This window comes from Dreissena polymorpha, chromosome 4, assembly GCF_020536995.1.
Source record: "Dreissena polymorpha isolate Duluth1 chromosome 4, UMN_Dpol_1.0, whole genome shotgun sequence".
Taxonomy (NCBI): Eukaryota; Metazoa; Mollusca; class Bivalvia; order Myida; family Dreissenidae; genus Dreissena; species Dreissena polymorpha.
The window spans coordinates 108388618-108532796 of NC_068358.1; the positions used below are offsets into that span (position 1 = coordinate 108388618).

The 144179-nt window shown below is 34.9% G+C and overlaps 5 protein-coding genes and 1 pseudogene across 8 annotated transcripts; 3 read left to right on the forward strand and 3 right to left on the reverse strand.

Annotated features, from left to right (window-relative positions):
• Window positions 1-14365: 14365 nt before the first annotated feature.
• Window positions 14366-16262, forward strand: LOC127879573 (uncharacterized). The gene is made up of 4 exons (XM_052426515.1): window positions 14366-14533; window positions 14877-14957; window positions 15341-15457; window positions 16010-16262. The coding sequence occupies exons 1-4, from the start codon at window positions 14489-14491 to the stop codon at window positions 16139-16141; spliced, it is 375 nt and encodes a 124-aa protein (XP_052282475.1). The 5' UTR covers window positions 14366-14488; the 3' UTR covers window positions 16142-16262.
• Window positions 16263-26393: 10131 nt separating this feature from the next.
• On the forward strand, window positions 26394-27392 carry LOC127878686 (uncharacterized). The gene has a single exon (XM_052425215.1). It carries the CDS (start codon window positions 26394-26396, stop codon window positions 27390-27392), a length of 999 nt encoding a protein of 332 aa, XP_052281175.1.
• A 13215-nt stretch (window positions 27393-40607) lies between these two features.
• Window positions 40608-60175, reverse strand: LOC127880169 (uncharacterized). 3 transcript variants are annotated; one of them, XM_052427403.1, is made up of 4 exons: window positions 60036-60098; window positions 41829-41909; window positions 41302-41418; window positions 40608-41024 (listed from the first exon to the last, which is right to left on the reverse strand). In XM_052427403.1, the coding sequence occupies exons 1-4, from the start codon at window positions 60078-60080 to the stop codon at window positions 40893-40895; spliced, it is 375 nt and encodes a 124-aa protein (XP_052283363.1). In that variant the 5' UTR covers window positions 60081-60098; the 3' UTR covers window positions 40608-40892. The 3 variants fall into 3 exon arrangements, with proteins under 3 accessions (XP_052283363.1, XP_052283362.1, XP_052283364.1); XM_052427402.1 differs by lacking the exon at window positions 60036-60098 and adding an exon at window positions 42353-42517; XM_052427404.1 differs by lacking the exons at window positions 40608-41024; window positions 41302-41418; window positions 41829-41909 and adding exons at window positions 58120-58726; window positions 58995-59111; window positions 59504-59584 and having other exon boundaries at window positions 60036-60175.
• An 8755-nt stretch (window positions 60176-68930) lies between these two features.
• On the forward strand, window positions 68931-100155 carry LOC127880164 (46 kDa FK506-binding nuclear protein-like). 2 transcript variants are annotated; one of them, XM_052427396.1, is made up of 13 exons: window positions 68931-69073; window positions 79667-79759; window positions 80029-80184; window positions 82172-82261; window positions 82928-83016; window positions 85855-85965; window positions 87320-87404; window positions 88825-89012; window positions 89279-89419; window positions 90810-90983; window positions 93202-93331; window positions 96159-96207; window positions 96774-100155. In XM_052427396.1, the coding sequence occupies exons 1-13, from the start codon at window positions 68971-68973 to the stop codon at window positions 96850-96852; spliced, it is 1488 nt and encodes a 495-aa protein (XP_052283356.1). In that variant the 5' UTR covers window positions 68931-68970; the 3' UTR covers window positions 96853-100155. The 2 variants fall into 2 exon arrangements, with proteins under 2 accessions (XP_052283356.1, XP_052283357.1); XM_052427397.1 differs by lacking the exon at window positions 68931-69073 and adding an exon at window positions 69773-69884.
• Window positions 100156-120709: 20554 nt separating this feature from the next.
• Window positions 120710-125363, reverse strand: LOC127878687 (uncharacterized). The gene is made up of 5 exons (XM_052425216.1): window positions 125246-125363; window positions 124526-124727; window positions 122961-123183; window positions 122723-122808; window positions 120710-121192 (listed from the first exon to the last, which is right to left on the reverse strand). Exons 1-5 carry the CDS (start codon window positions 125257-125259, stop codon window positions 120968-120970), a joined length of 750 nt encoding a protein of 249 aa, XP_052281176.1. The 5' UTR covers window positions 125260-125363; the 3' UTR covers window positions 120710-120967.
• Window positions 125364-133429: 8066 nt separating this feature from the next.
• The window catches only part of LOC127878688 (N-acetylated-alpha-linked acidic dipeptidase 2-like), a 16370-nt pseudogene continuing 5620 nt past the window's right edge, over window positions 133430-144179 (reverse strand).

Genomic DNA, 144179 nt, shown 5'->3' on the forward strand with positions numbered 1-144179 from the left:
GCTAAATATTGGTGTTATCCATTATAGTCAAAGAGAATGATCATGTTTTGTCTAAATGGTTTATTGAAAGGCTCCATATTGCAGTACGTTTATTACCTTTCCGAACGGCGCCGCCAGGAAATCAATACTTCTGGCACAATATAGCTTATTCAATCAGCAATTGTCAGTATTTATTGCATTGGTTACTATCAACCCATTTAACTCGCACGGGCCATTTCCCTTTCAGAATTAATTAACAGCTCAGAAAGATACTTCTGTTTGATCAAACTAAACGTTTTTCTCGTCGACAATTTAACTTAAAACGGATTATTTGTTGATATCGTGAGATTATTTAAAATGATGTTTCTGATATATGTTTTCTATTATTTAATTTGAGCAAACTGCAGGTGAAAATATGTTATTTGACCATAATGGGTAAAACTATTATTTCAGGAATGTTAATTCATTGAGCAAGGACTTTTTCATTTGACTCGAAAATTCATAAAAAAATTAGTTGTGAATTAACCAAATTTATTATTAGCAATATTTTACATGGATATATATTTGAAATTTATTTAGCAATTATATTCATCCTTATAATATTAATTTTGCGTTAATATACTTAAGCTTGAAACATAAGTAGAAACGAAGTTGGAACCATTTGAGTTTAAATAATCCTCGGAATGCCTTCTTTTCAAAAACAATAGTCGATGTTATTGCTAAAACCTGGTATATGTCATCTGCAATAAATTGTGTAATACGGATCTTTAACTACAGTATTGCGTATATATATTTCACCAAATGCATTAAGTCAAATCATAACAACTGATTTTCCCTCAGTAAACTGTCACACTTATCAATCCTATGACTCCTCCATTTTCGTGTAACAATACTTATCAGTAGTAGAAATCTAACAAAACATTAATTGGTACATTCCAGTTACACATACTACTCTTCTTTATTACCTTCAACATTGTCCTCTAAATAATTAATCCATTGATGTTACCGTTAAGATATCGGTTTAAAATAAAGTATTTTCGTTAAGATGTTGTAAACTAACTTGCATTTCAGTAAACTCGATAAATTTGCTGATTCGTTCACATAGCAAACCTTGTAAAGTGCGAATATGTAGATTATTTATTAATCCATTTAAAGTAAAAAGGCCCAGCGCTATAATTGATTCGCCTAATTGCAAATTGTCCCTTTAGTCAATAAACTTAGTTGTTCTATATAATATGTATCACATTATTTTGTAATTTTGTTTCGAATCACATAATTCAGTTGCGTTTGTCAATATTTCCATAATCATATAAATAGAGAATAATAGGTTGGTGACGTGGATGGAAAATGGTTATCTGGCAAGTCGGAGGAAGTTATCGGCTCACCCGATAAGATCCTCCGACAGCCAGATAACCATTCTTCATCCACGTCACCAACCTATTATTCTATATATCCTGTCACATTCGTTGAAATGTTTCTATGATATCTAGTTTTCGAGTATTTTGTGTTTACATATTTAATATGGGAAAAAAACACGCGCGAACAAAAACATTGTTACGTCACGTCATGCAAAACGCTAAGGCTAGCTTCCATCTTGTTAAACAACACAGAAATCGAGTCAATCGTTATTAATTCAATACACAAAAACGAAATTATGCTGTTAGAATAATAATGTTTAAACAAACAGTGCTTTACATGTATATTGTTGTTGTTTTTTAATTGAAAACAAGTATATTTTATTAATATAAAATAGTACAGGCTTGCGCATGCGCGGAGAGCAACTGACGGATATTCGAGTCTAATATCTTTTGGGATATTAGGTTACCTGGTTATCGGGCTGATTTAAAGGCATGTGACAGGATAATAAATAAAACATGCAAAAAACATCGCCATATAATATGTAAAGTAATTCTTATTTTTACACGCTATAACTTGTCATTTGCTGTAGATCTATTTCACTATTTCAGGTAATGATCGTAAGATTATTTCATCTCTTCATGAGTGGTCGTCTAATAAATCATGTTACAAATATGAACATATAGTTTTGATTAAAGGGATCTTTTCACGTTTTGGTAAATTGACAAAATTGTTGTTTCAGATTCGTAAATTTTCGTTTTAGTTATGATATTTGTGAGAAAACAGTAATACTGAACATTTACCATGGTCTAATATAGCCATTATATGCATCTTTTGACGATTTAAAAACCTGAAAATTATAAAGCGTTGCAACGCGAAACGATTGAATAATTTGGTGATTTCTGTTGTCGTTTAATTTTTTGAAACTACGAAGATTGCTTATATAAAGTATAAAATACGTCACCCATATATAATTGGCAGGATGGCCGAGCGGGGTAATTGTTTTTTACTCCAGTATTCCGGGAGTCACTGGTTCGAGCCCTGCTGCGGGCTACTTTTTTTCCTTTTTTTAATTTCATTCTTAATTTTTAACTGGAAATTTTTAGATCCAATATTTACATTTATCAATATAAAGCATTTTATGACAAACTTCAAAACATGCCAAAATCTGTGAAAAGGCCCCTTTAAAGACCAAAATATTATGATTATACGATATTCCAATGAAATTAACAACTTGTTATTTACGTATACATTATGTCATATGATTCCGAAATTTTTCTATTTTGATCACTTAATACTTTGAAAGCAGTTCAATAAAACCAAGTGTGAACTGATTTCATCAGTATATTTTCACTTGAACTATAGTACAATAATCATGCATGTATGACAAACAAGTTTAATACATCATTTTGTGTAATACGATGTCTTCTAAGTGAATTGTATTACCTTTAAAAACATAAACAATGCTTCCTTAATAAAAGCGTATTATACATTTATCATCGAACAAAAAGTAAACGCCAATTCATCAAGTACACCATAAATAGGATATGATATTAATGAATAAATTAAACAAGCTAATTGCTACTCTACACTGTCAAACTAACATGATCGCAATAGAGTGGTCTGGGTACTAGGTTATTTTACATACTTGTGGCAAGTTTTGTATAACAAGTTTAGCATTCATTTTCAGGAACTGGTCGAAATACTGACTAGATTTGCATGGGAACATTCGTTTTACTTAAACATGTGAATTGCCATTAGATTGTTTATTTAACAACCCTTTGACAATGTTTGCACATCTGATCTGTATAATCCCATTGCTGATTTGTGTTTACAGACATACAGATATAGACTCTTCAGAGTTTTATTAAAGATCGCATATATTCCATAAAAAAGAACCATGACTAATAATTTAATCCTTTGAAAATGTGATAGTTCAGGAATCCCTCATGTGATTATTTTTGGAAATCTTAACTGACAATTATGCTAAACAGAATTGCTTGTGTGATGCCCAGCGCTTTGCAGAACAGCTTCTAAAATGGAAAACTGACAAAAAATGTCAAATTGATAAATGATGCAGATGTTATGTTTTGGTTAGGTATTTGTTGTTGTTAATTTTGAACAATCTGACAGATTTGGTACGAATATCCAACAGTATTAGATTTAGCGGAGATAACCATTATCCTTTTATAGTGAAATGTTTCCTATCAGATGATTGGCACAGTGCAAGCAGACGAAATGTTAACAAGTTGAAAATAAGCTTAAATACTTAAAAGATTAAATCTCATATTGATTAATCTTGCTAATTTTCTAATGGATTACGACCACAACTTACCAGAAAACTGCTCATGATCACATGTAAACTGCTTTCTTAGAGCGAATGGAAATTGGGTCACAAACTCTTATATGTAAACATCCCGTAGGTGGCGCTAATGACATACCACAGAAATAGCGATACTGCGATAATACAGATGCCGACTGTAATGTTTCCCAGATCCTTTTTTAAACAATCGTTTACAGATTTATGAGAATAATAATAACAATAAGATCTCTAATAGATTGAAGCAAATAAATTCGAAAGAAATCGAGATTCATGCAGTACATTTTAGTCGGGTTATATAAAAAAAATATTGCGAATACATATAATCCTCATACTTCAACATAAGTACAATATCTATTAATTAATCGAACATTCGGACGCCCATCATCGTGTTTATTCCCTTACCGTTTGCATCCGTTATCTGTCCGAAACCTTATTACGTTTGTAAAAACAAATTCAATATTTTTCAGAATGAGGGGGGAGAGATATATTTGCGATTGCCCGTATCGAACTGGATTTGGAACATAAAGCTAGATTAGCTTCGTTACAATTCCACATATTGCCGGTATCACACATTTCTTGGGTAATTGTTATGTTTTTCTGTTTTATATACCAATAGTCTTTGTAATAACCTTTATGATGAAGATGATACCGATCTTCATGTTTCCGAGAGGATTGGTATGTTTCTGTTCTGCATAAATTTCGAAACCTTTTTTCAATTATGATAGATTATTTATCAACATTTTTATTCAAAATACATTCATTAAAAAGCGTTAATTTATTTATCTAATACATAATTGAACTGATAAAGACAGTGAGTATTTTCGAGCATGATTTTGCATATAAAACACACTTTCCTGGAATTTGTCAATTCGAAGACCCGATATCATGTTGTTTTCTCAATTAAAATTGATTACCGATAAATCTCATGGTCTGACTTTCGTTTTTTTACTAGCTTGTCGGCTTGTGTCTGTCAGTTTGTTAACTAAATTATACTTCTCATACACGAAAGCCTTTCATCATTCAAATTTAATCGTATAAAATTCTTTCCAACAACCTTTATATTGCAGTTTTCTTGCAAACATTGATTCGCTCTACTGTAGATTATCAAGTATGTATTTCGCTGACATGGTTCATTCTGCATTTCAATCAATTCTTTGCAGACATGTATTCAAACTTTTGCTATGTTTATTACATTAATGTGAAAACTTAACACATTATTGAAAACGTCAGCCATATTAGCAACATTTTCAAAGTATTAATTCATGTAACGTATGAGTAAAGATGAAATATAACCACACGACATCAATGTGCTTTGTATCATGCAATTAATCTAATTAATAGTGTGCGTTCATATCTCTTACAAAGATATGTTGTTCCTTCTTCTTAAAACGCAAACACAGTTCTGCTCTATGACATCCTTCCTCAATAAAAAAGCGCTATTCACGCATGCTTCATTTATCAGGACACGGACCAATATTACGTTTCAGGAAATGGCCAGTTTATCAACGATAGAACACATGAATGACATGTCATTAAAAACGGTATGTGCTTAATTTGTTAAGCTTTACAAATAGGAAACATACTTCAAAATAAACAAAGCCATTGTTGCTTTTTGCATTACATTTAAAGCCATTGTATGACCCCATGCAAACGTAAATATATGTGTTATTGTGTTATCAACATTTACAACGATATAAAATTTGGGACTGAGTTAGGTGGAAATAAAAATACAAATTACACATCTCGGTTGAAGTTAGAATACGGACAACACGTTTGACATTTTCGATAGAATCTAGCATGTCTTAAACTTCCTTGACAATGCACGGACCAAATATTAATGATATGGCTAGTGAAGCCTGGAAGTGTAGTAGATGTATGTAATAGACCAGCAGTTTTCAATCAACACGCTGATATAATAGACAGATTTTTGGCCATTTATCAGACTGAGCAAATAATACTTAGGTAAGGTTAGAATAAAATTCCATTTCACACGCTGCTCATAACTGTCGATTTTCTTTATCCACCGTTATGATGCATGCTCTATGTTTAGATTATTGTACATAGTCAGGTCAATATACACTTTGACCCCCCCCCCCAAACAAAATGCTACAGAAGGTATTTCCAATGATCCTGGTAGGGTAGCGCGTACTTCATAACAAATCAAACGTTTACCGAAATCGGACCTCCGGAAGTTTTCTTTTTCAATATGACCGCCAGGATGGCCGCCAAAAGCTATTTATGATCATAACTTTGTAACTATCCACTCAAAGTTGATGTTTTCGGTGTGTATATCAGGTTTCTGTGACCAACGAAAACTTTAAGATTATCAGACATAGTGTCATGTTATTATGAACACATAAATCCAACATGGCCTCCAAAAATAGCCACCGCCACAATGAGAAGGATCACAAGTCCTTAACGTGTGACTTAAAGGCGAAGATTTGTATGTAAAACGCCATTGTTTTGGAGACAATGAACACTTTGATTGCGTTTTTGATATCACTAAGCTTTTTATTCATCCAATATATGACATTCAGATGTCCACTATCACCTGATACACAATCTGTATCCTCGCCGATTAAGGTTGTGGCGCTATGGACGGGATGATTCCACTGTTGCTTTAACAATATCAGCATATTCTTATGACACAAGGATATTAAATCCCCTTTTAGTCAGAGCTCTGCTGACCAGAACAATCATGCCTGCCTTGTTTTTTGCATGAGAAAACAAGTCCTCATGTTTGCATGATCATGATCTTCTATTTGTTGAAACTCATACTCGGGTTCACGTTTTTGTCCTCGTCTGTGGTTTGATATATCTTTGATAGAAGGCCCCGTCTTCGTTATCATCGAACAGCTCTCTTCCGTATCCGTGAAATCTGCATATAACTCGGCTGTTGTGTTGTTTGTGTCGCCCTTCTTCCATGGCTAACGATGAAGCAAACACCCACCATCAAGCACTTACCAATCAAATTCAGGAATACAGTTCATTACAGCCTCACATGGAACGTTTACAGTTTGATTTCTCATTGACTGAATGATCTGAGGCTTGTCTGCTTTACGGAGTATGTTCCTGGCTTCAAAGAGGGCAAAAGGATGGGACTATGTTCATACGATAATATGTCTTCAATGGAAATATCTTCAGATTTGGACACTGCCATGAAACGCTAAAACAGAATGGCAGGATAAATAGCACGGTCTTTAGCAATCTAGCGGAGCTATTCCCAAAATTTAGTATATGTCTCTTCACTAAGATTTATAACACAAAGGTTGTCTTTTCTATGATATGTCTTATGATATTGTTCCCAAACTCCTGAACTGCGTGAACATTCACATCTCATCCAGCCACTATTCAATACACACTGTTTTTTAAAGAGGATCAGTTGTGTAGGTTGAGCAGGTTGTAATCGTTGTCTGCATTTTCTCGAGATCAGAAGTATCCGTTTTGAAGTGCACCTCAGTTGAGTCTTTGCGTTGTGTAGAGGCAAATACTGTTAAATCCTGCATCGCACTGTTGTAATCGGATATTACAGGTGCAGAAAGGGTCCAACGGTTTTGATTTGACTGAGACAACATGTGTTGATTATACCTCATCAATGTTTGCTCAATGGCAAGATAACTGCTTAGCCGAGCCAGGCATTGATTGCTCCAGAAGAACGTGACAACAATAAACGAACTTTTGATAACCTTCGATAACCGATGTGTTTCGTGTAGGGCGCTGATTAACTGAAGATAGATATAAGCCGATCGCATGATATGGAAGTACCCATCTGCAGCAAATACGGGAAAAACACAAGTCTGCAAAAGCATAATCCAACAACCAGAACGACCCGCCTTGATCAACATCCTTGCCTTGCTTACAATAAGGTGATAATTCAGCAATAATTGGCTTGCTTTGGGCAAGTTCACGTTTCTTCTATTCTTTAGCCGACGCGAATTAAATCGTAATGTTAAAACACGAAGCATCTGCGTCGTCTCGCCCCTAAGAATGGAAGAGTACAACTCTGCCTGATGTAGCAGTGTATTAATCTCGTGATCTTCCTGTTACGAGCTGGCTGTCAACAGAGAAATGGCCTCGCAAAACCGTCTGGATAGCTTTCCCTGTCAGACTGTGCACAATGGCATTTTCCCCATAGACAGTCTTAAATATGTTTTAGACAGGTTCCTTCAATTATAAATCCTATGGCCCCCTGAAAGTTCATGAATGTGTGAAAACATCCCAACATCAGAACAATAATTTGTGACAACTACTTTGTGGCACATCAATGATGACTTTGGCAGTCTTCCAATACAAGGGTTTGTCAAACGTTTATATGGTTGGAAGGTTGTCCTGCGTGGTAAGGCTGCGAACAGAGTCTAAAGTCTACATAATGCACGACTTATTCCCAGACTACATATGATTATAGGCAATAATTTGACAAACGACTGCTCAGAGTGCTCGTTTTTCTGATGCAAAATATGCATGATTCCCTGCCAATGCGGTGTTGCCTGCCTGTCCTGATGCAAAATATGCATCATTCCCTGCCAATGCGGTGTTGCCTGCCATCATTCCCTGCCAATGCGGTGTTGCCTGCCATCATTCCCTGCCAATGCGGTGTTGCCTGCCATCATTCCCTGCCAATGCGATGTTGCATCATTCCCTGCCAATGCGGTGTTGCATCATTCCCTGCCAATGCGGTGTTGCCTGCCTGCATGATTCCCTGCCAATGCGGTGTTGCCTGCCTGCATGATTCCCTGCCAATGCGGTGTTGCCTGCCTGCATGATTCCCTGCCAATGCGGTGTTGCCTGCCTGCATGATTCCCTGCCAATGCGGTGTTGCCTGCCTGCATGATTCCCTGCCAATGCGGTGTTGCTTGCCTGCATGATTCCCTGCCAATGCGGTGTTGCCTGCCTGAAGCTGAATGAGACTTCCCACAAAATATCGACCCACTTGTCATAGTCCAGAAATCACGTCAGGTCCTCGAATATTAACCTCAGTACGAATATGCCTCGACAATCGGTATTCCAAGATAAGAATGTTGTCTTATGTCTAGTGTTCAGCTCTGTGGCATGTTTGGGGGAATCAGAAAATTTGTTCAAGATGCAGTGGTAATAGATGAGGTGAAAAACTTCCCATGAAAAGTACATTTGCCGTCAATGGTGATAGTGATATGATCAACACTTTCGGCGGCAGGGAGAATGACATCTCCAACAAATCTATATCACTGCCCATGATATCAGGCTCTAAAACCTCCGCTGCATTCCAAAATTACCTTCGAACGATGTAGATGATTTATTTGAACAGCAAGTCTCATTTGTAGTGATGCAATGACAGCTTGTGAACGAAATGCTTCAATAATAACATGACCAACTGCCGCAACATTACGCCTTGTGTCTTGTCCATAAAATAACCACATGACATCTGAACGAGATTAACATGCCTCTTAAACACATTGGTAAGTACATACCCAGCCAAAATGCCCTGTGTCCAATTTAACCTTACAACCGCAGAGTATGAAGTCTTTATGCCTTTCGAAACCTCCACCTGATTGCCTTGTGGTTCTCTTTTGTATAAAACTACAACTTTTCTTTGCAGCATAACGTTTAATGTTTTATCCTTTGTGTACTGCTGACGAAATTTTTATGTACTTTAGTGCCAGCCTATAACATTATACAAGATTATACTTCCACCTCACACTAGGTTCATTTATTCCCTTCACTTCCTTGCATTGAAAAGCAATACTGCAATTTAGACAGAAAGGGTCAAATATTATTGCATTGTTACACGCAGGTCTAATATTTTTGCATAATGTTGGTCTGTTTTTATATTGTGTTGTTTATGACGCTTGAGCTTCAATAACGGAATACAGTGCTACACAAGTATAAATATTTAAATATTTATAACAAAACATGAAAATATATGTATTCTAAAATTGCGAAAAAAAACACGTTTGAGTCAATAGATATGCACTTGCAGTCATGGTATTAGCGGTTTTTTAGACGCCATGTTGGATTTCTCTGTTACTTACTATACTAACATAATTTTATTATCTTAATGTGTTATTTCCCCCCCCCCCTCTCCCAAAAAAACTAAGTTAAAACACCAAGATAATGACATTTGAGTGGATACTCACAAAGTTATCATCATTCATAGGTTTGTGCGGCCATCTTTGACGCCATCTTGAAAAAAAAGTTTCCCGTGTTCCGTTTTGGTAAACTGTTGATATGTTATAAAGGACATTCTACCCTACCAGAATCATGTAAAATACCCTTTGAAGCATTTTTTTTTGGGGGGGGGGGGGGGTTGAGTGGTATTTTTTCAAATATTGACCCGACTAACAGGGTAGTGAATGTTATCATTCTTATGTTTCAACAAAAGTTTGCTTCTCGAAGTTAATTTTCACAATGAAGTTTTGATCAATTATACATTTAGAGACTTAAGAACTATTTATATCAAAGTGACGCATTAGTTGTTGCTTGTTTGGTAGTTGCCGCTCATTGAACGGGTACATATGATCGCTTTATCGACATAATTGATGTTAATCATACTATGCTGCACCAATGCTGACATTAATGTATCTATATTCGGTCAGTGTTCAACAATCACGGCACTGTAATTATTTATTTAATTCAAGTATTAGTATATGAAAGTTTTAAAAGTCTATAAACATATGTGCAGGTTTGGTGTTAACAACGTCATATTGCTTACATATCTCATGTTAATTTTGCCAGGGATTGCTAAATTGAGCCATCGGGCCACAAATCCAACTTTTAGTTTGTAAATATTATAATACGAAATTGTTGATTTATTGGTTATTTGATTATCGAAAGTAAATATAATTTCATGTTTTATGTTGACATGACGTTTTTGTTACACATTCTGATTGGGGAATTATTTTTGCTTATGATCTCCTATGTTTAACTTACATAATACTTAAGGACCATGATAATACACTACAAAAATGTAAGTAATCAATACCTAGTATGTACAAATAAAATGTTTCCATTTAAATCGTGCATCTTATGAGTTGAATACTTTAAGATGTGCGTTACAGATTAAAATATACAAAACGCAATATTGAGTGGCTATTAACTATTCGTGGCGCTTTCCCCAAAAAAGCCTTGGTTGTCGCCATTTTTCTGAAAAATACATGTTTTAGTTCCCATGGCAATTAAGTTGTTTATTAATATGTATCCGCAGAATAAAAATTAAAATGTAACATGTAAAATAACAGAAGTGTTAGAGTGTGTATGTTGATGCAATTTTGTTTCGATTTTATGTGAATATCATTTGGGATACTAAATACTTATTTGAAGGCAGGTTATGATGAGAATGTTTTAGGTAAAGAAACTTCAGCAAACAGTTTATATTGGATTGACCGACCTGTACGCTGAAGCGAACCCCATATCGAAAGTCAACCAGAGTCGTTACATATTTATGTCACGCTATAAATCAAAGACAGTTCATTTTCTTTGATTCATTTCTACATATATTTGTTGAATGAATATACATTACTGCATCGGGGCATATTTTAAGGTTCAAATGTTCCAAATGCATCCTAAAATAGATTAAGATAACTCTTATCAGCCTGAAATTCACAATTTTGACGCCATTGTCGCTTTGTCACGTGACAAGTTTTCATTTGGATACTTTCGGATCGACCTTTCCATTTTTTGCTGAAAGTGTAAACATTGCTTACGTTTTCTGAAATCTATTATTTGTGATAAACAACTTACGTCTGGTGGATTAAAAGACTGATTTCAAAGTGAATCAAGTAATTTTAAATAATGTTTAATTTGAGTTTGTATTTACACTACAATTCGTTTACAAAACTAGCAAAAATAACTTAAAATACCGGGAAATATCATTCTGAATTTGAAAACCATTGAGCACATGGTTTGTTACTAAAAATTGAAATAACGTCATATGACCGTGAAAGCTCGGGAGATTCACATTTCAAAAATGTCTGTCGCATCGCTGTTTTTCTCGATATGTTAGAGCAGAAAAGATAAATTTCAAAAGTTAAAGATAGTATTTTGTAAAAGAATATATCAGTTAAATATGAAGTGTCAATCTTTCCGATCAAGTGGTTGATTTGGGACAATAATTTCATTTAAAAGCTTTCTTGGACCGGCGTTTGTTAACTATCAACTTTTCGGGACTTTCTGGTTGACTTACCTAATGGGATTGGTCCATAACTTTAAAGTCGCGCCAGTCAAAAATCATAGAAAGCGACATTTAAAGTTATGGTAGCCAGAACTATGAATGTTTAAGCATTCTTGTTTTCTGAAACTGGAGTTCGATAAAGACAATTAGTTTAGTTTAAACCTATTTATTTTAGCTCGATTGGATTGATAATTATACAACTTATTTGTATACACTCTCGATGTAATTTCCTGAGACTAGGATCAGTACTTGGAGTCTATATCGGGAAGATCTTAAGAACGCTCCCACAGTGGTGATCGAACCCGTAACCCCCCGATCAGTCGGCGGACACCATATCCACTACGCCACGGCGCCCTGACAATTCACATCGAGCATATCATTTTTATATGATCTTTTAAACGATCTGCAGACATGCAAACATGTGGGTTTCACATATAAATTGTTAAGTACAAAATGCTTCCATTCAGTGAGAAACATGAATATCAAGGTGTCGATCAGTTCCCTTTGTTGAGATGTGTTAGCGGACATGAAGGCATGGGTAGATAAATGTATTTTTTTATTGTTAAGAACAGATAAGTATCCTTCAACAAATAATCTGAAATATGTTATTTGTGTGTCATTATTATAAAGCAAATATTTCAATCACATGCCATGTGATGCTTTTTCTTGAATGCTATCAATTTCCGACCGATCCGCAGACTTCGCCATGGAAGATACATAAATAACACTGTATTAACATAAAAAAAAGCTTTTATATCATTGTTTATGTTTCTATTTAGTTAAAGTTTACTTTAGCAAGTATTTTACACTTATTCAATAACAAGAAAATAAGTTAATGTTATGTCCGCCCAATATGTTGTCAATACTGGTTTTGAGTTTTTTGTCTGGAATATTTGTTATTTATAGCGGTTTCGTCCGCACATTGTGTCATCGATAGAAAAACATTTCTTATATTGTATTTTACAGTTTATTATGTATATATGATTCGTGTATTATTTCATTCTTTTAAATTAATGTACCGTTTCAATCATAATATCATAATCCTTCGATATAACCCAGGGAACTGTATTTGAAATAATGTATATTGGCCGCGCTCTGTGAAAATAAGGTTTAATGCATGTGCGTAAAGTGTCGTCCCTGATTAGCTTGTGCAGTCTGCACACTTTACGCTTTTATGATAGTATTCGTATAAAAATAATCCCTTCTTAGCAAAAGTCCATTTTAGGTGCGAATTGTAGTCCCTGATAAGCCTGTGTGGACTGCACAGGCTTATCTGCGACGACACTTTACGCACATACATTAAACCCCTTTTTCACAGAGCATGCCTCATATAATGGATGCAGTCTGTTATCGCTTCAACTCAATATCACAGTAGCAAGATACAATTCGCAGACATTCTTAATCTTCGTCATTTACAATAACGTAGGTAACTGTTATACAGTGTATTTCAAAGTTAATGAGGTCATTCTTATTCTCCTATTCGAGACACACACTATTCTTTATAGATGAATGAGTATAGAGGCGAATGAGGAAGTTTAACTGGAATTTCCACCTACTTAGTTTTCAACCCGATTGAGCCCGAGTCGCTTGCTTAAAGGCGCGTGGACCAACACTGTTCAAACCGGACAGCCTTAAGTGCGTAAAATCCACGTATTTCATGCGTGATATATTAAACGTTTTTGTTTACTTGGGTCATATAGTTATGGTACAAAAAATCGGTTAAATGTAACAAGGGTATTCTATCTTTTATTAAATATTAAATTTGTATCATATTGTTTAGACGAGAAAGAAATAATAAAACCAGCGAAGACTTTGAAATCACAGGGGCATCTGCATTAAACAAACAGACAATATATTATTTTCATTACATATTGGATAAATGTAAACAGTATAATTAAGCAAATACAATTTGTCTAACAAATACATAAGTTGTTGTTACATTATTGTAAATAAACTACAGGAAACATTTTTTTTTCTAAACAAAACATATATTTCTTTTTATTAACAAAACACATGTTTCTTTTTATTGTATTGTACACAGCATATTTTGAAAAATACACGTGCAGGATTTTACCAATCATGACCCATTGTGTGCATTGCCCTAAGGGTTAACTGTTATATGGTGCATATATCGCAATCGAATCATATTTTAAGAAACCTATGCACTGAAAAAAAAAAGTCTTTCTTTCTGATTAGAACGCGGCTGAAATTTACCGCGGACACGTACGTGCGTACTTTTAACCCATTTATGCCTAGTGGAAACTTCCATCATTCTAAATTGGATCAATTTATTTCCAAAATAAGGGATGTCTAGTATATTTATTTCTATATTTAGAATATTTCTTACAGAAATTCCTTTAAGCGAACAGCGTAGACCCAGATGAGACTTTGCACGATGCGGCGTCCCATCTGGGTCTACGCTGTTTGCCAAGGCCTTTTTTTCTAGACACTAGGCATAAATGGGTTTACACGGACGGGAAGTTTGCTGGGACTTTTGATTGGTGCCGAAATATTTAGAACATAAAACTCTGGGTCTAGCTCAGGCCGGTGTCATTTCCCATTTTATAACTGCAGGTCATTAAGTGGTGCTAGCAATATATGTCATTCGACCTCGTATATAACGGTCCGATTATCAACGATTTCTTCACTCTCTTGGCAGATCGTAGAGCGAGATCGTGTCAATCATGAAAACAATAGGGGCATTTGTATGCGTGATAGCATTGTGTTATGTAAGTATTTCTTATATGCTATAATATGTTGCTATGAATATTGTATGACAAAATTTGCTTAAATATTAACAAAGAATAAAATATACTTTGCCACACATCACTACCTTTAAGGTATTGCAACGAACAATTTGCAAAGTGAAATAATAATTTAAAAAATATATAGAAAATATTGCTTTTTATATCAAATCGTATAGAACATAAGCACACCTGTTTTGTAGAAAACTACACATTTTATTACAGGCATAAAAGTATGGCGCAAAAAATAAGTATTTGATAATCCGTCGCAATTGACAGTTGGGTGTGATTTATTAGACCATACTTTAACCATATGTTCGAAATGTAGGCTGCCACAACCCATCGACCACACGGTGGTCACGACCATAACGAACAGGACAGTGCCACCTTTCAGTACGTCGGTTCAACGGTAAGTTACATTATATCACGATTTTCATGATACTGATTTTTAAACAGTGTAAAATGTGTTTTAACTCCTTCTAAGTCATAGGAATACAGTTAATGCTAGGCTTAATTACTTAATAAAGACTAAATAAAGATCTGATACGAGAATGTGAATACATACATTTCCCGTTCATTTCTTCTTTTTTGTAAAATGAGTTACCCATCGTGAAGTTATCATGTAGTAATGCACTTGTGTTATTTATGTTGTCACATTACACTTTACGCATTACATAATATAAAAATATTTAATTTAAGGAAATTGTACTTGTCATATAGTAATCAATCTGTCAATCTGTCTAAATTGACCACGACAATACATTTTTATTGTCGCCTAGCCCATTTTTTTAGCAACACCTTCTTGTCCAATGGTATCCCGACAAGTCGACCTATAACTGCTACATTGTCTCGTTGACGGATGTCGAGAAAGCTCAAGTCCACACAGACGCGGGTATGCGTGCAGTAGAGGCAAGTATTGAAACTTAACCCATTTATGCCTAGTGGACTCTCCCATCCTTCTAAATTGGATCAATTTATTTCCAAAATTAGGGATGTCTAGTATATGTATTTCTATATTTAGACTATTTCTTACACAAATTCCTTAAAGCAAACAGCGCAGACCCTGATGAGACGCTGCATTATGCCAAGGCCTTTTTTTTCTAGACGCTAGACATAAATAGGTTAAGTGACGAATCGGTTCTGTGTAAGATGCACGTAGTTTGTATATGAGGTCTACTCAGAAAACATGTAATCGATTGAACGACTTATACATTATTCTGCCAATAACGATTTATTCTGTGTTTTGAAAACGTATCGGAATGATTTCGAGTGTTCAATTTTAAATATAAAATGCTTCTAAGTATAATAACATTTTGGTAATTGTAAAAATGACATGTATGTTCCACGGTTGTCGAACTATACTTGTTATTGTATAATATTACGTGCATCCTAACGGACGTCAGCTGTGTCATTTTGTATTATTATATAGTGTTTGCTAAATATGACGCGATTTGAATTCAGATTCGCGTGTTGGGTCAGCTGTCCCAGGCCGCCTTGGTGCATGACGCATCCACGTTGAACAGCCATGACGTCCACGCGTGTGGTCATGGTAAAAACCACACGACGCCCGCCTATTACATACTCAGCGTGTAACGCGGCTCAACTGAAATAAAATTGCCAAGTATGGATATCCGTGAACTATGTTGATATTGATATGATCTTTGATACAACTTTATATGTACAAGCATGTCGATTAAAACATTTAAAACACCAACGTTACTAGTCTTAAAAATTCCATAATTGACACTTGTTCGTCTTTTGAATCATTTACATTACATTAAATATACAAATAAACAATACATGTAAATAAACAATGGCACTAAAATATTTCCATATTATCAAAAGTATTGTCACGTGTTTTCAATTGACCGTCGTTAAGGGTCTATGTCTTTGAAAAACGGTTTGCTATTTCGATGTATTTTACGTGAATGCGCAACAAAATGCGTGGCATGAATTAATAAATGTAATTTTCACAAATACATTCATATGTGTGAAATCACTTAACATAACCAACCAGCCGGAAAGCCATATCACAGTAATATTAGTTTCGTTATTTTCCCTTTCCGGCAAAGTATTAGTTAAATACCAAAACACATTGAACTATTGTATATCAAGTAAACAAGCCTTTTGGAGCAACACAAGCGAAGAATCGACTGAACTTCTGTATTAACCCATTTATGCATAGCGTTTAGAAAAAAGGCCTTGGCAAACAGCGTAGACCCAGATGAGACGCCGCATGATGCGGCGTCTCATCAGGGTCTGCGCCGTTTGCTTAAAGGAATTTATGTAAGAAATATTCTAAATATAGAAAAAAATATACTAGACATCCCTAATTTTGGAAATAAATTGATCCAATTTTGAAGGATGGGAGAGTCCACTAGGCATAATTTGGTTTAGGCGCATGTTCACTTCGTAACTTTTTGTGTAATTCCTTATCAAAAACGACAACAGCTGCATTTTGAACAAAAAGCTACATGGTAAATTACTGATGAAAATCTTCGTGAGTAGAGTTGGCACATATGTACCGCTATCACAGACAACTTGTCACGATACGGCACTTGCTCTTCACACGTCCTTACACTTTCAGATTACTTACGTGTTTCATATTAAAGCACAATTATGTTGATTTCCATTATGTTAGATCTAAAAGCAATATCCTATCGCAAGTAGGAAAATGTTTTGGTCTCTAAATCTGCAATACCGATATACAGAGGGACAAATTTTGATGCCTAAACAGAGTTTACATACTGAAAGTAGAGGGCAAGCATTTGGATATTTAAATCAAATCATTATTAATCATGTTTGAAGGGTATTATTACGCAAAATTCATATGCTTCTTCGACCTTTGTTTCTATATTTAGCATATTTCTTAAATAAATTCCTTTAAGCAAACAGAGCAGACCCTGATGAAACGCCGCATCATACGGCGTCTCATCTGGGTCTACGCTGTTTGCCAAGGCCTTTTTTCTGGACGCTAGACATAAATGGGTTAAAGTGTATAAAACTCTTTAACTTAAATTATATGTATTTATTTCCCTTATCCGTATGTAAAAGTCCGCAGGAATAGAAGACACATTTAGCATTATGTTCTTCATTTTATTTCGTCCATTGATAAATGATTACCGGTGTGTGTTTTGTTTAATCCATTGAAAGCAAATAATAAAATAAGTGGTTTTCTGTCGTTTTATAAGAATTGGATAGTTTCAATTGTTCTAAAAGTGTGCATGGAATCTTTTTTTATAATACATTAAATTGTCTCTTAATATTATTCGAATCTTTCTTTTAACAAAATCTAAATATGTTGGAATAACGACATACGAAAACGTTTCAAACAGCATACTATCTAACTATAAAGTAACAGCAAATGCATAGCATCACATGAGGTTAGTAATTTAAGTCACCTAAAGACAATTATATTGGGTCTTACAAGCTGGTTGAAATTGGGACAAATTTTCTACGACATTGCATTCACCGATAACGAATTACACAAATGTACGCATCTCAGAGTGATAGATTGCTTTCTGCTCAAGTGAATTATAAACAGATTTGTCACTATTACAGGCGATACAAATAACATTTTATAACAAACAACTTTATGTGATCTATGTATCATAATGATAATTTTCAGTTTTAATATCCTTAATTAAAACAAAAGTTAAATAGCGGCTGAAAAAAGGTCGTAATAAGAAACGGGAAAAATATCATCGTATCATTTAACTACATTTGGCCAATGGAACATTATAATTCCACAATTACTAAAAGCAATAGCACTGTTCCAACCGTCAGTTCAAATAAATCATATGTTGCGATAATATATACGTTTGTGCGTTTAACTAGAATACAAATGCTTTCACAAGTGCTATTCAAGGACATCAATTAAACCATTTAGGCAGAATAGACCTCCTAAGGCTCTGTAATCCATCATGCAAGTGTCTCCTTTGTCATGCTAATCATTCCAGGAGTATAACATCAAAACCATACAGGCTTCTTGTGTTATTCTGATTTCCAGTTATCGGTAGATTTCTGTTAACAATATGGGCCGTGCTCAGTGAAATGGGGTTTAATTCCTGTGCGTAGAGTGTCGTCCCAGATTTGCCTGTGCAATCCGCACTGTCTAATCAGGGACGAAACTGTATGCACATGCATTAAACCCTCTTTTCACAGAGCACGGCGAATGAACAATAAAAAGTACATTGTCAATTGGCAAGCAGATGTTGTGAGCAATTTATGAGTACATGTATATCCTATACACTTTCCATACTATACGAAAGAACCACACACAAGAGCCTGCTGCATCATTAGTACATGGATTAGTTCATTCGCTTATTGACTTTTGCAATGATATGTTTACGGACGTTCCCGCTTACCAAATCCAAAACTACGGCGAGTTCAAATCAATCTGTGAGAGTAGTCTTTTACTCTTCGTTTCAAGGACAAACCACTGATCTCCTTAACCCATTTATGCCCAGCGTCTAGAAAAAAGGCCTTGGCAAAAAGCGTAGACCCAGATGAGACGCTGCATCATGCGTCGTCACATCTGGGTCTGCACTGTTTGCTTAAAGGAATTACTGTAAGAAATATTCTAAATATAGAAATAAATACACTAGACATCCCTTATTTTGGAAATAAATGTATCCAATTTAGAAGGATGGGAGAGTCCACTAGGCATAAATGGGTTTAAAAGCTACACTAGCTTCCAGTAAAAGCCAGGTTGATGTGTACAGTTTTAGTTGCTGTCTTTCGTGTAATCAATGGAGTCGCGTTCTGAGAAAACTGGGCTTAATGCATGTGCGTAAAATGTCGTCCCAGATTAGCCTGTGCACAAGCTTATCAGGGACGACACTTTCCGCCTAAACTTGATTTTTGGTAAGGAAGGACTTCCTTGAAACTAAAAATACCATAAAAGCGTAAAGTGTCGTCCCTGATTAGCCTGTGCGGACTACACAGGCTAATCTGGGACTACACTTTACGCATATGCATTATGCCCAGTTTTCTCAGAACGCGACTCAATGGTACAGCTCAGGTTTACCTAATGCTAATGTTTTTACCTTCTCGAGGACAGTACAAATTAAGGTCACACAATGACACACAATTCTACATCCCTAGACGACGAACAAGATGGTCTGATAGATCTCTTATCGTCGTCAGTCCAAAATGGTAGAACAATCTACCTGAGTATGTTAAGGATTGTAAATCTCAAGACAGTTTAAGATCAATGCTTTAAACACATCTATTTTGACTTTTTTGAACACAATGAGTGTATTTGTCAGTTAACATAAAATCTGCACTTTTATTAACCAAAATATGAAATTCTGATTGTTTTAAAATTCATGAAGAGAAATTTTTTTATTGTGAAGCGCAATAGAATATTCTATTAATTTTTGCGCTACATTAACGCTACGTATTTTATTGATTTATTTTTATACCACATTTATAAAGCGCCCTTGTCATACTCGAGATGTGCGTTCAAAGGCGCTTTACAGTTTTTCCATGATCACTGGGTCATAAGTCGTCCGTTAACATCTTGGCGCAGTATGCAGTCACGGCACATTGGCTTATTTCTCTAACAGGTACCCATTTATACACCTGGGTGGAGAGGAGCAGATGTGGGATAAATTTCTTGCTCAAGAAAAATTCCAGTGTTCGGGGCGGGATTCGAAACCGGGACCTCTCGATCGCTATGCCAGCGTCCTACCATTAGACCACTGCTCCCACTAATATTTGTATAATTTCCGCATATAAAAAGAGGTATTGTCACTTATGTAGCATGACAAGAGATTAAATAGCCCCCTTACTGTTGGTTATGATTGATTGCGGTGCTTGATTGATGTAAATATTCAGAATTCCTTCGCTTACGCACATTATAATGTATTGATCAAGAACTCTCGGAGGACAGTAATCTCGACTTGTCTGGGTTTTTTATCAGAGTTTTCGACTTTTAAACAGTCATGACCCCGATAATGTGTTATACTGTTTATATCAAACACATTCGTGTTTGGCAACATCATTGAAATACCACGAGCCGCCTTAATTTTCTAATACATCACTAGTGATTGTGACCGTGGCCGTAGAATACTGTCCCACAGCACATCACTAGTGATTGTGACAGTGGTCCGAGTATACAGTCTCGGACGTTTTCTTGATATCGACAATATTGAATGTATATATATATACATATATATATTATATGTGAACATCTTCGATGTAACGTTGTTCTAAACGGTATAATATTACACAAATATGATTATATAAAGATTTGATGCAGTGAAATCGTGACATTATCTTGTCGAGCTTGACCCGAAGAAAACGAATAAGGAGGACGAATGCCGACAAGAGGTCGAGAAAAATACATATCTTGGCCTGCAAGCAGTACGCTTGTACTTCGGCTCTCTCACACCGAATGACGATATAACTAAACATTCAACACATTTCCTATTTCCTTATCTATATAAAATGGTGAAAGTTAAATATAATTAATCATTCAAAGGGGCCTTTTCACAGATTTTGGCATGTTTTCAAAATTGTCATTAAATGCTTTAGATTGATAAATGTAAACAATTGATCTCAAAAGCTTTAGTAAAAAAACATAACTACAACTACAATTAGCGAATCTGAAACTTTTTGTTTTAATTTTGTCAAATACCCAAGACGTGAAAAGGCCCCTTTAAGCCACATATACATAATATTGTTTGATGTATTGATAGTTTAGAATATTAATATTGTTAAAAGATACACGCTTGGTACTAAAGTAATTAACTAAGCGACCATGTATTTAGAAAATCTAAATCCCAAGCTGGCTCTGATATTGTTGTTGTCCCAATTTAATGTATATACCTCATGAGATTAACATCGTTATTATTTAATATGTTGTCAGTTGGTGCACCAACTTACAATTATGACGCAAGATATTCTTTTATCAATTAAATTTAATTTAAATTCGGTTAAGAAAAACACAAATAATATGCAATATAATGCTAATGCAGCAATACAAGGTACCTGGCTACTTGAATCATACAATGAAAACACGGTAATAATTAGCTACATTTATAATCACTCGGGCCACAATAAAACAGAACATAATATAACTCATTAGAAGGGTTTGCATTCAAGCTGTTAGTCCAGCAACACAGTTTAATCAATGAGGGTAAAATGTACATGAAAAGTTATGTTCTTACTGGTCCTAATAATTCCATGAACTTCTGTGTCAGTCATCGCACTTATAAAACATCTGGCTACATAATCCGGCGAATTTTATTCTGGTAATGAAAGCTTGCCAGAAACATTCACCATGCACAAATGATGATCGCATTTATATTTCTTATAACCACTATTACTACAATCATAAACATGATGAAAACTGTAGCATCATTCATAATACATATGCAAACTGTGGCCACAATAATGTTCCTTGTTTTCATAAATGCTTAGGTGACCATATTTTGGTTGCCATAAAACGTACAAGAATTTTCCTCATGCATACACATTTTAACCAATAGATAACATCGTGAGACATTTCTTGCTTATGCCCAAATCTCCACAGATAGACATTGACGTCAGGTTGTGCGGACTAACCTACTTCAATCGCTGTCATGTTCGAAAATATCAGTGTCAATTTTCTGTGATAATTTTTAATGTTAAAACGAACACTACTTAGGATGGGTTCTTAAGAAGTTAGAAAGACCTTTGATACTACAAATATAAAAGAAATATACTAAATAAATTAAACAATTATTGTTTTCTTGGCAAGCAATAATCACTACATAGCATGTTTTTTCACGGTTTTGTCTATTACACAGTTTCAAAAAGGTATAGCTACAACACATGGATTTTCAATTACTGAACACTTTCTCTTCTAATTTGCATTTACAAACAGCCTAAAATATACTCACATGAATGTGTTTACTTTTGTTTGGTTAATGAATCACCGTCAAGAAAAATGCAATGTCTATGGGTGTCACTGTCGATATTGGAGACATGTGTTTCGTGATAGATTGTGATCTGTAACGGTTAACAGACACCTTCATTGGAATATACTGCGTCACTTTCTTGGTTTATTGGAATTCCTGCTCAAGGATGGGATTAATTTTAATGTCAAACAGACATGAACTAATTATAAAATTCAAATTATAGAGTCTGGTGCCTTTTTTGGAAAACAAAATTCGGTTGTTCATCCAGAAGTCTTAATTTGTATATACAATGCGACTTAAAAAAATAGCGTGAAATACAAATATCTACAAAAAATTGTTTTGGCATACAAATATTAATTTGGCTTTTACAGTGCATTAAAGAAAACGGATGAACACTGTCATTCTCTATGATGACTGCCTTATTTATAAAATGGTTTATCATGTCGATGATATTTCATTTTTCATTTTAATTGTTTTGGAATCGTTCACTTCGTTAAAAATATATTTTATTGGAACAATTCTAAGTTGGTTTCTTAAACCTTTATGTATTTGAAAAACCATTACTCATTTGATGTGGTTACCAGTTGTGAAATTTTGCGCAAATCCCTAATCAGTCGTTGCGGGAACTATATATGTTTACTTAGAAAAGGGAAAAAGGGGAACAAATCTGCAAAAACTGGTCGCAGCAAAATTCAATTCTCCCATGTTTTATGCCTTTCTGCTAGAAATGTTTGACTTTGAGCTAATTATAACATAACAGCATTTGCATATTGTCTATAAATCAGAAATTATCAGGAGATAGCAGAAATTATGATATTTTAATAATATGTTTGAATGATATAAGAAAATGTTAAAAGTTTATTGTGTAACATAACAACGTATGCATATTGTCAATGGTTCCAAGGTTGATATCACCGAGGAGTGGCAATGGTGGATAAGCTCCCATTGTCTATAAAATGCTTCTCAATGGTGGGCGTAAAACATAGCCTCTGTCAACTAAGTCCAGCTCCTGGCCGCTTGTGTGGCTTGTCCATCAAAGGGAGGGAAAACTCTGACTTCAAACCTCCGATGCCTTGCGCCCATACCCCTCCATGGGAAAGTGCTAGGTGAAGGATATCACTGATATATAAACCACGGACAGAGTAGGTTCTCAAGTCATGGTAGGCCGCTATTCTTGGGGAGGAGGACACCCCGAGTAAAAACCTCAACCACCGAAGTCGGCGAATGTCAGCCAGAAATGGCGTGGGAAGTCAACCGGACATTCACGCATAACCCATCACATGGCCGTACAACTAACGTTGGAACGATGTGGTGTCGTCCTGCTGAATCGTGGACAGGGTAGGGTGACATCGGGACCCGAGCCTCGAAGGGGCCCACCACAAGCTACTAACTGCGGCTCTGATACTCCTGCAGTGACTAGGGGAGGACAGAGTGCAGATACTAGCCACGCACAATCCCTCCGCATCATGCACTGGAATGCAGAGGGTCTGCAGCGTAAATAGCTAGAGCTGCAAAATTTCCTAAAAACCAACAGCATCGACATCTGCTGCATCCAAGAAACCCATCTAAACGATAATCACAGGTTTTTCATCAGAGGGTATGAACTCTATAAACATGATAGACTGAATAGACCAAAGGGGGGGCCTGCACCATTGTGAAGAACAGTATACCATCAGTAGAGAAACAGCGCTCCTGTGACTCTGACACAGAATACATCAGTGTTAAGGTAATTCTTCCTGACAAGAATCTGACAGTGCTCAACCTCTATAGTCCTCCAAACAAACATATTGGGCTACCCCAACTTGAAGCAAATCCAACTAACTGGATAGCTGTAGGCGACTTCAACAGCAATTCTCCTTGTTGGGGGTACAAGGAGCTAAATGCCAAAGGCGAAGAAGTTGAAGACTGGATGGTTTCAAATTGTCTTGTCCTTCTCAACAAACCAGATGACACACCAACATTCTACTCCAGAGTGTGGCATAAGACAAGCAGCCCAGACTTAGCTATTGCCACAGATGATATTCAGAAAATATCTCAACGGGAAGTGTCATCACAACTAGGAGGTAATGACCACCGACCGGTCATTATCACGGTACAGAAAAACATCACCAGAGAAGGTAAATTACCACCAAGTTGGAATTACAAAAAAAAAAGATTGGGAAATCTTTAAACACTGGCAGACAGAAATAGTGCCGACATCATTACACAGACATCAGACATGGACAAGGCTGCAAGTTTATTCACTAAAGCAATTCTCAACGCAGCTCACAAATCTATCCCAAGAGGTAGAAGGCGGGACTACAAACCCTTCTGGTCACCTGAGCTAGACAAACTCCACAACCAACTGAGCGAAGCCAGAGAAGAAATGGAAGAAAACCCTTCAGAGCAGAACATCCTGAAAAGCAAACAACTGAGAGAACTTTTTGAAGAAGAGAAGGCTAAACAGGCAAGGGAAAGCTGGCAGGAAAAACGGAATTTCTGAATCTCAAAAAAAGACACAAGAAAGCTTTGGCATCTCACCAATCTGCTGAGTGACGACACCCGCCGGCAGAAGAAAACTGCTCTCTTGGTAGATGGCACACCTGTCACTGGAAAGGCAGCCGCAAATGTTTTTGCCAAAGTCTACGAGGCAGAGAGTAGAGTAAATCTCCCACAAGAAAGAATCACAGATGTAAGACGAGAGACCAAAACACTCTCAAATCACATTGCAGAAGAAGAAGTAAGCCCATACATGTCAGATAGTCTCACCATGCACGAATTACAGACAGCCTTGAAGAAGCTGAAGGAGAAGAAATCACAAGGCGCAGACGGCATCACAAATGAAATGCTGACACATCTAGGTCATAAAGCAAACACTACTCTTCTACACATCTTCAACCTAGGCTGGCACTGTGGCAAATTCCCATCGAAATGGAAAGAATCTCACATCATTCCTATTTTCAAAAAAGGTAAAGACAAAAGCAAACCAGAGAGTTACAGACCAATCAGTCTACTTAGCTGCACTGGCAAACTTCTGGAAAGAATAATCAACGAGCGGCTTGTCTGGCATCTAGAGTCAAACAATTTAGTTGTCCCAACACAGACTGGCTACCGACAACACCATAGCACAGACGACCAACTAGCCTACTTCACATAAGACATCGAAGATGCTTTCCAAGAAAAAAGAAGGTGCTAGCTGTCTTCTTTGACCTCTCAAAAGCATTCGACAAAGTCTGGAAGGAAGGTCTGCCTCTGAAACTCCTCCAAAATGGTGTGTCAGGAAAACTTGACAAATGGATCAATGGCTATCTATTCAACAGAACAGCAAGAGTCAAACTTGACAACACTCTCAGCAAACAAGGTAAAATGAGAGAAGGGGTGCCACAAGGGGGAGTTATATCCACCACATTGTTCCTCGTATACATTAACGACCTTGTGCCAAATCTACCAAGATACGTGTTGAACACCCTAAATGCTAATGACCTTGCCATTTGGAGCTCAGAGACAAGTGCTGGCACTTCTTCTGTCAGAATCCAGACAGCCGTAAACAAGGTAGAGGAGTGGACAGACAAGTGGGCATTAAATATTAACAAAACCAAAACAGTCACCATGCTCTTCTCGCTATCTACTTCCAAAGAGAGAATCAATCTAACCTTAAACAAAACCCCAGTACCACAAGTAGAAACAACAACATTCCTTGGAGTAACGCTTGATTCGCGTCTGACATGGAACACACATCTAGACAAACTACAAGAAAGATCCATCAAAAAGACAGCCATTATGAAAAAGCTTGCTGGTTCAACCTGGGGAGCCAATAGAAAAAGTTTGACACAGATATACAAGGGCACTGTAAGACCAATAGCCGAATATGCCTCTTCATCATGGATAGCAGCTTCCAAATCCAGCAAGAGCAAACTTGACAAGGTACAAAACTCATTCTGCGCATCATACTAGGAGCCATGAAAACTACACCAATCACAGAAATGGAGAAAGCAGCCAATCTAGAACCATTAGAAACAAGGCGACAATACAAAGCTCTAGTACAATCGGAGAAAGCACGGAGACTTCCATCCCACCCCATCCACTCAAAGCTACAGAAGAGACCAAAATGTAGACTCAAAAGACAAAGTCTCAACCACGTTGTCAAACAACTAATCAGTGAAAAGGTAGTGACAGTAGACACGGACATCGAACCACTCACCCCAGACACATGGATCCCAAGACAACAAACCCTAACCATCAGAGTCGATGTTCCAGGAGTTGAGAACAAGGCACAAAACCCTGTCCAACTGAAATTCTGTACTTCAGACATGATCAGCCAGCGCTACCCACCACACTCATGGATCCAGGCCTTTACTGATGGATCAGCAGAAAAGGCAGTCAAGAACGCTGGAAGCGGGGTGTACATAACATACCCAGCAGGACCCCCTTTTGCCTCAGCAATCGCAGTAGGTGAACAAAGCTCCAACTACAGAGCTGAGGTCCAGGCTCTTCAGTCAGCAGCACATCATCTGATTGAGCAGGATGTACAGGAAAGAAACATTGTCTTCCTTACAGACTCACTGTCAGCCCTACAGTCCCTCTCAGCAGGACCATCAGATGCCACAACAAGACAGCTGCTGACACACATTTGCCACCTGTCAGACCACAACAATGTTGTGCTACAGTGGATACCTTCCCATGTAGGCATAGCCGGCAACGAAGCTGCAGACAAGCTTGCCAAGGAGGGATCAAAGAAGGAGCAGCCTCAACCCCCAATATCATACCATGAGGCAAAAACCTTACTCAATAACAAATTCACCACAGAATGGAATTACAAAAATGATGGATACCAACCCCAGAAAAACAGCATCGACAAACTCAACAGACACGGTCAAACCATCATCTTCAGGCTCAGAACTAGACACTGTCGTCTTCAAAAGCACATGAATAGACTTGGACTTGCTGAAACAGCTTAATGTCAGTTCGGAGCCGAAGAACAAACGCCCTTCCACATACTACAGAGTTGCCCCAACCTGGAAGAGGCCCGCCAAACATATTGGCCAACAGAAACAACCCTTCAAACCAAACCGTGGGGCAGTCCAGACAACCTACGACAAACAGTGCAGTTCATCACTGCATCACAACTGCAAGTATAACGGCCATAAGAAGATGGAACGCATAAGTAAGGCAGTAAGTATATTGTCTATATATCAGAAATTATCAGGAGATATTTTTATAATATGTTCGAATTATGTAAGAAATTGTTAAAAGTTTATTAACATCAACATTTATAAATAAAATAACTTTTATAATTAGTGATACATCTTAATATTTGAATGTTATGATGAAGTTTGGAAATTTAGTAATAAAATTTTGTGATAATCTAAGAGTACACATAAACTAGAACTTGAATTAAGATATCGTGCAAGCAAGAACATGAAATACATTTAAATTCATGGTGAAGTAGGGTAAGTCAACAAATTGAAAGTCGAAGACAATATATTCAGATAAGAGAGTCGAGAGACCATATATTTAACAAAGCATTCAATTTTCGAAATGGTCAACATATTGACATAGGATTGTTATTACCTCATATAGTCATTGAAATAGGTCCGATTCAAGGGTCACCGAAAAGCCTTATTTGCATAGGTCATACAAAGTATTGCACCGGGAAACGTAACGTTAAAACTTTATATTATCTCAAAGTTATTAAATTTTGGAGTATTCGACAAGCATGTAAATACATGAATAAATTGGTCTCTAGTACATTTAGCAAGTCAACCAATCAACAATAAGCACGTGAACTAATGACCAATCAAAGTTATAAGGGAAATAGATGCAAATTAACCTTTAGACAAAATGAAGATGTTTGGTCAGAATTGGGGATCTTGCGGATCTTGCGGGCAGATTTGTCACGTCTCCTTGACGTGGCAGCCATATCGGCCACCGCGCTGTAAAATCGTATTTCACGAACATGAGCAAGCATTGTATTAGAAAATATTCAATAAAAATAAATCGCGATGAAAACAGAAATAAACTTTGTTTGTTAATGTGTGTTTTCCACGAACAACACGTAATTACATTAAATAATGAATCTTCAGAAAATTGCAAGACCTTATAACATGGTTACTCAGTATCAGACCGCGCGAAAGGAGCAAAGCTGGCGTCATTAAAGCGAGACTATACGATTTTTTATATGTTTTAATTTATAATATATTGATACAATATGTTACAATAAGACAAACAAGACAATAAAAATTATACATTGAAGACGAGATTTTTAAAATACAGCAAAGACAAATTAGCGCCCGAGCCGATTGTGACGAAGATATTTTGCACACATTTTACTACAATAACCGACGCATTCGTCTTTTTATAAGTCTCAGACTTAGTGTTCTTGTGTCGCATGAATAGACATCGTTGCAGGAATTGAAAATGAACCGTTAACTAAATTTAGATTCGCATCGTACATGCATATATACATGCTGGCGAATTCAACCGTACAGATATTTTCGATATCAGAATTAAATATCTGGCTCATGTTGCATTTTTCGGCACATATTCTTCTTAACTTGTATTCTAATTTCTATTGAAATAAATATATATATATATATATATATATATTACGTTTTTACACATTTTATATAAATTCATAAATATTTGACAAACTCGTATAATCTCGCTTTAAACGCAGAGGCTAAAATAAGCATGACTTAATTGTTTATTTCAATTTAAATGGCAACATAAACATGTTGTATTTGTTTTTATATGTCATCGTTTTTGTTTCTTAAGCACCTCTTGATATAATTTGTTACATAGAGCATCGACATGTACTTTTAATGGAGTACAGGGTTGTTGATCGTTAAGTTTACTCGCGTTATGTCCGTTTAATAAATAAAAAAACGGACAAGTGTATCGGGTTTCATATTCTCAATATTTCATTCGGTTTTTAATCGACGACACATTATATTTTATGTCATTTTTCGCCTTTGTTCTGTATTTGTTTAAAAAGATGTTCATACGAATTAAAATACATGGAAGATACAACTTGAAAGTATGCTATTAAAACTATGTGAACACGTCGAAAGTATGCTATTACAACTATGTGAACACGTCGAAAGTATGCTATTACAACTATGTGAACACGTCGAAAGTATGCTATTAAAACTATGTGAACACGTCGAAAGTATGCTATTACAACTATGTGAACACGTCGAAAGTATGCTATTAAAACTATGTGAACACGTCGAAAGTATGCTATTAAAACTATGTGAACACGTCGAAAGTATGCTTTTAAAACTATGTGAACACGTCGAAAGTATGCTAGTTAAACTATGTGAACACGTCGAAAGTATGCTATTAAAACTATGTGAACACGTCGAAAGTATGCTATTACAACTATGTGAACACGTCGAAAGTATGCTATTACAACTATGTGAACACGTCGAAAGTATGCTATTAAAACTATGTGAACACGTCGAAAGTATGCTATTACAACTATGTGAACACGTCGAAAGTATGCTATTACAACTATGTGAACACGTCGATGCATGAATTGTTCACATAGTTGTATCATACGATCTTTCAATTACAATGTCCGCCTAAACTTGATTTTTGCTAAGATGAGACTTTCTTGAAACGAAAAATATCAAAAAGCGGAAAGTGTCGTCCCTGATTAGCCTGTGCAGACTGCACAAGCTAATAGGGGACGATACTTTACGCACATGATTTAAACCCCTTTTTCGAAGAGCACGATACATATCTATTCATCGTACCTAATCAACTGCTTACAAATATCGATCCTTATCCCGTTATAAGTTTTTTTTTCTAAACGTCAGGTTTTGTTTCGCTCTTGCACTGCCAGAATCCGCTCTCGTGAATCCCCGGAGAAATGAAGACTAGAGGCCGTAATTGGCATGAAAATTATACGGCATTGGCTAATGAGACAGGTTTATCAATCGACAAATAATGGATGCAATTATTGTTATTTAAGCCAATGAAGAATGAATAAGAACTTGTTTGTAGGGCATGTAGCCTGTCAGTCTTTTATCAAGGTAAAAGCCACACTTTTACTAATGACGATTTGTGAGACTTACTTTTGCGGAGGCCAGCAGACTAATATCGGTAGGAAATTTCGAGCGCTTCAGTTGAGAGATTTTCATTTACATCGCTGTTACATTCTCATGCATCGACATGTCTCGTCAACTGTCGCTACGGCACTGTTTTGGGGAACATTTTTGCGAATCATTCACAACATGGTATCCATGTTAAACGAGACTATGTAATAAATATTCCATAACATCTCAAGTCATGATTTGAAATATTAGTCTATTTCATTTTGCCATCCAGTGGTATTTGCAAAAGGTTTTCAATTTTAATGTATCATTTTCATTTAATCTTATTGTATTATGTACAATATGGGCCTCAACAAATATTCATAAAATCGTTAAAAGTAAGAGCTTTTTTAAATTCGTCTGCTTTCCGAAGTAAACATATCGATTATACGAATATTGTGGTATTAAAAGGTTTGTGGGAAAATCCACAACCTTTCATTTAAATTGTTCTATTCGGAAAGACATCTGTGACTTTCGTACGAATATTACACAGACTACAGAGAGAACACAGATATATGTGTTTAAAGTCCTCGATCTTTTCTCTACCCAGACCTCATTAACGTTTCCAGCCATTAACAAAAAAGCTGTTTCTAGGCAGAAAACAGTAATCTACTAATATAATTTTCTTGCTGGTTCTTGTCATTTTTCAAACTAAGATATCAGCTCAAATAAGAAAATTGAGTAATTGTTGATTTTGAAAAGAGCGTTCACAGTTGTTGAACATTTACTTCAGAAAAGGCGTTACATAGCCATTCGTACGTTTAACTGTTAACTATTAACTATGTTATAACACTGGTTTTTATGAGACCATTGATTAAAATATTCGCTTAACCACTTACGCAAACTGCGTGTAAAAAATTTCCAATTTATATCGCATTAAGGCTTTAACATTGTATTATAAAGTCTGTAAGAGGGGTTGCTTATTTGTTAATTTGGAGTGATGAAAGTTTCAAAAATATGAAGCTATATTTTTTAACAAGTTCGTTAAATTGTGGGAATATGTGACATTACAAGTTTGTTAAAATTTGAAGCGGGTTTGAAGTTTTAATTTCTACTACACAGTTTATATTTCATTAGTGCTTACCTCCTCTTTTGTACTATAGGAATTGGTTTTTACGGTTGTTGTATATGATCATTACGCTACGTTACTTTAATAGGATGTTAAGATAAGGACTTACACATACGTGACCTGTCGTTAAACTTGCTTGTGGTGAGATTTTTCGGGAGCAAATGAAGTAGCAAATGATTGCTATACCATCGGTCGCATGATCTCATTGTACTACCAGTTTGGCCCTCGACATCAGACTCAAAAGAAGCATGCGCACTAAAAATTAGCATATAGATATTGTATTTTCGTCAACTGGACATTGTTATTTAAAGCATAGTAAACATATAACTTTATTTTCCTACAAATACACGTAGAGATGAAAAAACAATGAGACACAAGTTTCCCATTGTTAACAAAAAGCGTTTAAATAATATGTATACATAGTACAAAGTAATTAGAATAATATGTATACAGAGTACAGAACTATTAGAATAGTAAGTATCCATCGTACAAAAGCATTAGAATAGTATGTATACATAGTACATAAATATTAAAATAATATGTATACATAGTACAAAAGCATTAGAATAGTATGTATACATAGTACAAAAGCATTAGCATAATATGTATACATAGTAAAATATCTTAAACTTCTTAAGCGATAAACACAGTAAACATTGACATGAAAAACAGTGCAAACTTATATAACAATATTTTTGTACCATTATTTATAGGCGTGGAATTAAATCAAATTATTATTGTTAAGGAAAATAAATCTTCTGGGGGTCAATGAAACAGAAGAAACAATAGTACCCATGTAGTATAAACATTAAACATATAATATCAAAGTGCATCAATACATACGGGAATGAATGAATGAATAAATACGCATATCGCACAACCACATGTATTCTCACACCACTGCTGACAGAAACATACGCAAAAAAACAAACGGGGATGAAAATAGCAATGGGGATAACGCCTGAAATCATATTCGAATATTAGTGCAGCCATATTCGTATATATTCGACTATTTGATTTAAGAATCCCGAGATCAAAATGTCCGAGTTTCTAACGAACGAAAACATAATGAGGATCTTCGTCTTAACAAACATTAAATATGAATCTTAAAATACGTGGTTTAAAGCAATCACTATCTTTAAATATATGTTGCCGTATGGGCGTTTTGGGTTCTTTCTTCGAACAACACGTTTGAGTTTCTAAATATATTATATGTATGATTTAATATCATGAACATACAGGTTTACAGCATGAAAGATATGCAAAGAATCAATCTCTTATAATAAGTATACATTTCAATTATATGTAAAATGCTGTGTTCCGACAGTAAGATGCAAATAGAATTAATACACAAATACAACTATTTCGACAAAATAAATACAATTATACCATCGACAGACATGAATATAATAGATAGATAGAATGCATATTTACCTAAATATATTATATTTATGATTTACTATCATAAATATACAGGTTGACAACATGAAAGATATGCAAAGAATGACATTTAAAATAGTCATTCATGCACACGGAGGTGGTTGAGTGAATAAACTCATGCTTGACAAGCCAATTAACGTATTAAAATGTTAGTAAAATACAGTTCAACTTTCTACTCAGTCTCTACATACTGAAAACTAATCAATCAAGTACTACAAAAGAACGCTACTAATCCTATTTACAGTTAAAATCTACTCTGTCCAACCATTGAACAATCAGAGCAAATGTTTCCTTTAAAAAATAATTTACTTCAATATCATTCAGAATGAATATATTTATGAACTAAATATATTTACAACAACGACAATTTATAACATATATAAACATTTAATCGTGTTTATGTATAAGCTTTTTATTTTAATAATAAAAGATTCAAAAGAAAAAATGCCACATTTGTTCAACGCAAAACGGGCCTTTAACACTTGAGCAGGAAGCTTTGATATTGTGATATAATTCTTGCAAATGAATAGACTAACAAATCAAGTTCTGGTTAGAAATTGAAGTGCGAGTGTAATTCGTTTAGATCCCGTTTATTCTGCAAAAGCGCGAATTATATGACAACTAATGAAAACAAATGCACGTCATCCGCGAGAAAACAATGAAAGCTGTGGCATGTTGATTGCCGAATGAAATCTTTGTAGCGCATAGAATTATAAATCTTTACTTTTGCAAAAAGTTTGTAGTGCATTTCATTAAAATTGTGCATATCTAGTGCGAATCGTGAAAGTTGGTAATTCATGTTTACAAAAGAAACCGTTATACATATATGATAGCATTATCGGTCGCTCGTCATTACTGTCTAGATCTTCACGCGGAAGGCGAGTGATAGTGTCTGCTTACTTAGGCGAGGTACTGAACTGAGAGCGGTTTTCGTGTCTTTCTTTATTTGCATTCGGCTTGTTCGTGCACGTTCTGCACGAACTTAACGAGTTCGTAACAGCATACTTATTGAGGTGAGCTACAACCGATTGAAATCATCTCCTGCTCGACCACTTATACATTCACAATAACTGTAATTTAATAAGGGGTGTGAATTGATATTTGCAAATTCAAATAATCGAAACCGTTCGAATTTTTGAATACTAGATCTAAATTCCCATGCGAATATTTGATTTTGTGTAAAATTATTCGATAATCTACACACACACGCACACACACACACACAAACACACACACACACGCACGCACACGCACGCACGCACACGCACGCACGCACGCGCGCATGCACACACACACACACACACGCGCACACACGCGCACACACGCGCACACACACATACGCACGCACACACACGCACATTCACACACACACACACACACACACACACACACACACACACACACACACACACACACACACACACACACACACACACACACACACACACACACACACACACACACACACACACACACACACACACACGCGCACGCGCGCACACACACAATTGTACTACCCCGTCATTGATATCGTATTTAATTGTTTTCAAACGACTGTCGCATATAAGATAATAATTTATTATTGAAATCGAGTATTTACCCCTCAAATGATTTGTGACCAAATATGTCCTTTTTAAGATCGAAAAATAGCAGTTTATAAAATACAATAATATTTATGAGCTGTAAGAAACAACACATGTCATTTTACTGCTATTTTCCCATTATACAATACGGTTCCACAATGACCAAAAGCAAATATTACTGTCCAAACATATAGTCCAAATAAATAATACTGTCCAATAATATAAACGTTTGTGCGTTGAATTTGAATATAAATGTGTCATTATGTTCTATTCAAAGGCGTCCATAACACAATTTAGGAAGCATAAACCTCTTAAGGCTCTGTTATCCATCATTCAAGTGACTTCTTTGTCATGCCAAGGATTCCGTGATTGTAATCACTGGATCATACACGTTTCTGGTGTCATTCTGCCCATGAGTTAGTGGTTGTGTTTTGTGAATATTATAACAAAAGCTACATTTGAAAGCACACTTTAAGCGCAGTTTATAAATATGTCCTATATACGTTTCACTCACGTCTGTTTTTAGTTTCATGCTCCTAGATGAATCGATATTTTTCTTAGATTTTATTTGCTTGTTGTAGGCATTCTTAATTCCTTTGAGTATGCACACTATAGGGTATGAAAATGTAACAAGACCTGTCTGAATACATCAAACTCGACTTGTGTCGTGTTTTTCTAGAGTTTTTGACTTTTTAAAAATATAATATTTACAATGACGCACACTAGTGCTTCTATCAAGCACATGAGTATTTAACTTATTTACAACAAAACAGAAATTACACCTTAAAGATATCGGTGTATTATATTCGTATGTTAAGTTACAATAGTACATTTTTATTGAGATAAGGCCTTTTTCTATATCTAGTAATTGTGGCCTTCACACGGACTCCACCTACTGATGACTTCAAACATTTCCGTTTCATCTGAAGCGCAGTTTACAAGGTATGATATTTCACTTATAAGAGATTCGACACGATGCCATTGACCATTTCATGTTAATTTGGCGCTGTGAAACTGTCACCTTCATCGCGTCGAATCATGCTCTGATAAATACATACACGCTCAAAGTATCTTACTCAACAAGTCAGCCTTTTTCTTAAGCTATGGAGATTCAATGGTTGGACTAGCTTTAGGAGCATGCATTCTGCTTGGACAGAACAAATGCGATACCTTAAGTTCGTGAACCATTTTTACTACGAGTAGTCATAACTCAACTAGTCACACAACAATACACTTCCTAAGCTTTAAAGGAATGGCTGAAATGGAGAGTGACCTTTAGTGTGTCCTTTTATAATAGTATTTTTTATATGGATAACAACCAAGAACGCAAAATATGTTTTCTTATAAATTGCTTAACTTATGAAAACACTATGAAAAGACTATTTAAATACCAAATTAAATCAGTCAGCAAATCAGAATCACAAAACTATGGTAAGCGGCTGGACAATTCTGTTCAGTTGGGTCAACGGAATAACATTACAAATAAATAGTATTTAGGAACAAAATTCAATTAGGTCGCAGTGGTGTAGAGTATATGGTTCCGCCTAGCGATCGGGAGGAAACGGGTTTGATCCCCACTGTGGGAGCGTTCGATAGATTTCCCCCATAGACACCAAGTACTGGTTTGAGTCCCAGGAAACAGACTCGAGAGCGTTTCAAATAAGCCTTAAGCTTTCTATACAGTTGTGCACCCCGGTGGTTAGTTTATTATTACGTAATGTGCATATTTTCAAATCATTAATAAGACCCTAGAAATCAGGATGAAGCTGCATTGCTATATATGTATGGATCCACTCGTACAAGCATGATAAAGTCTTGTCACATTCATTCTACGTATAAACAATATGAGCACATTCGTAGCAGTAAACAGATAAACAAAATCTTGCAACTTGCATAATAGTTTTTTTACGTGAATTTGATTTCGTTCTGCATGCGTCAATGTGGTGATGTAGCAATTATAGGTATTCTTGTCGGGATGCCATTTCACCAGTAGGTGGTGCTGTCAACAAAACGTTGAAAAGTATCACTTAGATTTTGTCAAAATGTTGCAATTATTCAATTTTCTTAAATGTCAGATCATTTATCTCTTTCAGTCGATAAGGACAATTGATTTCTTCTCTGTTTCCACTATACCAAGAAAAAAGGTGAATGTTACAATAGAACAATTAAATAATTCATGAAATTCGTTATCAGTGACACAAGTGTTGTCTACATTTAGACAATGTGTACAATATTAACACAACAAGACAATACAACATGTTTTAGTGGAAATATCTGCACTTTGCAAAAGCTTTTCAGTATAATGTTATTTTAAGCGAAATACATTTCTCTGGTTGAATGGTTTATACAATTCGCATCTAGACAAGTCGAATTACTCCCTGATCAGTTTTGCTTGTTCCAGCAAATGAGACAAATTAACAGTTGTAAAAATACATCCACAAGATTGGAATGGTACACGTAGTTAGGTAAAATAAATAATTGTGAAGAATGTTTATTTCAAATTAATTCAAATTACTCAAAGTTTCTTATACAAATATTATTATAACATTTGTTAAACAAAAATATATTTTTTCCTTGAAAATTTTAGTTGTAGAATGACAGGTATACTAAAATACAATAAATAGTGTGATGGCGTTTGTTGCTTTTCATATATTATATGGGTTTTTTAATCCACGTCTCTCATTATCAGTTGTGTATACTGTTAGAACAAATTTAATTGATATTATATGTAATGGTTATTTAATTACTCTGAAAGCTGTAAACGTAAAAGATTCAAAGTTCAAAATACTGTGACCACAACCACGACGATAATCGTTCTAAAAAAATTAAAGAATGTAAGTATTTGGCTTCTTGAAAGTGTATTACCAGCGTGATATTGTGGCATTTATTTTATTTAGATATGCCTATAAACTGATTGGCCCTGGTGGCTGATAGTCCTTAGCATTTACCAATTTAACACTGAAGTTCATACTAATTTGTTAATACAGATATAATGTGAAGTTCTTTATCTTTACATTTAAAAGCATGTAATACATTGTAAATGCAACAGTTTCATTGGCCATTAGAATTAACCAATGCGAACAACCGTATAGATACTAATACAAAGAATAGTCAAAACTCGTCTGCACAATGTATTCAGCTTATCAAACCATCCACAACTACGCATGAAAATAAAATTAATACACCAATTAATAACTTCCGTTTGTATGTATGCCTTACGAACACCGATATATGGTGTTCAGCTCAATCTGTATCGCTTTCCTGATCTCGTTCAAGTTTCCAAACATTATCAAAGAAGCTGTTTCAAGGCACAGTACAGAATTATTTCCTGATGGAATTCCCATGTTTTGTCTTGATATTTTCAAATTGAGATATCAGTTTAAGTTACAAAAATTGCATAATTGTTGCTTATGAATCGCGATATTGACAATTTACTTGAGAAAAGAAGTGAAATAGCCCATCGTATGATTTAGTGTGAACTATTCATTCAGTTAGCAACAAAAGCTTCAACTGATGAAAATATTCGCTTTTCCACTTTCAAAAATGCATGTAAAAATGCCCAATAGATATCGCATAAATTATATAAAAGTATGTGATATAAGTCTGATGGAACGCTTGTTTATAATTGAGTGATATGCAGATTTTATCCTGTAGCTCTACTTCTTCACAGTTTCGTGAAATAATGGAAAGTGTTTTGTTAGTTGTTTTGTATAAATTTGAAACGGGTGTAACCAGAATAATGCTTTTTTATACTACACAGATTGTATTGTTTTTATAATACGCAAAATTGGCGTTTCATATTACAGTTCTATGATAATTTGTTTTATTTCCCAAGACCATTTAAGTAAAGTTTTCCGTTCTTTAATTGGTATATTTGGTAAACGCTTTCTCAAGAACTCGGTCTAGAAGTAACTAACATAAAAACGCATTAAAGCCATTCTCTTTCACTTAATTATAAAACAAAAAAGCATGTTTACCAGGCTAAAGCTCGTTTACATTGATGTTCGTGCTCTATGCTTTGTAGCCATCTCGGCAGATCGGCTCGCTAAATTTATTTTATAAATTAAACAGAAACAATTAAATTGAGCTCAAACTAGGTTAGATGGTGTAATATTCGGTCGATGTGTGGTTTCACCACTGACAACATGATTATTAAACTTTGGTCGCCTCTGAACATCAAGCCGGCTCTCGACAGCTGGCCAAACCGGAGCAACTTCAGTGAAAACAATGCAAATGTGTCTTATGTTTGCATCATACATGCACTGCTATTAACCTGTTGTATAACTTGCTAACATTAATTTGACGATGACCTTCATAAATGACTACATAAACCCTTTCCCACTCAGAAGCAAAGTGAAAAATGTGTAAACAGCATAAAACCAGTCTTTGTACTGGAAGCGACTGATTTTGGTTTAAGCGTAGTCATTTATTAAAATGAAATATGATATTGTTGTGGACATGCTTAATAATTCAGCGTATATAAACGCAGCGATAAAGGGCCTTATTAGAATGTATACAGCATGAAAAAGAGTCAGCTGAGATCGTGACTTAATTTTATTGCATCGTGTCTAGATCACATTTATAGATATGGTTAAATCGTGAGGACTCGATGTTGAAATGCCGTGTGTGTCAAGGGGTTGAAATCTATGTCCTGAATTCTTCACGTGATCAAAATGTGTTAAAGCGATGTGGTTCGAGGCCTTAATATCACTCATGCATAAGAAAGATATCGTTCCTGCGAGGCTCTGTACGGTTTGAACTCTTAAAGTTAAACTTATTCCTAATTCCAATTAGAAACGTTTTTGACATGAAACAATCAGTAATCCCATTCTGTTATACACAAAATTTAAGGTCTTACACGAAACTTCAATATACGAGTAGAAAATTTACTCAGATACTGAGCATTTTTCATTAATAGCTACCGTTAGCAAACTGAGGGGCATAACATCTGCTAGGAGTTTGCTGCTAACTTGTATGTATTTTTCTCTTTTCACTCGTTGAATTTACCCCCGCAAAGAGATTTAACCGTTTCCGAGCATATCTTTATTGATCTATTTCGACGTTACATCCAACGGACTGATAGTTTATTAAATAATTCACATAAAATTAAGATTTTATGGCTTAACTTTTCAATTTAAAAAACACACACAGATTTTTAAAAAAAGACAAGTTTTCTGACAGAAATTTTTCAAGATGTGAAAGGATTTTTTAACATGTGAATACAATTGGTACCGTTAACCCGTGTGACATGTATAATTAGTCCGCAGAATTAGATTGTTGGTCACAAAAGAGTTGGTAATCCTCAAACGGTGCTGACTTGCTCAAAATACTCCCACAGGTAACATACTAAGCAAAAAGTGACGTTAATTTCCGCAAAGGGATTCTACCCGTATGTATATATATGCCCTACTGCACATCAGCAGTGAATAGTGTTGTAGCACGATCATTTTTTATTACCACACGCGGACTGGACAATCAGTTACCCGATGTCTAAACATTTATGTACTTGATTACAATGTTTTGTAGAACATCTTGTAATGGAAATGTGTATTCAGGCAATCTAATTTGCTGAACTCTAACTTACAACTACGTTAATTTTGCAACTTTCAACTTTTATCAGTATTTATTTCATTGTTCACACATATATTTTAATGTGTTATATTCAAACATTGTAGTTACTCGTTCAAAAAATCAAAATTTATCATAATCTATACAAAACCGTTGTTATCGAAGAATATTGTATTCGCGCCATTCACACAAACGTAAGATAAATGAAACTGATGAATACAAACATGTACCGACAACAACACCGTAGTGTCGTATAAAGGCACTTACACAAGTGTATTCTGTATATCAAGTACTTCAAACATACATTTTACGAAAGTATTGATAAATATCGACATGCGATTTTGATTATTTTTGTTGCGGCTTTGATCATTTTTGGAAGGAAACTAATATGGCAAATGAGTCTACACGAAACGCATCAACCATTCATTTACATTTATTACTAAATGGACAAACACTATTGAAAACAAATGTGCTTCAATTATTAATTATTTTCAAAGCAAAACACGCACGATATTTTATATTTTAAATAATTAACAGTTCTCCGAACAGAATCTTATAAGATTATATGGCGATTGTGTAGCACAGGCTAATCTGGGACGACACTTTACGTATGCATGCATTATGCCCAGTTTTCCCAGAACGCGACTCATATGATTAAAGGTTAAGACAGTTTAACGGTTCTGTGAAAAGAATCTAACAAGATTATACAGTGATTGTGTAAAAGACCGGCATCGTGTGGTTCCTGCCTGTACCACACGCTTTGACATCGTGTTGGTCCAACGTTGTTGTGTCCGTCACCATGGTGCCACTGGAAAGCTGACCCAACACGCGCGTCTGCATTGAAATAATACGGCATTTATTATTCATATAATCCTATACGTTAACACGTGTACGTTTCTCTTACAAGAGACTTCTCTTTTCAAAATATTTATAAACATAGCATACGTATTAAGAAGTGTGCCCACAAGTTCAAAACAATCGTCGATACGTTTTCACACACCCCTTCATATTCAAGTACATTTCTGTTTGCTAAAAGCACAATAACAAATAACTTTAATATAGATTGCTCTGTCTTCAAATAGCAATATCAATATGACTGGTTTAAGCATACCTCGACAGCACGCATACCGGCATCTGTGTGAATTTGATTTCTTTCTGCCATCGTCATTGTAGATATGTAACATTCATAGGTATTCTTGTCGGGTATCCATCTCACCACAAGGTGGTGCTGAAGAACATTGAGAAAACTTATCACTGAGTTTTTGCAAACATGTCCACAAGACACTGTCTGCGAATGTGTCTGCAATGTAACGGTTTTAACAACGAACAATTTCATCGTGTGTTTAAATGTCGTTATTACCGACATTGATTAATTTAAGGACATTGTAAACATTTCAGCTAGAGTGTATTGATTCCAGTTATGTGTCGAATATGCAAGTGTGAAATGTAAGTGGTTGAATCATTAAACATTTTCAGATCAAAGGTTTACCAATAAAAAACATTAAATAAATAGAGACATGAGCTGAATGCATATTTCAGCGCAAATGTGCAAGTATTTCATTAATTTAAAAACATGCTTAATCTGACACGAAAATATAACCCTATATTAAACTGAACTCATTAATACTTCTAACCTACCGTGGCACTAACGTACTGAAAGGTGACCGAATCAACTTCCGATGGCTCGTGTGTAGCATGTGGTCGGTGGGTTGTGGCTGCCTGCATACCAAATAAACGACAAGTCATCTCAAATTGCATTAATATATGAAGGTAGGCAAAAGTACAAAATATATGTTCGCGATTACGTGTATTTGGCTGACACGAGTAATACGAAGTATAAAACATGTGGTTATGTTAACTTTAAAAACACGCACGTGGTGTAACCACAATAAAATATCAGATATTATACACAGTATTATTCAATTATATCAGCACTTTCTATCTTTCTATGCTTTTGTTTTTTGATGCGACTATTTTCTTTTATAAATAGTTATAACTTGCCCTAAGAACTTCCGAATAATTGATCTACGGTAACTCCAATTTTAGCCGATCATTCTGCTTTAAACCAACCACAAATCAAATGTTTCAATTACTAAAAACATGGTCAATATCTATGCATTATAAAGCTACAAAATATAACACAAGTTAAGACGTTTTCTTACATAGCACAGTGCTATTATGCACACGAATGCTCCAAATGTCTTCATTGTAGACACGTTCTCGCTCTGTTATGAATACCAAATACAAGTGCAGATCGTAGCTTTTATATACCAGGTAACCCAAAGCAAGGCAATCTAATCAGAACATGACCGGGATTTCCATATATGAAATATATAGATTACTTTAGAGAGAACACTACTCTATGACCTGGTGTTTCCAAATATGGATCGCAAACCGGTTGGAACTGGAATCTGAGTTGGATGCCCCTCCAAAACAGCGATGGAATAAGAATAAAGCATTAAAGCCACACAACTTGAAATTAAATACATGTTAATCAATATATATAGATGCAATTTGAAAGTGTGCAAAATTGTCATTAAGTATATAGCCTAATAAGCAAGTAGTTTATTAATTATTTTTCAAACGGTACCGCTTTTAAAACCGAAAGTTAGATTTCTAGACGTATACGTCCATTTCGACAAACGCGATTTTTTTAAGTTGTAAAGCTCAAAAAGACGGATTTCTACCTTTTAACCACCATATATATTCTTATTGGCACAGATAAAATATGTTTCTGTAACCCAGCTGAAAAAAATCCCAAGTTACCATGGGATGGGAACCCGGTCCCTCCTAGTTCCTAAGCGAACGCTCTACCGCTTTGCTATAAAAGCTAGCTCACATAGCAAGGTAGTATAAGTGTCCCTTATACGTCACCCTACTACATACTCTCCCTCCATATTTGAAATTCTTCCACGAATTTCCTTCTGCCTTGACATCTTTGGGACGTTGTACAGGCAACTTTGGATTATTTACGTTTGGCGCCAATGAAATCCAGCTGAAACAAATCCAAGTTACCATGGGATTTGAACCCGGTCCCTCCCGGTTCCTAAGCGAACGCTCTGAAGATACTGCGTCGCTATAAAAGCTAGCTCACATAGCAAGGCAGTATACGTGTCCAACGTCACCTTACTACATTTCTTATTTACACTTAAATTTACTATGCCAAATAAGTTGTGCGGCTTTAAACTTTCCAACCATTATCAAAGAAGCTGTTTCAAGGCACAGTATAGACTTTTTTCCTAATGGAATTCCCAAGTTTTCTCTTGACATTTGTAAATTGAGATTTCCGTTTAAGTTACAAAAATTGCATAATTGCTGATTGTGAAAATAGCGTTCAACGTTATTGATAATTTACTTGAGAAACGGCGTGAAATAGACCATCGTATGATTAAGTGTGAACTATTCACTCAATTAACAGCAATAGATTCAATTTACTATTTATTGACTATTCTGCTCCCAAAACGAAGATAGCTAACCGTGAAGAACACTTATCCTTTAATTCTTCATTCTTCTTAAGGTAAAAACTGAAATATATTGCAAATAACAAAATAAGGGAACATATTTGATTAATTACTCAACTTTCTGACGATTTAAACATTAATCTTGATGAGAAAAAGCTTTTAAATCATTATACAAAGAAACAATCTGGTACGTACCGCGTGGGTACGAAACCAATAACCCAATATTTTACGTACAAAGCATTAAGTACCTGTTATCGAACAGCACCTATAATCAAACGTTTTGTTTTGGTTCTTTTGCACATGCGCAATAGTGCGCATGACGTCACATTGATAAACAAATGGTCGTACATGAAGTCCATGAACTACTTGCCTACTTAGCTTGAAACAAATGCGCCGAAAACAGGTTTAAGGAATGCATTTATTGCTATTTACACCGTTTTGTGTGCTTTTTGCTATTACTTTTTGAATGCATTTATCAAAACGTGCATTTAAACACCAAAAAGCATATTTCCGTTTGCAATTTTGATTGCAGCAGACGAAGATTTTTTCGCCGAGTCCGGGTCACGTGATAGTCATGTGACTTTGTATATACTGGAGTAGTATTTATGAAGTGTCGGATAATAGGTCATGTTTACATCGGCCACCATTTTGTTTTGTCTGCTAGAGGTGACAATAATCAGGGAATCGTTGTTATGAATTCTTGAAGGTAGTTCGCTGGAAAACTTTACAGATAAATCATTCAATGATTGAATTGTTAGTCATTTGTTAAAACAAAATGTTTTTGTCATTTTAAGTGTTTCAATTTTAAGGAAATCAAACGTAATTTCTGAGGTGTTCGATAACTGGTTCGTCCACCATAAACAATTTACTTTTGCACCAATTATTATATAGACTAGAACCAATGCAAACTATTTAAACTTACGCCGTGGTGGAACAGTATGGCATCTATGGATTAGGCATTACAATCAGTTGACCTTCCCGAAAACCTGGGAACACAGAAAAAATACAATGGGCTAACGACAACTCAATTTAGCGGTTACATCCAACTATTAACATCACACTACAAACATAAAGGGTTAACTTCCCCGCCTCCTGGCTGCCATGTTTTTCACAAACGGAAAACATTGCAAACAAGGCCTGTGTTTGTGAAACACAATGCCCTCAACTGCGCTTTGTAGCCATATATTTGACCGATGACCTTGAATTTTCACCTCTCAAAATGGGCAGCTCCATGAGATAACCATGCATGCCAAATATCAAGTTGCTATCTTTAATATTTCAAAAGTTATGGCCAATGTTAAAGTTTGACGCAAACAAACCAACAAAACAACACACAGGGCGAAAACAACTATGTCCCCCAGTATCGACTGAAGGACTTTAAAGTTATCATGTATATTAATAAGCTTTTTTATTTCCAGTAATAAAAGATTCTAAAGAGAAAATGCCATATTAGTTCAACACGAAACGGGCCTTTTACTCTTGAGCAGGAAGTTTTGATATTGTGACATTTATGCAACTGAATAGACAAACAAATCAAGTTCTGGTTAGAAATTGAACCGCGAGCGTATTTCGTTTCAATTGTTTGTTCTTCTGGTTAGAAATTAAACTGCGCTTGTATTGCGTTTGAATCGTTTGTTCTTCTAGTTAGGAATTTAAGTGCAATTGCTCTTCGTTAACATCATTTATTCTGCAAAAAGCGCGAATTATATGAAAACAAATACACGGCATCTACAAGAAAAGCAAGAAAGCTTGGGCGTATTAACTGCTAAATAAAAATCTTTTCAGCGCATATAATTGTAAGATCATTACTTTTGCAAAACGTTTGGTAGTGCATAACATTCAAATTTTTCATATCTAGTGCGAATCGTGAAAAGTTGATAATTAATATTCACAAAAGAAACTGTTACTCAACTGATAGATTCATCGGTCGAATTCGTCAGTATTAAACGTTGACAGACTGTCTAAACCTTCACGCGGAAGGCGAATGATAGGGGCTGCTTATTCAGGCGAGGTCCTGAACTGAGAGCGGTGTTAATGTCTTTCTTAATTTGCAATCGGCGTGTTCGTGCACGTTCTGCACGAACGTAACGAATTCGTAACAGTATACTAATATAGGTACGTCATAACCAGTTCAAATCATTTTCTGCACAGTCGCTTATACATTCACAGTAACTGTAATTTAATAAGGGTGGAAATAAATAATTTTATACATGTATTCAAATAATCGAGACCAATCGAACATTGGAATCCTAAATTCCCATGCAAATATTTGATTTAACGTAAAGGTATTCGATAATCTACGCACACACACACAAAATAGTGTAGTTCTCCGTCATTTTAGTCGTATTTAAAGGGGCCTTTTCACAGATTTTGGCATTTTTTTAACTTATTCATTAAATGCTTTATATTGATAAATGTAAACATTGGATCGTAAAAGCTCCAGTAAAAAATCAAGAATAAAATTAAAAAAAGGAAAAGAACATTGCCCGGAGCGGGATTCGAACCAGTGACCCCTGGTGTCCTGCCAGAGTCCTGAAGTAAAAATGCTTTAGCCTATTGAGCTATTCCGCCGAGTACACATACTTGACGTATGTTATACCTTATATAAGCAATCTTCCTAGTTTCACAAAATTTAACGACAAAAACAGAACTCTCCAAATTATTCAATCGTTTCGCGTTGCAACGCTTTATAATTTTTAGGTTTTAAAATCGTCAAAAGATGCATATAATGGCTATATTAGACCATGGTAAATGTTCAGTATTACTGTTTCCTCACAAATATCATAACTAAAACGAAAATTTGCGAATCTGAAACAACTTTTTTCAATTTTGTCAATTTACCAAAGCGTGAAAAGATCCCTTTAATTGTTTTCAAACGACAGTCACGTATAAGTTCATTATTTGTGTCTTGTTCTGACAAAACTGGGCATTATGCATGTGCGTAAAGTGCCGTCCCAGATTAGCCTGTGCAATCCGCACAGGCTAATCAGGGACGACACTTTCCGCTTAAACCTGATTTTCGGTAAGAACGGACTTCCTTCAAACTAAAAATACCATAAAAGCGGAAAGTGTCGTCCCTGATTAGCCTGTGCGGACTGCACAGGCTAATCTGGGACGGCACTTTACGCACAAGCATTAAGCCCAGTTTTCTTTGAACAAGACACTTTTAAATCCGAGTTTTGTGGCTCATTTATTTGCATAATACTACGACGTATCTTTATAACTTAAAGACATAATTTAACTTTTTTAATGTAAACATTAAATGCTACCAATATACAGTAACTTTTTCAATCTTGTACAACATCAGATACTTTCACATTGATGTAAAGTCTGTTTTGGTGTATTATAGCATTGTGTTCGAATTCAGATGCGCGTGATAGGTAAGCTGCCTAGGACCATAATTGTGAATTACGAAACCGCGTTGAACTAAGAGAACGACTGCGCTTGAGGTCATGGTCAAAATCGCACAACGCCTGTCTAATAAACCATCATATTACAGCAGGCGAACTAGGATATGACAGCATAGACTTTGTGAAGTGTGCATGTCGGTATCATATGGGAATATTGATGACATCAATAATCAACAGATATTTGAACACGCATGTCGATTTCAAATTTTAAATCCCCGACGTAAATACCTTTAAAAACTGACACAAAGTCGTATTTTTAATGATTAATTTTAATCAAGCACATGTTCAATACGTAATGTAATGTCAAGTAAATGACCTCAGTCAATTACAGCCTTAAAATGACAGTGGCACTAACCCATATACATTTAAACAAACAAAATGATCGAAAGTTTCCTATTTCATTTCTGTGAGACCCTGGGTTATTGCAAAAAGGGTTTCCTATTCCGATATTCATACTATTATGCTTTTTAACTTTAACAGAAGGAAACCAAACTAGAGTAATATTACATCAAGTGGATTTATAGCAAAATATGTGAGAATTTAATAAATAAACCAAATACAGATTTTGGGGCTTATTTTTGTTATCGGTCGCAGGGCCTTTGCGTGCATTATGTATTGCAAAACCAATGTTTGGGAAATGAAAGGTGTTTGTTATCCTTGCTAAAGTCTAGATGAAATGATTTATCTGAAATTGGATGCCATAACTTAATAATGCTTCAAGATCAATAAGTTACAGTCAGTTTTGTAAATTGGAACTGCAACATTCATTAAAGTTAGATAAAATTTGATCTTTGTAGATTAAGAGTTTCATCTTATAGATTATAAGATGTATCAGGCAGATGGCATATACATGAATCTATACATTTTCAAGAGTGATGTAAAAGGTGCACTGTTCTTAAGGATGAATATCAAATTTTATAACAATGTTGCTTATATGATAATCTTAGGCTATTGTATATAAAACAATAGTACAGGAAAATACCAGACGTGATCAAGTTTATTAAATAAAAGCAATATGATGATACAAGTTCTAAACGAAACGTAGCCATTTATGTACGTAAAGCATTTGGTCAAAGAAAATTGTACGAATATTATCATGATTAATTTTGTATAATTCATTACTCACACTGTTTCCTCTCTTTCTCGTCTTTGCTGTTTTTATGTTATTTTTATAGCATTGTAAAATTGATTCTAAATTATCCTAGACCTTTTCATGTATTGAAACATTATTTACCAACTTATGATATTCAATACTGATAACATGTTCATACCTTTATATATGTTACTATGTTTTGAACATGCATGCTCATGGATTGTATTTATATTGTATATTGAATAAACCTAAAAAAATAAACCTGTATAGACATGCAAAATCAAACACTTATATGACATTTATTATATACATTTTGGCATAGTATTTTGTGCACCAACACTAAGTACTAACTTTTTTATAACAGTGAAAAATACTCCCGGTGGAATACAAATGGGGAATCCGGCTTAACTTGGTATGAAGTAAAAACATATGTCCGGTTATTAGTATTAAAGGAAAATAGAAAATGCTCGTAGCGAATATGGTAACCATAGTTCAGAGTTGAATGTAATATTCGACAAACGTGCATTATAAAATCGAGAAACAGAGTCTGAAAGATGAAACTACGTCAACGATAACGAATTCAACGTATGTACATATCTAAAAGTGAGCGATTATTTACTCCACAAATGATTTGTGACGAAGTATGTCGTTTTTACGATCGGAAAAAAACAGTTGATAAAATACAAATAATATTAATGAGCTATATCTACAAACCTATGTAAATTATATTATTCACATTTCCTTAAACATTCAAATGTTACATTAATAGCGGCTAAAACAAAGAAACAACACAAGTCATTTTACTGCCATTTCCCCATTATACAATATGGCTCCACTATGACCAAAAGCAAATATTACTGTCAAAACATATAGTCAAAATAAATAATACCGTCCAATAATATATACGTCTGTGCGTTAAATTTGAATACAAATGCTTCCCCAAGGACGATTCAATGGCGTTCATTACACAATTTAGACAGCATAAACATCTAAAGGCTCTGTAATCCATCATACAAGTGACTACTTTGTCATGCCAAGGATTCAGTGATTGTAATCACTGGATCATACACGCTTCTGGTGTCATTCTGCTAATGAGTTAGTGGTAGTGTTTTGTGAAAACTATAATAAAAGCTACATTGGAAAGCACACTTTAAGCGCAATTTATCAATGCGCCCTCTATGCTTTTTACTCACATCTGTTATTCGTTTCAAGCTTGTGACTGTATAGATGTTAGATTTTTTAGATTTAGAAAATTGATTTCTTCTCTGTTTCCACTTTACCAAGAAAAGCAACGTAAATATTACAATAGAACAATGAAATAATACATGAAATTCATTATCAATGGAACAGGTGTTTTCTACATTTAGACAATGTGTACACTATCAATGCAACAATACTATACATGTTCTATATCAAGATGTCGCCCAGTTTCAATTTGAAACTTGCGGTAAGAATATCTGTACTGTGTAAAAGCTTTTCTTCAGTACCATGGTATTTTAATCTAAATACATTTCTCTAGCTCAATGATTTACATGTAGCACCTATACAAGTCGAATAAACTCCCTTACCAGTTTTGCTTGTTACAACAAATATATATATATATATATACATATATATATATATATATATATATATATATATATATATATATATATATATATATATATATATATATATATATATATATATATAGATATATATATATATAATACGGTTGTTTACATACGTTAATCCCAATCGCCAATGACACTGCTTTAATCGCCAATGAAACTGCTTCATATATATATATATATATATATATATATATATGAAGCAGTTTCATTGGCGATTCGGATTAACGTATGTAAACAACCGTATTCATACAAATACAAAGAATATTTACAACTTGTCTGCAATTTAATCAGCTTCTCAAACCATCAACAATTCTGCATGAAAACAACAATAAAAAACTTCCGTTTGCCTTACCCACACCGATATATGGTGTTCATGTTCAGTTTCATCTGTATCGCTCTCCTGATCTCGTTAAAGTTTACAACCGTTATCAAAGAAGCTGTTTTAAGGCACAATACAGATTTTTTCCTAATGGAATTCCCATGTTTTTTCTTGTCATTCTCAAATTGAGATATCAGTTTAAGTTACAAAAAATGCATTATTGTTGATTGTGAAAAGAGCGTTCGGCGTAATTGACAAGTTACTTGAGAAAAGGCGTGAAATAGCCCATCGTATGATTTATTGTGAACTATTCACTCAGTTAACAACACTAGCTTCAATTGACTATTGATTAAGATATTCGCTTTTCCACTTACAAAAATACATGTAATAATGCCCAATTGATATCGCATGAATGATATAAAAGTATGTAATAAAAGTCTGTTAGATGGACCGCTTGTTTGTCAATTGAGTGATATAAAAATTTGATGTCTTGCTCAAACCTCTCCCAGAGGTTACTTTTGAAGCTAAATATGAGGTCAACCTCCGCAAAGGGATTTTACTGTTGCCATACATATTTTCACATACTCCTATGTGCATTGGTACTAGACCGAAAGTATTATTGATTCCATATATAAGGGTCCCAAATTGGCCCCATATTACAACATTGGAATTAAATGACTAAACCTATATATACGTTTTTACCACCATTGATCGCACCGCCTGGTGCAAAGCACAAAATTTAAGTTGGTTGACCCAAAACTGAGATACTTATCTGCTTTACCTGACAAGCAGTCAGTTGAAATGTCAGTTTCAAATTTTAAGGGTACATATATTAGCCATTGAGGAGTAACAAACATCTTAAACATAGTGTTATACATTTTAGAATTCATATACTCACTCAAAAGAAGATGTTAAATATATTTTGTTACTTTGTTATACCTTGCATTTCTTAAGTTTGAAAATAATATATTATTTGATTTTTGTTTCAGTGACTTATGTTTATTTGCACGCCCTTCTGCACATCAGCAGTGAATAGTTTTGCAGCACGATCACGTTTTTATTACCACACGCGGACTGGGCAATCAGTTACCCGATGTCTTAACATTAATGTACTTGATTACAATGTTTTGTAGGTCGTCTTGTAATAGTTATGTGTATTCAGTCAATCTAATATGCAGAACTCTATTTTAAAATAATGTTAATTTTGCAACTTTTATCAGTTATGTATGTTTTTTATTGTTCACACGTATATTTTAATATGTATTATGGAAACATATTACTCTCTCGTTCAAATTATCCAAATATATCATAATTTATACTAAACCGGTGTTACTGAAGAATATTGTTTTCGCGCCATCATGTTCAACTATATATTAAGTAATGTCTGTCTACAAGAACAATTCCTCACGTAGCATTTCAAACAAACGTAATATCAATGAAAACGATGAATGCAAACATGTACCGACAACAACACCGTAGTGCCGTGTATAGGCGCATACAGAAGAGTGGTATGTATAGCAAGTCCTTCAAACACGTTTACGAAAGTATTGATAAATATCGAACATGCGATATTGCTGATTCATTTATGGAAACTAACATCACAATTGAGTTTACACGAAACGCATCAACCATTCATTTACATTTATTACTAAAGGAAAAAAAACTATTAAAAACAAATGTGCTTCAATTACTAATTATGTTCAAAGCAAAACACGCCAGGTATTTTATACTTAAAACAATTAACTGCTCTGTGAAAAGAATCACACAAGAGATTACGGTGATTGTGTAAACGACCGGCATCGTGTGGTTCCTGCCTGTTCCACAGGCTTTGACGTCGTGTTGGTCCAATGTTGATGTGTCCGTCACCATGGTGCCACTGGAAAGCTGACCTAACATGCGCATCTGCATTGAAATAATACGACATGTATTATCCATACAATATATGCAAATAAACGTTTCTCTACAAAGAGACTTCTCTTTTCAAAATATTTATTAACATACCATAAGTCAAAAGAAGGGTGCCCCAAGTTCAAACCAAACGTTTTCAAACACACCTTCATATTCAAAAACATTTTTGTTTGCTAAAAGCACAATAACAATTAAACTTAAATATCTATTGCTCTGTCTTCAAATAGCAATATAACGATGACTGGTTTTAGCATACCTCGACAGCACGCATGCCGGCATCTGTGTGAATTTGATTTCTTTCTCTATTCTTCATTGTAGATATGTAACATTCATAGGTATTCGTGTCGGGTTGCCATTTCACCAAAAAATCCCAAGTTACCATGGGGTTCGAACCCGGTCACTCCCGGTTCCTAAGCGAACGCTCCACCGCGTCGCTATAAAAGCTAGTTCACATAGCAAGGCAGTTTAAGTCTGCCTTATACGTCAACCTACTACATTTCTTATTTATACTTAAATTTACTATGCCAAATAAGTTGTTTGGTTTTAAACTGTCCAACCATTATCAAAGAAGCTGTTTCAAGGCACAGTATAGACTTTTTTCCTAATGGAATTCCCATGTTTTGTCTTGTCATTTTGAAATTGAGATATCAGTTTAAGTGACAAAAATTGCATAAGTGTTGATTGTGAATATAACGTTCAGCGTGATTGATAATTTGCTTGAGAAAAGGCGTGAAATAGACCATCGTATGATAAGTGTGAACTATTCACTCAGTTAACAACAATAGATTCAATTGACTATTAATTGACTATTCCACTTCCAAAAATACATGTAAAAATGCCCAACTGATATCGCATGAATGATATCAAAGTTTGCGATATAAGTTTGTTCGATTGAATGCTGGTTTATAAATTGAGTGATATGCAAGTTTTATTTTGTACCTCTATTCTTCACACGTTCGCGAAACTATGGAAAGTTTGTTGTTAGTTGTAAATATTAATTTGAAACGGTTATGACCTGAATAATGCATTTTTGAAATACACAGTTTTTATTATTATAATAATTATACGCAAAATTGGTGTTTCCTCTAACAATTCTATGAGGATTGGTTATGTTTCCCGAGACCGATTAAGTAAAGTTTTCCGTTCTTTAATTTGTATATTTGGTAAACGCTTTCTTTAGAACAACGCGATATCAGTCTAGAAGTAACCAATAAAAAGCTTACCATATTAGTGTCAACAAGTGTGTATGTATGTTTAAATAAAATAAAACGAGATAAAAAAAAACATAAAAACGCATTAAAGTCATTCTTGTTAACTTAATTATAAAACAGAATAACATGTTTACAAGATTAAACTCGTTTGCATTGATTGTCGAGCTCTTTACTTGTAGCCATCTCAGCAGATGAGGTTGCTATATTTATTTGTATAAATTTAACAGGAATTATTTAATTAACTCAAACTAGGTTAGATGGTGTAACCGTGTAATATTTAGTCGCTTTGTGTTTTCTACCGTGACCACATGCTGATTCGACTTGGTCGCATCTCAACATCAAGCCGGCTAACGACAGTAGGCTAGACTAGTGCAACTTCAGTGAACACAATGCAAATATGTGCTAATTTTGCATCGTTTATGCACTGCTATTAACCTTTTGTATAACTTGCTAACATTGATCTGACGATGACCTTCGTGAATGAATACATTAACCCTTTCCCACTCAGAAGCAAAGTGAAAATGGCTATGTGCAAACAGCATAAAACCCGAACAGCCTGTGTGTAACTGGCAGTCTGTTTAAGGTTTTATGCTGTTTGCTGCTCATCAGTGACTAAGGGTTGGAAATGAAGCATTTAAAACTTGAATACGTATCTAAGTGGTTATGGGTTAAAGAAAGTTACGACAACTATATAAGTCTCGTACTGGAAGCGATTAATTTTGGTTAAAGCGTAGTCATTGATTAAAATAAATTATGATATTGTTTTTAACATGCTTTATAATGTAGCGTATATAAACGCAGCGATAAAGGGCCTAATTAGAATGTATACAGCATGTGAAAGAGTCAGCTGAAATCGTGACTTAATCTTATTGCATCGTGTCTAGATCACATTTATAGATATGGTACAATTGTGAAACTCGAAGCTATTTAAAATGCCTTATGTATCAAGTGGTTGAAATATTTAAGTACAAATGTTCTACATTCTTTACGGGATCAAAATGTGTTGAAGCGATGTGGTTCAAGACCTTTATACACCTCATGCATAAGAAAGATATCGTACCTGCGAGACTCAGTACCGTATGAACTCTTAAGTTAAAGCAATTCCTAATTCCAGTTAAAAACGTTGTTGACATGAACTAATCAGTTGTCCCATTCTGTTATACACACAATTAAATGTCTTAAACAAATCTTCAATATACGCGTAGAAAATTGAATCAGATGCTGAGCATTTCTTATTAATAGAATAGCTACCGCTAACAAACTGGGGGACATAACCTCTGCTAGGATTATGCTGCTAACCACTTTGTATTTGTCTGTTTTCACTAGTAGAATTAAGCCCTGCAAAGAGATTTAACCCATTTATGCCTAGCGTCTAGAAAAAAGGACTTGGCAAACAGCGTTGACCCAGATGAGACGCGGCATGACCCGCGGGATTTTTTTACTTGTGAATGCAATTAATACCGTTAACACGTATGACATGTATTATTAGTCTGAAGAATTAGATTGTAGGTTACACAGTAATTGGTTATCCTTAAACGGTGCTGACTTGCTCAAATTATTCCCAGAGGTTACTTTCTTAGCAAAAAGGGGTCAAACTGCGCAAATGGATTTTACTGTAGCCATGTACATGTTCACATACATGTATTCCGATGTGTACTGGTACTGGACAGCAAGTATAAAATATATTTCATAATGCATCAATTTGGGACTTAAAGGGATCTTTTCACGGTTTGGTAAATTGACAAAATTGAAAAAAAGTTGTTTCAGATTCGCAAATTTTCGTTTTAGTTATGATATTTGTAAGGAAACAGTATTACTGAACATTAACCATAGTCAAATATAGCCATTATATGTATCTTTTGACGAATTGAAAACCTAAATATTATAAAGCGTTGCAACGCGAAACGATTGAATAATTTGGAGAGTTTTGTTGTTGTCTTTTAAATTTACGCAACTACGAAGATTGCTTATATAAGGTATAAAATACTTATTCTGTGTTTATCCCTCAGCTAAATGATTTTATAGAACAAATACAACTCATAAAGGAAAGATAAGGTTTTCTCCACGGTTATTTTTAGATAAGGTTTATTCCACAGTTATTTTTTAGACATAGGGATTACTGTTTTGGCCTTTCACTCCTGATTGCGTCATTCAGGTCATTGGGTACGCACGAGTTAACAAGTGTGTGTGTTTGCGATGGATTATTAAGAGGATAAAACACGGCTGAGCCGGGCCGAGCAGTGATATTCGGCCCGCAGGAAGCATAACGGCCCGAAGGCTTTAGCGACCTGGGGCAGATTATCACTGCCCGGCCCGGCTTAGCCGGGTATTTAACGTCTATAATATATATCTTACTTTTATTCTACATTATAGATGGGCACAGGTTTTGAGTCATACAATCATTCTATTTTGGTCCTTTACTAAAATTTATGAAGAACCAGCTTTCCGTTCTTATATTGTCATTGAATTGATTACGCAATTTATGACGTATCTCATGTGACGTAATTTAAATGCCGAAACAAGTTAGACGCTTTGGATTTAAGGACAACAACCATTCGGACTTGGATGGTATTTATTTAACAGTTAATTTTTTTTAAGCATCGAACGATTAGTGTGTGTTTAGTTAAGGATGGATTATGAATGTGAATAACAGTGTTGGGATATAAAACTGGAATGAAACTGGTGAGATGCATTTTCGATTTCGTTAAAATGTCAAATGTACTCGAATAACGCGATGTTTTGTTGAACAATTAATGGATTAAATTTAAGAAGAGTATCAGTGAATTGTTCTTTAACTGTTCGAAGGAAATCGATGTTGAGTTAAAAGGGCAATTTCTTTGATGAATAAGTCGTTCCTTTGTCAGTCGATCAAAAAATGTCTATTCACAAAGAATTGCCTGCTTGCATCCAGTGCGTTAAAATGTAAAAGATGGATGGCGATGAAGAAATGTGTCCAGAATTTTGACTCGTCATGGAAGCAAATTAAACTATACAAAAATAAACCTGGTTAGAAGATCTACACAACTTCACGTAGGTTTCTACACATTTTGTAAATTTCTAAATGGCAGCCTTTTTTTCGGTATTTTACAGTGATGAAACCAGAATTGTAGTTTGAACACAACGTCTGTGTTCTACTTGAATGTGTAACATTTGGACCGCTGATTAAATTTGAATCGAGGCGTATAGCGATATTTTGTCTCGTTACTCTTCTTTTGCGTGGAATTATTAAGGACTATTTCGAGTTCCGTAAACGGGAAAGATCACGATTAATATTACTACGCAATTTTAGATTCAGCTATTTGATGTGTTTTTGCTTATATTTTATAAATTAAAGACTACTATTTTTATTGCATCAGAAATAAATTAAATAAAAAAAATATTGTAAGATAAATATAATACTATGTTAGTGTGATTGTGTACTTAAATTTATCCCACTCGTCTCAGAAAGGCTAACAAGGCTCGGAAAGCCTCGCCATGTAAACCTTTCTTCACTCGTGGGATGAATTTAGGTACACAATCACACTAACATAGTATTCTCTATATACTCGGCGGAATAGCTGAGGGAGCTAATGCGTTTTTACTTCAGACTAACTCCAGGACACCGGGGTTCACTGGTTCGAGCCCTGGTACCGGCTACTTTTTTTTCCCTTGTTTTAATTTTATTTTTGATTTTTTACTGGAGCTTTTAAGATCCAATGTTTACATTTATCAATATAAAGCATTTAATGACAAACTTCAAAATATGCCAAAAAAAATAATATATATATATACATATTGGTCCCAAGTTGGCCCCATATTACAACATTGTACTTAAATGACTAAAACTATTTATACGTATTTACCACCCTTGATCGCACCACCTGGTGCGAAGCACAAAGTGTTCCTTGGTTGACCCAAAACTGAAATACTTATTTGCTTTACTTGACTAGCAGTCAGTTGCCATGTAAGTTTTGTCATTCAAATTTTAGGCGTACGCGTATTAGCCATTTGGGAGTAACATACTAATAAAACATAGTGTGCCTTATTTTATAAATGTAAGAATTAATATACTCACATATAAGCATATATGAAATATATATTGACACTTTGTTATACCTTGCATTTCTTAAGTTTGAAAATAATATATTATTTGATTTTTGTTTCAGTGACTTATGTTTATTTGCACGCCCTACTGCACATCAGCAGTGAATAGTGTTGTAGCACATTCACGGTTTTATTACCTCTTGCTGACTGGGCCATCAGTTACCAGATGTCATAACATTAATGTAAATTAATACAATATGTTGTGGGTCGTCTTGTAAAAGTTATGTGTGTTCAGTCAATCTAATTTGCAGAACCCTAACTTAAAACAACGTTAATTGTGTAACTTTCAACTTTTATTAGTAATGTATTTATTTCATTGTTCAAATATATTTTAATGTGTGATATGGAAATATATTACTTATTCGTTCAAATTATCCAAATATATCATAATTTATAATAAACCGTTGTTACCGTAGAAGATTGTATTCGCGCCATCATGTACAACTAAACATTTAGTCACAGGCAAACGGCATTACTTTTTTGTCATGTTATTTTGTATAAGTTATGGCCAATTTTTGACGGGGGACGCAGCTGTGGGGAAGGGGGTAGTAGCTAATGCCGAGTGCCTGTGCATAAAGTAACGTCTGTCTACTACAAGAACAATTCCTCGCGTAGCATTTAAAACAAAAGTAAGATCAATGAAACTGATGAATACTAACATGTACCGACAACAACACCGTAGTGTCGTATAAAGGCACTTACACAAGTGTATTCTGTATATCAAGTACTTCAAACACACATTTTACGAAAGTATAAATAAATATCGACATGCGATATTGCTGATTTATTTATGGAAACTAACATGGCAAATGAGTGTACACAAAACGCATCAAACATTCGTTTACATTTATTACTAAATGAACAAACCTTATTTAAAACAAATTTGCTTCAATTATTAATTATTTTCAAACAAAACACGCCGGATATTTCATATTGAAAAATTATATGTTCGCCTTTGGATCTTTATCCCAACCATCTCAAAATTATGAATCGCGCTCTGTAAAAAGAGGGTTTTATGCATGGGCGTAAAGCGTCGTCCCAGATTATTCGGTGCAATCCGAACAGGCTAATCAGGGACAAAACTTTTCGCTTTTATGACATGTTTCGTTTAAATGAAGTCTCTTCTTAGAAAAAATCACATTTATGCGGAAAGTGTCTTCCCTTATAAGCCCTTGTGGACTGCACAGGCTAATCTGGGACGTCACTTTACGTATGCATGCATTATGCCCAGTTTTCCCAGAACGCGACTAATATGATTAACGGCTATAGACAATATAACGGTTCTGCGAAAAGAATCTAACAAGATTTATACGGTGATTGTGTAAAAGACCGGCATCGTGTGGTTCCTGCCTGTACCACACGCTTTGACATCGTGTTGGTCCAACGTTGTTGTGTCCGGCACCATGGTGCCACTGGAAAGCTGACCCAACACGCGCGTCTGCATTGAAATAATACGACATTTATTATCAATACAATCGTATAAAAATAAACGTTTTTCTTCCAAGAGACTTCTCTTTCCAAAATATTTATAAACAAAGCATTCGTATGAAGAAGAGTACCCTCAAATTCAAAACAATCGTCGATACGTTTTCAAACAGACCTACATATCCACATATGTTTCTGTTTGCTAAAAGCACAATAACAAAAACTTAAATATCTATTGCTCTGTCTTCAAATAGTAATATCAAGATATATTTTTAGCATACCTCGACAGCACGCATGCCAGCATCTGTGTGAATTTGATTTCGTTCTGCATCCGTCAATGTAGTTATGTAACACTCATAGGTATTTTTGTCGGGATGCCATTTCACTAGTAGGTGGTGCTGAAGAACATGGAAAAAAACATCACCGAGTTTTTGCAAAAATGTGCTCAAGGCACTGTCTTCGAATATGTCTACAATGTGTCGGATCTAACAACGACCATTTTCATCGTGTGTTTAAATTGCCAATGTTTTTACATAGACTAATTTAAGTTTACTGTACACATTTTAGCTATAGTAAAGTAGTTTCATTAATTGTTTTTATGCGATGAATATCAAAGTGTGAAATGTAAGTGGTTGAATCATTATACATTTTAAGATCACAGGTTTTCCGATAAGTTGAATATTTATTTCAGCGCAATTGTGAACGTATTTTATTATTTTGAAAACATGCTAAATCTGACACGAAAATATAACACTATCTTAAACTGAACCCACCAATACTTTTTACCTACCGTGGTAGCAACGTACTGAAAGAGGAACGCATCAACTTCTGATGGCTCGTGTGTAAGATGTGGGCGGTGGGTTGTGGCTGCCTACATACCAAATTAACGTCAAGTCAGCCCGAATTTCATTAATATATAAAGGTATGCAAAAGTACCAAATTTATGTTAGCGATTATGTTTATTGGCTGACACAAGTAATGCGAAGTATTAAATATTATATTAACGTTATGTTTATTTTAAAATACACGTCCTAGGTGTTACCACACTAAAATATCAAACTTTTATACACACTTTTATTTATTTATTTATTATATCAGCACTTTATATTGTTGTATCCTTAAGTGTTTTGATAAGATTATTTTCTTTAATAAATAGTTATAACTTGCCCTTAGAACTTCCAAAGTATTGATCTACGACAAGTCCAATGTTTACCGATGGTTCTGCATTCCATAATTCAAATACTTTTTATTCCTGGAAATATTTAACAAATATATTACTTGTAAAGCAACTAAGTATAATACAATTTAAGACGTTTTCTTACATAGCACAGTGCTATTATGCACACGAATGTTCCAATGGTCTTCATTGTAGAGTTCTCGCTTTGTTATGAACACCAAATACAAGTGCAGATCGTAGCTTTTATATACCAGGTAACCCAAAGCAAGGCAGTCTAATCAGAACATGACCGGGATTTCCATATATGAAATAGATTACGTAAGAGATAATTTTACTGCATAACCTGTTGTATCCAAATATGGATTGCAAACCGGTTGGAGTTTGAACATGAATTGGATAACCCTCCATAACAGCACGGAATAAGAATTCAACCACATTTAGCGTCCAGCTGGGGCCGAATATATATACACTCACACACACATATATATATATATATATATATATATATATATATATATATATATATATATATATATATATATATATATATATATCGGTTTTCTACATAATTCTATATCTAAAAGAGACCGTTCAAATAAACATTAGTTTCCGAAAGCATGGGTATGTGTTCTTTTAATTTGAATACAAACGTTTCTAAAACAACGTTCCAAGGCGTGTTATTCGCCATTCAGAACGCATGAAGCTCTTAAGTAACTGCAATATATCATTCATTCTTATATTAATAATTCCATGACTATTGAAGACAAATAGACAAAAAAACGATACACTTAGAGACAGACACCCGACAGATGGACAGACAGAATGTAGGCAGACAAAAAAGCATTCAAATAGACAGACAGACAGACAGACATATAGAGAGACAAAGAGTGAGACAGACAGACAGACAAATAGACGTACGGACGGACGAACCAATAAACGAACGAACGGACTGACGGACAGACAGACAGAAAGAAAGACAGACAGACAGACAGACAAAAAGTTTATCAAAGTTACAAAATACACACACAATGTAATGTGACGTATATACTGGCTAAAATTACAATGGACCAAGCAAGAGACATGTGAATCTTTGCTTATGTCCAATATGGCAGTTTTTTCGCAAACAGTTTTTGCTGTGTCGTTTCTTTCTGCAATTCATTACGTTGTATATAATAATTTGCACAGCATTTACCAACAAAACACTTGCATAATCCCATGCGCAGTTACGGTTAACAAACTCTTTCCAACAGAATGTACATCGCAACATGCGATACGGGTTAAGTCTTTAATAAAATCAACAAACATGTACCAAACTGAAATGCCTTTTGATTCATGAGAGCCTTTTGCAGACAGTGGAATCATTATCTATTGCCATTAAGTGTATGAACACTTTGTCCATACTTTGGTCATACAAAAAAAGAATAATATGTTTAAAGAAAAATGTATTATCAAACCTTGTTTTTTTTTTGTAACAGTGTTGTGCGTGGTGTGTACCGATGACCAAGACGGTCATGCGCCCTGAGGTTCAAATGAACAACACAATTTGAAAATTTTGCGAGCTGATACATGATATTGGACCAAACAAGCGACGTCTAAAGTATTGATATGTTTTTTTGTCAGACACACCAAGTTTTTGAGCTCACGTCACCCATTTTCTTTCTCAATGTTTCATAAAGATTGGCCAAAAAATAGAGAATATTATGTAATTTTGGATAAAGATCAATTTTATCATGCGAGGCTTAGAACCGATGTAGCGCGAGGCTTACCGAGCGTTAACATGGTTCGAACCGAGCATGATAAAATTGATCTTTATCTAAAACTCACATAATATTCTATTTATCCTATTATTTCCTCCTATTTTCCATTAATAATTATCAAATATCGCATTTTTAGAGGATTTTGAGTTTCCTTAGTTGACAAAATAGTATTCTCCATTTAAAAAAAACCCCAAATCTGATCTAAAAATAGCGATAGTATAAAGCTCAGGTTTATACGATCGTTGTTATACTATCGATTTTCATCTGCTAATAAGATAAAAGTGGCTAACATAACCCTATAGCTATATAGGGTAAACTGTCCCGTGTTTTGAACAAATTGAAAGAAGGTTCGAAGTTGACCAAGAGTACATTATAACAAGTGTTCTTACTGGGTTTCATTAATATTGTACTAACAATGTGACTTCTAGAGTGTTAACAAGGTTTTACAACACAAATACAAGGAACTATGCCCCGCCACATGGAGATCATGTGTTTTGACACACCATAACCATTTTCGGACACAGTCAAGCTATTATAAAACCAAATCTTCGCTCCAAGATTTAGAAAGATTGGACCTTAAATGTGACTTCTAGAGAGTTATCAGGTCAAGCCATATAAGAAAAACTGTCCCGCCCCATGTCTCCTTGTATTTCGATAGACACGAACCATATTCGAACTCAGCTCAGACATTCTTAGAACAAATGTGCTTACTAAGTTTTATATAGCTTCGACGATGAATGCGACTTCTAGAGTGTTAACAAAGTTTTACTACATCCATATATAGGTTAACTTTCCCGCCTCATGGCTGCCATGTATTTCAACCAATCGCTATCCATTTCTCGAGCCATTATCAAGGTAGCTGTAACACGGCATATGGCATTAATTTCCTGTTGGGACTCTCTTTTTGTTTCTTGTCATTTTCAAAATGACATATCAAATTAGAGTATAATGCTTGATTATGCAATCCGCGTTATTTGTAGAAAACTAATTTAAGAAAAGGCATGAAATTTGTTTCACTGCTAACTATTCAAAGTTAATAACAGTGGCTTTCATTAAATTAAGTATTGGTAAAAATATTCGATTTGCCATTTCCAAAAATGCAAGTTAAAATGTCCATTTAATGTCGCATAAATAATATTAAAGTATGCAATATACAATTTATTACAGGAGCGCCTCGTTTGTAAAATAAGTTGTTTGCAAGTTTGTATCCGTCGCTTTATTTCTTGACAAGTAGGTGAAACGGTGGAAACATATAACGTTATGAATTTGTATTAATTTAAAGAGGATTCGAAGACATTTTTTAATTCATACCATGCATTTGATATTGAGTTAATAATTGGCAAGCATTAAGCCACTCCCCCTTCAATTCAATGAGCATCGGACAAGTGTTCTAGGAAAAATGATGAAAATGTTCCGTTCTTTGATTGATAGTATTTGGTAAACGTTAGTTTATGACCCCGACATATAGATCTACAAGTTCATATCATAAGATATGCGTTACAAATGTGTGTAAACGAGTGTGCATTTGTGTCATAATGAATTAACATGTACTAAACACGCATTAGAACGCATTAAAAGAAATTTCGTTAACTTATTTAATAATAGAATAAGGCATCATAAGATGTTGTTTGTTTGTTTGTTGCTGTTGTTTAAATCGCATTTACTTGTCAATTAATTAACTCATGTATTGATTTAAAATATTATACATTAAAAATTGTGTTCTGAAGTTGAATTTATCGACAATTTTATTTGTATAAACTCAGCAGATACAATTAAATTAACCGAAACTAAATTAGGTGGTGCAAGATGCAAATGTTGTGCGGTTTCCCCCGTGGTCACATGCGTGCTGAATCAACGTGTTCGCATCTCAACATCAAGGTGGCGCTCAACAGCAGGCCCAACAGAGGCATCAACGATAACAGCTATGCAAATATATGAACTGTATTTGTGTCATACATACACCATTTACTTTTGGTATAACTTGCCAACACTGACCTTTATTCATGAATACATTACAATACAGTTACGACGAAATTATCAATCTCCTAAAGCGATTTATATCAGTTCTTGAGTACCTCACTTATAAGTGTGCTAGTATCTTATTGTGAACGCTATACGCAGCGATGTATGGGATCTAAACGTATACAGATTGTGAAACAGTCAGCTGAAATCGTGACTTGATATGTATCGCATCGTATCTCGATCGCAACTATTGATATGTTTACATCGTGAAGATTCGATTTGTTATGCTTAATGTATCGAGAGTTGAAAATCTGTGGGTTGAAGGGACCTTTTCAAGTTTTGGTTAATTGACAAAAATTATAAAAAAAAATTGTTTCAGATTCGCAAATTTTCGTTGTAGTTATGATACTTGTTAGAAAACAGTTATACTGAACATTCATCGTTCACTAAAATATTCTTTATATGCATATTTTGACGGTTTAAAAACCTGAAAATTATAAAGCGTTGCAACGCGAAACCAATTTAATAATTTTGAGAGTTCTGTTCGTGTCGTTATATTTTGTGAAATTACGAGGATTGCTTATATAAAGTATGCAATACAATCTTCATTGTAAGAGCACCGATTGCCGAGTAGTTTAAGCGGTAGACTTTTACTCTCCAGGGGTCAGTGGTTCGAGCCCAGTTGAGGGTTACTTTTTTCTTATTTTAATTGTATTCTTGATTTTACTCGAGCTTTTTTGGTCCATATATTGACGTGTATCAATATAAAGCATTTAATAACAAAATTCAGTAAATGACATAATCTAAAAAAGGCCCCTTTGAAATGTCCTGTGACGTAACGAACAATTTGGGGCATTATTGAATATGTATAATAATCGAAATATGTATAAACGCAATAATCTAAATTTTTTCATACTTTTTTCAAAAGGCAGTCACTTAATCAACATTTAATTGCCTCGGAGTATCAAACATCAATAAGTTTCGGAAACTTCGGGTTTGCATCATACTTGATGAATCCTTGTATATTTACGTATCATAAAGATCGTCAAACATCGGATAATTCCGTATGAAGTCGTTGTGTCCGTTGCATGCATCATTTTTGCGTTGCAGACACGTGACTTTACACACGGCCAAGCAGAATTGCACACGTTACAATCAACTTCTGTGTTTTGTTAGTAAAATGTGACTCTCATGCGCGCAGCCGAACATAGAAGGCACGTTATTGCTTGCTGTCGCGGGAGGGGCCCGTTGCGGGTCTTCGCTTCTATCTTGTATTTCACAATCACTGGAAAACGTTGTTAAGTTTAAATAACGAGATATAAACGCACATAAATTTTAAATGGACATTGTTCACGTTTAATTTTTGCGTTTTCCATCATCTACGTTGCACATAATAAAATGGTTGCCGTGCAAGAAGCGAACCGAGAAGAAAAAAAATCCACTATACGGACATCACGAGCAAACAGACCAAACAGAACGCGACATGAATTCAGGTCAGTTTTTTAAAAACAATGTGGCAAACTGGGAGGGATTTCAAAATTTATTAAGTTAGAAATAGAAAGTATAAGGCGTCATGACAACGAAATTTTTAAGAATTGTTTTAAAGAATTTTACTTTGTTGTGTGTTTTAAGTATAATAATAATAATAAATTATGGACGGAGAAATATTGCAAGTATCAAAATCAATACAATTTTACATTAATCGTTAAATATTTCTTAAATATCGGTGAATTGAGAATAAAATAAATGAGAAAGTATTTGAGTTTTACATTATTTTATGAGTTATAGAAATAATGAAATTAGAGGCAAACAAACAATATCGAGGAATTAAACAAATATATATATAATGTTTGTATTATTAGAATATAGAATTATGTACGGACGCATTTTTTCTGCATACAATAAATAAAATTTAAATTGTTGGTATTTTTGTAAATTTTCATTAAATTATGACGAAAGAAGAATATAAGAAGAATGTTACTTAAGTTTTGACATTGTTATAATAAAGATATTAGAGGAGTACACAAAATTAAAGATTTATTAAGAATTTTATTATTTTATTTTATAATATAGGAAGTAAGAAGGTAGAAATAAAATTTTGAAAGTATCCGAATTTTACGTCATTTTATGTACGATATAAACTAGGGACCTGCACATAAATGAGAGTTTAGTTACGTACACGACAATCAGTATACTTGACTAATTTTATATGGGTCCATGCATTTATATTAGGAATGTAAACACATAGATAAGGACAGTAATGCTAATTGCGAATATGAATAAGGCAGACACACACACACAAATATGTAAATATGTATATGCATTATCATCATCATTGTGTTTGTTGCAAATGTATGTAAGGTATCGGAAATAATGAATGTCTTGCGTAATTTTAATTAAGAATTTAATGTATTCTTTCACGGATACTGTACAGTTAAAATATACTGATATATGCGCATACAATTTTTGTTATAGAATAAACTCTTTAGTTTACTAAGATGTTTATTAGAGCATACCATTTACGCATGGTGGAAGGATGCAATTTGCATTACATTTATGGGATTGTTTCATTTAGAGAACAATACCTTATTTTGATATTTGCCGATAACGGTTCTGATTTTATGAATGCATATCTATATAAAAGTCTGCCTTGCCATATTTGCGCATTTTCACGAATACCTATGTTGCACACGTCAAATCTGTAAATAAATCTATGACTAACGGCAAACGTTAGCGATAAAGATGAAGTTTATGAAATCACGATATGAACAGGTACGTCTTTCTTTGTACAATTTCATAGGGCAATATACAGTATAGTAGCGAATACCTGGCTTGAATTTCCTGGTTGCACAAACGTAAAATGTCAAAATATCAAGCTGTTACTAATTTTTTAGAAAGTGTTTAGATATTAATTGATGTACTAAAGGTTGTATTTACTAAGACGTTCTTGTAAGTTGTAATGTCGATATTTAAGAATAACAAAAGGTGATATTTATAAATGTTTGCCATAATTTTGGAAAATACCGATGCATGTATCAACACAACGAACATGAAAGATCACGATTTCAATACTACGCCAAGGAATATCGAGATCGCGAAACAACGCCTTTCACCACGAATTGAAGATCATCCTACGCGATTAGCATGGGGACTTCACTATGTTCTACTTTCAATGTGAACACATGTGTTTTGTTGCTAAATGAAGACCCAACGCCAGAAGATTTCGAAGGACAACAAGTGACGCAAAATGGACAAAATACGTATGATGTTAAACACTATAGATTGGATGCATGTAGTTCATCTATATGACGTGCGTGAATAGCGCATCCAAAGTCAACTATACTTCGGCAAACTAAGACATCAAAGGAAAAAAACTGCTATAGTTAATACCTTGTATGCATTATGACCAACAGAAGATCTTGATGTCCAGAGAGAAATGATGACGCTGGAACCAACAACAAAAATACGATGATTGGAACAGAAACGACAATCGACGACGCAATATAAACATCGGAAAGCAGATCTGAATCACCAAACGCATGCGAATCGCAACGGACGAGTTGACAATCGGCTTATCTTCTTGACGGCGGCAATGACTTTAAATAAATATCGTATTCTCCGCGATTGACAACTTCAATACTACATGGACGACATCAGATGTACTGATGGACAACGGTCAACATGTGATGTGCTCCACCCCGTCTCCATAACAATAACTAATGTTATTTATTTCAGCAGAGACGCTTGTCAACAAATCGTATTGTTATCCGCATATTTTCCATCATAGGTGTGTTTAAAAGAATGATGTTTTCATGTACTTAGTAATTCAATAGTTAAAATTTAAAACATTTATTCAAATCATTTAATATTACAAAAATCAAATTAAGAAGGAAGGTTGTGTGACGTAACGAACAATTTGGGGCATTATTGAATGAATATAATAATCTAAATTTGTATCAACGCAATAAACCAATGTTCATACATTTTTCCAAAGGCAGTAACAAGATCAACATTTTCTGCCTCGGCGTTTTAAACGTCAATAAGTTTCGGACAGTTCGGCTTTGATTCATACTTGATGAATCCTTTTTAATAACAACATAACACGGATTATCATGAATGTAGCCGGGTTGTGTATTCATAACACAAGTGGATTGATTGTACATGTTATTTATTATAAATATGTAGATAATGATGTAAATGATGGCCTGAAATTAACAAAAACAATTATGAATAACAAATTCAAATTACAATTTTAAATTACATATTGCATTAAAATACACAATTATCAGGCAAATACATTTGTATTAAAGTAAACAATACACTACAATGCATTTATATGAACAATAAAAGTACACTCACCAGCGACCAGAAGATTAAGCCTTAAAATAAATAGGTACTGGCAAATGGAAAATGCAAATTTGAAATTGCATCTATCTCTTACGAGACTTTATGTAAGAATGGCAATATACTAGTGTATAAAACCAGTGAAATTCTATAGCTGAAAACATTTCACATAGAAACATGCAGTGTTAGGAACTTTATTCACTCACCAATGAGCACCCACACTGATACTCTCTCACAGTCTTGATTGGGTTAGTATTATTAAAGGATTAGTTTCAGAGTGAATACCCTGTTATATGAAAATAGATTTGAAAAGTAAACGTCATTCATCCCATATTACAACTTTAGAATGACTAAAAGTCTGTATATTTATTTATTGAAATTGATAGCGCAACCTGGTGCTAACCGCATTATGTACCGGGGTTGACCCAAACACTTCAATACTTTATATGATTTTACCATATGCCAAATGTTAGACACAAACAAATGTACTAAACACGATAAAACAAACATACTCGGATGAATAAATCAGTGGTCACCGCGTTATAACGGTTAATGCAGTAGTAGTAGTAGTAGTAGTAGTAGAAGTAGTAGTAGTAGTAGTAGTAGTAGTAGTAGTAGTGGTAGTGGTAGTAGAAGTAGTTGTAGAAGTAGTAGTAGTAGTAGTAGTAGTAGTAGTAGTAGTAGTAGTAGTAGTAGTAGTAGAATAATAATAAGAAGAAGAACACTTTGTGAAGACCCCTTTATAATTGGCTAAAAATATAATAAGTTAAACTGGTTTATTTTAAATTGATATGTTGAAAAGTCTCATAAGTTGTTGAAAATATGTGAATAAATTTGATAAGGGACAGAACAGAAGAGAACATAATTTTATTACAGAATACCGTAACGGAGAGAGTGCTTTTTTTTTCAACGGAGAGGGTAATGAATGGCTTTGCGACCAACATCCGCGCAGAGATTTGACTGGAACCAGCATAGCTGGATCAAATTGCGTGTGCGAGGAAAGAACGACAACTCTGCATGGAGCTTGCGTTACGACATCGAAATTGCGGAAAACACCTAGAACGATCTGCGGCTCCACATGCGATGGTTCATTTGAAAGAAGTCAGCAACATGTTTTGGGGTTAGTTGTTACTATATAAAGCATTATGTGAAAACTATCAACATATATAAACTACGTATACTATTTTGATTGAATTATGTGTAGAACATTTGACTAATTCGCCGAATTTATCATTATATCGGTTTGTCATAACAATTCGTGTTTCCACCTTAAAAGGATCTTTTCACGCTTTGGTAAATTGACAAAATTGAAAAAAGTTGTTTCAGATTCGCAAATTTTCGTTTTAGTTTAGTCAATATAAATTGCCGCCTTAGAGTCTTTTGATGATTTTTGCTTTGGCAGACTCTTGGCGTCAATAGTCCACTCTATCTTTTTAATAGCGAGAGTTCCGACACGAATTTCGGTCGCATCACTCCTGAATTTAAATACACACATATTTGTGACTATTATGAAAGAACGTTGCCTAAATAGTATTTATTGAGCAAAATATATCGAAATTTACCTGTTAATAAACTTTATTTCGAGTTTGTTTCATCCAATATAAATCCTTGTATAGTAAAGGTTCATGTTATCTACCTTGGTGGAGGTTAAATTCAACTATGTTTGTAACTGAGTTTGAACAAAAAAGTGTGCAATATGCACAAAACAGTAAGAAGTGAAATTTGAAATAATTATCATAAGAAGAAGAAGAAGCAAAAGAATAATTATAACTATTATAACTCAAAATATTAGAATCAACAGTAACGAAATACCCCAAAAGTAAAAGGTACGAAATAGCTATGGTACGAAATAGGAACAACAACAACAATGCCAAAATGGTTGCCTTTGAGAAAATGATCGTTCAATGTCTATGATTTCGAATGAAATTCAGGTAATTTTTGTGATCTTAGTTCATATTTGTCAAACAACGGGTAGATTTTAGATATATACACTTGTTAATACTGTAATTCCCACAATAGTATTGTATTTATTTTTCGTTATGGTTTTTACAGACTGGAGTTTCAGCGTTCAGATTTATTCTGAACGCGAATTATTTCAGCTAGTTTTAGTTATGATATTTGTGAGGAAACAGTAATACTGAACATTTACCATGGTCTAATATAGCCATTATATGCATCTTTTGACGATTTTAAAACCTAAAAATTATAAAGCGTTGCAACGCGAAACGATTGAATAATTTGGAGAGTTCTGTTTTTGTCGTTAAATTTTGTGAAACTACAAAGATTGCTTATATAAGGTATAAAATACTTCACATGTATGTACTCGGCGGAATAGCTCAGTAGGCTAGAGCGTTTTTACTTCAGTACTCTGGCAGGACTCCAGGGGTCACTGGTTCGTAACCTGGTCCGGGCAATGTTCTTTTCCTTTTTTTAATTTTATTCTTGATTTTTTACTGGAGCTTTTACGATCCAATGTTTACATTTATCTATATAAAGCATTTAATGAATAAGTTAAAAAATGCCAAAATCTGTGAAAAGGCCCCTTTAAGGTTCATGTAGAGGCTTCATTTTGAAAAATGTGGGACCCCTAGCATTGAACTCAAATTTGACTAATGGAAGAGTGCCACATTGAAAATGTATACATATATGCTTTAAAGGATGTTTTTCCTTCAAACTGCTACCAATTTTGTACATCAACGTATCATAACATCCACAAAATCAATCAAAATACAAAGCGATTTTAACACTAAAATAAACATTATTTTCAAAAATCTGAATCATGTTTATTCCACGTATTTCGGCGGAAAATTATATAACTAGTGAATAATATCGACATTGACGAGGGCAAGTTACGCTTAAATAGTAAAAAAAGTTTACATATCTAGAAATATCAAAACTCGAACACATGTCATTTCATCACCATGGGGGAGGCCATTTTTAAATCAATAAAATAGAAAGAAACATGCTAAAAACTCACTCATCGCCTAATTGACATTCCAAACGGTTGACGATGACAAATGCATTGGATTGTAATCTTTCTGTTGATGTTTGCAAACTGCACGATCAGACCTCATAAACACTCAAAAGAATAACTATGTAAGAAGCATTTCACCAATGTTTACAATCGTTGTCGAATCACACGACATATATTATTGCGCATAAAAGAGTACGCTTACAGACTGATAGAAAGATCGATACGTAACTCTGTTCAATACATCACAGTATACTATTCTATAGATAATATATAATAATACATCGCTTTAACAATCTAAAAGTAGAAATAATTCTTTTAAACGGAGTTTTTAATAACGAAAGTGAAAACAACGGAAGTTGAATGGATAGTCTGTGAGATGCACTTCGGCTCCAGAAAAACAATACAAATAAACTAAAAAAGATGTGTGGGGGACAATTTTCAGCTGGATAATATTTGTTATAAGGTAAGTGATGATATCTCTACGTGGTCATTTCTATTATTTAGTGCGATCTCTTGCTGATTAATGTTAAAAGTTGTTTTACTAGTTGCCACCCAACTGTCAAAATAAGTATTGTGTTTTCTCAGGTATGTGTATACACATACCCGTTTTTCTCACCACTGCACGTGGTTTCGACCGATTTGTTTTGCACGTTTTTCTACGGATCACAGCGATGGCCACGCTTTCAAAATGGGTAGAAGGAATAGAAATATAAAATCAATCGTTTGCCAATTTCTTTTTATTCCTTTACAATTTTAAATGTCGTCTGCAATCTATTTCAATTTGAGATGGTTTAAAATTTGCAATTTGGTTGAGAGGTAAATAACACAATTGTTAAGCCTTTGAAATAGAATTGTGACTCTTATTATCCACCATACCTGGATTTTTAAAAAGTAGTTACGTTTTAGTTATTTTTAGAACTTTGTTTAGGATATTTATCCAAAAAAGGCAGTTGAATAAAAACTCATTTGTTGTTTTATGACAATAATTTTCTGTGAAATGTTGCTAACTTGACCTTGTATATGTATATAGCTTTGTATTTATTCCACTTAAGGTAGTGCATATCCTTCCTAACTTTAGATTGAGATTTTGTAAATTAGTGTAAAAATATATTGGTTTTAAACCAAAATATGAATAAAGCACACAAATATTGACTGTCAAAAATGTGTTTATGTTATTCTATCCGTCTTTAGCTTTAAAAGTGATATATAGTTTGACCATATTGTACCACATTCAATGAAGAAAAACCAAAGCGAAGTTTTAATGAATTTTATCCCCCCCATGAACCTTAAAGTTACAGACAATATTCAATGAAGTTACAGACAATATTCAATAAAGTTACAGACAATATTCAATAAAGTTACAGACAATATTCAATAAAGTTTCTTTTTAGCTCATCTATTTTTTGAAAAAAAATTATGAGCTATTGTCATCACCTTGGCGTCGGCGTTGGCGTTGGCGTCGGCGTCCGGTTAAGTTTTGCGTTTAGGTCCACTTTTCTCAGAAAGTATCAATGCTATTGCATTCAAACTTGGTACACTTACTTACTATCATGAGGGGACTAGGCAGGCAAAGTTAGATAACTCTGGCGTGCATTTTGACAGAATTATGTGCCCTTTTTATACTTAAAAAATGGAAAATTTTGGTTAAGTTTTGCGTTTAGTTCCACTTTTCTCAGTAAGTATCAATGCTATTGCATTCAAACTTGGTACACTTACTTACTATCATGAGGGGACTGGGCAGGCAAAGTTAGATAACTCTGGCATGCATTTTGACAGAATTATGTGCCCTTTTTATACTTAGAAAATTGACAATTTTGGTTAAGTTTTGTGTTTAGGTCCATTTTATTAGCTCATCTATTTTTTGAAAAAAAATTATGAGCTATTGTCATCACCTTGGCGTCGGCGTCGGCGTTGGCGTCGGCGTCCGGTTAAGTTTTGCGTTTAGGTCCACTTTTCTCAGAAAGTATCAATGCTATTGCATTCAAACTTGGTACACTTACTTACTATCATGAGGGGACTAGGCAGGCAAAGTTAGATAACTCTGGCGTGCATTTTGACAGAATTATGTGCCCTTTTTATACTTAAAAAATTGAAAATTTTGGTTAAGTTTTGCGTTTAGTTCCACTTTTCTCAGTAAGTATCAATGCTATTGCATTCAAACTTGGTACACTTACTTACTATCATGAGGGGACTGGGCAGGCAAAGTTAGATAACTCTGGCATGCATTTTGACAGAATTATGTGCCCTTTTTATACTTAGAAAATTGACAATTTTGGTTAAGTTTTGTGTTTAGGTCCATTTTATTCCTTAAGCATCAAAGCTATTGCTTTCATACTTGCAACACTTACTAACTATCATAAGGGGACTGTGCAGGCAAAGTAATGTAACTCTGACTGGCATTTTGACAGAATTATGTGCCCTTTTTATACTTAGAAAATTGAAAATTTGATTAAGTTTTGTGTTTAGGTCCACTTTATTCCTACAGTATCAAAGCTATTGCTTTCATACTTGCAAGATTTATGAACTATCATAAGGGGACGGTGCAGGCAAAGTTATGTAACTCTGACTGGCATTTGGACGGAATTATGGGCCCTTTATACTTAGAAAATTGAAAATTTGGTTAAGATTTATGTTTTGGTCACTTTACCCCTAAAGTATCATAGATATTGCTTTCATACTTGGAACACTCACAAACTATCATAAGGGTACAGTAAAAGGACAAGTTGCATAACTCTGGTTGTCATTGTTACGGAATTATGGCCCTTTTTTGACTTAGTAACTTTTAATATATGGTTAAATTTTGTGTTTCGATCCACTCGAAGTATCAAGGCTATTGCTTTCAAGCTTCAAATACTTACATGCTATCATGAGGTTACTGTACCTGGCAACTTGAATTTTACTTTGACCTTTGAATGACCTTGACTCTCAAGGTCAAATTATTAAATTTTGCTAAAATTGCCATAACTTCTTTATTTATGATTAGATTTGATTGATACTTTGATGAAACTACTCTTACCTGACATACCACAATAGACTTCACCCAAACCATCCCCCGTGCCCTCCCCCCCCTCCCCCCCTCCCCCCCCCCTATTTTTTTTTTTTTTTTTTTTTTTTATAAGATCATCTCACAAATGACCACCACACCCTCACACTATACCCCCACCCCACCCCCCCACCCCACCCCCCCCCCCCCCCCCAAATTTTTTTTTTGATTTTTTTTTTTTTTTTTTTTTTTTTTTAAGATCATCTCACAAATTATCACCACACCCTCACACTATACCCCCCCCCCCCGATTTTTTTATTATTTTTTTTTTTTTTTCGCTTTTTTGGAAGATAATGTAATAAATGTCCACAACCCCACACTATACACCCCTCTTCACTCCACTCCTCCCTCCTTTGTGATTGAAAATGAGAGTCCCTTCACCTTTAAAAAGAAAATAGATGAGCGGTCTGCACCCGCAAGGCGGTGCTCTTGTTCCTTAAGCATCAAAGCTATTGCTTTCATACTTGCAACACTTACTAACTATCATAAGGGGACTGTGCAGGCAAAGTAATGTAACTCTGACTGGCATTTTGACAGAATTATGTGCCCTTTTTATACTTAGAAAATCGAAAATATGATTAAGTTTTGTGTTTAGGTCCACTTTATTCCTACAGTATCAAAGCTATTGCTTTCATACTTGCAAGATTTATGAACTATCATAAGGGGACGGTGCAGGCAAAGTTATGTAACTCTGACTGGCATTTGGACGGAATTATGGGCCCTTTATACTTAGAAAATTGAAAATTTGGTTAAGATTTATGTTTTGGTCACTTTACCCCTAAAGTATCATAGATACTGCTTTCATACTTGGAACACTCACAAACTATCATAAGGGTACAGTAAAAGGACAAGTTGCATAACTCTGGTTGTCATTGTTACGGAATTATGGCCCTTTTTTGACTTAGTAACTTTTAATATATGGTTAAATTTTGTGTTTCGATCCACTCGAAGTATCAAGGCTATTGCTTTCAAACTTCAAATACGTACATGCTATCATGAGGTTACTGTACCTGGCAACTTGAATTTTACTTTGACCTTTGAATGACCTTGACTCTCAAGGTCAAATTATTAAATTTTGCTAAAATTGCCATAACTTCTTTATTTATGATTAGATTTGATTGATACTTTGATGAAACTACTCTTACCTGACATACCACTATAGACTTCACCCAAACCATCCCCCGTGCCCTCCCCCCCCCTCCCCCCCCCTCCCCCCCCTCCCCCCCCCCCCCAATTTTTTTTAATTTTTTTTTTTTTTTTTTTTTTTTTAAGATCATCTCACAAATGACCACCACACCCTCACACTATACCCCCACCCCCCCCCCCCCCCCGATTTTTTTTTTTTTTTTTTTTTTTTTTTTTTTCGCTTTTTTGGAAGATAATGTAATAAATGTCCACAACCCCACACTATACACCCCTCTTCACTCCACTCCTCCCTCCTTTGTGATTGAAAATGAGAGTCCCTTCACCTTTAAAAAGAAAATAGATGAGCGGTCTGCACCCGCAAGGCGGTGCTCTTGTTTAAAGAATCCAGGCGGCACTCACAGACAGCAGCATCATAAATTTGCCCCCCCCCCCCCCCCCCTCCCCGGAACCCTTACCCCCCCCCCCCCCCCCACGAGCTTACCCCTGGGGTTCCAGATTGTAAAATGTACACCTATTGTGTGTGGTTTGACTTTTCAACAACAAATATTGACAAAAATTCATAGTTTGAAAAAATAACCCTCTTATAGGTATTATATATACACAAGGTATGAAACGCACTATATGCCTATTGCTGAAAGATTGTGGAACACTGGACGTGACCTTTTTTATCGAAAACACACATGTTCCCATGCAGTTGCCGACAAAATGCAACTGGATTCGTTAAAAGACAGTAAATGCAACTAGATTACACTACTAACCGATCTCCTGCTTGGCTAATAACTTTAATATTCAATTAAATTTGACTTTCTCGCTATATGTCACTCGGTGTTTCATCTACACATGCACACCATTTTAATTTTATAACGCGTCATCTGGTTGGTTGTTCTCATTGTGTTGGCCAATTATATGGCGTTTTATAACCGAGCATTCGATCGACAAAATATAACAGCAAAACACAGACATGTAGCGACAAAGTCGAATTAAATTAAATATTAAAATTATTAGCCAAGCAGGAGATCGGTTAGTTGGTAATTAGAAAGATATTTTTGGCATATATTCATATATATCACAAATGCACAAATTAAAACAATTGTTCTGCATATCAGATCAGTGCGCATCACTAAACAGACGTTGTTCGTTACCAATTGAAGAAAGATATGAATAAACTTCAAAAACACATTAAATTTACTTGAATGGCAGCCCACGACCGTTAATCTTTGCATGAAACCTAACAACACAACAATGTTTCAATACACTATTCTTGTTGACATTTTTGTGTTGAAATTTGGAAAAGTGTAAGTATTTAACATTGTTATCAACTTAGGCTACAATAGTTCTGGCTGCCATAACTTTGCCACCCAAAGATGCAAAATGTCACTATCACCGAGGATGGAGTACGGAAACTCCTTAAAGGTTTAAACCCCAGCAAAAGCCTCAGGACCCGACCAGATCTCCCCAAGGTTACTAAAGAAACTCCACCATGAAATAGCCCCTGTCCTGACCCATAACTATCAAATTTCTTTGAAATCAGGTATTGTCCCAAATGACTGGAAGCACGCAGTCATTGCTCCAGTGTTCAAAAAAGGCCCTAAATGCAACCCCAGTAAATATAGACCCATCTCACTAACCTGTATTGCCTCTAAGCTTATGGAGCATATACTTGTCTCCAATATCATGTCTTTTTATGATGAACATAATATTTTAAGTCGATTTCAACACGGGTTCAGATCAAAACATAGCTGTGAAACCCAGCTCATTAGTTTTTCTGAGGAAGTCTATGACAACCTAGAACAAGGTCAACAAACTGATATTATAGTCATGGACTTCAGCAAAGCCTTTGAAAAAGTCGACCATCACAAACTCCTCATGAAACTTCATAGACTAGGGATACACCCCGAGACCATTTGTTGGATAAGGTCATTCCTATACGGTCGCACCCAGCAGGTTGCCGTCGAGGGCCATAACTCTGACAACCTTCCAGTCCTATCTGGCGTCCCCCAAGGCTCGGTCCTCGGACCTTGCCTGTTTCTCTTATACATTAATGACCTCCCTGACAGTGTTAAGAGCAAGGTTAGGCTTTTCGCAGATGATACTATTGTTTATTTAACAGTTATAACTACCCAAGATGCACAAACCCTCCAAAATGATCTCTTAAATCTTGAAAACTGGGAATCCGATTGGTCAATGGAATTCAACCCCGACAAATGTGAAATCCTGAGAATCAGCCGCAAAAAACATCCTTTCCTTTTTCCCTACAAACTCCATGGTATAGAACTAAAAGCAACAGAGACTGCAAAATACCTAGGTGTCACCATAAGTAAAGAGCTGTCTTGGACCAATCACATAAACAACATAACATCAAAGGCCAGTAATTCACTCAGATTCATTAAAAGAAATATCAAAACTTCAAATAAAAAGGTTAAAGAGACTGCCTACAAAACGTATGTTAGGCCCCAGTTAGAATACTGTTCAACTGTTTGGCATCCTTGGCAAAAATATCTCATATTCGAAATTGAACAAGTCCAAAGATCAGCTGCCAGGTTTGTTTGTAATGACTACAACTATACCAGTAGTGTTACCCAAATGCTAAATGATCTCAAATGGCAAACCCTAGAACAGCGTCGTAACATCAGTAATGTCACATTATTATACAAAATCCAAAATAATCTTGCGTGTGTTGACCATCACCACCTGACACCCACCAGAAACCTGAAATACCTGGTACCATACTCAAGGACACAGTATCACTCGAATTCATTTTTCCCACGTAGTATTCGTCTGTGGAATGGCCTGCCTGTGTCCTTACAAGCTAGTCCCAGTTTAGACATCTTTACTGGGCAGCTGCATCCTTTTTCACCAGTTCTAGACTATTGTGTTTTTAACTTTTTATCTTAGTCTTGTAGTTTCTTTTATCTTTTTATCTGTACCTAGTAAATTGCACTTAACATATCTTTAACAGCTATTTTCTGACAACGCGCCTGCTTCTGATAATTGTTCAACGATTGTATAGCAGTACCATGTAGATGTAGATGTAAATGTCGCTTTTTATGATTTTTTGACTGGCCCGACTGAAGAATTAATGGCCAACCCCATTTGGTAAGTCAACCAGAAATTCCAGAAAAGTTGACAGCAAAGACCGGTCCAAAACAGCTTTTAAATGCAGTTATTGGCCCAAATCAACCACTTGATCAGAAAGATTGACATCTTTCACATTTAACTGATATATTCTTTCACAAAATACTATCTTAAACTTTTGAAATTATTCTTTTCTGCTCTAACATATTGAGAAAAACCGCGATGCGACAAACATTCTTGAAATGAAAATCTCCCGAGATTTCATGGTCATATGACATTATTACTTTTTTTAGTAACATGCCATGTGCTCAAGTGTTTTTCCGGTATTTTAAATTATTCTGGCTTGGTTTGTAAACAAATTGTAGTGTAAATACAAACTCAAAGTAAAAAATATTAAAAACTACCTGATTCAAGCTGAGATCAGTCTATACTGTAATCCTTCAGATGTAAGTTGTTAATCACAAATAGAAGGTTACAAAAACGAAAGTAATGTTTACAATTTCAGCAAAAAATGTCAAAAATTCGAAAGAATCTTAATGAAAACTGGTCACATGACAAAGCAACAATGGCGTCAAAGTTGTGAATTTCAGACTGGTGATAGTTATTTTCATCTTTTGTAAGGTGAATTTTAAACATTTGAACCTTAAAATATTCCACGATGCAGTAATTTATATTCATTCACCAATATGAATAGAAATGTATCCAAGAAAATAAGCTTTCTTTTATTTATAGCGTGACATAAATATGTTACGACTCTGGTTGACTTTCGATACAGGGTTCGCTTCAGCCTACAGGTCTGTCAATACTATTTACACTGCACGCTGAAGTTTCTTTAGCTAATGCTACATAAAAAATCACAATGTGCAAAAGATTGGTGTACTGTGACTCAACCTATAGCAACACTTTAAGTTGTCAACATTGCGAACAGTTTTTCAATGTGATGCATAGAGCATATGAAAGAATAACAAAGTAAACAAAAATAAATTATTTTTTGCTTTAATGGTACCATGTGCATGAGCTTGAGCTTCAGACAGGTAAGTGTTTGCAGTATCAGTGTTCCTTAGCCCTTGCAGTGGTGATCAAATTTTGCACCTTAGGACAATAGACAGCGCATTTCAACTCACAGCAACCCTTTAGGTTATACAGCTGAGCGTTGAATTATTGAAACTAGTTAACGGTTCATGAAAATGAGTTTGTTTTTGCATTGGAAAAAGCCAAGTATTCCAAATTCAAAATACGCTATTGATTATCTTCATAATCATCTGTGAGATAGATCTGGTGTCTATTTCAACAATCACAAGACAGAGACTTTCTCCGGAACCTTCGCAAGATAGATCGAATCATATAATAAATATCATTACATTGAAAGAGTGAATTTTAACTTTCCCCTTTTCCTAAACAACGACGTGTTTTTCCCCTTTGGATGGGCCTTGACACCATTCCCCTATAGGTGAAAAAAAACACTGTATTTTCAGCTCTGGTCTTAGAGAGTGGGCAGAGGTACAGCCAGACTGTGGAGAAAGGCTTCCACATCAGTATGGCAGTCATTGAAATGCCTGCAGACGCTGGTAATGTGTTCAACTACTAAACAAATCAATCACTTATAAAGAACTCCATTAAAAAGCTGTTTACAATTGTTTTTGCATGATAAAGTAAATAAATTATGGGGGGGGGGGGGAAGGAAACAAACAAGTGCTTTAAAGTTGTTAAAATTAGATTGTTCTAATGTAATAAATAAAATAAAAAACATTTTGAACATTATTCATTTATTAATGCATTAAGCTTCTTCTTTCAAGTACAATGCAAGAAATAACAAGCAAATCTTCATCCAATTTAGATAGCCACAAGAAGTCTACCCTGGTGTCTGTGATGGGTGCCACTGACAAGGGCGAGTTCTTGTTGTGCTACCTCAACCACAGCTCAGTGTTCCAGCAGGCCCTAGATCTCAACTTCAACGAGGGAGAAAATGTCACATTCTACATTAATGGGCAAGGTAGCAACAGTTTTCTGAATATCTTCATTTAAAATGTGCATTTATCAGTACATAATGTATAGGATACTGGTATTTTTGCTTTCTTTCAAAAGTTTAAGAGATAAGTTTGTTTACTTTTTGGTTTCTTTTGCAATATTATTTCATGCATACTTTTATTCTAAACCTTAAGCACAACTTTCAATTATTGTTCTCATGAATATATCATGGTCTCAATATTTCTTATCAAATTAGGTTTTCAGATTAAACCCTGAAAAAAACTTCTTTAAAGAATATTCTTAAAAATGTAATGTTTTTTAATAAGTTCCATTGCTAGTCTTGTATGGGATTTAACTCTATAAATAAACAATTAGTTTTATAGAACAGTTTGTTAATTGTATGATTGTCATTATGGCATATATATCTTCAAACTCTAAAGTATGTCTTCTGTCTCTAAGTCTCTTCTTTATTCTTAACCTTTTTCCCCATTAGAAGCAAAGTGAAAATGGCTTTTGCAACCAGCATAAAACCAGAACAGCCTGCGAGTAACTCGCAGTCAGGTTTTATGCTGTTTGCTGTGGGAACTGAAACCTTTAAAACTTTAATCTAGACAAAGAAAGGCCTTAAATTAAGTTAAACTTTCTTAGGGACTACAAATGCGTCAAAATATGTATCTAAGTGATAAAGGTTAAATATGTATCTTAGTGATAAAGGGTTAAATACGTATCTAAGTGGTAAAGGGTTTAATATGTATCTAAGTGGTAAAGGGTTAAATACGTATCTGAGTGGGAAAGAGTTCAATACGTATCAAAGTGGTAAAGGGTTAAATACGTATCTAAATGAGAAAGGGTTAAATATGTATCTAAGTGTTAAAGGGTTAAAAATGTATCTTAGTGGTAAAGGGTTAAATACGTATCTTAGTGGTAAAGGGTTAAATACGTATCTAAGTGGTGAAGGGTTAAATATGTATCTAAATGAGAAAGGGTTAAATATGTATCTAAATGAGAAAGGGTTAAATACGTATCTAAGTGGTGAAGGGTTAAATATGTATCTAAATGAGAAAGGGTTAAATATGTATCTAAATGAGAAAGGGTTAAATACGTATCTAAATGAGAAAGGGTTAAATATGTATCTTAGTGGTAAAGGGTTAAATACGTATGTAAGTGGTGAAGGGTTAAATACGTATCTAAATGAGAAAGGGTTAAATATGTATCTAAGTGTTAAAGGGTTAAAAATGTATCTTAGTGTTAAAGGGTTAAAAATGTATCTTAGTGTTAAAGGGTTAAAAATGTATCTTAGTGGTGAAGGGTTAAATACGTATCTAAGTGGTAAAGGGTTAAATACATATCTAAGTGGTAAAGGATTAAATATGTATCTTAGTGGTAAAGGGTTAAATATGTATCTTAGTGGTAAAGGGTTAAATATGTTTGTAAGTGGTTAAGGGTTAAATACTTATCTAAGTGGTAAAGGGTTAAATACATATCTAAGTGGTAAAGGATTAAATATGTATCTTAGTGGTAAAGGGTTAAATATGTATCTTAGTGGTAAAGGGTTAAATATGTTTGTAAGTGGTTAAGGGTTAAATACTTATCTAAGTGGTAAAGGGTTAAATACTTATCTAAGTGGTAAAGGGTTAAATATGTATCTAAGTGGTGAAGGGTTAAATATGTATCTTAGTGGTAAAGGGTTAAATATGTTTGTAAGTGGTTAAGGGTTAAATACTTATCTAAGTGGTAAAGGGTTAAATACTTATCTAAGTGGTAAAAGGTTAAATATGTATCAAAGTGGTAAAGGGTTAAGCAAAAGAATCAGTTGATGAATACCGGCTCTTGTCTTCTAATAATGTCGTTAATTATATCTACAGTTACAAAACAGGCTGTTAGCTGATGAGTTTTCCCTGATTGGCTTGTGCACTCCGTGGACAAACTTTTACACACATGCATTAAGCCTAGTTTTGCCAGAACCCATCTCATGAGTATTCCCATTCATGGCTCTATCGTGTATTTTCCAGGGACTGTCCACTTGACAGGCTATCAGATGGAAGATGAAGACTATGACGACATGATAATGGACGAGGAATCTGGAGACAGTGAGGAAGAAGGTAGCTTTTCAAGCAAGTTGTGCTTCTTGTTTGTAGTTGTTACTTCTTTTGATCTTGTTGTAACCTACATATTAAAAGTTATTTTGAAATAGTGCAAAAATCCTCATATTCTAGAGATTTTTGGGGTAAAATATTAGGATGCTTCTGCACTTCTGTTGTGCATCATCCCTTGTTGAGCAATAATTGCAAATCCTTCATGTCGACAAAGTGGTAAAATTAATGACTGACCTTGCATTGCATAGTGATTGGAAATTTGTTATCCTTAACATGTATATCTTGAGTTCCTACAATTAGCTACTGGTATTAACCCTTTCCCACTCAGAAGAAAGTGAAAATGGTTATGTGCAAACAGCATAAAACCAGAACAGCCTGCAAGTTACTCGCAGTCTGTTCAGGTTTTATGCTGTTTGCTGCACATCAGTATCTTAGGTTCGGAAATTAAGCCTTTAAAACTTGCATCTAGTAAGAAAGGTCTTTAATTAAATTTAACTTTCTAAGGGACCACGAATGTGTACATATACGTATCTAAGTGATAAAGGGTTTAATACGTCTCTAAGTGGTAAAGGGTTAAATACGTCTCTAAGTGGTTAAGGGTTAAATACATATCTAAGTGGTAAGTGGTTTAGACTAGGCATGAATGTAATTTGATTGTATTATTTGATTTAGCTCCAGAGCTGGTGTCTCCTGGCAACAAAAGGAAAAACGCTGCAGAACCTAACAAGAAGAATAAGAAGTTGAAATGGATGACACCAGGGGTAGAAACATATTTTCATGCCCCCAGATCGAATGATCGGGGGTTTATTGTTTTTGGCCTGTCTGTCTGTCATTGTATATGTCTGTTTGTCATTGTGTGTGTCTGTCCAAAACTTTAACCTTGGTCATAACTTTTGCAATATTGATGATAGCAACTTGAAATTTGGCATGCATATTTATCACGTGGAGCTGCACATTTTGAGTTGTGAAAAGTTCATCCTTCAAGGTCAAAGGTCAAATATATGGGATTAAAGCCACACAGTAGGGGGCATTGTGTTTCACAAACACAGCTCTTGTTTTGTTACTTGTCTTAATGTCTTTGAGATTTCTTTTCTTTTTATCTTAATGAATATTAGCATTCAATTTGCTAAAATTCAAATAATTCAAATAAAGATGGTGGAAAATATCTTCAATACTCATGCAGAATGAAATGTAGTCATTTTTATGTCCCCCACCACTATAGTGGGGGGACATATTGTTTTTGCCCTGTCTGTTGGTTTGTTTGTTTGCCCCAACTTAAACATTTGCCATAACTTTTGCAATAATGAAGATAGCAACTTGATATTTTGCATGCGTGTGTATCTCATGAAGCTGCACATTTTGAGTGGTGAAAGGTCAAGGTCATCCTTCAAGGTCATATATACATGGGGACATGGTGTTTCATAAACAAATCGCTTGTTTTATATGACTTACTGGATATATTTTCTAAATTTTTGGTTTCCTTTTTCCTGTAAATTAAATAGGAGCTAAATGGTAACACTATTATAGATTTACTTGCATTTTGAAGGTAATTGAACTTCATTTGTAAAGAAGATGCATTGTAACCTTAGGTTATAATATAGTATCATTTCAGTGTGTAATAAACAGAAGAAACACTTGAAAACTTTTGTTTATCTACTAATTCAGAGGGGCTAATCACCTGACAAACAAGATGGCATTGAGTTTAAAACGAGATAAACAGCAAATATTAATACAATATTAACACTAATCACTTTCTTGTCGGTATGGCTGGTAGAGCTGAAACGATTCACCAACAGCCCGATTAGATTCTATTTCTATTTCAGACAGTCTGATACCGATTTATTTATTTGATTCATCTTTCAACCTAGTTTTATCATATATTCACCCTTCTACCTCAAATTAAACATTTCTGTTCAAATGTGTTGCATACCTAGATATCTTGGGCATTTGTGTGTTTGTTAGATATAGTTTTGTTGGTTCAACAGTGTTTTAAAAACTGTTGAAAGTGGGTTAAATTAACGTTTGTAAGAGATATTTAGCAAGAAACTGCCAATTTTCTGACAAACTATGTCAATATTTCAATAAAATACATAAAAAAGAATAGCAAATTAGGAACTCAATATTAATATCAATAAACTTCTGACTAGAAGATTGTGTTGACTACACAATAATATATTAAATAAATACATAATAATAAGTCTGGCGACTTGAGTAGTTGCACTGTTGGTACCTCCTGCTAAATCAACGTTATGTTTGTGTTTGACATGTTGCATTAGATTAGTGGTTGAGCCGGATTTAGGGTACGCCACGTTCGTGAAGCACAGTTTACAAGTAGCTTTATCGAGAGGGCTTACATCCCAATATCCAAAATACTGCCACACTTTTGATTTGAGCTTCTGAGGCGCATCTGATAATTTCAATTTGTCTGCCACAACTTTATCAGCCATTTTGACGCTTTTTCTGAAAGTAGACCGGAACGCGCTTATTGATTGGATAACTAAAGTAATAAGTAACCAATCGCGTGCGTCGTAATTACAGGTAAATATAAAACCTATACCTTCCCGTAGCAAATAGTCTGGAGTACAGTGCGCTTTACATATCTATGTCTATATGTTAAAGAATCAAATCGAATTTGGTAGGGTTAGTATTGTAATCGAATCTACGCTTTTAAAACCAATTTTCGATGCATCAGATAGAATCGTTGCAGCTCTAATGGCTGAAAAGTGAGCTTGCTTTCAACAATAAATGTTATAAAGGGTATAAAACAGCAAAAAATGCCTGTCTCGGATGGACATCGTGACTTTGTTTGTCTGCAATTTACTTCGGTGTGGGTTCTTTGTTGCAATAACTGATGTTGCAGATAGATCTGCATTAAAGCCAATATTGACAGAAATAACTTCAAATAAGGGTGCAAAATATGTTACTTGTTCTGGGAAAAATGAGTTCAATGCATGTGTGTCAAGAGACATCTAAGATTAGCCTGTGTAATCTGCACAGGCTTATCAGTGATTACAAATTCTGCTTAAAGTGGACTTTTTCCAGAAAATACTTCCTTCAAACAACAATTCCATAAATCGAAGTGTGGTCCCTGACTAGCCTGCACAGGCTAATCTTGAACAACACTTGACGCACATGCATTAAGCCATGTTTTCCTAGAACGTGGCTTATATTAACCCTCATTTATTGAGTCTTGTTCTGAGAAAACTGGGCTTAATGCATGTGCATTAAGTGTCGTCACACATTAGCCTGTTCAGTCCACACAGGCTAATCAGGGACGACACTTTCCGCCTAAACTTGATTTTCGGTAAGGAGGGACTTCCTTGAAACTAAAAATACCATAAAAGCAGAAAGTGTCGTTCCTGATTAGCCTGTGCGGACTGCACAGGCTAATCTGGGATGACACTTTACGGACATGCATTAAGCCCAGTTTTCTCAGTACGCGACTCATTAAGTTTACAATACTTAAATGTAGGAAATCCCAAAGTATCTGCTCTTTCTCAAGGCTATGTTATTTTCTCTTATTAGGGCTATGTTTTTTTCTCCTATTAGGGCACTATGTTATTTTCTCCTATTAGGGCTATGTTATTTTCTCCTATTAGGGCACTGAGGGCAGTGATGATAGTGAGGATGACAGTGAGGATGAAGACTTTGAAATTGCTGAAGAAGATGATGATGATGATGATGAAGATGATGATGACGTTGAAGATTTTGTAAGTGCTATATTGACTATACAAGCCTCTGTGAACCACTTGTAAAAGCAGGTCATCCAACCCATTAATATTCGTGTGTTCCATGCAAAACAAACTCCCATTCTGCACTTGTGAAAGTTAAACCTAACTCTTGCAATCAAACTCAAACTTTTTCTAGATCAATGAGATGCATTTCAAGCTAATTGTTAATCCGCAATTTAGTAATCTGATTCATGTTCATTGATGTGCACACTAAAAAGCTGAGTCGAAGGATTCAAAAATGCTATTTTTGAATCATCTTTAATCATTTTATTACTACAGTAAGATATTCAAATACTTATAAGCAATCATTAAATTAGCGATAATTATTTGAACTTGTTACAAACTTAAGTATTTATTTTAAAATTGTCTTTGTAATTATCACAGTAAAAAATACACCCTAGGATTTGCTTTTCACTGTAGGCTGCATATTTTATCTCAAAGGCAGTTACAAAAGATTATTTAACCGCACTATAGATGCATAATATACACTTTTAACCCATTTATGCCTAGTGGACTCTCCCATCCTTCTAAATTTGATAAATTTATTTTCAAAATTAGGGATGTCTAGTATATTTATTTCTATATTTAGAATATTTGTTACAGAAATTCCTTTAAGCAAACAGTGCAGACCCTGATGAGACGCCGCATCATGAGGCGTCTCATCTGGGTCTACGCTGTTTGTCAAGGCCTTTTTTCTAGACGCTAGGCATAAATGGGTTCAAGCAGAAGTGATGGACAATAAGGCAGATTTGTTGAAGTGTTGACTTTTTGGCATCTTAAAATTACTGCCTCATGACTGCTTAACACAAGTGAAAAATTTCTTTCAGTGTTAAATATACTGGCCGCTTATCGCAGGTGACCATTAAACTATGGTGTAATAAGGACTGGTTTTCATCTGGTCAAGTTTAGACTGACTACTGCACTCTGATGACTGCTAACTCTTTACCACTTAGAAATGTATTTTCACACATTTGTTGTCCCTTAGAAAGTTACATTTGATTTAAGACCATTCTTACTAAATTCAAGTTTTAATGGCTTGATTTCCAACCCTTAGATACTGATGAGCAGCAAACAGCATAAAACCTGAACAGACTGCGAGCAACTCACAGGCTGTTCTGGTTTTATGCTGTTTGCACATAGTCATTTCTACTTTGCTTCTAATTGGGAAAGGGTTTAACCAGGATGGACCGTTTGCTTAGGTCAAAGCCCATTCAACATAGTTGAGCAATTTTCTTTGTGACCTCTATAAACTGGTTAAATGCATTATCTAGCAATATCTCATTTGTCATGTGTTGCGTGATGTGTATATGAACACATTACTGAATATTGACAGCTGGACATGGAGGCTGAGGAAGATGAGGAGGAGGAAGAAGATGAAGATGAGGAAGAAGAAGATGAGGAAGAGGAAGATGTTGAGGGTAATTTGGACTGTTGAAAAATGTCATAAAAGGTGTCAGTCTAGGCACAAAAAAACAGAGTGATGATTCTCCATTTGCTTTATTTATTTCTGCTTTTGCCTAATTTGGCCAGAAGGGACTCTACTTTTGCTGAATTTAATGAGCTTTTTAATGACAATTGCTGTGTGCCTGTTTACCTGGTGTTGATTAGCCAATCTATCAATGTGTCTACTTGTTCTTATTAAATCACTAGTAATAATCCAAAGAATGCATCTTATTGAAACAGTATGCTCTGGATCCAAAATAATACATGACATCTTGACATTACATTTTTGAGACATGTTAAATCCCTTCCAGTTTCGGACGAGGTTAATTTAAAACTCAGTGTGACAAGATACTTAAACATACAGTTAAATCTGAAAGAACTGATTTATTTTCAGTCATTTGAATAATAGTTTTAAAGTTTAGCTGAACACAGAATAACTTCCTACTTTGTATTTGTTTACTTGTTGAATATATGCTGCACTTTTTTAAACAGTTGAGGACCATAACAACTCTTAAGTTTTCTGAAACTTAAAAATAATTGTAAAAATTAAGATATGAAAAATATTAAAAAATAGCAATGTCCGAAACTTTAAGAGATACAAATTTAGGTGTCCAACAATTTGATTTACATTGAAATAAAAGCAATAAATAAATGTACAATAATTTTATTGTGATTTGCTCTTCTTTTTCTGCTTTGAAATAAATACAACTTGACAGCTTTGCTAACTCATGCCTGAAATGATATTGAACAAAAATTTCAACATTCTGCTTTCAAAAGGGACGAAATTGTTACAAATGCTGTAGGGTGAATCCATTGTTTTCTACTGATATACATGGTTATTTACCCAATTACTTGAAAGTAATGGTCCTTTGCCCTCAGGCATGAATCTGCCATATTTTATTACCTTAATCCAGGTGTAGAAATCAATGATAGAAATGTCACAAAATAAGGGAAAACAAGGCTGAAAGTTGTAAAGATAGCGCTGTAAAATATACCGTCTGAACATTTAGAGACATGAAATAAAGACAAAAACCAGAACGTCCGAAAATAAAAAAGCCATGAAAAATAATTATTTTTGCTAAAAATAGAGGGTGTCCAAACTTGTAGTGTCCGTAAACTTTGAGTAATTACGGTACACAGGATATCGATGTACGGAAAAAGGAAGGGAGTGTTGACATTTTGCCTTGTGATATGTTTTTTTTGCTTTTCACAATTTCAGTTTAAAATGTTATGCTAAGAAAAAAATGATTTGTTTGTGATTTGAGTGTGTGAAATACACAGGATGCGAGTTTAAAAATCCTTTCTACTTTACATTCCCCCAAAAATGTGTTTTTTATAATTTATGTAAACAAAAATAAACGACTTTATTATTTGACTGTTCTATGCCTTTTTCAGAAGAAACACTTCCCAAGAAGAAGAAGCAGCAAGCTACCCCACCATTAGAAAAAGCCCAAAAGAAGAACAAAACCCTAGACAAGGAAACTCCAGGCAAGACAACACCAGGAAAGGATAAACAACAACAAAATAAGAAAACACCAGCGAAAGAAACACCACAACCCAAGGGCAATGGTCAACAAGGAAAGGTAAGAATAATCAAACCAAATATTGTACTGTGAGCCTGGTAGGGTGAGATTGAAAAAAAAAAAAAGGAGTTAATGCATGTTGCATAAGTATTTTATACCATATCTCTTTATGATATTAAATTGTAATTTGGTGCTAATGTGCACTTAAATAGCTATTACATTATTATACTCTGCCATGTTTATATGTATGTGATTTATAGAATGAGTGATATATTGAATATCATATATTGATGTCCAATTTAACGAATGTCTTTAAATGTGTTCAGAGCCCTGTAAGCACACCAGCTGGGCCTGGAGGTGACGCAGAGGCAGGTCAGTCGGCAAAGAAAAAGAAAAAGAAGAAGAAGAAGAAAAACAAGCAGGCTGAAAATACACCAGAAGCCAATGGGGACTCTCAGCAAAATAAGGTGATTTCAATGTTCTTGTGTATATTTAATTGTAGACAAATTTATGCATTGCTTATTTTTATTCTGTTCTGCCAGCTGCAAATCATAATTGATTCAGAATATTAAAAAATATAGATCAAACAAAGTGCTGTTGATATTTCAGCTGTGGCTTTTTATCTGCCATCAATTGGCATTGTCCATCCGTCCATCTGTTGCAAAACATTTTAGGGCTATATCTCAGAAACTATATAAGATATTAACATGACATTTCATAGGTGTATAGATATCAACAAAGAGAAGTGCCATGCACAAGAACCATAACCCTATACTTTCTTTAATAAGAGTTTTTGCCCTTTGGGTTTTTGTATAATGTAACTTTTCAGGGCTATATCTTAGATACCATGCAAGATTCAACATGAAACTTCATGGGTCTATTGATATTTATGAGGAGAAGTGCCATGCTTTAGAACCATATACCTTCACTTTCTTAAATAAGAGTATTGCCTTTTGATGTTTTTGTAAGATGGAACTCTTCCTGGCTATATCTCAGATACGCTTCAACATTACAACATGAAACTTCATAGAAATCAATTGGTTGAAGTGCCATGTACAAGAACCATAAACCTGTTTTTTTTAACTAAGTGTTATTGCCATTTGTTGTACTTGTAAGATGTTACTTTCAAGGCTTTTTCTCAGATACGTTACAAGATTTCAACATGAAACTTCATGGCTGTATAGATATCAATGAGGAGAATTGTAATTCATAAAAACAATTACCCTTCGCTTAATATTTTTATGCCCCCCTTCAAAGAAGAGGGGGTATATTGTTTTGCACATGTCGGTCGGTCGGTCCTTCCACCAGATGGTTTCCGGATGATAACTCAAGAACGCTTAGGCCTAGGATCATGAAACTTCATAGGTACATTGATCATGACTGGCAGATGACCCCTATTGATTTTCAGGTCACTAGGTCAAAGGTCAAGGTCACAGCGACTCGAAATAGTAAAATGGTTTCCGGATGATAACTCAAGAATGCTTAGGCCAAGGATCATGAAACTTCATAGGTACATTGATCATGACTGGCAGATGACCCCTATTGATTTTCAGGTCACTAGGTCAAAGGTCAAGGTCACAGTGACAAAAAACGTATTCACACAATGGCTGCCACTACAACTGACAGCCCATATGGGGGGCATGCATGTTTTACAAACAGCCCTTGTTTATGATAATAAGGGTATTTCAAGGGATTTGCACCCATCCATAAACACAATTTTGTTGGCAGGGGATATCAAACGAATTTGCTTGTTCAGACAGTTCATGTATAAAGGAAAATTAAGCATAGAAAGAAAATCTGCCAACACCAACATGTTACAGTTGTATTAACCTAGTTCAATGTGTTCTGGCCAATCAGAGTGTGACCCAGACCACCAACCAGACCCCAAAAAGTGTGACCCCGGCCCCGAAGGGTGAGACCCAGACCCCCAAAGACCAAAAGAAGACCCCCAAGAAGCAGGTGCTTGCCCTAGGGACTGTCATGGAGGAGATAAAGGAGGGAGACGGACCCGTTGTCAAGAAGGGACAGATGGTAGGCCTTGGTCATTTTGGTTTTTCGCTGAATGTTATATTTGCATGTGACAGAAAAATTACAGGCATTTATATTTAATTTTACTATATGGAATGTCACAAACAAATCCACTTGGTGTTTATTCTCTATAAAGTTATACTTGCATTGAAATTGCAGAGTTATTTACATATTGTTGACTTGTGATTTGTGTAACTATCTACTGGTAGATAGCTCATCAATGTCATTTAGTAAACTAGCAGTTTGGCCAAGAAATCCAATATTCTTATACAATCTCTTAATGGCAAGAAAATGTGGGACCTTGCATATTTAATTTTGAGAATCAGATCAAATCTGTATTAACATGTGTGCGGATTTGACAGGCTTTCGCTCATTTTGTCGCAAAATTTAAACTTCGACGGTAGCAATCAAAGTTAAACCTTGCACAAATTATCTTAACTAAATTTTAATTTAGTCAAAAACCTGTGGTCTTATTTACGGGTGCTGCCACCAGTCCATTTGGACAAATTTCCATGTAACTTGTACACTAGCTGAGCAAGTAGAAATTAAATAAGTCATTTGTTTCTACAACTACAGTTTATTTACATTATATACACACATTTTATTTCGGCATTTCCAACAAAAGTCAAACATTAGACATTTAAAATATATACACCACGTCAGAAATATGTTAATTTAGATACGTTCCAAAAGGTCTAAAAACAACCCCCTTCCAATATACTTAACCCCCTACCTGAACCCTCAGGTTAACCTGAACCCTGTCACAATTCTTAAACTTTAAGAGTACCTGAAATTGTACTTAATCATGGACCTGACCATTCAATACCCAAGTGTCAGATACCCATTGATAAGCAATTATCCAGAACTGACCTGATAATGAGAGTTGTAGGTGTACCTGAGCTTACATAATACACTGTAATCTACCTGAAGGAATACATAATACATTGTAATCTACCTTAAGTTCTTTTACCTAAGATACCTGCAAATGTTTTATGTAGTAAAATATTGATACCAGTATTAATTAATATTTCCTCAAAAAGTGAAGATAATCATAATTGCTATAAAAACATTTAAAATGCAAAATAGTAAAAGAATCACTAATAAAGTAGCAAATGTATGATTTTTTTAAAAACGGCAACACTTTCAATGATTGCCTGAGGGAACATTTTTATGCCCCGGGATAGAAAGATCGGGGGCATATTGTGTTTGGCCAGTCTGTCTGTCTGTCATTCATTGTATGTGTGTGTCCCAGAACTTTAACCTTCATCAAAGTTTTGCAATAACTTTTACATTATTGAAGATAGCAACTTGATATTTGGCATGCATGTGTATCTCATGGAGCTGCACATTTTAAGTGGTGAAAGTACAATATTATCCTTCAAGGTCAAATGTATGGCTTCAAAGCGGCGCAATAGGGGGCATTGTGTTTCTAACAAACACATCTCTTGTTTCCTTTCTGTTGCTGACAATTCAAATCAAGTATCTGTATTGACCAGCCTTTCCTATACCTTTATAATGTTAAATGAATACTCTACAAGAGAAGCAGTTAAAAATTTCAACACCCTTGTAATATTGGCATTTCCAAGCAATTACTCCTGGTATATCACATGTTGTATTTGAGCCGCGTTCTTAGAAAACTGGGCTTAATGCATGTGCGTTAAGTGTCATCCCAGATTAGCCTGTGCAGTCCGCACAGGCTAATCAGGGACGACACTTTCCGCCTAAACTTGATTTTCGGTAAGGAGGAACTAATCAGGGATGACCCTTTCCGCTTTTATGGTATTTTTAGGTTCAAGGAAGTCCCTCCTTATCGAATATCAAGTGCCCAGTTTTCTCAGAATGCGACTCATTTAGTCCCAGTCACATAGGGTTGAGCCTTGCTATACATTAATAGCGTTTATTGCAATCTGCAGATGCTTAACAGGGATGACACTTTCTGCCTAAACTGCACTTTTGTGAAGGAGACTTACTTTTAAAAAATGCAGTGAAAGTGGAAAGTGATGTCACTTTTTGGACTGCACTGACTGCACAGGCTTATGTTGGACATAGGAAATTAAATTTCACATGGCAAGGCTCAATTGTATTAAATATTAGTAATTTAATAAATAAGGTGGTTCGCACCATTTCTTTGATTCTAAAATCCAAAAATTGTAGCAAAGGTCCTTTATATTTGTGATGACATTCATACATTATTGTAGGTGTATATTTCTGTTCATTGTAGGCTCATGTCTATTACGTTGGCAAGCTGCAGAAGGACGGCAAGCAGTTTGACTCGTGTACAGGAGGGAAGCCGTTCCGTTTTCGTATCGGCAAGGGAGAGGTGATCAAGGGCTGGGATGTGGGAGTCGAAGGTTTGTAGCTTTATTAACCCTTTCCCGTATAGGTACGTTTTTTAACACATTTGTAGTCCCACTTTGCTTCTGAATGGAAAAGGGTTAACCCTTTCCCGCTCAGAAGAAAATTGAAAAATGTTTGTGCAACCAGCATAAAATCAGTGTCGTAAACCTCATGCTAGGCCCGAGTTTACTGGGTTCTCTGGATGTTAATCCTCAGGTTGCCAACACCACTGGCTTTATTAAGTGGGTTAGCCAGGATCTTTATTTTCTTCGACTAACAACAAGTCACAGTTAATTCTTCCTTTCCATTTATTAATTCTTCTAAAATATAGTACAGTTCACCTCTCTCAAATAAAAGTCTGCCAGCCTCGAGTTTAGAAATTGCAAACAGCCCTGCATATTAATGTAAGATAGCTTTGTTCCCAATAGTTAAAGTACACAAAGAAACTGATCCCGGTTGAAACTGTTCCAAAAATGACTAAGTTCAATGGCAAGTTGAGAATCATCAAACTTATAAGAAATGGAATCATCTGCATCTCTGTTCTTTAATTAACTATCTTAGATGTTGTTAAATTTCCCAAATATCCATTTCTAGAAACTATCTTCAATGTCCAAAATATTAATTAATTAATTACCAGTGACGCAGATTCTTTAAGCAGTCAAAATTTAGTTTTCGGAATGCTGATTAGCCCTGTGCAGAATGTTTTTTACACCTTCAGGCTAGAAAGACATTGGCCAATAGTCAATAATTCAATAATATCCTTCAATTATACATATTTTCTGGACTTATCTCAATTTTAATTGGCTGTTGCATAGTCTTAGAGGAGTGTTGAGATTTTGATTGACAGATAAGGATCTAAGACAAGACATTTCAGCCCCACCCTCTGTGACTCCTCAGCTTAGACAAAAGAAACATGACAATTAACTAAAGTTCATGTATAAAAATAAAAGTCATATAATACAAAGCAACAAATAGCATATCCATGTTCCTCTAACAAAATGCTTCATTAGCTTGGCTGTTTTCGGAGAAAACCCGAGGTATTTTCATAGCCAGTTCATCGTCCGCGTCGTGCTAAAACCTGAACATTTTGTTAAGGTTTTGAACATTGGGTCTAAAATCAAAGTGCTTTAACCTACAACTTTGAATCTTCATATGTAGCTGCACCTGGATGACTTCTACATGCCACAAACATTTTGGGTCAGTAGGTCAAAGGTCAAGGTCACTGTGACCTCTAAAAAAAGAATAATCTGACAAGCTTTCAATTATTCAAAACTGCACCCGCAGCTGAGCACGGCACCGGTTATGCGGTGCTCTTGTTTTGAGTATAAACATGACATATATTGGTTATCAGATGACAGACTTGTGTTTTTAATTAGTAACTGGCAGTTGAGACATTAAATATCATCTAAACACTACTCAGAAAGAAATGAATTACAGTATGCACACAAACAAAGTATATACACATGTAAATGCAAACAAAAGACGCCCTATAGTGAAAAAGATGCATGAAAATGATCTGACCGCATTATGTCTCCTTTATGGATTATCATTATCTACTGCACTAAATATGTACAGGTAAACCAGTGCATTTTTCTGAAGTCAAGGTTGCCAGGGAAACAGTTTCATAGCACAGTAGTCTGCTGAGATTATTGATTTTACCAATCCAATTGATCATAGATGTTCAATCAATACACCAAAACACAGTTGGTTAACTTGGCTTATCAGTAAATGTCAAGGATAAGGCTCTACAGTGCATTAGTACCTGTACAGTTATTTTGTGACATAGAAACATTAGGTTTATTAAATTGCATGCAAGATACTGTCTTTATGTACACCACATTTTATGAAGGAAGTACCAGGTTTATAACATCAGAATAGCCTGCAAGTAACTCGCAGGCTGTTCATGTTTTAAGCTGTGGCTTCTCATCAGTATCTAAGGGTTGAAAATGAAGCCATGAGATCTGGAATCTGTTAAGAAAGGTCTTATTTTGATTTTAATTTGATCTTCTACGGGATAACAAATGCATCAACATGTGTCTCTTGGTGGTAAAGGGTTAACATACCAGTATTATGTAGTAAAGGCTTTGTAAAATGAATGTCTTCCATTGGTTATTCCTCTCTTTTAAATGATCCTCTTTAAATGCCTTATCTTAAATCAAATATTTTTCTGTCAGTAGTATTTTTCATTGTGATGTTAAAAGAATGATCTTCAAATTGAATTTCATAAGTATTAATTTTAAAAACTGCAAAAAGTGTGTCATTTAATAAACCAAAAAACTTGGCATTATTTCTGTGGGTATTGGTCGGTAAATTGATTCTAAAGCCATTCTCTCCCTACATCGATTGAAAAAGAGCCGTTCTAAGTTACTGATATAAATATGTACTGTATATACTAGTTAATCGGCCAACCCTGTCAGTAGTACTTTTGAATGTGATGTTAAAAGAATGATTTCATCTAAGTAGAGAAAATATCTTCAAATAATTTTTTCACAATAATTAATTTTAAAAACTGCCAAACATGTGTCATTTAATAAACCAACAAACTTGGCATTATTTTTGTGGGCATCAGTCAGAAGATTGTTTCTGAAGCCATTCTCCCCCTTCATCGATTGAAGAAGGGCCGTTCTAAGTTACTGATATAAATATGTACTATAGGTACTGGTAATTTGGTCAACCCAGAAAAAGAGTTAGTTGGTAAACTGACCACTGTTATGACTGGTATAATGTTAAGAACTGCAAAAACTCCAACTACCCGGTACACAAAAAATATATATAAAGACATGAATATCCATTTCAAAAATTGTTTTAAAGATGTTATACATGTGTTTATCCTTTTTGCAGGGATGAAAGTTGGCGGAAAGAGGCGTCTGACTGTTCCACCACAGGCAGGGTAAGGCCAATCATTTTTTGTTTATTGCCAAGAGTCTAGTGTCTGTAGTGTCTAGTGTGTCCAAAAGGGCTTATACCAATTTATATCATTACTGGGTATTTCAGATTCAGGTCAGCATAATAAAGACACTAGTGTTTGTAATGTCGAGGGTGTCCCAAAGCGATTGTAAATTATATGAGCTGTGCTCTATGTAAAAGGGGTTTAATGCATGTGTGTGTATAAAGTGTCGTCCCAGATTAGCCTTGGGACGACACTTTCCACTTTTATGATATTTTCTGTTCAAAGAAAGTGTCTTCTTAGCAAAAATCCTGTGTAGGCGGAAAGTTATATCCCTGATTAGCCTGTGTAGATTGCAACAGCTAATCTGCGACGACACTTTACGCACATCCATTAAACCCCCTTTTCACAGAGCATGGCTCATATGTATGTATTCATAAGGAACAATGCCAGAACTGTCTCTATTGTTACATTGAAAAAATAATATTGTAAGTTTTGTGTCAAATTTCGCCTCTCCTTCGTTTGATATTAAGTTCTTACATTTTGACACAATGTTTTGTTTGTGGTAGGTATGGCAACCAGAGGCAGGGCCCCATCCCTCCGAACAGCACACTAGTGTTTGAGGTAGAACTAAAGAATGCCAGCTGAATCATCAACACTTCATTCCATCTGTGATATGCGAGAAGAATTTTAAACCTTCATCAACAATTCAGTGTTCGCATTACGGTTGACTACTTTAAAGCTTTCAGGAATTAATCAACCATTTTCATACTATGCAGTAGTGTCAGATTATCATTAATGAATGTACAATAAATGAAGGTCATCGGAACAAATTTTCTGAAGTCATTTACTTTTTTCTCATAAACATGTTTCAAATATTTTGAAATAATCTTTCGAAAAAGCCTTGAAAGTTAAGTTCATTTCTTTATGTCCATTATAATGTTCAAAGTATGGAAATGTCTATTTGTTCTTAGAGCCATAAATGTCATGTATATGTTGACTTGATCATTTTCATTACCATATTTGTCTCGTACACCCATTTAATTGTTAAACTAATTTGTACATGCACATTTTTAAAGGTATTGAAGAAGTAGCTTAACAATATCTGGACTCTAAGCTAGAGTTATTACTTGTTGTGTTCATGCACCTTCAAATGCGGACTAAGAGTTTCCGTTTATTCAGTTCTTTCTTGGTTGTCTCTATAGCATTATTAGAACTATAGTTATGTAGTTATTATTTACATAGGATTATCATCGTGGTGCTGATTGTTGTCTTTTGAGAGTTAAACCTCATACTGTTTTTTTGTGGGTGTTTTTAATGTTGCATGATTCATTCAATTTTAAAGAGAATGCACATGTGTACTTGTGTATTTTACTATGCTCTATTGAATGTGTGTGAAAGAATAATTTTCATTGATTGAGTGTGAACATTTGACATGTTAATGTTTAAGATACATTTTCAACAATCCGTTTGTCAGGAATTTTCTAATAAAACACATAGCAGCATAAATTATAATAAACTATTATTTCATCTTTTGAGAGAAAAATGCCTTTTCATTTAAGATATAGAGTTAGGGTCAGAAAAGTTGTTTGTATTAAGATGCGGTCGTACTGATTTTTACCTACAATCTACTTTATGCTCGTGAATTAACCCCGGTTTTCCTAAAAACCAGCTCATTTGTATTACAGTAAGACAGTCAATTTTTGTGCTAATCTTTGGACTAACAAGCGCAAGCTATTGATTTCTTTTGATTGATTATTTTCTTGGGGTAATACAAAATAGTTATGTTTATTGATATATTAGGTGGCTGGCGATTTTATGTGTAAATAAATCTTACACCCACAAAAATGTTTGTGTTGTGTTTCATGGCATTGGATATTGTGAAAGCTGTATTTTACATTTGTGAGTTGATGTTTTTCAAAGAAATTTGTTGTGACAGCTTATACAGGCTGTCAAGCGGTCATACTTTTTCCTACTTTTTCATCAGGATCCTACATTTTCCTATTTTTTTACCAAATCTTCCTACTATTCCTAATTTTTCATTTTCAATGGAGAAAAAAGAGTAAATTTGCAGGATCTATGGCATGACTGTATCCCTGTTAAGGTGCATTCATCTAGGTGAGACCTGACAACCCATGCTGACTGTCTGCAAGCATCTCTTCAGGAAGCATAGATATTTATTTCTTATGTAACTTTTGAAATTATTGACAAAAGTTTTTTTTTAAGTAAGAATAGTGCCGTGTTTACTTCCTTAGCATTTGCACACTGCAGACTTCACTACCTTACACAGTTCCCAGTGATGCAAGAGCTGAGGGAACCCATTGTTTATTCCAATTTTATTTTGTTTCCTTTTACAACAATTTGACCAAACCTTATGCATGTTTACATGATATTGCTGTTTGTAATGTAGAGATATGGAGATACATGTATTGTATGAGTGGTTATGTAATATGGAATTTATTACACAAGTTATCTGAAAAATATAAAACTGATGCTTTGCCTAGTTTTTATCATTTACAAATATAATGTAATCAATTCCGTATTACATGACAACGGATATGACGTTCTATTGATATCATAGGTACATCATGTTTAGTAATTAAAGATAAATGCACAGAGCCTAAATGCCCTGATACATTTTCTAAGGATGCCTAGCTAGTCAGTTAACTTCAAGGTGTTACAGCGTAGTATTAAAAATATTTCACGGCATTATTACACTCCTACGACGTCATCTATGATGTAAAAACCATTACTTGAAACTGGAATAAACAATGTAGTGCAACTGTTTCATTGACCAATCAATGATGTCATAAAAGATGTCAGATGATAAGGTCCTATCACCAGTTGCATAATCTGCTCTGCAATGACCAGTCATTTTGAATGTAACTTAAGTCATTATAACTGCACCCTATTGTCAAGTTAAAGGTTTCAAAATGTAGCTGTAGCAGAGCATTGACACTTCTTTATATACTAGTATTAATCTTGTACAACAAGTTGGTGTATCACTAAATAAATTTGGTCTTCTGCATAATGATATTACATGCACAAACTATTACCATTTTTATATCCATACACAGAAGACCTCTAACCACTTATTTGATGATACACCAAAATGAACAGCATCTAATTATACTTGTAACATAACGGTATATAAATTTAAGTACAGATAGATTTAATAAAAGGGAAATATTTTAATAATATGTTTGAGTATTTAACGTTGCTGTATGTTGCGAGTATTTAGGAATTAACATAACAGATGTCAGTCCGGAAGGGACATGTAATGAAGTTCAAAAAAATTGATTATGGAAGTATGGTTTCATTTCTCAAATGTAGTTCAATTATCGGGAACATTCGGCTCGTACATAACAAGCCCCAATTCAGATATATGGTATATAATGAAATTGAAATATCCAATTTCCCAATGTACATAACAAATGTAAGTTCGGATTGAGTGTGTATCTTATGGGTATCGGGGTTTACGTAATCGATTATAGGAGTGTTAGGTTTCACACTACTAATGTGGTTTGTCCATAGAGAGCATCTGTTTGTATGATCAAGTATGCAAATGAAATGAGGTCTCCTGTTCCCAAAGTGATAATTGTATATTGCACTCTTCTGCTGTGACATGTGGTAGGTGTATAAGCGATCCATCCAATGAACAAGGGTTATTCGAAGGGGTGGGTTTAGAAAATCGGGGTAAGAGAACAGTTAACCAACCAAGAAATGAGATAGGAAATACCTAAATTTTATGTTCATGTACCTTGGAATAAAATGCTGTGTTTTGTTGTAAGAAAGAATTCTAGAGTCCTAGTTTGACAATCGAGTAGAGTAGTCACGCTTTCTTGACGTGGCGGCCAAATGGCCGCCGCGTTGTAAAATTGTACTTCATGAACATTAGAAGCGATGTGTTAGAAATTATTTAACAGAAATAAATCTCGATGAAAACAGAAATGAACTTTGTTTGTTACTGTGTGTTCTCCACGAACAATGTGTAATTGTGTGACACAGAACATTTTATGGTGCGCAGTGCCAGGATCAACCTGAAGTGCCACTTCTTTCACGGGCCAACGGAGAAGAAAAACGCAGATGGAAAAAACGGTCAGTGTTTTCATAAATTATGGCAAACGGGTTTATTTCAAATTTTATCAAGTAAGAAATAAAAAGTAAAAGGCGTCATGACAACGAAATTTTAAAGAATTGTTATAAAGAATTTTACGTAGTAAGGTGTTAAAGAAATAATTAATCATGTACGGAGAAATTATGCAAGAATCAAAATCAATACAGTTTTTCAGTGATCACAGTATCTTTTCTAAAATATCGGTAAATTGAGTATAAAATAAATAAAGTATTTGAAATTTACAGAATTTTCTGAGTTATAGAAGTAATGAAATTAGAAGCGAACAAGTAATTGAGAATATTTAAATAATTTTATATAATTTTTCTATGGTTAGAATATATAATTGTATACGAACTTATGTTTTTTGCATAAAAAATACATTTTAAATTGATGGTATTTTTGTAAATTGTCGTTTAAATAGACCGTACGATAAAATGAGAATATTAGAAGAATGTAATATAATTTTTATACATTTTATAAATACGGATATTAAAGGCGTATATATAATTTAAGATTTTGGAGGCATTTAATATTTTGATATTATATAAATGGAACTTAGAAGGTTGGAATAAAATTAGAGAGTATCCGATTTTGACGTCATTTTATATAAGATATGAAATAGAAACCTGCACGTAAATGGGAATTTAGAGACGTACACAAAACAAATAGTATACTTGACTAATTGTATGTGGTTTTATGCATTAATAAAATAAAGAAATTAGGAGGGTAAACACATTTATAAGAGAAATCATGTTGAGTGCGAATATGAATAGGGCAGACACTTAAAAAAAAATATTATGTAAATATGTATATACGTCATTGTGTTGATTGCAAATATATGTAGGATATCGGTAATATTGAAGGTCTTGAGTAATTTTAAGTAAGAATTTAATGCGATCTGACGCGTATAGCGCATGTAAAATATAACGATATGTACGCATTAAATTTCTAATTTAATTGTTAAGAGTTACAATTATATTTTATGAGCACGGCTGACTGATCAGCGTTCGGGCATACCGAACCCTAGGTTGTGATAACCTTAGCGTCCTCATGAGTTAGAGAATTTTTCCCTGTGCCATCGAAACAAATTACGCTATGGACAGAAGATGCGGTGTCGCATAAGAATTATTTGAGTAGTTCGATTAGGAGCAAAGACCTGGATTTTGAAGTATACCGATAAATGTTCTTGTATTATGAATGCATATATAAAAAGTCCGCCCTATTCATAAAAGATTACACACATGTTTAGGCCAACGCGCGTATTTAAGAGAGAGCAATGTAATATGTCGATTGAAAAATTCCTAAACTATAATGGTATACAGATTTGTGATTTTAAGATACGAACTCGATACGTCTGTTTAAAATGCAATACTCTAGGTAAAAAAGTAGCGCATACCTGTCACAAAATTACTGATAGCACGTACATAAACTATCGAGCTGTTATTTAATGATTACGGGAGTGATTCGATAGTAATAAGGTAATAAAGGTTGTATTTACTTAGACTTCATAGTTAGTTGTCATGACGGTATTTAAGAGGAACTTAAGGGGATATTTATTAATGTTTGCCATGATTTTGAACAACTGATACTTGTATCACCTCAACGCAGATAAAAATATCGAGATTTGGAGACAACGCAAAAGAAGAAGACATCGCGAAACAACGCCTTTCACAACGAATTGAAGAAACAATCAACGTGGTTAGCATGGGACATCAAGGCGTTTACTCTCAAAGTGGATACCTGGTTCTATCGCTAAAAGAAGACCCGACGCCAGAAGTTTTCGAAGGACAACAAGTGACGCAACACTGGACAAAATACTTGTGACGTTAAACACTGTAGAGTTAGATGCAGCCGTTCAACTGTTTGACATGCGTAGACAACGTATTCGGAATGGTACTTCCGAGGCTTAAGACATCAAAGGGAACACTGCTATAGTTAAAACCTTGTGAGCATTATGGCCAATAGAAGATCTTAATGTCCCGAGAGAAAAGAAGAAACCGCTGGAACCAACAACGAAAATACAACAACAACGGAAACGAAAATAGATGACGCAATATGAACAGCAGAAATAAGATCAGGAACACCAAACGCACGCGTATCGCCAAGGACGACCTAACGATCGGCTTATATTAATCATCACAGCAACAGGGATAGACCCGATTCGCCTACACGACTTGAAGACGGATCGATCTTAACCTCTGCGACGGCAGTAACCAGTCCGACTTCAAGCGAATTCATTCGCCGCGAGCCGAAACTTCAATACTACATGGACGACAACAGATGTACTGAAGACAACGATCAACAGATGATGTGCTCCAATACATCCCGATTGACATTGACATTGTATAACAATAACTAATATATCTATTTCAGCCGAGACGCTTGTAAAGAAAAATATTATTGTTATCCGCATATTTCCCATCATAGATGTGTTTATATGCATTATGTTTTCAAGTACACATGTACTTCGTAATTCGATAATTAAATTTCATAAAATACAAAAAAATCAAAATAAGAGGGAGGGTTGTGTAACATAACGGTATATAAATTTAAGTACAGATATATTTAATAATAGGGAAATATTTTAATAATTTGTTTGAGTATTTAACGTTGCTGTATGTTGTGGGTATTTAGGAATTAACATAACAGATGTCAGTCCGGAAGGGACATGTAATGAAGTTTAAAAAATTGATTATGGAAGTATGGTTTTATTTCTCCAATGTAGTTCAATTATCGGGAACATTCGGCTCGTACATAACAAGCCCCAATTCAGATATATGGTATATAATGAAATTTAAATAATTGAAATATCCAATTTCCCAATGTACATAACAAATGTAAGTTCGGATTGAGTGTGTATCTTATGGGTATCGGGGTTTACGTTATCGATTATAGGAGTGTTAGGTTTCACACTACTAATGTGGTTTGTCCATAGAGAGCATCTGTTTGTATGATCAAGTATGCAAATGAAATGAGGTCTCCTGTTCCCAAAGTGATAATTGTATATTGCACTCTTCTGCTGTGACATGTGGTAGGTGTATAAGCGATCCATCCAATGAACAAGGGTTATTCGAAGGGGTGGGTTTAGAAAATCGGGGTAAGAGAACAGTTAACCAACCAAGAAATGAGATAGGAAATATCTAAATTTTATGTTCATGTACCTTGGAATAAAATGCTGTGTTTTGTTGTATGAAAGAATTCTAGAGTCCTAGTTTGACAATCGAGTAGAGTAGTCACGCTTTCTTGACGTGGCGGCCAATTAGCCGCCGCGTTGTAAAATTGTACTTCATGAACATTAGAAGCGTTGTGTTAGAAATTATTTAACAGAAATAAATCTCGATGAAAACAGAAATGAACTTTGTTTGTTACTGTGTGTTCTCCACGAACAATGTGTAATTATGTGACATACTTCTTGAACAGGGTAGCATAATTTTCTTGAAGCTTAATTATCATAGATACACTATAAGTGCTAAAATGCCTAGTGGAAAAACTAAGTGTAAGCCTTCATGGATGGAGAAGTTGGACAACAGTGGAAAAACACTTGGATCATGGTGCAAAAGAGATACCAGCAATGAGTTTGCAGGATATTGTACTGTCTGCATGAAGTCCATCTTGTGTAGTAATTCTGGTGCTAATCAACTGATAAGTCATGCAGATGGACAAAAACACAAGAAAACATGAAATACATGCATGATAATTCACAAAAGCGTTTGTTTGGAAGTGCTCCAAAGCCAAGCAGCTTTTATGGTGGTGGGGATAAATCTTTCCGTATGCAAGTACATACATCACACAAGGAACAGGTACAAAAGGCTGAAATCCTCTGGGACCTTAAGGTAGCTTCAAGTGGGTATCCATACAGAACATGTGATGGCACTTCGGCTCTGTTTCAAGCTATGTTTCCTGAACCTGTGTCTAAAGATTTTGTATTATGTATTCCTACTTTTGAGGGAAAAGTTCCTACTTTTTTTTGCAAAAGTTGTTCCTATTTTTTTCTACGTTTTGAAAAAAGGTCACTTGACAGCCTGTTTATACAGAAATTCAGTTGTCAGAAATAATATTAATATCCAGTATTACATTTGATAAAAGTTGAAGTAGTTTAATTCTGTAATCATGTAACTGATAACTTGATTTTCTGATTGGTTATAATTATACACCACTGCATGACAAATTGGTACTTCAAAATTGAGTTGCTCATGCATACAAGGAAAACGCTGAAGGAAAAATGAATCTCAACAGATTTTTTTTTTCAAAAAGGGCTTGAATACTTGTATTGCTAGAAATTGGACAATTTTGAAACAACTGCACAAGTATATTGTATGTGTGCAGATACATACTTTGTAATTTGTACTTTGGTACAAACACTGTAAAGCAGTGTCGAAAAGCCTGTTCTCTATAATTATGCCCCTCTTCGAAGAAGAATGGGTTTATTGTTTTGCTGGATGTCGGTCAGTCTGTCCAGTTTGTTTCCAATCAATAACTCGTCAACGAATTGCCCGATTGACTTGATACTTCACATGTACATTGGCCTTGGACAGTAGTTGATCTTTATTGAAATTGGGGTCACTAGGTCAAAAGTCAAGGTCACTTTGTGTGAAAATTGTTTCCGACCAATAACTCGTCAACCAATTGACCGATTGGCTTGATACTTCACCTGTGCAGTGGCCTTGGACAGTAGATAACCCCTATTTAAATTTGGGTCACTATCACACTTAAGTGTGAAAGTGGTTTCCGATCAATAACTTGTAAACGAATTAACCGATTGGCTTGATACTTCACATGTGCATTGGCCTTGTACAGTAGATAACTCCTATTGAAATTTAGGTCACTAGGTCAAAGGTCAATGTCTGTTGCACATTAAGATTAAAATTATTTCCAATCAATAACTCATCAACTGATTCACCAATTGGCTTCATAGTGCCCATGTGCATTGGCATTGGACAGTAGATGACCTCTATTGAAATTTGGGTCACTAGGTCAAAGGTCACTAAGTGTGAAAATAGTTTCCGATCAATAACTCCTAAACCAATTGACTGATCGGCTTCATACTTCACATGTGCAATGGCCTTGGACAGTAGATAACCCCTATTGAAATTGGGTTTACTAGGTCCCAGGTCACTGTTACACACTAAGTGTGAAATCGTTTCCGATCAATAGATAAATAGATAGATTTATTTCGGCAAGGAATGCATACATGGGCATTTACAACATGTACAATATATAAAAATATAACATACATGAAGATAAATATACCATGACATACACACCAACACCAAGGATAACACAAAAATGAGTAAACCCATATTTCCATTGTGGTCCTTTGTGCTGGTGGCATGACATAGAGTGGCACTAAACAAGAAATATCTTAAAAAAAGATATACGGCGTAAATAGTTTAATGAATGAGATCAAGGATAGCGAATGTCTTTTTCTGTGCAGTTCTTAGCTGCATCACACACAGTACGGGATGTTACGGGGAGTTTTCGCGGCTTATTTTACATTAAAACATATTGCTGGTCATAAACCTATAGATACAAAACAGAAAACCAAAAGAAGAATGGAAGTGAAATTTAAACATATGAGTCAACCGGCCACACGAGAAGTATCCGTATTTATAGGCGCGTTCTTCGAACAAACCTGTTTTAGTGGTTTGTCGGGCATTGCTATTTGATTCGATTATTAACGGTATCGAGAATCATCGTGCTCATGCTTAAAGTGATATTATGGGCATTTTGCACTGTTGAATTGAGCTGAAAAGAATTAACAGGTCAAACTTGTTAGTTAAAATGTGGTTACTGATCAATTATCTGCAACTCACCTTTCTACCAGTTGTTTATAAAAATATATTTTATATTCGATATTCTTACGTGACCCACCCAGTCCTGTAAGTCGAAATGATCCGTAAAACAATATTGTGTCTTTGTGTCGTATGAACAAATCTGCACTAAAACTAAATTTAGGTTCAACTCGTAAACGCATGATCAGTTGTCAAACGAAAGAACGGTTGATATTCAAATGCATTATTTTTCTCTTTCTGGTATATTGTTTTAGTATGTTGATGTTGCATAAATTAATATAAGTGTATATGAAGTAGAAACATCAAAAATAATCAACGGTTGCGATAGACACCTATAAACTGTTACATGCTCATAATATCACTTTAGTACATTAGGCAATATGGTGGAATAATTATTGTTAAATTTATCAAAAATACTATTTATCATTGTATTGTTGAAAACACATTAAGAATCTATTATTGACATACCATAATTATATTGCTGAATATCTTCATTTAACATATTTCTGGTCTAAAGAAAATTCCAGGTCACCTAGTTCACGGATAGCGTCTTTATTATATAACGATTATTTTACTGGCCGCGAACTCCGGTGATGACCTGTATATAAACTCTGAATGTCCGCGAATTGACCCGAAAACTCGCGGGTTGAAATGCAATGCTTTAAAGTGAGACCTCGCTTCCACTGCTCTTTATACTTTTACATGTTAACATGTTGACAGGAATATGGAAGTAAGTACTAAATATGAGAACATAGCCTTTTAAGTTTAAACGCTTTTGCGCTGGTAATACTCTGAAAATAAAAGGTGTACGCACAAACTGTATTGATGTCGAGAATTGAGTGTAAAACTGTTCTATCTATTAAGCCTGTTCATTAGAGATAAAATTGTTTCATACAGTACAACAGTGTAACAAAGACGCGGATATGTTTCCAATGTTCTGGTGGTATACTCAAATCAGGTACGAATGGAATAAATGAAGTGTATTCATTCGTACCTAGCCGCGGGAAATTTTATTTGAATTTTATTGGACACTTACAAAGGTCAGGCTAAGGTGAAAAGCTGGCTTAATACAGCTTACGCCGAAAAAAAGGAGAATGCATAACATTTATGGAAGATAGGATCAAGGTTGATAAAAATTGCTGACTAAAATGATTCCTTAATCCGAAAAAAACAAACAATACACATAAAAAGTTACAGATTTTCAAATAAACGAGTTTTTAAAGACGACTTAAAAACAGACAATCTATCAATCTGTGTTATACTGGAGGGTAAATTGTTCCATAATGAGCATCCCGTGTAACAAAAGGACTTTGACCCGAAACCTTTGACCTTGGGGACAGCAAATGCACCTTTTTGAGTTGAACTGGTCCTGTATGAATGAATAGTGGCCTGCGGAATAAAATGTTCTCCCAAATAGACAGGGGCCAATCCATTTTTAATCTCAAACACATGGCCAAGAACAATCTGGTCTACACGTTTATTGACTGGTAGCCAGTTGAGCAATCGAAAGTGATCTGGCCTAATGTGTGCCCTTGCATGGAGACCGAGGAAAAACGGCACTAACTTATTCTGGGTGGTTTGGAGCTTATTTTGTAACACTTTGGTGAGAATATGGTACCATAAAGAGCAAGCATAATCAAAATGACATTGGATCAAAGACATGACAAGAAGTTTCTTGGTTTTTCTGAGCGAGATATTCTTTTTTTCTTATAGAAATTTATGCCCCCATTTCGAAGAAGAGGGGGTATATTGCTTTGCTCATGTCGGTCGGTCGGTCCGTCCACCAGGTGGTTTCCGGATGATAACTCAAGAACGCTTGGGGCTAGGATCATGAAATTTCATAGGTACATTGAACATGACTCGCAGATGACCCCTATCGATTTTGAGGTCACTAGGTCAAGGTCACAGGTGAAGGTCACAGTTACTGGAAATAGGCATTTTAAGGATTTAGCATGGTTAAACAAGGGAAACAACTACCGTTTATGCATGTTCTTTTTATTACAGCTTTTGCCTCCCTTTAATTCATTTAAAATCTCATTTTACAGCAGAGATTCCAAATCTGACCTGTAAATGAGCCCCATATTTACTGCCAGTGCTAGGTTACCTTTTCCCATTTGATCATTCTTAAGTATTGGTATTGTAATGCTGCTGCTACTGCTTCTGCTACTGCTACTACCACTACCACCACCACCACCACCGTTCACAGTGACAAAAAACATATTCTCTCAATGGCTGCTACTACAACTTATAGCTCATATAGGGGGGCATGCATGTTTTACAAACAGCCTTTGTTTAACCTGGAGTTGGCCTTCTGAATGACTGAACGAGCCATGGTTTCAAAAGACAAAGTTTGATCCAATGTAACCCCTAGGTATTTGACTGAAGATGTAGATTCAATAATGGTACCATTACAAGAAATATCGAGAGAAGGGTTTGACCTGATTCTATTCCTAGAACCAAAAAGATTAGACTCTGTCTTACCTGAATGCAGAGACAACTTATTGTCAGCCAACCACTGACAAACCAGATGTAAATCCTCTTTCAATATCAGTTTTACACTTACCAGACACAAGAATACCCGAGTCATCAGCATATAGAAGGAGCTTATTCTTAACCACAGCAGACATATCATTAACATAGATTAGGAAGAGCAGGGGACCTAGAATTGACCCTTGTGGAACTCCACATGATATTCATCGTCGGATACCCACGACTAATTCATTCCGTTACTCTCCAGCAATAGTTGTAGGGCAATATAAACAATACACGCCGTTTTGACATTAACTGTAACCTTTCAGAAGACCAATGAAATCGCAGTTTACAAAAAGAATACTCTTTGCTTTGGAAGTGTCAATGCTTCGTCTGGATAATGGCGGCCGCCTTAGAAAATAAATGTGTGTTTTGTTGTAGCTTTATATGACATATAGGGTTGTGTCTGTGAAGTCACGTTTGTGTGAGCTCTCGTATTTTTGCGGATATTTGAAGGATACATTTAGGACAGGTGTTAAAAAGTGGACATATGTACAGATAAGTGCATTTTTTTATATCAATATTACATTTTTATTGCATAATGATGAAAAATTCGAAGGATATTTGACAATTTCTGTGATACATTTGTATATTTGTACAACTTTTTGTATGAATTTAGTACTGTGAATTTGTACCACATATGTCCCTAGACAAAGGGAAACAACATGATCTTGCCATTCTGGACTTCAGCAAAGCGTTCGACAAAGTTCCACACCAGCGTCTGTTGACCAAGCTGCACCACTACGGCATACGTGGCCAGACCTTGGAATGGATCCGAGCCTTCCTGACAGACAGAACACAGAGAGTTGTCGACGGAGCAATCTCAGATCCCACCCCAGTAGTCAGTGGAGTGCCCCAGGGAAGCGTTCTGGGACCGATCCTCTTCCTTGTCTACATTAACGACCTACCCCTTAAAGTCTCTTCCAAGACTAGGCTTTTCGCAGATGACTGTGTAGTATACAGAGAAATATCATCGGAGCGGGACTGTGAAGTGCTTCAGGAAGACCTCCGTCGTCTGTGGGCTGGTAGAAGCTTTGGGGAATGTCCTTTAACCCAGAAAAGTGCTGCATTTTGTGAGTGTGCAGAAAGCGATCACCAATCCTATACAGTTACACCCTCAAAGGCCACACGCTTGCATGTGAAGAAGCATCAAAATACCTTGGGGTGGAGCTGACAAAGGACATGTCCTGGAAGCCACATATTCAAAAAGTGATGAAGAAAGGCAACAGTTCCCTTGGTTTCCTACGCAGGAACTTACGGATAGGCAACGAGGAGGTAAAAAGTGCAGCATACTTTTCTCTCTTTCGCCCCAACCTAGAGTACTGCGGCACTGTGTGGAGCCCATACCATAAGGAGCAGATCCATGACCTGGAGATGGTCCAATGACGAGCAGCCCGCTATGTGACGAACAGATATCACAACACCAGTAGCGTCACATCAATGCTCGAACACCTACAGTGGGAAACTCTAGAGTCCAGAATAACCAAAGCCAAGCTGACAATGGCCTATAAGATAACCAACGACCTAATGGACATACCAGTTTCGAAATACCTTTCCCCTGGCTCAAGCCGAACACGAGCAAACCACTCCACCAAGTTCCTGCCCATATCGACATCCACTTCATGCTATCGCCACTGCTTTTTTCCAAGTATAATTGCCACCTGGAACAACCTACCAGCCTCCATCGCTGAATCCCCCGACTTGGTATCCTTCAAGCGGGGGCTAGCAACAACCAGATTCTGAATAAGTTGTCAGCGCCAGCTACAAAGTAACTCCTAATGACCCCTCGTGGCTGTGCCTGTTGAGGTTCAATCCTCTCAGCGGCCACCGTAGCCAGAGAGGCATGAGGGAGAAGGACGAAACGTAGCTAGTGTTCTGCTTTACTTTCCTTCTGTCTTTTAACTATCAAGCTCTTTTTACTTTACTGTCCCTCACACTTTATTCTTATTATTTCACCACCCGTCGCATAATAATCATGCGTGATTGCAGCGATGTACAATGTAGACGTAGATGAATTTCGCTCACCGATTATCAGTTGTGCTAGTAAAAGCGAATCCCATCCAATTATCGGAAAATTATATTGGTTTCAGTACGGTACAATAATACTGAATATAATCCTCTGAGATCATAGCAGTTAACTTGCTTTCTTTCGATCTATTATGGCGACCAGCATGTTTGAACTTGATGATATTCCCGACGAAGGTCGCTGGAAAATGGGAAAAAGGTGCAAGCGGAATACAGGCGAATATCCGGCACTTGTTGATGAGACCTCTTTGAGTAAATCGCTGTCGTTAATATATGATGAACTGAAATCTATAAAAGCAGATACAAGTCATACTCAAAAACTACTTGCCTCACAAATTGAGAACATCACACACATCGACACGAAATTAAATGAGGTCACTACCGTTGTAAATACACAAAGTGAACTTATGAAAACATTAGCGTATTGGTCGATAGATAGTGAGGCCAGAAACAAAAGAAACAATCTGTTAATTTTTGGTGTTTGTGAAACGAAAAATGAAAACTGCTTTAGCGTGTCACCATCAAGACTCAAACATTTACTCAATATCGTACGGACTACGTAGTCCGTACGATATTGAGTAAATGTTTGAGTCTTGATGGTGACAATATGTACCTGGTTAGAGCACATCGATGCGGACAATTCAAACAAACTAATTCAAGGCCAATAGGTCTGTTTTCGGGACTTTCTGGACGTTGAACTCGTAATGAGTAGTGTCTACAGATTGAAGGGTACAAGGTACTCTATTGATAGTGACTTCCCGCTAGAAATTCGTCTAGCACGAAAACGACTATGGCATGATTTCCATTATCTTAAATAAAAAAATCCGAACTCTAAAGTACAAATTGTGTACCCTGCTAAGCTGGTACTTGACAAGCAGGTGACCCGAGATGAATTTCCAGACTGGTTCCCTATTCTTGGCAAAAACAGATTAATCTCTATGAGTAGTATTGACCCTCTTGTAAATGGAGCTCAGCAACAATCGTCAGTTCATCGGCAAAATGAAAAGAGCTCCATACCAGTGTTCAATTTTTCAATGTCTGACTTACGGCCAAGCACAGTGGAGCCAAATACACGTATCTTTCAGTTTTCAGCAGCTCATAGCCAGTAATCTTCATCCACGGTTAATGAGCGTCCAAGTACTCAACCCAGGACGAAGACGTCTTCATCTAAAGCAGCGCCTTATTCCAATCAGTCAACGGGGTCTCACAATGTCAGTGAACACGCTTTCTACTGAGTGCAAACCAAGGTCACTAACACGTAGCGATGGCGCCCGCCAGCGAGTTCATTAATCAGTCGTTACAAGCCGAGAGCGCAGAGCATCAAACCGAATGGCTAGCACAAATGCAAATCCGAGTACTACTTTAAACTTATCGCATAGCCAGGCTTATCGCTCGCAACGTACCAAAAGTACGAACAGCTCTCTAGCCGCAACAATTATCAATATTGCCAATGCTAGTTAGAAATAATTTACTAACTGATGATATAATCTTTGTGCAAGACTCAGATGATCTTTTGTGGATAAGGATTAACAAAAATCAATTAGGTATATCAGATGATTTGTATATTGGTTTATGTTATATTGTCCCAGAATCCAGTGCGAGATACAATCTATATGAAACAAACCCATTCGATAGGATACTGGATTCGATTGTGAAAATTAAAGGCGTCTCAAATAGTTCTCAATTAATCCTGTGTGGTGATTTCAATAGTCGTACATCTGATATGCCAGATTATGTCACCGACGATGTTGATTTAGATTATTTACCGTTACCCGATGATTATGATATTGATATATCTTTACCTAGATTTACACAAGATAAGTGTGTGAATAACAATGGAAATTTGCTAATTGATATGTGCATACAGTCGGGCTTACGAATTTAAATTGCAGGGTAGGAAACGATAACGGTATAGGAAATTGTACTTATATTGGAAGTACTCTAGTCTCATCGATTATGTTTTAGTAATGCCGGATTTTATGCATATGTTTAAAACTTTCAAAGTAGAAGATCCAATGTTCTATCGGATCACTGTGTTATACATTTTGAATATGAATGTACTTTGCATAAAAATAGTATTCACAGCACAATACGCAATGAAGGAGGTAACATACAAGTTTGTTTGGAATAAAGACTATGAACATGATTTTCTCGATGCAATTAGTAGTGAGGCTACCCAAAACCATTTTTTAGCAATATTGAATGCACTTGACAATGTACATGAAGATAAACATGCCTTAAACAGATGCGTTAAAGGGATCTTTTCACGCTTTGGTAAATTGACAAAATTGAAAAAAGTTGTTTCAGATTCGCAAATGTTCGTGTTAGTTATGATATTTGTGAGGAAACAGTAATACTGAACATTTACCATGCTTTAATATAGCCATTATATGCATCTTTTGACGATTATAAAACCTAAAAATTATAAAGCGTTGCAACGCGAAACGATTGAATAATTTGGACAGTTCTGTTTTTGTCGTTAAATTTTGTATAACTACGAAGATTGCTTATATAAGGTATAAAATACGTGAAGTATGTGTATTCGGCGGAATAGCTCAGTAGCCTAGAGCGTTTTTACTTCAGGACTCCAGGGGTTACTGGTTCGAAACCTGCTCCGGGCAATGTTCTTTTCCTTTTTTTAATTTTATACTTGATTTTTTACTGGAGCTTTTACGATCCAATGTTTACATTTATCAATATAAAGCATTTAATGAATAAGTTAAAAAATGCCAAAATCTGTGAAAAGGCCCCTTTAATGATTTTGTTGATATTGTTGAAGGAGCAGCAGTCCCGTATTTAAAAAAACAAACAAAGAATAATAATAACAATGAAAACCATAGCAACAACAACAACAATACATGGTACGATGATAATTGTAGAAATAAAAAGCTACATTTCAATAATTCATTAAATAAATTTCGACAATGTAACTCGAATCAGAATAGAATCGAGTAAGTAAAGGCTAGAAGTGACTACAAGAAAACCTTACGTAAGTGTAGACTTGAATACGATAATAAACAATCAAACTGCTAGATACTAAACGCGTAAAAAATGCGAAAGAATATTGGAAAATGCTTAAACAAAGTGCTGGCCTACCGACATCAAACATACCTTTATCTTGTTTTGAACAATATTTTGAAAGCATAAATAATCCAAACGATCACTTTTTTAATCCAAATGAAGACGTGCTATATTTTAATGAGAGGTTTGTAAAACAAAAATTTCAAGTAATGTTTGGTGAGCTTGAATGTGAAATAAGGCAGGAGGAAATTAATAAAGCAATAAAACAATTAAAAGGAGGGCGTAGCGCCGGGCCTGATCAAATGATTAATGAATTTTTTATGTACAGACATACAGCGTTTTTGCATTGCCTACTTTCTATTTTTAATAAAGTACTATCATTAGGATTTTTCCCGGAAACATGGTCAGAGGGCTTTATAGTTCCGCTACATAAAAAGGGGAGTATTAATAATTGCAATAATTATCGTGGCATTACTTTATTGCGCTCAATGGGTAAACTGTTCACTAGGATTATTAGCAATCGAATAGATTCATGGGCCGAAAAGTATTTTGTCTATGTTGAAGCGCAAGCTGGTTTTAGAAAGGGTATGAGTACTACAGATACTATCTTTGTTTTGCATGGCCTTATAGCACATATGATTAATAATAATAAACAATTATTCTGCGGTTTTGTCGATTTTAGCAAAGCATTTGATTATGTGGTCAGACCAAACCTGTGGTGTAAGCTTATTCGTCTTGGTGTAAGAGGTAAAATGCTAAATGTTATACAAAGTATGTATTACTCAATTAAATCCAAAATTAAAATTCATAACATAGTTGGAAAAGACTTTAACTGCCTTTTGGGTGTAAGACAGGGTGAGTGTCTATCTCCATTACTTTTTTCTCTATTTTTAAATGATTTAGAAGAAACGTTCATCTTAAATGGGTACGAAGGGGTCGACCTTCTGATGATTCAAATATTTATTCACTTATACGCTGATGACATTGTATTATTTGCGGTTACACCTCAAGCCTTACAATGTGGATTTGATATTCTAAGCAACTACTGTCAAAATGGCAATTAAAAGTTAATGTAAACAAAACGAAGGTAGTTGTGTTCCGAAAAGCGGGACCACTTGCAAGGAACATACAATTTACATATAATAATGAAAATATTGAAATTGTTAGTAATATGTCTTATCTTGGAGTCGTTTTCACGAGTGGTGTGTCTTTTAACCAGACGCAAATAACCTTAGCAGGGCAAGCAAGAAAGGCCATTTTTAAAATGAAAAAATACTCATACACCTTTACAAATATAACAGTAAGCCATCAATTAGAATTGTTTGATAAACTCATTAAACCAATTTTGAACTACGGTTGCGAAGTATGGGGCTTTCATAATGCACAACATATTGAACGCCTTCATACTCAATTTTGTAAAAATATCTTAGGTGTTAAAAGGGCAACCCAAAATGATTTCGTTTACTGTGAGTTAGGGCGACATTCGCTTATTGTAAGTAGATATTTAAAAATAGTGTAATACTGGTTTAAAATAATAGAAAGCAAAGAAAATAAGTATATTAGACTCAAATATAACATAATGAAACAAGACTTTGAATTGACACCGTCTAAAAAAAAATTGGGTTACATGTAGTTCTTTGCATCTACTGTTGTCAAGTTTATGGTTTTTAGAAGTATGGATACACCAAGGGGTAGGACAAAAAGAAGTTTTATTGTCATTATTCAAACAAAGAATTAAGGATTGTTTTATCAAAATATGAATTCACGATTAACGGAATCTAGTAGAGCCTTGTTTTACAGGCATCTTAACATAAACAATGATTTCAAAATGTACCTTACAAGCATCTCAAATGAAAACCATCGCATTGCTCTTTCTAAACTCAGAGTATCATCCCATCCAAACGAAAGCAAATTCACCTGGCACTCAAATACAAAGCCAACAATATTCTGTAGATTAGACTATTTTTTAATATCTGAATCACTTTGCAACATTATTGACACATGTAGCATAAAACCAGGATTTATGACTGACCACTCTCTAGTTGAACTTAAACTACACAATATACAACCTGAAAGAGGCCCAGGATACTTTAAAATTAATAACAGTATCTTATTAGATACACAATATCAAACACAAATAAAACAAGAAATACTCAACACAGTTCAAAATAATAAAGATGCGAACCCAAACACCCTATGGGAAGTAATGAAAGGAAATATACGTAACACAACAATAAGATACACGTCATTCAAACAAAAAGAAACACACAAACTTGAAACTGAAACTATAAAAATCATTGAAACACTTGAAAAACAATTACATGAAACAAACACAAACGATACCAAAGGCATTGAGAATGAAATAACATTAAAAAAAACAAGTATTAGAAGGAATTTATCATACACAACTTAATGGAATTATACTACGAGCACGTGCACAGCATGTTGAACACAATGAAAAAAATACAAAATACTTCGCAAACATCGAAAAACGAAGAAGTGAACAAAAAACTGTACACAAATTAGTAGTTAATGGCGAAGATATAACACACAGAACTCAAATACTAGAAGAACAACGTTTATTCTTCGAAACCCTCTATTAACAAAAACATGTTGAAAATAACACCCTTTTTAAAAATACACATCATGCTTTAAATCAAGAAGAAAAACAACTGTGCGACGGATTACTTAATGAATATGAATGTGGATTAGCACTTAAAGAAATGCAAAATAACAAAAGTCCAGGATCTGATGGCATCACAGTCGAATTTTATAAAATATTCTGGAACGATATCAAAACACATTTAATTAATTCACTTAACTATTCATTTAACAACAAAAACCTAACTACGCTACAAAAACAAGGTATAATATCACTCATTCCAAAACCTGGAAAAAACCTAGATTCCTTATCAAACTGGCGCCCGATTAGTCTACTTAACAATGATTATAAAATTGCAACTAAAAGTATATCAAACAGAATAAAAAAAAGTATTACCATCAGTCATTTCAAGATCTCAATCTGGTTTTATTAAAGGACGATACATTGGTGAAAATGTACGTCTAATACAAGAATGCATAAATTATTTCAACCAACCAAACAATTCTGGCCTCATTTTCTTTGCAGACTTTGAAAAGGCTTTCGATTCACTAGACCATTCGTTTATGTTCTCTTGCTTAGAAAATATGAATTTCGGTGAAAGTCTAATTAAATGGGTAAAACTATTTTATACCGATATTAACAGTATAATAATTAACAATGGCTTCTTCTCAAACAGTTTTAACATCGAACGAGGGGTACGACAAGGATGTCCACTCTCATCTTCACTATTTATTATATGCATCGAGTATCTATCACACTATATCCAATCAAATAAACATATAAATGGAATATCGCTAGAACCTGACGAAGAAATTAAACAGTCCCTATTTGCTGACGACGCAACTTATTTTTTAAATGACAATATTGACTCATTCAATAATCTTATAGAATCGCTTACTCTTTTTGGAATGGCATCGGGTCTTAAACTTAGCAAAAGTAAATGCACTGTGCTACGAGTAGGTAAATTTAAACAAAGTAGTATTCAACTTAAAAAAGAAATGAAATTCCACTGGACATCAGATGAAGCAACAACGTTAGGAATAACCTTTACAAACAATGAAAATGAAACAGTTCTAAAAAACATACTGCCTAAATTACAAAAATTTAAAAATTGTTTAAAACCATGGCAGCATCGTAAACTTACACTAATCGGAAAAAAACACGGTATTGAAAACATTTGCACTCCCTAAACTAATTTATACACTAACAGTTCTCCCAAACCCACCAAATGATATTATAAAAGATATACAATCAGAAATATTTAATTTCATATGGGATGGTAAACCTGATAAAATTAAGCGAACTCAGTTAATTCAATCTGTAGAAAATGGAGGTATCCAATTAACGGACATCGACTCATTCTTGAATGCAATCAAATGCAGCTGGGTTAAAAGATATCTAGATAATACCAATACAAGTAAATGGAAATTATTCTACCAGGAAATCCTAAAGAAATATGGTGACTCCTTACTTTTTGAATGTAACATCAGCAATACCATTTTGCATGAAATTGCAAACGAAAACATTTTTCTGTCTAATGTTTTATCGGCATGGACTAATGTTACTCATAATCTAGAAACTAAAATCACCAGTAAAACTATTTTATGGAACAATAAAGACATAACTTCAAACAGTAAGACTTTTTTCTATAAACATTGGTTTGAAAAAAACATTAAATATGTCGACCAATTGTATGATTACAGAATAAAAGACTTCTATTCTTTTGAGAATATATGTTATATATACGGAATACCTTCGGGCAATTTCCTAATGTATTACACATTGATTAAAAGCATACCCATACATATTAAATCTACAATTAATACAAATAACACACCGTGTACTCAAACATCATTCACGGAAAACATACTTGCAAAACAAAACAAAACAAACAAAATATTTTACAAACTACAAATTAAACACCCTGCAGAAAACTCCAAGATTCAAAATAAATGGCGAAGCCTTCTTCGAGAACAAGAATTTAATTGGAAACAAATATTTATCATGCCATATAAAACAACTATTGATAGCACACTGAGAAATTTTCAATATAATGTGTTCATAGAATCATAGCTACAAATAAATACCTTTTTAAATGCAACCTATCCAACACAAATTTATGTGATATGTGCAGCGAGCACATTGAAACAATAGAACACCTTTTCTGGGAGTGCAAACATATTCAAATTCTATGGAACCAGTTAAGAACATTTCTAGAGAACCAACAATTAAAATTAAAACTGTCTCTCTTAAATTTCAGTTTCGGTGTGAATAATTTTAAAATACCAGAAATTAATAACACTGTGAACCACATTATCATATAAATGAAATATTTTATATCTAGCTTCAAATACAAAAAACAAATACCTACTTTCAACTGTTTTATAAACTATTTAAAACTAAAGATCCAAATTGAAAAAGAAATAGCCCTCAATAATGATAAACTTCATATTTTTGAACAAAAATGGAAACGCATAAACTTTCATAACCCAGTCCAGTTGTCTTCTTCTTAACTCTACGCAACTCATCTATAGGATTGATTATTACATTTAAAAATAACAGCATACACCACATGCAACCAAAGCAAAAATAACAAAACAGTATATCCTAGCATATCATGTATAATATGTGTTTGACATAATTACTGTTGTATTATACCACTTTTGTTCTTGCTTATGCACATATTTACATTGTATGTTTTATATTGAATAAAAAAAAAAATCATCCCATCGTGTAGTTGAATCTGGACGCTGGCATAAACCCATTGCTACTCCTTATAATGAAAGAAAATGTACACATTGTCAAAATATTGATGACGAATATCATTTTATCTTAGAATGCTCTTTATTAAATGACTTAAGGAAGAAATATATCGATAAAAAGTAGTTCACATTTTATTTTATATTAACTGTTTCTCATGATACCATTTTCATATTTTGTATGCTTTCAGAACGTCAAAAAGGGACACGTTGTTGTAATTTTGTCTAACATAAATATTATATTAAACAGTGCACACACATCTCGACATGTTCGTTAAGACACACTCTTTATCATTTGTATGGGTTGTGTTCATTTCAAACTTTTGATTTAAAAAGCTTTAACCTAATTTTGAAAATTCAGATGCGTCTAATAGCGAACAAATTCAGTGCATTCAGCGCTTTGATTTCCTATCCGTTAAGGTGTTAGTTCTGCGTAAACAGAAGCTGGTTGATAAATATTGACTTGTACTAAATTCAGTATCTACAAACATACATTGACCACATTATCGCAGGTCGCTCACTTCATGTGTTACCGATAAGTACTCTGCGCATCACGACATATATAGTTTATATTCAACAACCACTGTTTTTTTTATATACGCGTATTTGCAGTTTATTCTTCGAAGCGCCGATTCTATTTTGGCTAGAGTTATTTTGCGAGACTCAGTTAAGTCTTTGCTCGTGTGAGCGTTTTTGAAATTTGTAGACGAGTAGTGATATGTATGAAAATAAAATTAAGCTCTCTTTCCCTTATTTTTGATTTAGTTTTTCGCTGTAAAATGTAGTTGTATTATTATTAGATCTTGCAATTTCTGACCCGAACTGAACATGAAATGTAAATGACGATACGTTTCAAATGTGTCAGTTTCCGCATCCGTTCATAAATATATCGCCGTGATTGATACCTATGATGTAACTCATCAGTAAATAAATGCAATCGTGATACATCTGCTATCTCCGGACTCCTCCGTAAGATATTTATGGAATAAATCGTCTGCTGATCCAGAGTGTAAATAAATGCTAATACAATTTAGATGAACGGTGTCAGTTACATGTCAATTACAGCTAAAAGTGAAATCGGTTCGTGGTAGGGCATTAAAGACAAATAACGCTTCTTTGTTACCCAGCTGCACCTAAATTCATTACTACATAAACCAAATGAGTCGCGTTCTGAGAAAACTGGGCATAATGCAAGTGCGTAAAGTGTCATCCCCGATTAGCCAGTGCAGTCCGCACAGGCTAACCAGGGACGACACTTTCCGCTTTTATGGTATTTTTCGTTTAAAGGAAGTCCCTTTTTACCGAAAATCTTGTTTAAGCGGAAAGTTTCGCCCTTGATTAGCCTGTGCGAACTGCACAGGCTAATCTGGGACGACACTTTACGCACATGCATTATGTCCAGTTTTCTTAGAACAAAAAACAAATGAACAAGAGCAGTGTGTGGTTGTTGACGTTTATGTAATTCGCTGAAATGAAATCAAACATCATGCAGATGAATAACTCAAGTATGCACTTCGAAATTTAATAGTCGAAATTTTCACACTGACTTTCGTTGTAATAACAATATATCCCTTGTACTAATTTACGATACATTCTAAATACAAGAAAGCAATAATACAATGGACATTAAGTAGAGAGACAAACTATATGGAAACATACATCGTGCTGGTTGGTATCACAAGTATCTACATAAATGGATTTGTCTCAGAATTTTACCAACATTCTACAAAACTTTTGTTTCACAGATAAAGAATTATTTGGGTAAATTTATTTTGCATCTAAGCCTTAAACCAACTGTTAAGTGTGATTGATTTGAAAATAAAAGCATCTCATTTTAGAGAAATGATTGGTATTGCAACAACATATATGTGAAGTCCATGAGTTATTTCAACCTCGTTCGACTACTGCTATCAGGAAGCTACATTCCGATAAACCAGACAATCGGACCGTTAGGCTGGGAACCCTCGGCGTTGTGGCTCCAAGTCCCATTAGCTCTCTCGAACGTATAATCGTTATAGGCGTACTTAGAGGGCATCCAGAATGCACTGCTACGATGGTAAAATATCCCATTTTTTTCTACCAACTCGTGTCGAGTATGGAAAAGCGCATCATTTAACCCATCAGTCACAAGGTAAACTTCTGACTGAAATTGAAAAATTAAAGAGGGTATTGTATTATATCTTCAAGAATCTATGCATGTATTATATTCGCCTAATATAAGAAATCTTTAAGCAATGAGTTGTATGTTTCGTTCGCCATTAGATTATATTCCCTGGTGGTTTACTGAAAGTATGCCGTTTATCAAATATATAGTTATTGTTATGTTTGTCGGTTTGTTTTAATATGATAACCATAATGGTTATTTTCTTCGAATAGTAATTCAAATATTAATGGTTATATTGTTCATTGTTGGAGGCATTATCAAACTCACTAATCTGTAATGTTTGGGATTTTAACCCATTTTTGCCTAGCGTCTAGAAAAAAAGGCCTTGGCAAACAGCGTTGACCTAGATGAGACGCCGCATAATGCAGCGCCTCATCAGGGTCTGCGCTGTTTGCTTAAAGGAATTTCTGTCAGAAATATTCTAAATATAGAAATAAATATACTAGACATCCCTAAGTTTGGAAATAAATTGATCCAATTTAGAAGGACGGGAGAGTCCGCTAGGCATAAATGGGTTAATATGAATAGCTATATAATGCGCAATCAAATTGTGAGTACAATGGGTGTTCAGTTATCGTTACTTTTAGCTTCTGTAAATACTTTTCTTGAAACCCGCAGGTACATAAACCGTGCACAAAGCGTTTCATAACAAAAAAACAATAGTTTTGCGTTAAGAAAAGTTACGATTTTAGCTTCTATAAAACTATTTTCAGTGGAGAACGGCTTAAAAACGAAGTTTCAACTTGTTGAACAGAACTTTTCATAGATATCGTACACACGAAATACTGAATAAGTAAAGGCGGAGAACCCCCACAATGTTTACGTAAAAAATAGAGCCTTTAAGGGCTCGCTTAATTTCACGGCAGAAATTATTTAACACACGACCTGGTGATCTGTTTTTTTACTTCCTGAGAGTGTCATTGAATCAGTACATTTAGCGATTCAACAATTAGCACTTAAGCAAACTAACCTGTCAGTAAAATGTAGATGTTTTGTCAGAATAAAGACACTCTTCGCTTTGATTTAATTGTGAACGGATCAAGGAAGGTCCAATCATGTAGCCATCTGACTGTATTTATATATTTGGAAAAATGAATCATGTTAGATGTTAAATTCGACTGGAATTCATATATGGCGTTGTTGATATATATTTCATGCCACGTTATTTAACGGACAAATTGACAATAAAGGATAGGGACTGACTTGCCCTATTCGCCATGTAACAAAATGCAGTTAATGCGACTCCCGTCATTATGGCATTACGCACATGACGTGAAAGCAAACGATTACGTGACATAAACTTTCTGACCCAATTTAACTAAATTGAAAAACAAAAAGTGGTATTGAGCTAAATAATGACGCACGTCACGCAGCGCACACCGGACGATGCTCGACGACGGACGCCTGGCAAGGTTAATCACAATAGCTTACCTCAACGTTAATCCAAAAGTTATTGTATTGATTGCATAATAACCAATAAATTCAAGGTCAATATTTTCTAAAAGTTACCTCAAAATACAGTTCACTTGCAGCAATGATCTTTAACCGGAAGTCGCCCCCAGCATTGTCTTTTATCCACTGTAACTCGCCGCTTCCTGTTGGAGAAACATGTGCATATGTGAAAAGATAAACATTCCGTTGAAAAGTGAAAACTTATGTTAATTCAGTTCACACAAATATTCAAATACATCTAAGGAATTATCATTTGAAAAACGCCAAGATTCTACACAAAAACACATCGGCTTACCCGTTGACCAATCGCGGAGTTCCACAAACCAACATAAAGCCATAGTATCGTCAGTTTTTTCGGGGATTGCGTTTGCATCGCTGATTTTGTGCCTGACGGTGGTCACCTTCCCGCTAGTGGACACGAACAGCCATTGCCGTGTTGGGTCCTGTAGGTTGTCGTTCATGCTGTCCGATGCCTGTATCGTTACGATGTCGTCGGTGCTTACGGTAATAAAGTTCGCCTGAAAATACACGTAAAACAAGAGGAACATAGGCTAAACGGGCGCGCACCTGATTTCAAAAGGAACTGAACTGTGATGTGCTGCTTTTGTGTTGTTTTGATAATCATTGTAGAAATCATCCAAGAATTCATTAGCACAAATGTTCTGAACAAGTTTCATGATGATTGTAGGGAAAACTATCGCGAGTCTAGAGTATTCACAAGGTTGCACTAAAATCATATAAACAAACAATATCTCGCCTCCGGGTGTTAATGTTTTATGTTAAATGAACAACATCAGGGAGGGTTTCCTTAGCAAATACCAAACATCTGTGCCTTGCGGTTGATTATGAAAGATTGTTTTATTATTCACTATATATATAGGAACAAGTTGCTAGCTAAACCCCGGAAATATGATTTGAACAAATTGGTAGAGAACTACCAAATGTTGTAACATACCAACAATCAAAATGTGTGGACCTTGTGGTTTCAGAGGAGGAGATTTTTAAGATTTTCATGCATACAATTGCGGAAAAAGCAACCCAAGGGGAGGTCAATGTGTACCCCACAGACATGATTTAAACTCAACAAATTTGGTTGATGACCATCATGCAATTTTCATACCAAATATCAAACGTTTGTTTCTTGTAGTTTCTGACTTGCAGATCTTAAGTTTTCTCAATCTCTTGATACATATAAATGAAACAAGGAAACATTGAGGCAGGGCTAATTTTACCAAGGACATGATTCGAAGAAACACGATAGGGGATCACCATACGATGTTATTTGCAAAAAATATATTACATCTGCACTACTTAGAGGACCACTAAATGGTAAAAGCAACATATTTAATTCGTCACTTTTTTGTTTCAGGAAAATATAGTGCTTTTTTAAGTTTTCATTTGTAAAACCTTGTATATCTCTGGTACTTACATATGCAACGGACCGAAACGTTTGAAATGTTACAAGAGGTTCACACAAGAATCATTCCGTGAAGTTTCGTTAAATTTGTCAAGAGGTTCAGGGGGGGGGGTCGTTAGAAGTAACATTACCACACTCAAGCACACACCTCACACACGTAATGACGTGCATAACAGTATCCTTTAAGATCCCAGTGAGGACTATGTGCTCAGATGAGCTCAAAACTAATATCAATAGTTTGTTTATTATTCTAAACTTAAAATAATTTGATTTTTTTTTCTGCCTTTCTGTCATCGTGACCACTTATAGCTAACCTGCACCATATATTTTGATACTTAACTCGCCATTGCTATGACATTTCTATTGTTTATTTTCGTACTTATCTTTAAGATTATTTCATTGTTTTATAAGTTGGTAAGCATTCGACACGTCATAAGACTGACCTGATGAAATGTTCGTCCTATTCGAACTTTGATCCTTTTACCGGCCCTCACTGCAGCCAGGAGTGCGTCAGAGGATCCGGACACTTCGTTGCCATCGCGGTCGTTCTCAAATACAAACTCCCAGCACGTGTCCGCAAACCAGGTCAGATCCAGGTTGGTTCTTCGCTCATAGCTTTGTTGCTCAGTTGTGTACAACTTGTTGCTACAAGGGAATACTTATTCAGCTAGTTTTGTTCCTAGCCAAGAATGAAAGATAGAGAAGATATTTACAAGCGATACATTTTGTTCTCATTTTGTATATAGTAAAACATTAAAACGTTTATAATTTATTATGGAAACATTGTAAGCGAGTTTTAGCCAGCTAAGCATTAGCGGTCTTCAGAAACACGTATATGTAAAGGGCTCATTGAGGGGCTCGTTTACCGGTATATATTAAGGCTGTAGCCATCGTTCCTCGTTTAATGTGATACCTTCAATTATTCTGAAAGAATAGATGGACAAACCGCTAACGCTCGTCCTATATCTTTTTCTAAGCTGAATATGCTTTTACCATTTCGGCCCCAATTATGCTCTCAATATGTTTCCATACCTTGTTTATTTAAATTTGGTTCGCTGCCAAATTCAATGACAACTGTTACCTGAAGTTTGACTTTACCGGATCTTGCTTATAAGAAACAAAGAAACCACAACGATCTGACAACGCATATTCGAACAACCGACCTTGCTTTCTCCATGCTGTTCTCGGTCAATCTCTGGTTGAAACGTCGATACACTCGTTGTAATGTGTCATTGAATTATCGACCATCTTTTTCGTCACACATTTCCCAGACGGATAAACCTGCGTTAGAAATAGGAATAAATACATGTATTGAAGCGCGTACCACAAGTATAAACAAATATTTAAATATTAACATTTTCACGTGATTACCTCCTAAACGTACCCGAAACTGTAGCAGAATCCACCGAAACATCGTGCAGTTCAAAGTATTGATTCTCAACATAGACCTTGACACTGGCGCCATTGTTTATTGAAGCCAGTAGATGGCTTATTTTGGACACTTGGTGAAACCTCGGTCTGAAACAAAAATTACACGGTGAAAAGTGCACGCAAATACATTCGAATAGTATTGAAACAGCATAACTGTATAAGAGATTTCTTTCCAAAGAATTTAATATTATCAGCTATATAATTTATGGGTCTGAAAATAAAATATAAAAACTAAAGTGTGCTTAACAAAGGTGTTGAAAGATCGTTCAAATGGAAAATGCATAAACGCAATTGATAAAAACTTTTTTTTTAATTCAAATACCACTGTCACTGTTTGAATTAAGGCTTAATATTGATTGGCTAAGTATGAAGGTTGGCTAGCCTTTAAATCGGTATAGGCTTTGAATTGACCATTTGAGTCGCGTTCTGAGAAAACTGGGCATAATGCATGTGCGTAAAGTGTCGTTCCAGATTAGCCTGTGCAGGCTTATCAGGGACGACACTTTTAGCCTAAATTTGATTTTTGCTTAGAAGAGACTTCATTTAAACGAAAAATGTCATAAAAGCGGAAAGTATTGTGTAAATGATGCACTGTCTCAATTAAGAGAACGTAGTCATTAAACAATTCACATATAAAACAGTCAGACGTAAGAGTTAACAACATTTTAAGAACATACATAACAAAATATGTTTAACTAGTCAAATACTTTGATTTGGTTTTGAGTGTTAAGAGAGACGTGGCACCGTTATACGATTTTTTTTCTGTGACGTTCGTTAGATCCGTCAGTGACAAATATATGACTCCACAGATACATTCCATACTTTATCAAGGACTGAGTCGCAACGCTCTGAAAATATAAATATATAAAATAAAAAAGTGCTTATATCGGCTCTTTTGATAAATTTTATAATATGTTTTGCAGTGGAATAAAGAATAGTATTGGTAAAGGAAGATTCAATGAATCATATAATATGACATATATTTTTTCACTGAAATAAAAAATATGTGCTCATAAAAAGAACTAGTACATACAAACGGGTAAAGCGGCCTTTTGCGATAATTTCAGACAAAACAATCGTATCGCGTGACGGTGTTAAAGCACCGGTTTTCCATGCACTTATTCTTTTATAAACACAGATGGTGAATGATTAACAAAATTTGACCTTAACCTTGTAATTCTGAAATACGGAGCCATATATTCTATACGTTACGGTATCTCATGGATTTAGTTTTATCGTCGTTCAACGCATTACTGATTATATAAAAGGAAAAAAGGGGTTCTATTTCAATAATTGGTATTTTGCTTGTTATTGATTGCGAGTCATGAAAGCTCTTAGAGGTAAAAAAACGTATTTTTTTAAAAAGTCGACGAAAGCTATGGGAGTTTACCTTTTACTCCTAGGGACTCGCATTTTAAGCTGACTTTTAAGCGTTAGGTTTTCACAAATCACATTTTTATACAACATGGTTGACAATGTTAAAGAGGTAAATAACAACGAAAGGTGATTAACGACGATATTAACATACAAAAAAGTAAAGCAAACAGAGAAATTTGGTGAATTTCCATCTTTATTTTGACATCAAATGTAATATAATAATTGACAAAATCGCGTTTAGCCTCACGTGTCACTTGAAAATAAAAGCGAACAGTGAAGGAACCTAAAACCTTATAACACACATTGATCGCCATCTGGCGACTCTTAACCCATTTATGCCTAGTGGACTCTCCCATTCTTCTAAATTGGATCAATTTATTACCAAAATTAGGGATGTCTAGTATATTTATTTCTTTATTTAGAATATTTCGCATAGAAATTCATTTAAGCAAACAGCGCAGAGGTTCATACAATCCAATAAGTCAATTACGATATATTACGTACAACAAAGATCATGTCACTTTAAAATGGCTACTTTTATCAATTGTTTAGGTAATGTCGAGAGAAAACTCAGTGTTATACCCGATTGAATGTTTTTTCAATGTTACTTTTAATTTTGGACGAACAACCCTACAGTATATGTACAGTTTTTTTATGATGACCAATGAATATTAAGTAATACAAGACTACATGTCCTAGAGATCTTAATAGTTCTATACAGATGTTACAGAATGGCTTAAACGGAGCTTTCCACGTTTTGGTAACTTGACAAAACTGACTTTTTTATTTCAGAATCGCAAATTTTCGTAGCAGTTATGATATTTGCGAGAAACAAGTAATACTGAACATTCACCATGACTACGACTGCGCTTTCCGTCATTGTGACAAATCAGCGTGTTTTTTTTTCCACAGACAATCTAAACATTGGTTTGCAAACAGAAGACCACACTAGTTGAACTTGTGGATACACAGACTCAAACTATAATAGCATATACATTTAAAAAAGATAGTTACGTAGTCAATTGTAAAATGTATGTAATTATGAAATTTCTATGAACTGGTATTAAAACTGTTAAGCGTATGTTACATTTTAGACCTATGCGGTTATTTTGAAACTAGGTAACACTTCATGCTACTTTACTGCACTCGAATTATACTTAATCATGATCCTTATCGAAATTAAACATGTTTGGAGAACATGTATGTCCTCCACCCAATCAAACATACATGCAATTGTGTTTGATTTATTTACCCCATAATTGTAAATTCGGCAGCATCGATATATATTTGGTTGATTAAACTTGCTACCAAGGTTTTTTTTTTACTAAGAGAGATTAATGGTTGAGAGCATTAATTGCAGTACCATAATATATCAAATTACGCGAGATAGATTAAACAGCATGTACCCGCCCTCTCCCCGAAAAAAGAAAACAAAACGTTGTCTGTTCAATGATGTCATGTATTTACAGTAATAAATGAGCGAGCAAAGGAAATCAATATATAGATTAATAAACTAACATCGGGTGATTCTTCGGAAACGTACCCAGGGCCTATAGGTTACAAGGCAAATGCCCAATCGTTTATCTTTAGGACCTAGTTCATTTTGTAATAGCCTGGGGGGACCTGTCCGAACTTAGTAATGTCCGAATTATAATACAAGAGCTTTTGTCATAATTATAAAGTACTTACAGTATATTAAGCATAGCTTTCCTCTAGTTATCCATTTCTTTGATGTATTTCATGTGGATCCAGCTTATATTTTATGAAGCCATCCATTGTTTAATATGAGAATTTTATTGTTCCAGCATCTTAGGCTGGCGCTTAAGATTTTGAATTTGACCGCCATTTGCATTCTTTATCTCTGACGTAGGAATTTATTGTTTACATTGACATTTGTATATGGCATAGCTGAAATTATGATACTTGTAATGTGTGTCTCCATATAGGAATTCGTATAATAATTTAGCATAACATGTTAATCGAATCATTTTTAAGTCCGTTAAAGGTTCACCTATGCTGCACTATTTTACAAGTTGTGTGGCGTATGCTGGAGAGCTTTATACACCTCAAACCTTTAAAAGTCTTTATAACTGGGAAATGTTTTGTGTAGTTAATTTAATGTTTTTGTTATCTATGAGAAACGCTGATTTATATTGCGGCATATGTTAATTAGTAATTCAGTATTGTTCACAATATTATTGTTCTTGTAATAGTTTAACCGAAGAACCGCCTCGGTACTTCCAGCATCTCACTTTGCATTCTGGAATCTGATTGGCTGCCAGCAATGCAGCATTTAGTTCCAGCATCCTGATGCTTGCAGCGTTTAAGTTCCAGCATTCTGATGCCTATATAAGCCGCTCAAACCAGTCAATCGGGGTCAGTTAGCTTGCCAGCAACAAGTGTCATTTATTATTATTAAAACGTGCCAAACCTCTTCGCTCTTTCAGCATGTCGAACTCAACCAGAAGTGTCAATGGTAATTCATCTGTTCAGTTACAGATAATATTCTTGTATGCTTATTTGGATTTCAACACGTATTTAAAGTATAGTCAACCAATGCAACTGGCCCCATTGACAACTTTGAACATCATATACGCGACTACTTTGCAACATAGATAAGTTTTACGACATTTATTTATTATTAAGGAGTATTGAAATGACATGCACGCAATACAATCAATGAAACGTTAAAGTTGTTCATGTTTAATGAGTTCATCCCGACCCAAGGGCTCGCTCGACCTAGAGACACCCCTGGGTGCTTACAATATCGTTTAAGTGCTCGTTATACCTCGCCCAAATACAGCATTTTTAGATTATGTTTTATCACAACTGAAAGTCTTCTTAAGCAATGTTTTCCAGATATAAGTATTACGGTACTTAAATGACTATGGTACTAATTTTATTTTCTGTACTAGCCCATGCGACCTTTACTATTGTCATGTTGACCTCAAAATCAATAGGTGTCTTCCGTTTCCCACCAAGTAGCTTTCCTACCAATTTCAAAAATGGCAAGTGAATGCGATTCGAATAATATATCGTCGAAAACGGACCGCCCGTACGACCACCGGTGCGAGCTACTGACAGACAGTTGGAAAGCAATACAATCCTCCTTGAAGATGGGGCGGAATTATAAGGGAATGCAGTCTTCAATGTGTAGATAGTGAATTATTATAATTTAACGCGGCATACGAGGTGTTATTACGGTTGCAGTTAGATGTATTGCACATATGGTAATATGGTGTTAACAAAGAATAAAACTCCATGCGTTGATGAAGAGATGACATTAATGACTATAATGTTTAACATGGTCTCATTGGAATTCCTTTTAAGAAATCGTAATTATTTATTTATATTTGTCTAGAATACAAATATTTGTCGAAACAAGATCGATAACTTATTTTATTATCAAGCGTTTTATTAAAACTATATTTAATTATCGAATGTAGATATTACTAAATGAAATGGTTGTACTTAAAACTGATACTTAGGTGGCTCGCAAAACTTTTTCAGCAACACCACACACGTTAACAAAGAAGAAACAACGGCCTGGATAAAACAAATAATCGCACTGTTTTGCTCATCTAGCTGTTAGTCGTATAAACTTTGCTTGTCAATAACTAAGTTATCACACTACACAAAGTGTCAAGATAGGGGTCACGCACTATCCGTTTTACATATTCAATTGATTTATAAACAAGTGGTCTTGTCATTACCATAACTTTAATGCTGTGGTAAAATAAGACTATTGAGTAAATTAATTTAAATTTAAACGCTTGTAAATTCACCCTTTGCTTATCGCATTAAATGTGTTAAAAAAAAATTGTTATTTACACTGCTATGTCAGTGATTAATTCTTGCCTTAGTGTAAAATTTGATGCGCAATTCAACCGGTTTAGACTCCTACTGCTATGCTATGACAGTTAACACGCGATGACGCGTTCTCAATGGTTTTTGTTGCGTTGTTTGTATTCTCATGTATCAATCAGACAGTTCATGTATCTTTTGAGGAAGTATATGCACAAGGTGACGCAACGTGTAGTGTTTAAAAAACTTTTTTTCGGCGTAGATGTGTTACTCACGTGTTTATTTCTCTCGAAACCCAATTAAATGTAAAATCAATCAAGTAGACCCGAATTAATAAACAATTGGCTAATTTAACCTTCCTTAAGTAAATTATAGCTATTGTAAACGCCGACTACTTTTAAAGGATATTTATATATGCATCCTTTTAGAAATCAGGTTTTCGCTGAGGATTAGAGGCTTACAGCAGCCGGTCAGTAATCAATTTCGTAGTTCTAAACATACACATGTAATATTATTCAGCATTTCTTTAATCGACGGCAATTAAAGTGATATTATGGGCATTTTTCACTGTTGAATTGAGCTGAAAAGAATAAACAGGTAAAAAGAGTTAGTTAAAATGTGGTAACTGACCAATTATCTGCAACTCATCTTGCTACCAGTTGTTTATAAAAAATATATATTATAATCGATATTTTACATGACTCACCCAGTCCTCAGCCGAAATGTCGTATGAACAAATCTGCACTAAAACTACATTTAGATTCACATCGTTAATCGAATCATTTATGTCGTCAGTTGTCAAAACGAAAGTACGGTTGATATTCAACACTAACATATGAGCACAAGCGTGTCATTTTTTATTCGGCATTACATCGTGCAATGTATGGTTATGAATACAAAAAGAACTAAAGATAATTTACATACAAACAAATTCATAATGAAGTAAACTATATAACCTAAAATTAGCACAACATACATTGTTACAGGACAATAACTAAATTTAAGCAAAACTACTTATAAAACGTTATTAAGGCGTTGAACATTTTATTTAGGTAAACACATGCTGAACCTAAAACACAAAAATACTTTTCTCATTCTGAAGTTTTTATTGTAAGTGACAATTAAAAAAAACACACTCGCCACAATTAGCTAGCCCGCGCCTCCATTGAGGGTATACATAACAAGTGCTGTCAGAGGACAGCCCGCTCGACTATTCGAGTGCTTGACAGTATAACGTAAGCCATCATGGAGAGGGGGGTATAATGTGGGTGTGTGGTCATTTAATAGATGATCTTTCAAAAAAAAAAGAAAAAAAGGGGAAAAAATTGTGTGTGTGTTTTTTTAGGGGGGGGGGGGGGGCGTGGGGGATAGTTTGGGTGGAGTCCATTGTGGTATGTCAGGTAAGTGTTGTTTTGTCAAAGTATTAATCAAATCTGATGTTAAATAAAGAAGTTATGGCAATTTAAGCAAAATTTATTAATTTGACCTTGAGAGTCAAGGTAATTCAAAGGTCAAGGTCAAATTCAACTTGCAAGGTACAGTAACATCATGATAGTAAGAAAGTATTTGAAGTTTGAAAGCAGTAGCCTTGAAACTTTAGAAGTAAAGAAGATCTAAACACAAAATTTAACAAAATATTCAAAGTTACAAAGACAAAAAAAGGCCATAATTCCTACAAAATGCAAAATATAAAAGCAATATGTGAAGGGACATTGAAAATATTTGAGGTGGTACGCAAACTTTAACATAGCGTTATCAATAATATGCATATTCTAAGTGGAAAAAGGGCCATAATTCTTACAACATGCTTGATACAGTTGTCTGCTCTTGTTTATAGGTTGGGGTCATGTTGGTAAAGAAGTATGCAAAATATGAAAGCAATATGTCAAGGGACATTGAAAATATTTGCGGTGGTACGCAAACTATGACATTTGCACGCTCACGCTAACGCCGACGCCGGGGTGAGTAGGATAGCTCCACTATATATATTTCATATATAAAAGTCGAGCTAAAAATGCTGAAATTTGCTTTTCGAATCAATCTGTAAGCAATTGCCATGTAAAGTTTTATATAAATATTAGTTCATTATCTAAATATATAATCTAAACAATCAAGATATATTAACAATGCCGATAATGTGAAAATTTGTTACATTTAAAGCATGATTTAAACAAACAATAAGATGAAAAATACGCATTTAATATAAGTACACTGAAACTGTTAAACAAGAATTCAAAAAACACATTTACATTGATTTATCTTTAACATAAAAATCAATAAATCAATACAAATGTTAACGTCATAGTCGTCTATATCTATATATACTTATATCAAACAACATCTTTTATTGTAGTATAAACGTATTCAATATACATTATTAATGCCTTTGTTAGTTTACTAAATAGGAACAATCATCGTGATAATATTTTACATTTTACAAATATGTTTATTTGTGAACAAATTATACTACAAAATCATATAATGGTAAGACGTAGTACGGAATACATATCAATGATATAATTCAACATATAATTATTTCAATCATCTTGATTTACTAGCTACATTTCAATACTTGATATAAAAATATATCAAATATAAATACATAAGACACATCATGTAACTGTTTTTTTTCGCATAATTTTGTCCACTTCCTGTAGGCCGGAATAATCTATATAGCCATGAAAAACACACATTCGAATGTAAAATTAGCTCGTTTGTTAAGTACATCGAACGTGTCATTTCAATAGTAGTTGATCATGAAGTCGGTGACGCTGCGACTGGATTGCAAAAAGGATGACGGAGTAGTGTTGACGTACTATCTCCCACTGCTGCGTCACGTTGCGTCCTTGCTGGATCTCAACCAGGGCATCGGAGAGGCCGGGGAAGCTACTTCCGACATAGCTGTCTAACACACTTTCCGCGAACAAGATATGTCTGCAAAAAAGAGGTGATAAAAGACAAATATTGCCTATGCGAGTATATAGTATATTAGTGTAAGGTATGTTCTTATACGATTGAATAATATATCATACGAAATATGTAAATGAAATAAATACCCTTTCTGACATTGAATGCCCACGGACTCGCCTTAGCGCTTAGTGCTTAGTTTCCAATGGTCTTAAAAAGTGATCAAAACCATTGTAATGAAAAAAAATCGTAGATTAAACAACGGGCGGAAGTTCGCCTTATGAAATCTAGGAGGATATACCTTTTTAGACGTCTGTTGGGAAGGCCAGCGGGTGGGAAGGCCAGCGGGTGGGAAGGCCAGCGGGTGGGAAGGCCAGCGGGTGGGAAGGCCAGCGGGTGGGAAGGCCAGCGGGTGGGAAGGCCAGCGGGTGGGAAGGCCAGCGGGTGGTAAGGCCAGCGGGTGGGAAGGCCAGCGGGTGGGAAGGCCAGCGGGTGGGAAGGCCAGCGGGATCTAGGAACGAGTGATCGAGCTGCATCAGCTGATCATTAATACGATGTACAACAAACGGACTGAAATAACATTGATACGGTATACTAGAAACGGACTGAAATAAAATTGATACGACGTACAACAAACTGACTGAAGTAACATGTGTACGCTGTACACAAACGTACTGAAATAACACTGATACGATGACCAACAGCGTACTGAAATTACAAACATCATGCGTGACATTCATTAACGTGAATAACGTTTTACGTTTTCCTTCATACATTGATGCTTTTAGCTTACTCAACCGTTATGAAATGAAAATGGAATAAAAGATGTAATAGTTACGGTATCAATTAGCAAATGACATGCAGTTCTGCTAAAGATGATGACCGATAAACCGCTAAAGAGTTAAACACTATTTAAACACCAATAAGAAGTTGTCACAAACTGTGTATCCTCCGCAAACGGTGCATTTTTTACGAAAAAAATAATGTAAGAAATAGCGATTGGAGTTTTACGAAGAAAAAAGGACAAGAGCTTGATAAGACAAAACAGTAGTCCTCTACAAGGTTGATATTGCCTGAATAGGTTTTGATCTGAAAATGAATCATGAACTAATGTGCACAATCTACGTATGCACCTCTATCATCACATCGAGCGTACTCTACCAAGCTCAAGCACGTGTTGACTTACCACAGAAACCAGATTTAAGTTAACACTTATTTCTATAATTATAGAAATCATCATTTTTTCTTGCGTTCTTTTTGAGGTAGCGAAGAATTCAGATTTTATATCTTAATTATATCTGTAATCAAATAACCACACTTTTTATCCTGCGGAAAAAAACAGAACTAACGTGCATATTCCATTAGTGTCTTGTATACAGACAAAGAGTTTCATCTTTATAGCTTTAAAGTACTTTTTCAGTCATCGCAAGATCCAGACAGTCGGACCCATGAACTCAACGTCATGACACCTAACTTAAAGCGACAGTAAACAATACTATCGTTTGCAATACGTACTCTTGTAGATTAGCATTTTCAAGACGTTTTTCAAACTCGTTGACAACCTTGGTAAAGTTGTTCACTGATATCTGGAGTAGTTCTAAAAAAAGATGATAACAACTTAAAATATAACGTAATTTCATACATATCAATATAACTAAAAACTGTATTTTAACATCAATATATTTTTTAAACCCTCAATTATGTCTCAACAATCTTTTTTTTTAACCTATTTATCACAGCTTGTATAAATTACCATCAATAAAATCAATATCTAGTTAATTATGAGTAGTGGCTTTTTGTAAACATCATGTCAAAGAAACCGAAACTGATTATTATACCTATATAATTTTGTGTTGCAAGCCCCTAAGACCTTGACCTTTAACGGTTGACCTCAGCAATTTGACGTTACGCATGATCTGACTTACCGACGGGCAGCTTCAAACAATATACTTAAGAGGTGGTCTTCTTAATCATGTTAAAATACTTCACGAAATATACACTCTATCATTTTCGCAATTGTTATACTCGCTATTTTTTTTAATCGTTATTAAGCTAGGCTATTTTGGACTACTTTTATAGGCATATAATGACGTTGATAATATACTTACTTGTATTAATATGTTGCTCTTCTAACGCTGTTTTAAAGCTTTTGAAGAACTCTTCTGTCATGGCGTTCAGCGTTTTGGCATAGTCTGTGACTTTAAAAGGGATGATGAGCGAGTCCGCTAGGTGGCGTGCCATCTCCAACCACACCTGACCCACGGCGCGGTGGTACTGAAAACATCGGCAACAAAAAAGACATGCGCGATCAGGTGAGACAGGTTCCATGTGTTTTATACACATATTGTTTTGATGAATAAATATGTTTTGTTTGTCTAAATTTGTATTATACTTGCAAGCATATTTATTGATATTATTCAAGTCGGACTGAACTAAATTTGGAAAAGTCCTTCATTAAGAAAAATTATCTGCAATAATAACATATTAAAGGATGACTGTTCAGTATCTTGTAAAGCCATTTTGTACACATCTATATAATCTTTGATGTCATTAATAAAATAGTGTAAACAAAAATGCAAACAGAGGGTCACCTGTTTTACACCAAGTGATTTTATAAAACAAGTGTTTTAACATTAGCTTAAACATTCGAATATAGAGATTTAAGAGAGATTTGACTTCAACTACATTTTAAAAATCAATTAATACACAGTGATGTTTAAATTATTATCAAAAACTTTCTAAATTATATTATGCAGAATAAAATGCAGTTAACATTGCTCATGATATCACGACAATCAAACTGATCATCGTTTAACTTTTGTTAATGTTCTTAATATCTACTTATCGTATTTCTTAACAGAAGTATTAATATTTTGGAGGTATATAATTTCTTAATCCTATACCTCAGTAGCTCGACGCATTTGATTTTCAACACTTTATATATATATATATATATATATGGGCACATACACCGTGTAGTTCTTTCTCAACAGTAATTACCACCAGAACGAACAAGGAATACCACAATTTAATACAATACTAAGGTAAGTCTCATATTCACCTGAAATCCGCGGTCCATGATTTTGTCCACTAGATGAAACGTTTCATATACGGAGTGATACATCGGGTAGTTTGACACGCCAATATTCTGACAACATGCCACATGTTTAAATCTTAATTGCATGCATTGTAAACTCAAATGCAATTATTGAACACGTTAATATCACATATTTTATAACCAAACCATATTCATTCTGAAAATTTAATTGCATATATTGTTACACAGTTTTGAACATTTTTCTTCTCTATTAGGTTGAATAATGTCATAATTTCGTCTTACGAATCGTTAACGATTAAGGTGATTTGGTGAATTAAAGGTAAAGCGATTTAATAAAACCCGCATACATGTCTTTGTTTATATATCTTTACATCGACAACTGTGTATGTAGATAATGACTGTTTCCATTTTTTTGCAATAAACACGTCTTGAATGTTGAGATGAACATAATTGTAAAACACCTATTTAACCAGCTTTGTTCTAGAAAACTGGCATACAATAAAAGCTCAAATGCACACATTTTTTACCGGATCTGCTAAGTAACCAAAGTCTACTACAGGCACTCCGAGACGGTCTCTGAAAGCAGAATGATCGCTACCGGAGCCAGGCAGTTTGATTCTGCAATTAAAAACAATGCATTAACATAGTATATAACAGCAGATGAAATAATGAATCTAAAATGAACGTAAGAGACTTGAAGATTTCATCTTGGAATAAAAAGGCGTGCACAGCTGTCATAATACTACTGTGGATTTACACATAGTGGTTTAGAAATTAAATAAAGAATTCGTGTGATTTTAACAAGAGTTGACTGTGACATACTGTTATAGCCGATCTTTTTTTCTATTAACACTTCTTCATTATTTACGAAACTATTATTTTGCTAATGACAGTTATGTTTTCACGGTTAACATTCCTCATGCAATATACTTACCGCGGTGTGCCTTTTCCGGGATCAGGAAAGGTATGAAGCCAGGTTTCATAAACCGACTTCCGGCCCGCCGCAACCTCGGTTATGTTAGGATTAGGCACTTTCTTCGTCGCCGAGGTAAGGGCATTAAAAAGCATTGGGGTCGCTTCTGCCCAGAAGGTGAAGTTTCCTGTAAAAGAAAAAAATTGTTCCCCGATTAAAGGAGACAAACGCATTTCTAAATAACTACCAAATAAAACTAATTGTTCTTTCAAATTTTTACGAAGGGAACATTAACAAGTTTAGTAATGAGTATGCTGTATATTTAAAACTTACTCAGAAATGCAAAAAGATGGAATGTGTCAAGGCATCAACTCATAAAAATAAATCGCCTACTGTTGTTATGATTTCGTAATAATCTGTAAGAAATATTCATATATTTTTTTATAAATTAAAAACACAAATAAAATGTATTTCAGAAAAAAAGAGGTAAATATGTGTAGCATTGAAGTTAAAAAAAGCACAGTATCTGAAAATGACAATACCGGTCATCGTATATTACCATCTATGGTCCACGTTAAGGTATGCAACAGTCCTGAAGCCCAGTGATTTTACGTAGTGCTGAAATACAAATGATCTAAAACTTTAGTGTTTTGTTTAACAAAAATGACGTATACCTCGCCGTGGTTTTCAGTTGTTTTCAAATGCATGTAATTCACGAAATTGTGGGGTTTGGGGATAGAATAGTGTCTTGTACATTTAAATTTCATAGTTATGACACACATGTATTCAGTTTAGTCGCTTCGGATATCTGGAAGTAGCTCGCTTCATAAACTTAGAACATGATATTGTTCTTCCATGAATATGGCAAAGTTCACGTTTCCATCGTCCATGCGTCTTGCCTTACTTCAGATGATGCAAGTCATATAACCGAGGAACACATACCACAGAGAGCATCACTTGCCTTGCCAAATTTTTCCAATTAAGTGAGCGCATATTTAGTGCTCAATTGTTTTAAATGAATACAGCTACGGACAATTATATTGATGATTGAAGACTATGGAGACTGTGCCGACAATTAGGATAATGAATAGGACGGAGAACGAAGAGGAGAAGGAGAAACATGACTAACCTCTACCCACTCGGTGGATCCTCTAAGTCCGTACTCCTCCGCTCCCCAGCTACAGAACATGATGGACCTCCTCGGTCGCCACTTGCCTGAAGATATAAATCGTACATTGAATCTGTTGACAGAAAGTGTTTAAATCGGAAGCTACATGCTTGAAGATTGAAAATGTATATTCAATCCGACATAGTGTGTGGTGAATTAATATTTTCTTTATCGATATAAATTGTATAGTATCAAGGGTCCTTATAAAAACGAGCCTTGGCATACGGTACACAACCAAATACACGAGTGTTATTCAAGCAATGACTATTTATTAAGGGTTTAAAATTTGGCGAACCAACAAAGACCTCAACATCATATTGTAATATCCGTTTCATATGATTGGGCAATAATTAATTGGGTCTCTATTTGTTTGTTCCATGATAACATAAGCCGTATTATCCGAAGATATACAATGTTCTTTATTATTACACTAAATTAGTGTTGTATCATCGTGTGGATAATGAAGATGTTTACTAAATAAATTCGTCCATGTCCAAGTTTAATTATCACAAACCTTGATATGCAATTATTTTGCTACTACTATTGACACACATGAATGTTGAGCTAAATCCTAAATATAGAGCTTTCCGTTTTTTCTTGGACTGTCCGAGGTATATGCAGTGTATGTAACAACTTTCATTATCTATTCGCTATGATTATGATATCATCTGCATATCGGCATCCCACTATTTTATGACTAAGTACTTATTTATGGATTGTCCAAACTTTTTAGAAGAAACAGCCCATAAAGCCCAGTCCCAATGTAGTTGTATTAGGGGATTATCATCATCATTATGAAGTCTTATTAAGGAATGACCTGCACAGTCGTTTATGTTAGACAGTTAACCAACGCCTTTGAACCCGGAGTGAGGCAGACTGCCTACTCTCATCTTCCCTGTTGCTGCTCACCATTGATTGGATCCTGACGATCTCGACGGAACAAAAGCGAAAAAGGAGTACAATTGGCACTCTGGAAACAGTTGGACGAACTGGACATGCTCAGTGCTTTCACACCCAACAAAAGAGAAAAAACCTACATGATAACGCAGCAACATTGGATCTTACAATCAGCAAAGGTAAGATCAATGTGTTCAAGACCAACGCATCCAACGACATATCCATCACAGTACCAAGCAAGGCATGACCGTTTTACCTATCTCAGCAAAATCCTGAACTTCCATTGAGGAATGAATGCAGATGTCAGAACTCGTATCCGTAAAGCACAAGCAGCCTTCCATCAGCTGTTGAACATCTATGAATCACTTGGCATAACCGCCGAGATCAGACTTTTCAATATCGTCTTGAAGCCAATCCTTCTCTTAAGAGTAGAGACATTGCTTGAAAACCACCGTCACGAACATAAAAAATTGAGGTCTTAATCAAGACCTGCCGCATGAAGTCAGCCACAATCGCCAACGAAGAGTTATTGAGAGGAAAAAATGAGAATCCCGTTGAAGAGATCCCGTTGATGTTGGCGATGAATAAGCGACAGATTTGCAAGCCTACATACATGGTTCAAGGCAATCTCACTTGGAACCATGAAGGGAAGGAAAGCGGGAAAGAGGGCGGACTAGAAAAACATAAAACAAATTGTAATGATAAACGCATGGGGAAACGTGGGGGCAGCTGCCTAGACTCTATATGGCCGAGACGCCTGGAGTAAGCTGGTCGGCGGCCACAGGCAAAGATTATATCAGAAGAGGTGAGTGTAACGTAGACCTCATTGATAATGCTTCTTTACCATACGATACGTTAACTGATATTGATGTATATAATGAACGATAAAGTTACACGTATTGGTACTCATCGAATATCGATACAGATGCATTCGTTTTTGTTACCGATTTGTCTTTGTGCTTCCATTGCGCAAAAAGGATACACATTCCTAATTCAGCTAATCTGAATGTTTTAAGTGAGAAGTATGGATTAATAAATTTGTTGATTTTGTTCCTTTAAATCCCTAATGAGAAATTTTGACTTGAAACAAGATTGTTCATCCTGTGGGTTAATAGATAAACCGTGGGAAGCGTTCACATCCAAAGATTTAGAACTTGCAAAAAGTATAATTTTCACTTTCTCGGTACCCATAATACCTTTCATAAAGCTTGGATGACTTCAAAAGGAGGAATGTACTTCGATTGCATACAGTTTAAAATATGCGAAAACATACCTTGCTTAATTGTATAAAAAAAGTTGACGGAATGAACGAAAATTTACACTTGACCTAAATCTACCTGAATATTAATAGCAAATCTTACAAGTGATGCTAGATCATGTATTAATATTCCTCCTTTGTAAGATAATGTTGGAAATGTCAAATTTGATCATATGTCCGAAGCGATTGTTTTAGACACTAATTTTTTCTTTATTTTCGAGTGTAAACGATGATAACATTAACTTGTCCGATTTTCATTATATCTGTGTCAACTTGTACGCCAATGTTATTATCGGTGTCAGAAATAAACTCCATTTATATTGAGCTCTACTTTTGGGAAGCACTTCCCTTTACACTTCCCTTTCCCTGTCATATCAAATTCCAAAGGGATAAGAACATGTTTCGGTAGTTCGTTTTTAATTTTCGTCAGTAAATAAATTTTAATTTTATTGCCTGCTTACTATAGCAGTATTCCACAGCGAATTCTGCATCTCTGATTCACTAAATAGAGTGTGTTATATCTGGTAAAAAGTGTCGAGTTATCTGGAATCGAAGTGCCATTGTCTTTGAGATGATCGGTAAAAGACGTTCCCATAAAAATTGTGCATTCGACTCTTAAAACATTTGAATTTCCTCAAATACGGTATTAAACTAAACGTTAACATGTTTTAACATTAATGGACATATTGATCTTTTATTTCGATTGGTGGGCACGTTCTTGATTTATTACCAAGTATATTTTTGTTGAAATACGTACTGGTCATCGAATTCATGACGATTATCGATGAAATTTTATCTCTTGTTTTATAATCCACTGTTGTTTTTTTCACGACTTTCTTGCTCCGCAATACAAAGTACTATACCATTAATCGACCAGACAATGTTACTTGTCTGAAAACCAAATGAACAGAACATAATTGCAAAAAAGCTGAAGAACTCAATTCTCGCGCGTGGCTTTTGTTGTTATCTGGTATCGAAGTGCCATCTGTGATCAAAGTATCCACATACCCGGCGTGAGTATGCATATCCTATTTGTATATCTGGAAGTGAACTCAATGCTGATAAAACTTGTATTACAAGCAGATTATGTTTTGTAATAAAAAAAATATGTTTAACTAACTAGTGTTTCTGTATTTTGAATTGTATTCAATTTTCACAGTTTTGTAATGGTCGCGACCCCTAAAAAACATATTATAAATATGTGGCTATTACAGATCATGAATGAATGCCGCCTGTTTCGTTAATAATCACCAGTAACATCAAACCAGAGCAAGCAGGCACGCCAATGATTTTAAAGGAATTTTACCACACAAACATCTTTTTGAATTAAACTACAAGTTAGCCAACCGGATTTCACCATGGCTCCGAGAACTCGAATAATCTCCATCATGACCGCGGTGCCACTCGATGGGTCAATAGCGCCAAACACCCAGGCATCTCTATGGTTACCCAGAATCACGTAGCGATCTTAAACAGGTCAATATATAGTGAACGCGTGTTTTAATCGAGGACACACATATAATTTATTTCAATTTTCATATAATTCAAATTTATTAAACTCCTAAATAGTAATAAGAAAACGACACTTAGAAAGTTAGCCATCTATTGTATAACGTGTTTCAAAAAAAGAGAAAACAATTTGTTAACTATCACATGATATGTTAAGAAGTACCATAACTTATACTAACAATTGAGTGTACTATGCTCGTTAAATGTTGTTGTTAACCATGTACGTAACATATTACCTTGTTGTTGTTGTTGTTGTTGTATTCCATGTTGTATCATAACTTGTTATTAGAGCACTCTCACTCTCCAGTGATAAGTGATTTATTAATTGATGTATGTAATTTGAACATTTTTATTATTTATATCCAGCACGCATGTCTGTAAAATTTTCATGTATTTGTATATGACGATTAGCTGCTTTGCTAAAGTCAAAATAAATATTCTGTTCTGTTCTGTTCTGTATAATGAAATAAGTGACTAGTAGTGTTAACGGCTTTGTGAACATGTTTTTTAACGACAAGCTTATGCATTCCTAAAATGTTTACTGTACTAGGTTAATTTGACGTTTTTGAAAATTTCTTCAAACAAGAAGGACATGTTAATGGTGAATCAAAGAAAAATGATAAGGTTCTTAATTTAGCCAATTTAACGGTTCTAAATAAGCCAAAGTATGTTTAAAATTTAGCAAATGATACGGTTAAAACTGTTACTTATTCGCCAATGATTAAGATCAAATGCAGCAAGTCATCAGGTTCAAAATATACCCAATACAACAGTTCAAAAATGTAGCCAATTAGTAGGTCCAACACGTTACCTAAACTAGTTTAACGTTAATATATTCGTAATGGTTGTTTTAAATGGGTAACCATTTGAGGCATGTAATATAGTTATATTAAGATAAACATATATTTAAAAAGACACCAGTTCAACGTATTTAACAATTACATGTGATACGCATATCGGATTAGTATTGATTACCTGGTTCGAACTCTCCCCGTATGATACCAACAGTGTTGTATATTGTAACATTCTGGTTGTGTGTTGTCACATGTATGTGTGCTCTCCTTGAAACGAAAAAAACACTCTATGCGGTTCAGTGAAAACTTTATTTTCATGAGAGACTAAACAACAAATTTCTTTAGCGTATAACACTTTTCTATTAGAATTTTATAAACATAAACCCAAACTGAAATACTACTTCCACTTCTATATTCAAGCCTTATTTGATGTTTAGAATACCTCTGTTACATTGTGCCAAATGCTGCGCAAGTGTACCTTACTTTGCTTATCAACAAACGAAGTAAGTTGTGTCTACCATGCACAAGACCAAATGTAATTCATTATCCTCATTGCTATGCCAACATTTGCCAACGGTCAACTTATATTCCTAATGAACCTATTTAATTAATTTTTTCTTGACGTGCGTCGTACGCATGAAACACATTTTGTTCAAGTACAAATGTTTTTGATCATCACTATGACAATGATTGCACTAATTTGACTCATTCTGATAATTAACACATACAATTACATGTGCACATCACTAAAACAAATTCGTCCAAATGTAAATCATGTGAACAAATGTCATTCATTTTGCACAAGTGTTACTCATTTTGTACTCTTGCAAACGTGAGACATATCCACCATTTCAAAAAAAGTTGCTCAATCTGCTCATAAACAAATGTTACTATTGTTTTGCTTATCACAAGGTTCGATATTTTACAATTGTAAATACTTTTCTTAACACTATGATAAATATGACAAACATAAACTCATTT

Bases quoted from the DNA above. Each gene is read 5' to 3' on its own strand.
- LOC127879573 (XM_052426515.1), top strand. From the start codon at position 14,489: ATGAAAACAATAGGGGCATTTGTATGCGTGATAGCATTGTGTTAT. The intron at 14,958-15,340 runs GTAAGTTACATT...CCATTTTTTTAG, and splicing joins TTCAGTACGTCGGTTCAACG to CAACACCTTCTTGTCCAATG. The intron at 15,458-16,009 runs GCAAGTATTGAA...ATTTGAATTCAG, and splicing joins CGGGTATGCGTGCAGTAGAG to ATTCGCGTGTTGGGTCAGCT.
- LOC127878686 (XM_052425215.1), top strand. From the start codon at position 26,394: ATGAAAACTACACCAATCACAGAAATGGAGAAAGCAGCCAATCTAGAA.
- LOC127880169 (XM_052427403.1), bottom strand. From the start codon at position 60,080: ATGAAGACCATTGGAACATTCGTGTGCATAATAGCACTGTGCTAT. The intron at 41,419-41,828 runs GTAGGTTAGAAG...AATGTTCTTCAG, and splicing joins TTCAGTACGTTAGTGCCACG to CACCACCTTGTGGTGAGATG. The intron at 41,025-41,301 runs GTATGCTTAAAC...ATTTCAATGCAG, and splicing joins CCGGTATGCGTGCTGTCGAG to ACGCGCGTGTTGGGTCAGCT.
- LOC127880164 (XM_052427396.1), top strand. From the start codon at position 68,971: ATGGAGCTTGCGTTACGACATCGAAATTGCGGAAAACACCTAGAACGA. The intron at 82,262-82,927 runs GTAGCTTTTCAA...TATTTGATTTAG, and splicing joins TGGAGACAGTGAGGAAGAAG to CTCCAGAGCTGGTGTCTCCT. The intron at 83,017-85,854 runs GTAGAAACATAT...TTCTCCTATTAG, and splicing joins TGAAATGGATGACACCAGGG to GGCACTGAGGGCAGTGATGA.
- LOC127878687 (XM_052425216.1), bottom strand. The intron at 123,184-124,525 runs GTCAGTCTTATG...GTGTATTTTCAG, and splicing joins TAGGACGAACATTTCATCAG to GCGAACTTTATTACCGTAAG. The intron at 121,193-122,722 runs GTAACTTTTAGA...TTTCAATTTCAG, and splicing joins CAAGTGAACTGTATTTTGAG to TCAGAAGTTTACCTTGTGAC.